General features: G+C 43.5%; 5 protein-coding genes and 2 long non-coding RNA genes across 12 annotated transcripts; 2 read left to right on the forward strand and 5 right to left on the reverse strand.

Moving 5' to 3' along the window:
* Positions 1-2,728: 2,728 nt before the first annotated feature.
* On the reverse strand, positions 2,729-12,415 carry LOC100354104 (sorting nexin-5). Its single transcript, XM_051848504.2, has one exon. It carries the CDS (start codon positions 12,413-12,415, stop codon positions 11,084-11,086), a length of 1,332 nt encoding a protein of 443 aa, XP_051704464.2. The 3' UTR covers positions 2,729-11,083.
* SCRN3 (secernin 3) lies at positions 2,729-46,098 on the reverse strand. 4 transcript variants are annotated; one of them, XM_002712297.5, is made up of 8 exons: positions 45,965-46,098; positions 43,844-44,009; positions 39,676-39,857; positions 38,939-39,138; positions 37,506-37,715; positions 18,035-18,197; positions 16,603-16,783; positions 2,729-13,663 (listed from the first exon to the last, which is right to left on the reverse strand). In XM_002712297.5, the coding sequence occupies exons 2-8, from the start codon at positions 43,997-43,999 to the stop codon at positions 13,493-13,495; spliced, it is 1,263 nt and encodes a 420-aa protein (XP_002712343.2). In that variant the 5' UTR covers positions 44,000-44,009; positions 45,965-46,098; the 3' UTR covers positions 2,729-13,492. The 4 variants fall into 4 exon arrangements, with proteins under 4 accessions (XP_002712343.2, XP_008256985.2, XP_069926776.1 ...); XM_008258763.4 differs by having other exon boundaries at positions 37,506-37,718; positions 45,965-46,095; XM_070070675.1 differs by having other exon boundaries at positions 37,506-37,718; positions 45,910-45,969.
* CIR1 (corepressor interacting with RBPJ, CIR1) lies at positions 45,018-89,073 on the forward strand. Of its 2 annotated transcripts, XM_002712296.5 has the most exons (10): positions 46,042-46,204; positions 48,440-48,534; positions 54,466-54,539; positions 55,064-55,074; positions 55,161-55,225; positions 55,601-55,649; positions 57,635-57,752; positions 85,464-85,570; positions 86,458-86,543; positions 88,030-89,073. In XM_002712296.5, exons 1-10 carry the CDS (start codon positions 46,133-46,135, stop codon positions 88,742-88,744), a joined length of 1,392 nt encoding a protein of 463 aa, XP_002712342.3. In that variant the 5' UTR covers positions 46,042-46,132; the 3' UTR covers positions 88,745-89,073. The 2 variants fall into 2 exon arrangements, with proteins under 2 accessions (XP_069926775.1, XP_002712342.3); XM_070070674.1 differs by lacking the exon at positions 55,064-55,074 and having other exon boundaries at positions 45,018-46,204.
* On the forward strand, positions 59,671-74,975 carry LOC138848978 (uncharacterized). Its single transcript, XR_011387257.1, has 2 exons — positions 59,671-61,946; positions 72,936-74,975. It is a non-coding gene; the product is annotated as an uncharacterized lncRNA (long non-coding RNA).
* A 2,886-nt stretch (positions 89,074-91,959) lies between the features above and the next one.
* LOC138848869 (collagen alpha-1(III) chain-like) lies at positions 91,960-95,841 on the reverse strand. Its single transcript, XM_070069877.1, has 5 exons — positions 95,261-95,841; positions 94,871-95,108; positions 93,958-94,581; positions 93,549-93,876; positions 91,960-92,816 (listed from the first exon to the last, which is right to left on the reverse strand). The coding sequence occupies exons 1-5, from the start codon at positions 95,839-95,841 to the stop codon at positions 91,960-91,962; spliced, it is 2,628 nt and encodes an 875-aa protein (XP_069925978.1).
* Positions 95,842-97,272: 1,431 nt separating this feature from the next.
* Positions 97,273-103,003, reverse strand: SP9 (Sp9 transcription factor). 2 transcript variants are annotated; one of them, XM_051848502.2, is made up of 2 exons: positions 101,227-103,003; positions 97,273-99,889 (listed from the first exon to the last, which is right to left on the reverse strand). In XM_051848502.2, the coding sequence occupies exon 2, from the start codon at positions 99,854-99,856 to the stop codon at positions 98,447-98,449; it is 1,410 nt and encodes a 469-aa protein (XP_051704462.1). In that variant the 5' UTR covers positions 99,857-99,889; positions 101,227-103,003; the 3' UTR covers positions 97,273-98,446. The 2 variants fall into 2 exon arrangements, with proteins under 2 accessions (XP_051704462.1, XP_051704461.1); XM_051848501.2 differs by lacking the exon at positions 101,227-103,003 and adding an exon at positions 100,836-100,992.
* A 3,006-nt stretch (positions 103,004-106,009) lies between these two features.
* LOC103348778 (uncharacterized) lies at positions 106,010-107,906 on the reverse strand. The gene is made up of 3 exons (XR_011387583.1): positions 107,309-107,906; positions 106,586-107,082; positions 106,010-106,370 (listed from the first exon to the last, which is right to left on the reverse strand). It is a non-coding gene; the product is annotated as an uncharacterized lncRNA (long non-coding RNA).
* Positions 107,907-142,373: the final 34,467 nt, after the last annotated feature.

Raw genomic sequence — 142,373 nt, forward strand, 5'->3', positions numbered from 1 at the left:
AAACGTGGATGCAAGTAAGATGTCCTTTAATAGTGACACATACTGACAATGGAATAATATTTAGCATTAAGAAATAACTATCAACCCACAAAGACACAGAGGAACCTTAATTCTCACTACTAAGTTAATGAAGGCAATTTGAAAAACTTGATGATTCCCACTATATGGAATTCTGGAAAAGACACAAGTGTGGAAAGAATAAAATCAGTGGTTTCCAAGGGTTAGAGGGGAGGCTGAGCTGAATAGGAAAGCACAGAGGATTTTTTGGGCAGTGAAACTACTCTGCATGATAATAGTATATATGTATCAGTATACATTGTCAAAGTCCATAAAATGAACAAAACCATGAGTGACCTCCAAAGAAAATCAGACTTTGGGTGATAATGATGTGTCCGTTAAGGTTCTTCAGTTGTTACAAATGTGCCACTCTAGTGCTATGATGTTGACAGTGCAGGAGGCTGTGCATGTAGGGGATGGAGTATATTAGAACTCTCTACTTTCTACTAAATTTTGCTACAAACCTAAAAAAAAAATTTAGGAGAGGACATATGATCAAATTTACATTTTTAATAGATAACTCTGGCTGCAGTTATAAAGTATAAAAATGGAGGGGGGGGGGCGGTGCTGTGGCACAGTGGGTTAATGCCCTGGCCTGAAGTGCCGGCATCCCATATGGGTGCCAGTTCAAGTCCCAGCTGCTTGTCTGCTGTGGCCTGGGATAGCAGTAGAAGATGGCCCAAATCCTTGGGCCCCTACACCCACTTAGAAGACCTGGAAGAAGCTCCTGGCTCCTGCCTTCAGATCGGTGCAGCTCCAGCCGTTGCAGCCATCAGGGGAGTGAACCATCAGATAGAAGACCTCTCTCTCCTTCTCTGCCTCTCCTTCTCTCTCTGTGTAACTCTGACTTTCAAGGAAAATAAATAAAAAATCTTTAAAAAAAAAAGTATAAAAATAGGTATAGGAGAACAATTAAAATGCAGTGGTCCAAATGACAGATGGTGCTAGTTTTGTCTAAGGCAGTGACCAAAGAGAAGGTGAAAACATGCTATTGCTATGAAGAAAAATAAGATTCAAGTATGTAGATGGGGGAATTAAGATGGCAGAATAGGGATGGAGTTTACTGCTCTAGTCTAGGAGAAGAGTTTAAAAAAAGTGGATAGAGTGCAGTCTCAGGAAAAAGGGAGAAAACGGCAGAGGAAGCTCTATGAAAATTAGAGGGACACAGGACCTATGTGGAGGGTGTGCACACCCACAACACAGGACCCCAGCAGTCAAGAGCCTTCACACCAGCATTGGAGAGAGAGGTGAGATCAGATTGCAGCAGCCCAAGCCACTGTCGATAAAGCTTTAGGAAGAGCCTAGAGGGAATCCGGCTTAGAGCCCTGTGGGGTGTGTGTACCTGCCAAAGTAGAGGAGAAAAAAAAAGGAGGGGCACTTCTCTCTCTCCCTGATCATCCTGCAATAGCGTCCTGTAACAAGTTGACAGAGAGCGGGTGCCATTTTGGATATACATAACAGCTGGCCAGCTTGTGCCCACACCCAGCAACTAGCTGAATGGAGACTCCTGAGTGTGGTGGGGAGAACTGACAGGAGGCTGGGTGCTTATGACTGTGGGAGGCTTGTGTGCCAGGACTATGAAAAAACTGAGGTTCTGTGTGGAAGGGCTCATGTTGGGACTTTGGGCAGTCACTGTGGAAGGCTCCACACCCTCAGGACTCCCTGGTTACCTGGTGAGGGACATTGCTAGGGAATCTGAGCTTATACTGAGGACTGCACGAATCCTTTGTGTGGTCCTTGTGTGGTAGAGTAGATGAATATTATATCCACTGGGGCTAACGCTCCAGCACAGGTCTCCTTTGAGGAGAGGAGCTCAGTTGAGCAGAATAAACTTTCCTTCTGATAAAAAAAAAAAAAAAGAAAGAAGAAGAAGAAAGAGAAAAGAAACAGAAATTGAAAGAATTTGTCATCACCTGTCCAGCCTTTCAAAAGAGGCTTGAGGATGTGCTGCACACAGAAACAGAGAAACATGGCCATCACTACAAAAGGTAAAGGAAGAAAAATCTCCTAGGAAAAGTACAAAGGAAATCCAAAGTAAAAAATAGGAATATTTATGGGAAAATAGCAGGACAAACTCATTACTTATCAACAGTCACTTTGAAAGTAAATGGTTGTGGAGCCAGCACCATGAGCAGCACTAGGTTAATCCTCCACCTGCAGTGCCAGCATCCTATATGGGCGCCGGTTCTAGTCCCGGTTGCTCCTCTTCCAGTCCAGCTCTCTGCTGTGACCTGGGAAAGCAGTGGAGGATGGCCCAAGTGCTTGGGCCCCTGCACCTGCATGGGAGACCAGGAAGAAGCACCTGGCACCTGGCTTCGAATCGGCACAGCTCCAGCCGTTGTGGCCACTTGGGGAGTGAACCAACAGAAGGAAGACCTTTCTCTTTGTCTCTCTCTCACTGTCTGTAACTCTGCCTGTCAAATAAATAAATAAATAAATAAATCTTTTAAAAAAAAAAGAAAGTAAATGGTCACAATTCTCTAGTTAAAAGATATAGACTGGCTGAATGGATTCAAAAACAAAACTCATCTATTTGCTGTCTACAAGAAACACATCTCACCAACAAAGATGCATGCTGATTTGCCAGAGACCAGCTCCAGCCAATCCAGGGGCCCCAAGGTATGAGAGATGTTGGCGCTCAAAGAAATGAGAGACACACTCACAGCAAGGCTGATGGCATGGCTCTGGCTCTAGAGCACCAGACTTTATTTTTATATCATAAGTCAAATAATGATTCTTCTTTTCTCACAATAACAAGTTTGTTGTCCATTTTTTTCTAATTACAATTCCTTTGATTTTCAAGGACATATTCAGAGCATGGGTTACAATCACAGACAGGTGAGAGAACAGGCTGCCCACACAAGCCAAGGCCTGGAGTGCTGTTGAGCTAAGCAGAAATTGGCTACACAAGCTAGAATTTCACTTTCCTAATCTAATCTTTACTAGAAGCCCCAAGTTCAAAGCAGGCCCTTTTTAAAATGTATCCCCTCTTTGCAGTTCTTTCTGTAATCCTTTAATTGCTTTATTGTACTTATTTTTTAGATCTATTCCACCGTTTTGACATCCTAACCATTGTAGTATCTGTAGCATATATTGAATTAAAGCTTTAATAACATTTGTCTTTATTTAGTGGGAAGTATATAATAAGGAGCCTGCTGCCTTTTAATTCTTTTCCACAAACAGCTTAACCTTGCATAAAGCATTAACCCTTTCTCCTATACTAACATTCTGCTTGATAAGAATTCTACAAAGCAATGGACATTTTGGGGATTATGAGACTAAGTGCTCATCCCTAAAATTAGAAATACAGAAATCATTAGCAGGACCACCAGGAAGCTCCGGCTTTCTTATGCAGAGTGTAGTTCCTAACAAACCTAAAACCACCAAGAGGACTGCAGCTGTCCTTCTCACACCTTGCTGAGACAGACCTTCCGCTGTGACCTCATCAGCCAGCTGAAGTTGCCTTGGCCTTGCCACTGACTGAAAGTGAAAGGATGGAAAAAGATATTCTTCGCTAACAAAAAACAAAAAAGAGCTGGTGTAGCCATCCTAATATCAGACAAAATAAACTTTAACACAAAAACAGTTAAAAGACAGAAAGAAAGGCACTATGTAATGATTAAGAGATTAATTATAAACAGGAAGATGTAACTATTATAAATGTATATTCACCAAATTACAGGGTACCTGGTTATTTAAAAGAAATGTTAAGAGATCTAAAGGCAAACATAGAATCAAATACAATATAATGGGGAACTTCAATATACCACTATCAGAAGTGGACAGATCAATCAGACAAAATCAGCAAGGAAACAATAGCATTAATCAACACTATAGACCAAATGGACTTAACAGATATCTACAGAACTTTCCATCCTACAGTTGCAGAACAGACATTCTTCTAGGCAGTACATGGAGCTTTCTCTAGGATTGACTACATACTAGGCCATAAAGGAAGTCTCAGCAAATTCAAAAAAATCAAAATCATACCATGCATCTTCTCGGACCACAGCAGAAATCAGCAACTCAGGAATCTCGAGAACATATGCAAACACATGGGGACTGAATAATATGCTCCTGAATGAACAGCGGGTCATTGAAGAAATCAGAAGAGAAATCAAAAAATTTCTAGAAACAAATAAGATGACAATACAACATATCTAAACTTAATGGGATATAGCAAAAGCAGTGTTAAGAGGAAAGTTTATAGCAATAGGTGCCAACATAAAGAAATTGGAAAGACATTAAATAAATGAGCTCTCAATGCCATCTCAAGGATCTAGAAAAACAACAGGAAACCAAACCAAAAACTAGTAGGAGAAAAGAAATAATTGAAATTAGAGAATTATAAATTAAACAAAATTGAAACAAAAAAATACTACAAATGATCAGCAAAATAAAGAGCTGGTTTCTGAAAAGTAAACAAAATTGACATACCATTAGCACAAATAACAAAAAAAGGGGAGAGAGAAGACCCAAATTAATAAGATTAGAGATGAAAAAGTAAATACAGGAGCCGATGCTGTGGTGTGCAGCGGGTTAAAGCCCCAGCCTGCAGTGCCGGCATCCCAAATGGGTGCAGGTTTGTGTCCTGGCTGTTCCTCTTCCCGTCCAGCTCTCTTCTATGGCCTGGGAAAGCAGTGGAAGATGGCCCAAGTCCTTGGGTCTTTTTACCCACGTGGGGAACCTGGAAGAGGCTCCTGGCTCCTGGCTTCGGATCAGCTCAGCTCTGGCCATGGCGGTCATTTGGGGAGTGAACCAACGGAACAGAAGACCTTTTGCTCTCTCTCTGACTCTACCTCTCTTTCTGTAACTCTGTATTTCAAATAAATAAAATAAATCTTTTAAAAAAAGTAAATATAACAACAGACACCACAGACATACAAAGAATCATCAGAAATTACTATAAAGAACTCTATGCCACAAACCAGGAAACCAAGAAGAAATGGATAGATTCCTGGACACATATAACCCAACTAAATTGAGCCAAGAAGACACAGAAAACCTAAACAGACCAATAACCAAGATGGAAATTGAATCAGTAATAAAGACCCTCCCAACAAACAAAAGCCCAGGACCAGATGGCTTCACTGCTGATTTCCACCAGACATTTAAAAAAGAACTAACTCCAATTCTTCTTAAGCAATTCAAAACATCTGAAAGGGAGGGAATCCTCCCAAATTTGTTCTATGAATCCAGCATCACCTTAATTCCTAAACCTCAAAAAGATGCAACTGAGAAAGAGAGCTACAGACCAATTTCCCTGATGAATATAGTTGCAAAACTCCTCAACAAAAATGTAGCCAATCAAATCCAACAACATATCAGAAAGATCATTCAACTGGACAAAGTGGGATTTATCCTTGATATGCAATGTTCAACATTGACAAATCAATCAATGTGATACATCACATTAACAAACTGAAGAACAAAAACCATATGATTCTCTCAATAGATAAAGAGAAAGCATTTGATAAAATATAACACCCTTTCTTTTTTTTTTAATTTTTTTGACAGGCAGGGTGGACAGTGAGAGAGAGAGACAGAGAGAAAGGTCTTCCTTTTGCCGTTGGTTCACCCTCCAATGGCCGCCGTGGCCGGCGCGCTGCAGCCGGCGCACCGTTCTGATCCGATGGCAGGAGCCAGGAGCCAGGTGCTTTTCCTGGTCTCCCATGGGGTGCAAGGCCCAAGCACCTGGGCCATCCTCCACTGCACTCCCTGGCCACAGCAGAGAGCTGGCCTGGAAGTGGGGCAACCGGGACAGAATCTGGCGCCCCAACCAGGACTAGAACCCGGTGTGCCGGCGCCGCTAGGCGGAGGATTAGCCTAGTGAGCCGCGGCGCCGGCCGAAGACCCTTTCATGACGAAAATTCTAAGCAAATTGGTTATAGAAAGAACATTCCAAAAAAAAAAAAAAAAAAAAAAAAAAAGGAAGGAAGGAAGGACGGACGTTCCTAAACACAATCAAGGCCACTTATGACAAACCCACAGCCAGCATCCTATTGAATGAGGAAAAGTTGGAAGTATTTCCCACTGAAATCCAGAACTGGACAAGAATGTCCACTATCACTACTGCTATTCAGTATAGCCAGAGCCATTAGGCAAGAAAAAGAAATCAAAGGGATACAAATTGGGAAGGAAGAAGTAAAGATATCCCTATTTACAGATGACACAATTCTATATATAGGGGATCCAAAAGACTCCACTAAGAGACTATTGTAACTCATAGAAAAGTTTGGTAAATTCCCAGGATATATAGTCAATACACAAAAATCAATAGCCTTTTTATACACAGACAATGCCATGGCTGAGAAAGAACTTCTAAGATCAATCCCATTCACAATAGCTACAAAAAACATCAAATACATTGGAATAAATTTAACCAAAGATGTCAAAGATCTCTACGATGAGAATAACAAAACATTGGCCGGCGTCACGGCTCAGTACGCTAATCCTCCACCTGCGGTGCCGGCACTCCGGCTTCTAGTCCCGGTTGGGGTGCCGGATCCTGTCCTGGTTGCTCCTCTTCCAGTCCAGCTCTCTGCTGTGGTCCAGGAGTGCAGTGGAGGATGGCCCAAGTCCTTGGGCGCCTGCACCCGCATGGGAGACCAGGAGGAAGCACCTGGCTCCTGGCTTTGGATCAGCATGGTGCGCCGGCCGCAGCGCACTGGTCACAGCAGCCATTGGAGGGTGAACTAACAGAAAAGGAAGACCTTTCTTTCTCTCTCTCTCTCACTGTCCACTCTGCCTGTCAAAAAAAAAAAAAAAAAAGAATAACAAAACATTAAAGAAAGAAATAGAGGAAGATAAAAAAAATGGAAAAATCTTTCATGTTCATGGATTGGAAGAATCAATATCATCAAAATGTTCATTCTTCCAAAAGCAATTTACAGATTCAGTGCAATACCAGTCAAAATACCAAGGGCATTATTCTCAGATGCAGAAAAAATGATGTTGAAATTCATATGAAAACATAGGAGACCCAGAATAGCTAAAGCAATCTTATACAACAAAAACAAAGCTGGAGGCATCACAATACCAGATTTCAAGACAAACTATAGGGAGTTATAATCAAAACACCCTGGTACTGGTACAGAAATAGATGGATAGACTAATGGAACAGAATAGAAATGCAAGAAATCAATCCAAGCCTCTACAACCAACTTATATTTGACCAAGGAGCTAAAACTCATCCCTGGACAAGGCAGTCTCTTCAACAAATGGTTATGGGAAAGCTGGATTTCCACATGCAGAAGTATAAAGCAAGAACCTTTCCTTACACCTTGTACAAAAATCCACCCAAAATGGATTAAAGACCTAAATCTATGACCCAACACCATCAAATTATTAGAGAATGTTGGAGAAACCCTCCAAGACATTGGCATGGGCAAAGCCTTCTTGGAAAAGACCCCAGAAGCATAAGCAATCAAAGCCTAAATTCACAAATGGGATTACATCAAATTGAGAAGGTTCTGTACTATGAAGAAACACTCAGGAAAGTAAAGAGGCAATCGACAGAATTGAAGAAATTATTTGTAAACTATTCAACTGATGAAGGATTAATAACCAGAATATATTAAGAGATCCAGAAACTCAACAACAAAACAGACATCTTAGTAAAGAAATGGGCAAAGGACTTAAACAGACATTTTTCAAAATAGAAAATCCAAATGGCCAACAGACAGATGAAAAAATGTTTAGGATCACTAGCCATCAGGGAAATGCAAATCAAAACCATAGTGAGGTTTTACCTCACCCTAGTTAGAATGGCTTTCACACAGAAATCAACAAACAACAAATGCTGGTGAGGATGTAGGGTAAAAGGTACCCTGAAATCCACTGTTGGTAGAATGTAAACTGGTAAAGCCACTATTGAAGACAGTATGGAGATACCTCAAAAGTCTGAATATAGACCAGCATATGCCCCAGTCATCCCACTGCTGGGAATTCACCCAAGGGAAATGAAATAAGCATATGAAAGATTTATCTGTACCCCCATGTTTACTGCAGCTCAATTCACAATAGCTAAGACATGGAATCAACCCAAATGCTTGTCAAGTGAAAACTGGACTAAGAAATTATGGGATATGTACACTATGGAACACTATATAGATGTAAAAAAAATAAATCTGGTCATTTACAACAACAAATTGGATGAATCTGGAAAACACCATATTTAGTGAAATAAGCCAGGCCCAAAGGGACAAATACCACATGTTCTCTCTGATCTGTAATAACTAGAGCACCTAAAAGGCAATCTGTAGAAGTGAAATTGACAATTTGAGAAGCAATGACTTGAACAGCCCTTGTCTTGACTGTTGAGGAAGTTTTTTTTTTTTTTTTTTGAATACTATTTGTTGAACTCTTTAATTAACATAGAGTTAAACATATGTATATAAAGTCAATTGAAAATAGATCTCAGTAAAAAATAAGAGTGGAAATAAGAAAGGGAGGAGGAAGAGGGGTTATGAGTATAGGTGGGAGGGTGAGCATGGTGGGATGAATCACCATGTTCCAAAAGTTGTAAATATGAAGTGTATGAAGTTTGTAACTGTAAAGCAGTATAGTTCTGCATACATTCTTACAGACTTACTTCTAAGGGTACATTTTAAAAACTTGCCATGGACCCCAAATCCCCTTAAGCTGGGTGGTAAAAGTACCATCTTAAGTGTTAAAGTGATCATATGGATAGGATTAAGGATCTGGTAATAACAACAGATAGAATTAAAAAGGAGTGAATTCTCCAACATGGGAAGCAATCCACACAGCAGACTCATAGAATGACAACCGCTTTAAATAGCACTCCAACCTCAGAATCAGTAGTTAATGCATTCTGGTCTGGCTGAAAAGCCCATAAGAGCATTTCAGGCATGGAAAGCCAAGACATGGGGCAAAAAATGTCCTACATGAAGGATCTCAGTGGGTGAGACCCCAGTGGAAAGAAGTAGTCATCAAAGGAGGTACTTTTCTCTGAAGGGAATAGAGAACTTCCACAGTATTCTCTACATACTGATGGAGTTTGTGGATTCAAAAGTCTTCCATAGCCTAGGTAGCTCATGTCAAGAGCCTTGGGTGATCACTGACATCATATATAAGAGTGTTAATTTTTAAATTAACACTACTCCCATGCAGGACCTCTGTCCTCAGAGTTGTTATTATAACTATGTCTAAGTGCTCCCAAAATATGTATCATTCTTAGATGCTTCATTAAAGTTAATTAAGTTTCTTTAAAAAAAAAAAAAAAAAAAAAAAAAAAAAAAAAAAAAAAAACAAGAAATAAAGGAAAAGAATTAACTGTGAGATGTAATGACTTTGAACAGCCCTTGTCTTGACTGTTGAGGAACAGGGTTTTTTTAAATTTTGTTTTGTTTTGTTGCTTTTTTTAACCCAGAAAATTGTTTAACTCTTTACTTAGTATAGGGTTGGTATTCTGTGTAAAAAGTTAATTGAAAATGGATCTTAGTGAAGAATGTGACTGGGAATGGGAGAGGGACAAGGAGGAGAGGTGGAAGAGTGGGTGGGAGTTTGGGTATGGAGGGAAGAATCACTATATTCCTAAAATTGTACTTATGAAATGCATGAAGTCTATATTCCTTAAATAAAAATTTTCTTTAGGGGAAAAATTAAAAAATAAAAATACATTAAAAATATTAAAAAGATTCAATAATGTGTTCCTGGATTATCAGTGAAATGCTTATCCTTAATTCCCTCATATTCTGAGAGAGAAAGGGAAGTATGAGGTATACACAAAGGTTTTCAATTTAAGATCACCCATCACTGAACCATACATAGATAAGCAGAGTCAACCAAGTTCTTCATCTGACGTCTTTTCCTTGTATTAGACAAGGGCAATGGCAGGCCAATTATGGTTTTTATGAGAGACCTTTGGAAAAATAACTTCCTGGGAACCTTTTAAATATAACAACACCTTTAAAATTGTAATGATATTCTTTTTTTTTTCTTGTTCATTATATGCTTTATTGAAGACAAAAGTCCCAAAACACATCCACCACCCCCCAACCATTAGTAGGCAGAGTCTTCCTTCAGGTAGCCATGTCTATGGGTATCCCAAGATATAGCTCTCTCCTCAAACATTTCATCTCAACTATAAAAATGGAGCTGCAAAGGGTATACAAAGATAAATGAGATTTTCTTGCCATTGTCTAATACAAACACTTCAGGTGACTCAAGAAACATGAGTAACAAGAAGTGAGAACTATGTAATTAACGAATGGAATGTCTGCTACCTATGTTGGAATTGGCGCCTCTGACAAAATCAGTTTGTGTGGACATGAGCACATGGAGAAACATGTGCCAGGTGATTGCTTCTATTGGTTTCCAGAAGGCACATGTCTCCTACACCCTCTTGGTAATGAAAGACAAACAACAGAAGTATCCAGTATTTATATCTTGCCCACTTTGAGGTACTGAATGCATAAGGAGAAGATTAGTTATATCCAAATAGCACGCAATAAAATATTTTTAAACTTACATGGTTAAGTGTTAAGATTTTTAGAAATCAAAATAGTTCACATAATTTTTAACTAAAGTCAAAGCTAATAAATCTTCCATGGTAATGATTTAAGTGCAAGTGATGCTGGTTTTCTTTCTTTCTTTGTTTTTTTTTTTTTTTTTTTTTTTTTTTTTTTACAGTTAGAGTGGATAGTGAGAGAGAGAGAAGACAGAGAGAAAGGTCTTCCTTTTGCCATTGGTTCACCCTCCAATGGCCGCCATGGCTGGTGTGCTGCAGCTGGCGCACAGCGCTGATACGAAGGCAGGAGCCAGGTACTTATCCTGGTCTCCCATGGGGTGCAGGGCCCAAGCACTTGGGCCATCCTTCACTGCCTTTCTGGGCCACAGCAGAGAGCTGGCCTGGAAGAGGGGCAACTGGGAAAGAATCCAGTGCCCCAACTGGGACTAGAACCCGGTGTGCCGGCGCCGCTAGGTGGAGGATTAGCCTAGTGAGCCGCAGCGCCGGTGCTGGTTTTCTTTCCCATTCATTTCATTCCTTCAGAGTAAAGGTAGATCAGTTTTTCTTGAACAAGTCAATGCAGCTCTGCAAGAGGGAGACATTATTCCTGGCATGCTTTATTTCCAGTTCAGACATTTCAATTAGATTCTTTCTAAATGCTGCCACTCTCTTCCGCTTGAAATTTACCAGTTCTTCTTTAGCAGACTCAGAAAGCTGTTCAAATTTCTGGCAGCATTCCTGCTGGTGTGCCTCTGCCAACTTGACATCTCTGCTTTTCAGCCGGGCTTTATCCAGAGCTTTGTTTGAGTTCTCATAGTCAATGAGGGCCTTAGTATGTCTGTAGAAGAGGTCCTTTGCAGCCTCTATGTTGAGCATGTAGTAATGGAGGAGTTCTGTGAGCTTTAAATCTTCATCTGATGAGACGCGACCCTCTACTTTCCTAAGTTTTTCAAACAGCTCAGCAACCTTCAACAGGTACTTTTTGATGACTGTGGGCTCTTCCAAAGCCAGGCTGTGCAAGCAAGCTGCAGTGTGGATATAGTCGTCTGCAACATTTTTATGAGACCTGGTCATCTTGTCAGCTTTCCCACAGGAGTCCTTGATCCTGTTGTAGTAGTTAATGAAGAAGGTCTTCTCTTGCTCAAAGAAGTCATCTACCTCCTTAACTCCAGAAAAAAGGACTTCATCAGCACTTTTCACCACACTTTTGAAAAAGCCACCAAACATCTCTTTGGTATTTTTCCGCCTGACACTTAGATCCTGATCATATTCCAGGAAAACATGAAAGTTGCGATCTTTACTGAGAACAGGGTAAGAAGAAAGCCATTGAAGAAAGACTTCATGGGAGGACACAGTCTTCTTAAAGACAGCGAGATACTCAGCCTCCAGTTCTTGTTTCATCTTAGCAAATTCTTCCTTGGTCATAGACCCTTCACCCTCTCCAAGTTTCTGCATCTTCTCACGAGGGCCATTGAAGTCAGGCTTTGTAGGTGCAGGTGGAATAATAAGCCCAGCATACTCTGTTGTTTCAGTGAGTGTGTCCTGTAGCCACACAAAGTCTTCATGTTGCCTCGTAACAGAAAACTCTGGGCTCTGAAACGTGGGCAGTGTGGTCTTGGTGTGCGCTGTAAATTTGACCTTATCTCTCTTGCTGAGTGCATCAGGTATGTCAATCTGAAGTGAAGGATCAATGTTCAGGTCCACAGACACAGATCTCAGCTTGCTGCGGTCCTCCTCCTGCTGCTGCAGCAACTCGGGAACCGTGGCCATGACGACACGGGCCTCGAGCAGGTGCTGCCTGGCCTCGCTCCGCACCACGCGGAGGCCGCTGACCGCAGGACTGCGACGAGAATGCGGAGCCACGGGCACTCTCTGAGCGAGGCACATCTTGAGGTAATGATATTCTAATGATAGCAAGCACTAGACAAGATAATGCAATCAAGTGCCAAAAATGGACATCTCTAGAGCCAAAAATAATGTATTTTTAATTAGATTTTTTTTACTTATTTCTACAATTTTTGTCTCACTTGGTAAAATTTATGAAACTTTAACAAAGATTTGTAAACCTTGGGAAGACATTACTCATTTACAATGTTCATAATATACAATGCATTATAATTTTCATGATATTATGTTTATATTATATAATAATTCTACTTCATTGCCACTGCCTCATGTTTGTTTCTGTTTTTAACAACTGAATAGAAGTAAAAGGAGAGAGAGATTTGAGACACAAAAAACTGTTATCTCCTAAGGTCTTGGTTTTCTTATCCCATTCCCTAATCTCCCAAATAAGCTCTTCTAAAAATATCTTATTAACATAAGAGCCCATTAAAGGGATGGGGCCCTACCCACCCCTGTTGATAATTAGAGCTACAAGCTATTTGGTCAGCCAAATCCTGACAAAGAGTCTTTTTGAGTTTAGTAAAATTGCATGTACAGAATTAACCTGCTATAATGATGAAGACATAATACATAAATCCAGAAAATTTTCTTGTTAGAAGTGGTCAATATTTGCCCAAATCAAAAAAAAACTGAACTAAACAAAAACTTGCCACTTGAGGTAACTTCTATTACTAAAGAAAAATCTGCTTTCTTGGTATAACTGAGAAAATTATTTGAAGGTACTACATGATCACAATCAATATAAATCCATTTATCACTGTAATGTTTCACATTTTATGTAGAATCAAATACTTAATTATTCTGCCAAACAAAAGTTACTGTGGTTAAAAACAAAATGACACAAGTGTATTACCTGGCATAACACCTGGCTATCCCACGATATATGTGTTCAATCCCAGTGTTTTTTCCTCATTATTTCAACAAGACTATGTAATTGTAATAGTCAAGATATTACTTGAAAGCTACTCAAGAATAATCAGATCTGTCCAACTAGGTTACAATGTTTATAAGGTGATAGTGTCTAGCTTCCAGGGAGATTGCACACCATTTTTATGATCACTAAGAACTAATATTTGACTTATAAATTCTAATCTCATCTTTTGTACTTTGAGAAAAGAGATTAACAATCTTATCCACATCAAGATGCTTGTTTTCAAGAATTGATTCCATCTCTTTGAAGAGTTCTGTCTCCAGTTTCCTCATGTTGTCCAACAATGTTTTGCCTTTTTCCTGAAAAATTAAAAATATTTTTATAAATACATACACAAGAAAAACCAAATTCCAAATCAACTCTACAGAAAAGTTTTTTTATTCTGAGTTCTGCTTCAGGCTTGGTTCCCCTCTATTCTTTAGCTTTAGAAGGAATAAAATTCTTTTTTTTTTTTTTTAATTTGAAAGAGTTACACAGAGAGAGGAGAGGCAGAGAGAGAAAGAGAGGTCTTCCATCTGATGGTTCACTCCCTAACTGGCCGCAGCGGCTGGAACTGAGCCGATCCGAAGCCAGGAGCCAGGAGCTTCTTATGGGTATCCTACATGGGTGCAGGGGCCCAAGGACCCGGGCCATCTTCCACTGCCATCCCAGACCATAGCAGAGAGCCGGATCAGAAGAGGAGCAGCGGGGACCAGAACCAGCACCCACCGGTGCCTCAGGCTAGGGCGTGTTGTGGCACAGTGCCTGTGATGCTGGATTCCATATCTGGGCACTGGTTTGAGTCCCAGTTGCTCTGCTTCTGACCCAGCTCCCAGCTAATGTGCCTGAGAAGGCAGTGGAAAATGGCCCAAGTACTTGGAACCCTGCCACCCATGTGGGAGACCAGATGGAGTTCCAACTCCTGGCTTCAGCTTGGAACAAGCCAAACCATCACAGCTGGTTGAGAAATAAACTGCAAGTGGAAGATCTCTCTGTCTCTCCCTTTCTGTCACTCTTTCAAGAAAATAAATAAAATAAAATAAGAAGGAGGGAGGGAGGAAGGAAAAAGGGGCCGGCGCTGTGGTGCAGTGGGTTAAAGCCCTGGCCTGAAGCACCAGCATCCCATATGGCCGCTGGTTCAAGACCCGGCTGCTCCACTTCCGATCCAGCTCTCTGCTATGGCCTGGGAAAGCAGAAAATGGCCCAAGTCCTTGGGCCCCTGCAGCCGTGTGGGAGACCTAGAAGAAGCTCCTGGCTCCTGGCTTTGGATTGGCACAGCTCCAGCAGTTGCAGCCAATTGGGGAGTGAACCATCGGATGGAAGACCTCTCTTTCTCTGCCTCTCCTCTCTCTGTATAACTCTTTCAAAGAAATAAATCTTAAGGGTAAAAAAAGGAAAAAGAGAATAAAATTCTTTGAAAAAAATTTATCATTCTAGCTGGTGCCATGGCTCAATAGACTAATCCTCCGCCTGCGGCGCCGGCACACCGGGTTCTAGTCCTGGTCGGGGCGCTGGATTCTGTCCCGGTTGCCCCTCTTCCAGGCCAGCTCTCTGCTGTGGTCCAGGAGTGCAGTGGAGGATGGCCCAAGTGCTTGGGCCCTGCACCCCATGGGAGACCAGGATAAGTACCTGGGTCCTGCCTTTGGATCAGCGCAGTGCGCCAGCCTCAGCGCACTGGCCATGGCGGCCATTGGAGGGTGAACCAATGGCAAAGGAAGACCTTTCTCTCTGTCTTTCTCTCTCACTGTCCACTCTGTCAAAAAAAAAAAAAAATTATCGCTCTAGATTGAGCTAATGCGTTATACCAAGGTATTATTTTATTCTTTTAAAAATTATTTTAGTTATTTGAAAGAGTTACAGAGAGAGGTAGAGCAGCTTCCTGCAGTGCCAGCATCCCATATGGGCACTGGTTCGAGTCTTGGCTGCTCCACTTCTGATTCAGCTCCTGCTATGGCCTGGGAAAGCAGTAGAAGATGGTCCAAGTCCTTGGGCCCCTGCACCTGCGTGGGAGACCTGGAAGAAGCTCCTGGCTTTGGATCGGCCAGCTCTGGCCATTGTGTCCATCTGGGAAGTGAACCAACAGATGGAAGCTCTCTTTCTCTCTTTCTTTCTCTCTCTCTCTCTCTCTCTCTCTCTGCCTCTGCCTCTCTGTAATTCTGCCTTTCAAATAAATAAATAAATCTTAAAAAAATATTATATTGGGGCCAGCGTTGTGGTATAACAGGTAAAGCTGCTGCCTGTGATGCTGGCTGGCATCCTGTATGGGCTCCAGTTTGAGACCCAGCTGGGCCACTTTCAATCCAGCTCTCTGCTAATGAGCTTGGGAAAGCAGCAGAAGATGGCCCACATCCTTGGGCCTCTGCATCCATGTGGGAGACCCAGCTCCTGGCTTTGGCCTGGCCCAGCCCCAGCCCCAGCCATTGCAACCATCTGGGGAGTGAACCAGCGGATAAAAGATCGATCGATCTCTCTTTGTCTCTCCCTCTCTCTGTGCAATTCTGCCTTTTAAAAAATTAATAAATCTTTAAAAAAGAATATTATGTAAGAGAATAGGTTAACTACCATTTACAGATTGTAATTTTGGGTGTGGGATATATACTATGCAAGTTACTTTAACTCTTCTGTTCTCAGATTCCTTATAAAATCATCATGCAGGTTAAATGAAATAATTCCTATAAAAATACAATGTGACAAGCATTTAGCCTAGTGGTGAAGATACCAGTTCACATGTCAATGTCCCACATCTAAGTGCCCATGTTTAACACCCAGCAACTCTTAATTCTAGCTTCCTGCTAAGACAGATCCTAAAAGGCAGTGATGAAGGCTCAAATAATTGGGTTCCTACCAGCCATGTGGGAGACCTGAATTGAGTCCCTAGTTCCCAGCTTCAGCCTAGCCTAGTCTTGGATGTTGCTGGCATTTGGGGAGTAAACCAGAAAATGGGAGCTCATTCTTTTTGTCTTTCTGTCTCTCCAAAAAATTAATTAATAAATAAATAAAAAATAAAGGTACTATGGTACTTGGGTGTATAACTTATATTACTTATATCCTTAATATACTAAATTTCTCTAAAAGATTCATAACACTTGCATTATTAACCAAAGGCAAAAAATAATAAAGCTCTATTAGTCTGAGCTTCTAAAATAGTTTCAAATTTATTTTTTATATGAAGGAAGGAAAGTTGACACTCCGAAGTACAATAACTGGACTGAATCAAACTATCCTAAATGATACAACAAAGAATTTAATCTAATCATACCTTATTATTGTCTATTATTTCCAATGCCTGTTGATGTTTTTGGTAGAGTGGGTGTCTTCTGTCAGGCTTACTCTTAAAGTGTGGCTTCTTTTTCACTGGATCTTCAAGTTCAAATGTGGGTGAACTGGTATCCAATAGTTGTGAAATATGTGGCGCAAATATGAAAGGCTTAAACACAGATCTAGAAGAAACAGTCTTTATTAAATTGCCATGTCAATATATTTTATAATATTTAGCATTATTTTTTTTTTGACAGGCAGAGTGGACAGTGAGAGAGAGACAGAGAGAAAGGTCTTCCTTTGCCGTTGGTTCACCCTCCAATGGCCGCCGCGGCCGGCGCACTGCGGCCGGCGCACCGTGCCGATCCAATGGCAGGAGCCAGGAGCCAGGTGCTTTTCCTGGTCTCCCATGGGGTGCAGGGCCCAAGCACCTGGGCCATCCTCCACTGCACTCCCTGGCCAAAGCAGAGGGATGGCCTGGAAGAGGGGCAACCGGGACAGAATCCGGCGCCCCGACCGGGACTAGAACCCGGTGTGCCGGCGCCGCTAGGCGGAGGATTAGCCTAGTGAGCCACAGCGCCGGCCAATATTTAGCATTATTTAAGGCTTCTAAGATTTTCTATAGTTAGCAGTTTCTATTAATGATGCTATACACTAATGGTTCCTGTCATACTGGTTACACTTACGCTTGTCTTCCTTGGGATATGCTTTGGAACTTTATATAGCCTTATATTCCAGTGAACTTAACAGAGGGCCTGACACATAAACAATGTCAGTGAAGCAATAATTTATCATGTCAAACTTCAACCTCTACAGTTAGAGGGTCATCTTCAACGTCAGAGATTGATGTTTGGACTTGGGATGAAAATCATTACCAGTGTTAATAAGGTTCTATTCCATTTTCTTGAAAATATCTTTAATAATATGAAAGACTATATCACTAAGAAACAGTAAATATAAACTTATTTCTAAATGTGATCTGCATTGAATTTTGTGAAAGATACTAATGACTTACATCAAGATAATGTTTACAATCCTAATTATGGTTTGAACTACTAATATTTTAGGTTTAACATGTTTGGATTTTTAAATATGAGTGTATAAGTAAATCCAACACAATGATATCATATAACCTTTTTTACTGTTACTAATCATCTAAGGCTTTAATATCTAAAATCTGAATAAGAAAACCTATTTATTTTCTTGACAATGTTAGACATTTGTGAGAAGAAGGAACGGGGATAACTATAAGAAACTATTAAATTTTTTTCCATAAAAAATGAGAAGTTATGCACATAAGGAAATTACAGAGTAAAACCTTTACAGAAAATACATAAAAAAATTTGTATAACAAAAATTTAGCTTGATATGGTCAACAACATACTAATGATTTTACCTTATCCCTTGCTTGTTTATAGCATGTTGTACTTTACCTCTCAGGGTCAGGAGTTCCTGTAAAGAAGTGAATACAAGGAAGGCTGGGGTCTTGAGGTAAAACAGAAACCATGCTCGCAGTGGTCATGAATTCACCCTCCATATTAATGCCACTTGGTTTATCTCGGAGAATCTCCATCATCGTTTCAAAAGTTATATTTCCTAGAGAAAATAATTTTAAGAACCATCAAATATGTATGCATATGCAGATGCCTTGGAAATAGTTGTTTTTTTCTCTACTGTTAATATATAATATGTGATATTGGTCTTGGTATAAATGAAATAAGATTCAAACTTAGTATCAATTACAGTGAAACTTATTCCACTGTTATAGTAAGATTTAATATATATATATATATATATGCAGTCTCAAAACCACTGTAGCAGATAAAAAAACTTCCTAAGGAGAATACAATAATATGGGGCTAGTATTGTGGGATAATGGGATAAGAAAATGTCTGCAATGCAGGCATCCCAGATGGGCCCCAGTTCAAGTACCAGTTGTTTTACTTCTGATCCAGTTCCCTGCTAATGTGCCTGGAAAGCAGATGGCCCAAGTACTTAGGCCCCTGCCACCCATGTGGGAGACCTGGAAGAAGCTCCTGGCTCCTGACTTTGGCCTGGCCCAACCCTGGCTGTTGCGGCCATTTGGGGAGTGAATCAGCAGATGGAAGACATATCTCTCTCTCTTTGTAACTGCATTTCAAACAAATAAATAAATATTTTTTAAAAACTTCTGGGGCCAGAGCTGTGGCGCAGTGGATTAACGCCCTGGCCTGAAGCGCCGGCATCCCATATGGGTGCCGGTTCAAGACCTGGCTGCTCCACTTCCGATCCAGCTCTCTGCTATGGCCTGGGAAAACAGTAGAAGAAGGCCCAAGTTCTTGGGCCCCTGCACCCGCGTGGGAGACCCGGAAGAAGCTCTGGCTCCCAGCTTTGGATCGGCGCTGCTCTGGCCATTGGAGTAAACCATCAGATGGAAGACCTCTTTCTCTCTCTGCCTCTCCTTCTCTGTGTAACTCTGACTTTTAAATAAATAAATAAATCTTAAAAAAAAAAAAACAAAAAACTTCAAGGCATATGGAATTAATAATTAACTGAGTTTATCAATAACTATTATCAAAATCTATCTGTTTTGGGAGCCAAATATTAAGACAATATTGTGCTTAGTTTCCAATCTTACACAAGATATACTTCATAAAATAACAAATTAGGGGCCAGCGTTGTGGCAAAGTAGGTATATAGCCCCTGGTTTTGATGTGGGCATCCCATATGGGCACCGACTCATGTCCTGACTGCTCCACTTACAGTCCAGCTCCCTGCTAATGGCCTAGGTAATGAAGTGGAAGATGGCCAAAGTACTTGGGACCCTACCAACCCACGTGCGAGACCTGGAATAAGTTTCTGGTTGTTGGCTTTGGCCTGGCCTGGCCTGGCCCAGCCCCAGCCGTTGTGGCCATCTGGAGTAAACCAGCAAATGGAAGATCTCTCTGTCCCTCCCTCTCTTTCCATAACTCTTTCAAAATAAATAAATCTTTAAAAAATAACATTATTTTCCTATAATAATTTCTGTGCCTGACATCAATAACCTTACATGAGAGTATAAATTGTAAGCTGAGCAGGAATGAAGAAGACAAAAACAGAGTATGGGTTAATGGAATTTGAATGTGCACAATTCAGATGGACTAATTTAAGAAAAGTTTAAATATGTGGGCTCATCCTGCGAGGCCCACACTGTTCGTATGGTGGGGCCATGGCTAACAAGAAGCACCAGAGATAGTTTCAGTAAATGTATCTGTTTATTAACAGTTGGCCACAAGCTTTTATAGGGCAGGCAAAGGGGAGTAGCTATCAGGGTAGCAATACTAATTTTTTTTTTTTTGACAGGCAGAGTTAGACAGTGAGAGAGACAGAGAGAAAGGTCTTCCTTCCGTTGGTTCACTCCACAAACGGCTGCTACGGCAGGCGCGCTGCGCCAATCCGAAGCCAGGAGCCAGGTGCTTCCTCCTGGTCTCCCATGTGGATGCAGGGCCCAAGCACTTGGGCCATCCTCCACTGCATCCCTGGGCCACAGCAGAGAGCTAGACTGGAAGAGGAGCAACTGGGACAGAACCGGTGCCCCAACCGGGACTAGAACCCGCAATGCCGGCACCACAGGTGGAGGATTAGCCTAGTGAGCTGTGGCTCTGGCCTAACACTACAGGATAAAGTAGATACCGACACCGCTATGCTTTTCCAGGGAGGAAGCACCTGGCTCCTGGCTTTGGATTGGTACAGTGCGCCAGCTGTGGTGGCCATTTTGGGGGTGAACCAACAGAGCAAGGACCTTTCTCTCTGTCTCTCTCTCACTGTCTAACTCTGCCTGTCAAATAAAAACAAAAACAAATACAGATAGATATCTGTGAGTATAAATAAGTAAAAATAACCTGATCCAATTTCAACTGAAGTTACAACAGTTAATTCAATGAGGATCTTTCCAGAAAAGTTTCAGTATAGGTTTAAAAGCTTTCCTTTGACTAGACACAAGAAATATTTTTTAAAGATTATATTTATTTGTTTGAAAGGCAGAGTTAGAGAGAGAGGGAGAGGCAGAGAGAGTAAGAGTGAGAGCTCTTCTGTCTGCTGGTTCAATCCCCAAATGGCCACTATGCCCAGGCCAAAGCCAGAAGCTTCTTCCTTGTCTCCCACATGGTTGGCGGGGACTGAAATACTTGGGCCATCTTCCACTGCTTTCCCAGGGGCATTAGCAGGGGCTGGATAGAAAGTAGAGCAGCTGGGACTTGAACTGGCACCCATATGGGATGCCAGTGTCAGAGGCAGCTGCTTAACTTGTTGTGCCCTAAGAAATTCATATTATCAAAAGAAAACTGGTACTAGGAAATAGCCACTTGAAATAACACACTTAAAACCAAATGAGAGGGGCATAGCAGGCGCCAGCATATGGATGCCTGTTTGTGTCCCTGCTGCTCTACTTCCAATCCAGCTTTTTGTATGGCTTGGGAAAGCAGTAGAAGATGGCCCAAGTGCTTGGACCCCTACACCCGCATGGGAGACCTGGAGGAGGTTCCTGGCTTCTGGCTTCAGATCAGCCCAGCTCTGGCCATTGCAGACATTTGGGAGTGAACCAGCGGATAGAAGACCTCTCTCTTTCTTTCCCTCTCTGTCTGTAACTCTGTCCCTCAAATAAATAAATATAAAAAAAAAGAGAGAAAGAGAGAGAGAAGGTGGGAAGTTGTGTAAATTCCCATCTGATGGTCTCCATTCTTCAAAAAAAAAAGGGGGGGGGGTCACACTTTCATGGTAAATAGCAGAGTTTATAAAAGGATTGAGTTTTTAACATAAAATAAAAATATTACAGAAATAAGTTTATATAAGTTTATAGCTAAGAAGGCTTGTTTTTAAGTTTATTTATTTTTATTCACTTGAAAAGCAGAGCAACAAAAAGAGAAATAGATCTTTCATCTGCTGATTCCCTCAGATGCCTTCAACAGCCAGGGTGGGGCCTGCAAAAGCCCGGATCCAGAACTCCATGTGGGACTCGTATGTCAGTGGGAGGGACCCAAGCACTTCAGCCATCATCTGCTGCTTCCCAGGGTGTGCATTAGCAGGAAGCTGGACTGGAAGTAGAGGCAGGACTTAATCTCAGACACTCTGATATGGGACATGGACATCCCAAGTGATGGCTTAACCCACTGAGCCACAATGCCTAACCCTGTAGTTAATAAAATTTAAGTTAAAATTTAAATATGCTAATTCTTAGAACAAAGAATGAATGAAGTAGAAGCCAGTGCTGTGGCTTAGTAGGTTAAGCTTCTGCGGGCAGCACCAGCATCCCGTATGGGCATCAGTTTGTGTCCCAGCTGTTCCACTTCCAGTCCAACTCACTGCTGATAGCTTGGGAAAGCAGTGAAAGCCAGTCCAAGTGCTTGGGCCCCTGCATCCCAGTGGGAGCCAGGAAGAAGCTCCTGGCTCCTGGTTTTGGATCCTCCCAGCTCCAGCAGTGTGACATTCAGAGAGTGAAACATCAGATGGACGACCTCTTTCTGTCTCTCCCTCTCTCCGTCAGTAACTACCTCTCAAGTAAATAAATAAATCTTTAAAAAAAATGATATAATTTTCAACAAAGTTTTAAGAAAATACAACTCTAATTAACTACTGCAACATTATAATTTTTGCAAAAATATCTGAAGATCTAGTTAAGTTTCTCAAGTCTCTCCCTTAATATTTTAATACTCAAATCATTTTCCTATCATGTACTTAGTCATGCTATGAGTTTTGTCTTCAGTGTTACTTTGACTTCTTGAAATTATGCATCTTTTATAAGATTTTCAGTTTGCATTTTATTTCTACTGTGTTGTTGAATACTTAATAACCATTAAGAGGCTGACCAGCAAAATGCTAACATTAAAGTCAAGGAAAGTGCTAAGTGAGGAGGCCAGCACTGTGGCACAGTAGATTAATCCTCCGCCTGCAGTGCTGGCATCCCATGTGGGCGCTGGTTCTAGTCCCGGCTGTTCCTCTTCCAATCTAGCTCTCTGCTATGGTCTGGGGAAGCAGTGGAAGATGGCCTAAGTGCTTGGGCCCCTGCATCTGCGTGGGAGATCCGGGAGAAACTTCTGGCTCCTGGCTTCAGGTCAGCACAACTCTGGCCATTGAGACCATTTGGGGAATGAACCAAAGGAAGGAGGGCCTTTCTCTGTTTCTCTCTCTTTCTCACTGTCTGTAACTCTACCTCTCAAATAAATAAATCTTACAAAAAAAAAAGTGCTAAATGAGGAAAGATGTTTGAATGAGGACTAATTTAATGGTGGTTCATTAGTGATTTTTTTTTTTTTTTTTTGCTTCTCTATGCAACATCTGTAACTTTGAGCCATCATCTGCTGCTTCCCAGGCACATTAGCAGGGAATTGGATCACAAGGCAGAGTAGCCAGGATTCAAACCAACACACCAACATGGGATGTAAGCGTGCAAAGCAGCAGCTTAATCCACTGCACCATAGTGCCTGCTCCTACATATTTTCTTCCACAATAGATTTAACATTCTTCTGCTAGACATATAGAATACAGATGAATTATCTTGATCCACTTGACTGGTCTACTCCTTGTTTGTACTCACTCCTAAGGAGTAGCCTTTCTGGGATGGCAACTGAAAGCATGGGGTATTTCCTAGGCTCCTTCTTAGTCCTCAAATCCAGTTTCTATTCCTAAGGTCTACAGAATCCCTGCTTGGCTTTTAAGGCTTTAGCAGCTACTTCTGCTTACTTTCTCAGTGTCTCATCCCGCATATATGCTATGTAGAAGTCAGCAATTGCTTTAAGGAGAAAATGTGACACCGAAAGTCAGGATATTTTCAAAATGTAAGTAGTTTTTTCTCAATCTCCTGGATCAAGGCTCCTCATGTCCTAGCTATTTTGGGTGTCTAGCCATGCCTTCAGATAGTGGGTTATTTTCCCTTTAGATCTTATCATTTTTCCTGGAAGGAGGTCAGTCTACACTTGCTCTTAGCCAAAAGGCCGAGAAGCGATGGAGGTCAGTCTAATACCAGCTACTCCTCCATAGCTACTTTTGTGTCTTTTATTTTTTTTAAGACTTTATTTATTTATTTGAGAAGTAGAGTTAGAAAGAGAGGGAGAGAAAGGTCTTCCATCCACTGGTCCACTCCCCAAGTAGCTGCAATGGCCAGAGCTCAGCCCAACCGAAGCCAGGAGCTTCTTCTGGGTCTCCCATGCATATGCAGAAGTCCAAGCACTTGGGCCATCTTTCACTGCTTTCCCAGGCCATTAGCAGAGAGCTGAATCAGAAGAGGAGCAGCCAGGACACAAACCAGTGCCCAAATGGAATGCTGGCACTGCAGGTGGAGGCTTAGCCTATATACACCATACTGCCAGCCCCTACTTTTGTGCTTTTAATTACTCCACCCTACTAGTATGCCTCCCATTTATTAAATTATCAGTCTCTTTTTACCCTGAAGTATTAGTAACTTCTTAATAACACTAATGAATGTGGCAGATCCATATTATAATAAATACAATTTTTAAAAAAGACAACAGGGGCCAGTGCTGTATTGTAGCAAGTACAGCTGTTGCCTGCAACACTGGCATTCCATTTGGGTGCTGGTTTGAGTCCTGGCCGCTCCACCTCTAACCAGCTGCCTGCTAATGCAGCTGAGAAAACAGCAGAAGCAGCCCATGTCCTTGGGCCCCTGAACCCATGTGGGACACTGGGAAGAAGCTCCTGGTTCCTGGCTTTGGTCTGGCCTGGTCCAGCCCCAGCTATTGGGGCCATTTGGGGAGTGAACCAACAGATGGAAGACCTCTCTTTCTGCCTCTTCCTCTCTCTCTGTAACTCTGCCTTTCAAATTAATAAAATAAATCTTTTAAAAAATTAAAATAAATAAATAAAGACAACAAAAAATTTGAACCTATGCATTCAGACATGGGGCACTAGGTATCTTACCTGCTAGGCCAAAGACCCACCCTTAACATGATTGTTTAAGTTTTTTTTTTTTTCCCTCTCTCTCAAAATGCTACTCTAATGACAGGAAAGGAACAACAACAACAAAAAAGAATTTATAAAAACAAAGAGTTCATGAAAAGTACATGAAAAGCAAGAATATCTCCCCATTCTCATAATGTGAAGATAAAAGAAAAAGATCATAGCAAGTCAACATTCTCTTTCCCAGTTTCTCCACAATAGAGCCATGACTTTAAATTCAAGAAAAATAACTTACTAAATTTACAGATAAGTTACAGGAGGAATGTCTATTAATTCTGAAAAACATAGGAAGAAAAACAAATGGTGCAGCTAAAAAAAGCCACTAATCTTTAAACTCAACAATAAAGGAAAAGCTTACTATCCACACCTATCAGGCACATAACTTCAGTACCCAGTGAGATTTAAAAATGATTTAAGTCTGAATTCTTATAAATGGCAAGTTTTAATAAAAAACAGTGTAAGAACTGTAACACTGTGATAATGCAGATATTATAAAATGTTTTCTGTATTTGAAACCTACAATTCTCAAAATGAAAGGAGGATTTACATGATCTCTTGAGTAGGACAGCTATAAGTAATCCACTAGCAAGCATTGAATAAGTACGGAGACTGTAGTGGCAGGGTTCAGTAAAATAAATGCAAAACACAGGGTGTAATTTCATTGCAATTTAAACTAGTTATTTAAAATACACGAATGAATATAGACACAATTTGGATATACATGTAGCACAGTTAATAGCTATCAAGAAGGAATAGTTGGAAAGAAGAGAGGTAGGCTCTTCTATCTAGAAAAATCATGAGAAAAATTAACCATAATGTACTAGTAGGCAATTTTCTATAAAGCATTGGAAAGACGTTTATTCTTTTGACAAAGCAGAAAAGGCTGGATGAACTGTACTTCATTCTTGGGGAAAAAATGTTTCATGTCAGATGTATTCATTACTATACTCATATATGCATTTCAAATCTATGGTTCCATGGTTAAAATGACAAATTAATTATTAAGATGTGGTAGCGAATTAATTTATAATTGTTCTGTTTTCCTTCCTATTATCCAATTATCCTAAACCTTCAAATTCTTAACATTTTCCTTTCTTCCTATGCATCACTGCTTGTCACTTTTAAAAATTGATTTATTTTTGTTTATTTAAAAGGCAGAGAGACAGAGACACAGAGCTTCCATCTTCTAGGTCACTCTCCCAAATACCTGCAAAGAGGCAGAGCTAAGCCAAGCTGAAGCCAGAAGCCTAGAACTCAATCTGGGTCTCCAATGTAGACAGCAGGTACCCAACTACTTGAGCCATCACCTGGTGCCTTCCCAGGGTGCAACCTCAAAGGAAGGTGGAATCAGAAGTGAAGCAGAGGGGCCAGCTCTGTGGCATAGTGATAAAGCTGCCACCTGGAGTGCTGGCATCCCATATGGGTGCCAGTTCAGGTCCTGATCCTGCTCCATTTCCAATCCAGCTTTCTGCTGTGGCCTGGGAAAGCAGTGGAAGATGGCCCAAGTCCTTGGGCTCAGACTTGGGCCCCTGCACCCGTGTGGGAAACGCATAAGAAGTTCCTGGCTCCTGGCTTTGGATCAGCACAGCTCTGGCTGTTGTAGCCATCTTGGGGAGTGAACCAGAGGATGGAAGACCTCTCTCTCTCTCTCTCTCTCTGCCTCTGCCTCTCTGTAACTCTACCTTTCAAATAAATAAATAAAATAAATAAGGCTTTAAAAAAAACAGAAGTGAAGCAGAGACTTGAACCCAGGCACTATGACATGGGACATGGGTGTTCCAAACAGAATCTTACCACTGTGCCAAACTTTTGCCTCTAGTCTTCGTTTTCTAAGAACATCTGCTACTTTTATTCGTTGGGTCTTTGAGTTTATTGCCAGGGGAAAAAAGTACACAACAGTGACCTCTGTGAAACCATCTACAAACTATAATGTAATTCAATGCAACTAACAAACATTTGTTAACTTATTCATTACTTATCGAGTGTATGACACTGAAGTGGGTGCTAAAAGATGAACAAGGACAAATAAAATCCAAATATTTTTAAGTTTCAGAGAAGATAATGAATAGCACACAGTTTATTTCATTTATAAAATGAAGATGATATGTACTTCATATGGTTACTTAAAGAAGACAATGTAAGTAAAGGGCCCTGGATAAACACGTGACAAGCAGCAAGTGTTCCTGCAACACCAGACTTGACCTACATCGTAATTCTAAATTTAAAACCCTTGGCATAGCATTAGTATAACCTTTTCTACATACCAGCCCACATGTTAAAAAAAGATAGTTTAAATTATCTATTTATAAAATTATAAACTAGCAATAAGAAACTTTATTGAAGGGGCCGGTGCTGTGGTGTAGCGGGTAAAGCCGCTGCCTACAGTGCCGGCATCCCATTTGGGCGCTGGTTCAAATCCTGGCTGCTCCACTTCCGATCCAGCTCTCTGCTATGGCCTGGGAAAGCAGTAGAAGATGGCCCAAGTCCTTAGGCCGATGCACCTGCGTGGGAGACCCAGAAGGAGCTCTGGCACCTAGCTTCAGATCTGCACAGCTCCAGCCATTGCGGCCAATTGAGGAGTGAACCAGAGGATGGAAGACCTCTCTCTCTCTGCCTCTCCTTCTCTGTGTAATTCTGATTTTCAAATAAATAAATAAATCTTTTTTTAAAAAGAAACTTTATTAAAAACTTCAAATCATAAGACATTCTTTTGGAAATTAAAATATATTTCAAATGTTTTGAAAACAGTTAAAGCATTCTAAAAGCAGCATCACAAGCTTTTTCCTAATATACCAAATAACTAATATATTTAATTTAATGACTACCTGGGAAGCAAACACTAATCATTGACTGATCCATCCATGAGCAGCTGCTTTCAGATTCACAGATGCTTTCTATCCTACAAGTGAAAGTGAGTGTCATGTTTTGCTTTCTATCCTACAAGTGAAAGTGAGTGTCATGTTTTGGTTAGCTGGATGATCCAGTTAATTTGTTTCAATTATTTGGAAACAAAGGAAAAGAAAGGTACATTAGAAACTAGCTTCTGGGGCAGGCATTGTGGTGTAACAGGTTAAGCTGCTGCCTGTAACAGCATCCCATTAGGGTACTGTTTCTGGTCCCAGCTCCTTGCTAATGCACCTAGGAAAGCAGTGAAAGATGGCCCCAAGTCCTTAGGTCCCTGCACCCATGTGGGAGACCCAGAAGAAGCTCCTGGCTCCTGGCTTTTGTCTGGCCCAGCCCCAGCTGTTGTGGCCATTTGGGGAGTGAACCTGCAGATGGAAGATCTGTCTCTCTATCTCTTTCTATCTCTGTAACTCTGCCTTTCAAATAAATAAGTCAATTTAAAGAGAGAGAGAGAGAGAGAGAGAGAGAGAGAGAGAGAAGCTACCTTTTAAGTAGTAGTTGAGCATTGGGTATAGCAGTTAGGACACAGTCTGAGATGCTCACACCCTATATTGGAATTTGAGTCCCATCTCCACTTCTGATTCCAGCTTCCTGTTAAGGCACACTCTGGGGGGCAGGAGGTGATGGCTCAGGGACCTGAGCACCTGACACCTACAGGGGAGACTCAGATTGAGTTCCAGGCTCCTGGCAGAAGCCTGGTCCAGTCTGTTCAAGCCCTAGCTGTTGTGGGCATTTGGGGAGGGAACCAGCAGATGGAAGATCTCTGTCTCTGTCTCTCTCTCTCTCTCCCTCTCTCTCTGACTTCCAAATAAATGAAAATAAAAAGAGATTAAAAAAAAAACTTCCTTAAAAAAAGTCAATAGTAACCCAGCATAAAAATTGGATAAATATATATAATAGGAGCTGGCACTGTGGCATAGCAGGTTAAGCCGCCATCTGCAGCACCGGCATCCCATATGGGCACTGATTTGAGTCCCAGACACTCCACTTCTGATCTTGCTCCCTGCTAATGAGCCTGGGAAAGCTGTGGAAGATGGCCCAAGTGCATGGGCCCTTGCACTCACGGGGAAGACCTGGAAGAAGTTACTGGCTCCTGGATTTGGCCTGGTTCAGCTCCAGTTGTTGTGGCCATCTGGGGAGTGAACCAGAGGATGGATGATCTCTCTTTGTCTCTTTTTGTCTCTCTCTCTCTCTGTGATTCTGTCAAATATAATATTTTTTTAAAAAGACCCATTAATAAACAGATAACTTCTAAGAAAATTAGAAGTTTTCAATAAATGTAAGATTGTCTATTAAAAATAAATATATATTAAAACAAATATAGCCGGCGCCGCGGCTCACTAGGCTAATCCTCCACCTAGTGGCGCCGGCACACCGGGTTCTAGTCCCGGTCGGGGTGCCGGATTCTGTCCCGGTTGCCCCTCTTCCAGGCCAGCTCTCTGCTGTGGCTCGGGAGTGCAGTGGAGGATGGCCCAGGTGCTTGGGCCCTGCACCCCATGGGAGACCAGGAAAAGCACCTGGCTCCTGGCTCCTGCCATTGGATCAGTGCGGTGCGCCGGCCACGGCAGCCATTGGAGAGTGAACCAACGGCAAGGGAAGACCTTTCTCTCTGTCTCTCTCTCTCTCACTGTCCACTCTGCGTGTAAAAAAAAAAAAAAAAAAAAAAACAACAACAACAACAACAACAAAAACAAAAACAAATATATATAATACCATGCCATTTTTTAATACAAAATTTATAAATAATATCATATATTGACAAATAAATTATGGGGTCTGATGCTGTGGTGTAGTAGGTAAAGCCGAATGATCCACAGAAAGCAGTAGAACATAGCCCAAGTGCTTGTGCCCCTGCACCCATGTGGGAGAGACCCATAAGAAACTCCAGGCTCCTGGCTTCAGATCAGCCAGCTAAACCAGTGAATGGAATGCGTATCTCTCTGCCTCTCAAATAAATAAATCTTAAATAAATTAAAAAAAAATAAAGAAATGGGCCAGCACTGCAGCATGGCGGGTAAAGCTGCTGTCTGCAGTGCCAGCATCCCACAGGTGCGCCAATTCGAGTCCTGGATGCTCCACTTCTGATCCAGCTCCCTGTTAATGGCCTGGGAAAGCAGTAGAAGATGGCTCAAGTGCTTGGGCCCCTGCACCCATGTGGGAGACTCAGAAGAAGCTCCAGGCTCCTGGCTTTGGATCAGCCCAGCTCCGGCCATTTGGGAGTGAACCAGCAGATAGATGGAAAACCTCTCTCTCTCTCTGCCTCTCTGAAACTCTGTCTTTCAAATAAAGAAATAAATCTTAAAAAAAAAAGAAAGAAAATGGGCATTCACATATTGCTGGTGGAAATTCAAACTGATGTAGCTTTTCTGATGACCCTTTGGTAATGTGTTTCAAAAGTTTTAAAATAAACCCCTACAGGGGCTGGCGCCATGGCTCACTTGGTTATCCTCCACCTGCGGTGCCGGCATCCGGTATCCCATATGGGCACCGGGTTCTGGTCCCGGTTGCTCCTCTTCCAGTCCAGCTCTCTGCTGTGGCCTGGGAAGGCAGTGGAGGATGGCCCAAGTGCTTGGGTCCCTGCACCTGCATGGGATACCGGGAGGAAGCACCCGGCTCCTGGATTCGAATCGGTGTAGCTCCATCTGCAGTGGCCATTTGGGGGTTGAACCAATGAAAGAAAGACCTTTCTCTCTGTCTCTGTCTCTCTCACTGTCTAACTCTATCTGTCAAATAAAAAAAAAAATACCCCTACTTTGACCCTATATTCTTCTTACAGAAATGCATCCTAGGAAAATAATCATGGATATGAAGATAAATAAACTATGAACGTGTTGTATAATTTTCAATAATTAAAGAATGAAAACAACCTAAATGATAGGGGTTTACTATAATTTGATTCACATAATCTTCAGTATACAGTGATTAAAATACTACCACAAAGAGATAAAGGGGATATCAAAATAACAGAGTACCTGTTAAAAAGTTAGAAAGACCTGTATGTGATGAAAACAGAATGATCTATATTATATTGCTGAGAAAAGTGATATGCAGAAAGTTATGAATGGTATGCTCTTACTTTTATAAGAAAAAAAGAAACATATACATATATATTTCATTTGGCATATATCATCTCTGGTAGAATACAGGATTTCCCAGGGGTTAGTTGGGCCAATGTGTATCAGTTTTGTTTATTTTTTCAAAAAACCAGCTCTTTGTTTTGCTGATCTTTTGTAATGTTTTATAGGATTCAATTTTGTTGATTTCTTCTCTAATTTTAATTGTTTCTCTTCTCCTACTAGTTTTGGGTTTAGTTTACTGTAGTTTTCTAGATCCTTTAGATGCATTGATGGCTCATTTATTTGGTACCTTTCCAATTTCTTGATGTAGATGCCTATTGCTATAACTTTCCTCTTAGTACTGCTTTTGCTGTATCCCATAAGTTTGATATGTTGTGTTGTTATCTTCCTTTGCTTCCAGAAAGTTTCTGATTTCTCTTTTGATTTCTTTTATGACCCACTGTTCATTCAGGAGCATGTTGTTCAGTTTCCATGTGTTTGCATATGCTCTAGAGATTCCTGAGTTGCTGGTTTCCAGCTTCACTCATTGTGGTCCAAGAAGATGCATGGTATGATTTCGATTTTTTTTAAGTTTGCTGAGTCTTGCTTTATGGGCTAGTATGTGGTCAGTCCTAGAGAAATTTCCATGCACTGCTGCGAAGAATGTGTATTCTGCAACTGTAGGATGAAAAGTTCTGTAGATATCTGTTAGGTCCATCCCATGGGAAAAAGAACTGAGTATCTAGGGTCAGAGTATGAAACAGAGATTTCTCTGTATACTCTTGTGTACCTTTAAATTTTCTTTTATTTGAGAGGCTAATGGACAGAGACAGAGTGCTCTAGTTTACATCTACTAGTTTACTTCTCAAATGCCTGCAACAGCCAGGATTGGGTCAGGTCAAAGCCAGGAGTCATGAACTCAATCTGAGTCTTTTACATGGATGGCAGGGAATTGAGGACTTGAGCCATCACCTGCTGCCTCTCAAGTGTAGACATCCCAAGTGGTGTCCCAAAGTGCCATTCGCCCATCACAACTGTTGAATTTTGAATCATGTGAATATATTTGCTTTTATAAGTTAAGTAATATCACAGAGTATTTTTTAAAGGGATGATTTATCAATGACATCTTTTTTTAAAAAAAATTATTTATTTATTTTGAAAGGTAGAGTCATAGAGAGGAAGAGGCAGAGAGAGAGAGGTCTTCTATCTGCTGGTTCACTTGCCAGATAGCCTCAACAGCCAGAGCTGTGCCAATCAGAAGCCAGGAGCCACGAGCTTCTTCCAGGTCTCCCACATGGGTACAGGGGCCAAGCAAGCACTTAGGCCATTCTCCACTGCTTTCTCTGGGCACATGATCAGGAAGCTGGATCAGAAGTGGAAGGAAGCCAGGACTTGAACCGGCACCCATATGGGATGCCAGCAATGCAGATGGTGGCTTAACCCACTACACCAGAACACCAGCTCTGAAAATTTACATATTAAAATGTTTATTTATTTTCATCTAACTTAAAGGGGGAGAGAAAGAGAGAGAGCTCTTCCGTTCACTGGTTAATTCCCCAAATACCCACAACAGCTATGGCTGAGCCTGGCTGAAGCCAGGAGCCTAGAACTCCATCTGTATCTCCCATGTTGATGGCAACATCATCTGCTTGAACCATCATCTGCTGCCTCCCAGATGTATTAGCAGGAAGCTAGAACAGAGGCAAAGCAGTAGGGACTCAAACTAGCACTCAGATAAAAGATGTGGGCATTCCAAGTGGCTGATAACCCACTGTAATACAATGACCACCCCTAAAATTTACATTTTTGATTGGTAACTTCTTACTGTTTAATGTAAGTATTTAATGCTATAAATTTCCTCATAAGCACTATTTTTACCACATCTCATAAATTTTGATATATTAGCTTTCATTTTAATTCCATTTAAATGTTTCCTAATTTCCCTTGAAACTTCTTTTTCAACAGAATGTTGTGTGATTTCCAAGTATTTAGGGAGTTTTCCAGATCTCTTCTTTAGCTGCTTTAAAATTTAATTTTCTTATTGCCAGAGGCTATACCTTGTCTCTTTTATATTTTTTTAAAGTTCATTTCTATTTACTTAAAAGGAAGAACAATAGAGACAATAATGGAGGGGGGGAGGAAGGGAAGGAGGGAGGGAAAAGGGAGAGAGAGAGAGAGAAAGAAAGAAAGAAATCTTCCATCCATTGGTTCCCTCCCCAAATGCCTAGAACTCCATCCTGGCCTACCAAATGTGTGGCAGGGACCCAAGTGTTTGGGTCATCACTTGCTATTTCCCAAGATATACATTAGCAGGAAGCTGGATCTTAATTAGACATGTGAATTGATCCCAGGCATCCAGTATGGGATGCAGCTTGACCTACTGAGCCACTGTGCCATAATGCCTGCCTGCTCCCTTTTACCTTTGTTAAGATTTATGACTCAGGGGGCTGGCGCTGTGGCGCAGCAGGTTAACACCCTGGCCAGAAGCGCCGGCATCCCATATGGGTGCCAGTTCGAGACCTGGCTGCTCCACTTCTGATCCAGCTCTCTGCTATGGCCTGGGAAAGCAGTAGAAGAAGGCCCAAGTCCTTGGGCCCCTGCACCCAAGTGGGAGACCCGGAAGAAGTTCCTGGCTCCTGGCTTCAGATCACAGCTCCAGCCATTGCCGCTATGTGGGGAGTGAACCAACGGATGGAAGACTTCTCTCTCTCTCTCTGCTTCTCCTCTCTGTGTAACTTTGACTTTCAAATGAATAAATCTTTTAAAAAAATGACAAAAATAAAGAAACAAGTCAATTCCAGAAACATAATTCAATTTTTTTGTATTCCTTTCTCAGTAATATATAAAGCATGAAAAAAAATCAGTAAAGACATTGATGATCACAACCAACATCTTGACCTCACTGATATTTATAAAACACCATTCCTAACAACTGTAAAAGATGTATGACAGTATGTCAAAAAGTTCATGGAAAATGCATTATGGAAACACTATGCATGGATTTCAAGTTTTTTCATGCCAAAATGAACTTATCTTTTAATTCAATTTTTCTACCAATTTTTGAAGCATCTTCGTATTCTATATGCCAAGATAGATCACATGCTAGAGGCCATAACACATCTCAGTGAGTTCAAAAAGAAATCAATAATAAGATGTCTAGGAAATCCCCAGATATTGAAATTAACAACACACTTCTAGAATAATCCATGAATCAGAAAAGAAATCACAAAGAAAATTTAAAAATGCTTCAAACTCAATGATTATAAAAATGCATAATATGAGTTTATTAAGATGGAATATACTCAGTATTGATCTATTATTATTTTAAAATACAAACTATTTTGGGGCCGGCATCGTGGCTCATTTGGTTAATCCTCCACCTGCGGCGCCAGCATACCATATGGGCACCCAGGTTCTAGTCCTGGTTGCTCCTCTTCCAGTACAGATCACTGCTGTGGCCCAGGAGGGCAGTGGAGAATGGCCCAAGTGCTTGGGCCCTGCACCAGCATGGGAGACCAGGAGGAAGCACCTGGCTCCTGGCTTTGTATTGGCATAGCTCCAGCCGTAGCGGCCATTTGAGGGGTGAACCAACAGAAGGAAGACCTTTCTCTCTGTCTCTCTCACTGTCTAACTCTGCCTGTCAAATAAATAAATAAAATACATACTATCTTTACATACACAAAAATATGACTACAAAAAATGTGTGCTAATAATGTATTTTATTTTTCCAATTAAAAATGAGGAATGCTGGGGCAGGCATTTGGTTCAGTGGTTAAGACACGGGTAACCACATCCTATATTGGAGTGTCTAGGTTTGAGTGCCAGCTCTAATCTCAATTCCAGCTTCCTGCTAATGGGCACTCTGAGTGACTGCAGCTCAAGTAGTTGAGTCCCTGAAAACCAAATGGGGGACTCAGATTAAGTTATGAGCTCTTGGCTTGGGCATGGCCCAGCCCTGGCTGTTGTGGTCATCTAGAAAGTAAACCAGTGGATGAAAGATCTCTATTACTTTCTCTCTTTGTCTCTCTGCCTTTCAAACAAAAAAAATTTTTTAAAGATTTCATTTATTTATTTGAGAGGTAGAGTTACAGACAGTGAGAGGGAGAGACAGAGAAAAAGGTCTTCCGTCTGTTGGTTCACTCCCCAAATGGCCAGAGCTATGCAGATCCGAAGCCAGAAGCCAGGTTTTTCTTCCTGGTCTCCCACACAGGTGCAGGGGCCCAAGTACTTGGGCCATCTTCTACTGCTTTCCCAGACCTCAGCAGAGAGCTGGATTGGAAGAGGAGCAGCCAGGACTAAAACTGGCGACCATATGGGTTGCCGGCACACAGGCAGAAGATTAACCTACTGTGCCACGGTTCAGGCCCCTCAAACAAAAAATTAAAATAGGGACCAGCATTTGTGGAACAGTGGGTTAAGCCATCAATTATGTAGCCTGCATTCCATATTGGAGTGTTGGATCAAGTCCTGGCTGCTCCTCTTCCAATCCAGATTCCTGTTAATGTGCCTGGGAAAGCAATGGATAATGGCCCATTGTACTTGCATCCTTGCCACTCACATGGGAGACCCAGGTGGAATTCCTGCCTCCTGGCTTTGGCCTCATCCAGCCGTGGCTTTTGTGGGCATTTGCAAAGTAAATCAGTGGATGGAAGATCACCCTCTCTCTGTCTCCCTGTCTGTCCTCTGTCAATCTGCCTCTCAAAAAAAGAAATCTTTTTAAAAATGAAAATTAGAAAAATGTTTGAATGTTAACTAAATGCTGAGTATTCAATATGAGTGATTTTTTTCTTTTTTGTCTAAATGGATTTTCCAAATGTTTGATTTTTGAGCATTTGGCATTTTTGGTTCAATGATTTTTTAAAATTAATTAATTTATTTATTTGAAAGGCAGAGAGACATGGTGCGGGATGAAGGAAGGCATGCATAGAGAGAGCTCTTTTATCACTGGTTCACTCCCCATATGGCCACAACAGCCAGGGCTGGTCCAGGCCAAAGCCAGGAGACTGGAACTCCATTCTGGTCTCCCAAGTGGGTAGTGATGGTCTGTGTATTCGGGCCATCTGCTGCTGCTTTCCCAGGAGCATTAGCAGGAACCTGGATCAGAAGTAGAGCAGCTGAGACACAAACTGGCACTCTGATAGGGGATGCCAGCATTGCAGGCAGTGTCTTAATCCAATGCCAGGCCCCAGTGACTGTATTTTTCACTTTACAATTTCTATGCATTTTAGAATTTTCAAATTAATCTGCTTTTTAATAACGACCTACTCATTTTATGGATTTCATTCATTCCTCTATATCTTCAAATACTCATTTTAAATGTTCATTATAGAAAACTTCAAATATATAAAAATTTAGAAATATTGTATAATGAACCCTCAAATATTCATCACAGTATCAACAGTTATCAAATTCCCCTACCAAATGATTTTAAACAAATCTTAGTCTTAAAATTTCATCCATATTTCAGTATACATTTTTAAAAATAAAATTTTTATAAATATAACCAAAATTCAATGATCATATCTGAGTTTTTAATAATTCCTTAATATTATTAAATACCTTTGAAAATTTTAATCAGACTGTGTTAAAACTCTTCCAGTTAGCTCTACCTGTCCTTTTGGTCTGAATTTCCTGAACCCAAGAATTATTTCTCTCTTGGCACTGAATTTGCTACTCTGTTTATAATTTATTTTTCTGTGAAATCATCTTCAAAGGAAATTTCTTCTCTTTTTTAAAGATTTACTTATTTATATGAAAGGCAGAGTTACAGAGAGACAGGGAAAGACAAAAAAGAGAGAGGGATCTTCCATTTGCTGGTTTGCTCTCCAAATGGCCACATTAGCCAGGGCTGGGCCAGGCCAAAACCAGAAGCCAGGAGCTTCATCCAGGTCTTCCATGTGGTTGGCAGGGGTCCAAGTACTTGAGCCATCTTCCACTGCCTTCCCAGGTGCATTAGCAGGAAGCTGGATCAGAAGTGGAGCATCCTAGACTTGATCCAGTGCCCATATGGGATTCTGGTGTCACAGGCAGAAGAAGCCTAACCTGCCACACCACAATGCTGGCCCAGGAAATTATCTTCTATGAAAATCTTGGCAGGTCATGACTCAGGGAAACCTCCATATGGGTGGATTTTTTCAAATTAATTAATTTAATTGAAAGAGTTTCAGAAAGAAAGAGAGAGAGAGAAAGAAAGAAAGAGATTATCTTCTATATAGTGGTTCACTCTCCAAATGGCCACAATGGCTGGGGATGGGCCAGGCCAAATCCAGGAGCCAGGAGCTTCTTCCATAGGGCCCAAACACTTGGGTCATCTTCTACTGCCTTTCACATTAAGAGGGAGCTGAATTGGAAGTGGAGCAGCCAGGACTGAACCAGCACCCATATAGGATGCTGGCATCACAGGTGGCAGCTTAACCTGCTATGCCACAACACTGGCCCTAATAAATAAATATTTAAATATAATTTTTTGTACCATGATAAACTTTTAATTCCATCTTTCTAGGAATTGTTTGAGGGCCTCTCATATATCTTTAACGTTTAAGTATTTTCTTAATGTTTCTAAAGTTTTGAAAGAGAATGGAGAAATTCTTCTATCTTCTCCATTTGCCTTCTCAGCCAGAAGTTCTAGATAACTTCTGTAGTAAAAAGATAGCCAATAAGAGTACTATCCAAAAACAAAAAGATAAGAGCAACAGCAGCAATCAAAGAAGTCTTTCTCCATGTTTCACTGAATTCTGAGCAAAAAAGTAATCTGAATTTTGTTTTAAACAAATTAATAAGAACTAAAAAATAGTGAGAATTCAGAATTTAAACTTGACTTTTAAAATGAATATTACCCTCTCACAGCTGTGTAATAGTTCACCCACCTCAAAAATAGCTTACGATATCACAATATTTTCAGTTTTAATAAAAACTATAGTAAGTATATTTCCTCGAAACAGAATTCATCACTCCTACAATGTATCTACATGAAATGTAATCTGTCATTCTGATATTATTTAAATGATAAAATTACCTTTGTGTTTATTCAGAAGCTTGTAGCCTTCACAGTATCTGCTTGATGAAGTCATCATCTTGGCTGTGTCAAGGTAAGAGTACACTGCAGCAAAATCAAACTCCTTCTTACCATCCCACCAGCTTTTCTGCTTAGCATAGTTTTTCACATCTGGATGCTCCCGATTAATTTTGGTTGTTATAGAAAGTTGATTAGAAATATTACGAACTCCTTCTATTTTCAAAGAAGAAGAGGGGAAAGAAAAAGCAAAGTTATATTTAACATAAAGTAGCTACACGTTCTTTCTTAATCACTATTTAAATGTAAATATAGACAAATGCCTCACTTAAAAAATGAGAGGAATCTACAAAGATACTTCAAAAAGTTCATGCAAAAATACAGTCAAAAAATAATGTGTTATTGGGTATTTGGTACAGCAATCAAGATGCTGCTTGGGATGCCAGCATCCCATATTGGAGTGCCTGGGTTTGAAGTGCTGGCTTCACTTCCAGTCCAGCTTCCTGCTAATGCACACCATGGGAAGAAGAAAGGAATGGCTCAAGTACTTGAGTTCCTGCCATTCATGTGGGAGACAGGGATTGAGTTCTAGTCTCCCTGATTTGGCATGGCCCAGAACTGGCTGTCATGGGCATAAAGTAATGTGCATCTCAATGAACTTTTAAAATTATCATCACATGAACAAAACCATAGGAAAGAAAAAGCAAAGAATTCTAAAACAATCAAATTGTGTTGTTTAGTTTCACATAATATAATAGTGGAGTTTAACTCAATGTTAATGAGGTTTTTTTTTTAATTTTTATTTTTTTGACAGGCAGAGTTAGTGTGAGAGACAGAAAGAAATGCTAATAAGTTTTTAAGGTTATTTATCTATTTATTTGAAAGTCAGAGTCACAGAGAAAGAGGGAGACACAGAGTGAGCTTCCATCCACTGGCTTACTCTCCAGGTGGCTGCAACGGCAGGGACAGGCCAAAGCCAGTAGCCAGGAACTTATTCTGGGTCTCCCACATGGCTGTCACGGGACCAAGTACTTTGGCAATCCTCTACCACTTTAACCAGGCCATTAGCAGGGAGCTGGATTAGAAATGGGGCAGCCAGGACATGAACCGGCGCCCATATGGGATGCCAGCATCACAGACGGAGGCTTTGCCCACAATGCCGGCCCCAGTAATGAGTTATTTAAAAGAGAAAAAATACTGTAAAACAGCCCAAAGCTATTGCACAGAATGTATATACAGATAACACGAAATTCATGTTCCCAGAGATAACACTTCTTTTTTATCTTTGAAAGCTCTTAATAGTGCTCTTTCACTCCAAATCAACCCCTCACTGCACTGGATTCTAAATTTTAGAAGATAATTAGATGTAATAATTACTGTTGAGAGTGTATTTTATTAATTCTAAAGCAAATTAAATCATGAAGAGCTGTCCATACCTTGCACTTTTTCTGCTGCCCAGTACCTCCCTGCAGTCTCCAGAATCCAGGCTTCAGTCCTATCAGCTATCAGGAAACTGTTGTGATAGCTGAATTCCATCGTACCCTCTGTACAATTTCCACCCTGGCCATATTTTTCTAATAAGTCAACAATGACATTGAGGGCTTTTTCAGCTGTATCAGCTCTCTCAAGGCCAAGTCTAAAATAAACATGTTAAAGTTTTTAGATTAAATTTCCTTTATTTTTCTTTGAAAAATTTCATGTGTGTAAGATTTTATGTCTACATGCAAAGTAAAAATTTTTTCAAGTTAACAGAAAAAATGAAATTACTTTTAAACTTTTGCTTTTGAAGTTACTTTGGAACCGTGAAGTCAAATAGATGTATGTTCAAATTTCAACTTACTAACTTATTTGCAAGTTATTTATCTCTGACCCTTAGGTATCTCATTTATAAAATGAGGATAATAACATATACCATATAAGAGTATTGTGGGAATTAGTTAAGGGATGATAAAGTATGTTAGGTATTTCTAGTAAATTATAATTTCTAACTCATTCCTTTCTCCCAATTAATGAGATTTGAGAGTCATAAAGCTGTAACTGGTAGTCTGAAGCATATGTGACCCACGCCACAAAGTGTCAAAATCCAAAAATAGGAAAATAAAACAGGTAAAAATTATGCTAAAATTTAAATTGAGACACATTCTATAGTGCAAAAATGTAATAGAAAAATAACCTGACAAGGTCCATGCCCAGTAGTGCTTCTTCATCACAAACTGCTTCTCTTCCCCATACAGCTTCATTCCCAATGCAAACTCCATGCTCATTGGCCCCCATTTCTGCCCCCCACAACCAAGCTGGGCGACTAAGGACAACAGCATATGTTTCAGGGACTTGATCAATTTCTATATAAGTACACTGTAAAAAAAAAAAAAAAAAAAAGTCACAGCAACAAACACAAAACCAAAAACAGAAAAGCTACCAAAGTCCAGAATTTAAAATTAACCATAAGATATGACCATTATGAAAGAGGCAAATGAAATACTTGTATAACCAAATTAAAAATTTCAATAATGACATTACTTAAAAGATATTCAGAATTAACTCAAATATTTGCTGAGCATCTCTTATTATAAAGCACTCTCTTGAGTCAGTTACAAAAATCAATATAAATTTTGCTTTCAAGAAACTAAGACTTCCACATTAACGAAGATACAACAAAAAAATCAAGTAAAAGGGCTATGAAGAGAATGAAGATGAGGTGCCATGGAAGCTCAGAAAGATGAAATCTAGTTGTGAAATCTGAAAACATTGCTGTAGAGGGAAATGTATGTGCATTGAAGTTTAACGAAGCAGCTTTCAATGTCCTAAATGTCTTGATTAGTGATAAAAGTACATGTGTGGCATCCCTTAATACAGGAGTATTGCCACAGAAACTCAAGTTACAAGTGGAAGTCACCCATCAAGTTTGTTGACAGTAGGAAAAGGAATGAGAACCATGATTATAAGATAGGATAGATGGGTAAAGAGATAAAGTAGAAATGAGATGAACAGTCTCAGCAAAGGAAAAAAATATGGGGGCCCGGGTTGTGGCGTAGCGGCTAAAGCCATCAGTTGCGATGCTGGCATCTTATAGAGGCACTAGTTTGAGTCCTAGCTGCTCCACTTCCAAGTTATTTCTCTGCTAATGCACCTGGGAAATAGCTGGAGGATTACCCAAGCACTTAAGCCATTGCACCCATGTGGGAGACCTGGAAGAAGCCCCTGGCTCCTGGCTTTGGCCTGTCCCAGCCCTGGCAGTTGCAGCCATTTGGGGAGTGAACCAGCAGATGGAAGATCTCTCTCTCCCTCTCTGTCTCACCCTGTCTCTGTAACTGTGCCTTTCAAATAAATAAATCTTTTTTAAAAAAATAAGACCCAATACACAGATAGCATCTAGTATTTAAATATTAGAATAGCAGTAAAATAAAATCCAAAAAGTATGTAAATTAGGAAACTGGCACTGTGGCATAGCGGGTAAAGCTGCCACCTGCAGTACCTAGCCATAAAAACACAATATGAAACTCTAATTTAAAGTTCCATGTTAAATGAGTTTTTTAAATATATTTTAAAGGATCCTTTATGTAATGTGTATACTAGCATGTAACTGCATAAAATTCATGTAGAAGGTGTTATTGTGGTGCCCAATAAATTTTTTATTTATTTTAGAGGCAGAGAAGAAGCTCTCATCTGCTAGTTCATTCCCCAAACGCCTGCAACAGCTGAGGCTTGGCTAGGACCAAAGCTGGGAGCTGGAAACTCAAGCCAGGTCTCCTCTGTGGGCAGCAAAAACCTAGTCACTTGAGCCATCACAGCTGCCTGCCAGGATTTGCTTTGGCAGGAAGCTGGAGTCAGGAGCTAGAGCCAGGTATGGAACCCAAGTCAATGATAAGACACATGGGCATTTTAATCACCAGGCTAAATGCCTGCCCCAACTTTTTTTTTTAAGACTTATTTATTTATTTAGAAAGTCAGAGCTACAGATAAAGAAAGACAGAGAAAGAGATCTTCCATCCTCTGATTCAATCCCTAGATGGCTTCAATGACTAGTGCAGGGCCAAGCCAAGGCTAGGAGCCAGGAACTGCATCCAGGTCTCCCGCTTGGAGCATCCTCTGCTGCTTTTCCCAGGCCATTAGCAGGGAGCTGGATTAGAAGTGGAGCAGCTGGGACACAAACCAGCTCCCCTATGGGATGCCAGCGTCAAAGGCAGCAGCTTTACACACTGCAACACAATGCCAGTCTCCTGCCCCAACGTTTTTGATGTGTCAGAAAACTTTTTCTCAGAGCCTGGAAAAACTTTTCATATTCTACACAAATCAGGACCACTTTTGTCTATCAAACACCAACAGAAACCCCCAATTCCTAGTGAAGTCTTCCATGATCCTTAGGTTGAACTCAATGTTCTTCCTCTGCCACCACACCATACTCATCTTATCTAACTTCAGCATTTAAAACATCATGTTTTTACCAGGGGATTCCAATTCAATCCCATCAAGGTGGCATGTGCCAATGCCATCTCACTATTCCAAGTGATCAATTTCAGTTCACAATTGATCATAATGAAAGGACTAAGAGTCAAAGGGAGCACATAAACAAGTCTAGTATCTGCTAACACTAACCGATAGAATAAATAAAGGGGAGAGTGATCCAACATGGGAAGTGAGATACTCAGCAGACTCATAGAATGGCGGATGTCCTAAATAGCACTCTGGCCTCAGAATCAGCCCTAAAGGCACTCGGATCTGGCTGAAAAGCCCATGAGAGTATTTCAGGCATGGAAAGCCAAGACACTCTGGCAAAAAGATCTCTGTGAGTGAGATCCCAGTGGAAAGAACAGGTCTTCAAAGAGGGAGGTGCCTTTCTCTGAAGGGAGGAGAGAACCTCCACTTTGACTATGACCTTGTCTAAACAAGATAAGAGTCGGAGAACTCAAGGGGCTTCCATAGCCTTGGAAACTCATGACTGGTGCATAGGGAGATTATTGATGCCATAAACAGGAGTGTCAATTTGTAAAGTCAACAACAGGAGTCACTGTGCACTTACTCCTCATGTAGGATCTCTGTCCTTAATGTGCTGTACACTGAGGCTTAATGCTATAACGAGTACTCAAACAGTATATTTCACTTTGTGTTTCTATGGGGGTGCAAACGATTGAAATCTTTACTTAATGTACACTAAACTGATCTTCTGTAAAAAAAAAAAAAAAGAAAAAAAAAAAGAAATTATCAATTCCCAACTTGACTCTCACTGGGATTAAACATGACAATAGGTCTGATCTGATTTCATCATCATTTAAAAAAAAATCATCTATTATTTTTCACTTTATGTTTCTGTGTGGGAACAAACTGTTGAAATCCTTACTTAAGGTATACTAAGCTGATCTTCTGTATATTAAGATAATCGAAAATGAATCTTGATGTGAATGGAAGGGGAGAGGGAGTGGGAAAGGGGAGGGTTGTGGGTGGGAGGGACGGTATGGGGGGGAAAGCCATTGTAACCCATGAGTCGTACTTTGGAAATTTATATTCATTAAATAAAAGATAAAAAAAAAAAAAAAAAACAAAAAAACAAAAAAACAAAAAAAAAAACATCATGTTTTATAGTGTGGGTACCTGCATACACATCCTATTCCTATACAAGAGCCTAAGCTCAGGTAGGGTGGGAAGTATCATTATGCTCTTAAAACTGTATATATATGGGGCCAGCGCTACGACACAGTGGGTTAAAGCCCCAGCCTGAAGTGCCAGCATCCCATATGGGCGCCAGTTCTGGTCCTAAATGCTCTTCTTTTGATCCAACTCTCTACTATGGCCTGGAAAAGCAGTAGAAGATGACCCAAGTCCTTGAGCCCCTGCATCCAGGTGGGAGACCTGGAAGAAGCTCCTGGCTCCTGGCTTCAGATTGGACCAGCTCTGGCCATTGTGGCCATTTGGGGATTGAGCCAGGGGATGAAAAACCTCTCTCTCTCTCTCTGTCTTTAAAATAAATAAAAATAAAAATTAAAAAAACTGTATACATGAAATTTGTTCCCTTTATATAAATTTTTTAAAGGAAAAAAAAAAGAAAGAAAAAGAGTCTAAGGTTTTGAAAGGCAGAATCTGAATCCTGACAGCTGCCTTCAAATCCCTTGCTCTATCTAACATGCTAACATACGGAAAACATTCAAATATTTGATCAAGGAATTAACAATTTCTATTATTATTTCAACTTCCTCAAAATCATTGAAATAAGTGACTAGATTATTTCTGATTCAAAGTATTTTCTAATTCAAATTTGTAACTTCAACAGTCTCTGCCAAATTGATAGCAACTATCTGTGGTATTTTCAAAGAAGCATATGCTAACAAAATGTGTATTTCACCCACCTTAAGATGTTCTCCAAGGTTATGAACTGCAGCAGGAAAATAAATTACTTCTTGCACTTCATCACAGAGTCTATCTGAATTTTTTCCAAAAATAATCCTGTTACCAACTGTTGCTGGAGGCAACGCCACAAAAGTGTCACAGGAACAAGGCTGCATTTTGTAAAATCTAGAAGTTTCAAAATAAAATGAGAAACATTTTTAAGTATAAATAAAACAAATAGCTCTACTCTATGGCCAAGGGATATCATAGCAAAAGCTAATAAAGAGTGCTCATTAAAGTTTTTTTATGTTGTAGTACAAAAATAAGTAAGAGTATGACTTGAGTATCAATCATGTTCTAAAAGAATCAACAAGAAAATGATGAGAACTATCTTCTTCTAATCTACATGTCAAGTTTACTAAGATTTTTTCCACACAAGAATTCCCTGAATTTCTTTTCTCTATTTCCATTATTTTTGGAGTCCCTGTACCTGGTTCTACTGTTGTAAAGTATATACTCTACTCTATTTGTGTGTATGTATATATACACATATATATGTATATATATATATGTGTGTGTGTGTGTGTATATATATATATATATATATATATCCTGCTTACTGGATAGTGAGCTCCTTGCGGGCTGGAAGTATATTTTATTAACCTTTGCATTCGCATTTTCATCTCTGGAACTTATCTTTTTTAAAGGATTTATCTTACTTATTTGAAGAGAGAAGGGGAGAGAGAGAGAAAGATCTTCCATATGCTAGTTTACTCCACAAATGGCCACAACAGCTGGGGCAGGGCCAGGCCAAAGCCAAGATCGCAGACCTCAGTTAGGATCTCCCATGTGGGTGGCAGGGGCCCGTCTCTATCTGAGTGCTGGTTTGAGTCTTAGCTGCTCTGCTTCGGATCCAGGAAAGCAGTGGAAGATGGCTCAAGTACTTGGGCCCCTGCACCCTCCTGGGAGACCCAGATGAAGCTCTTGGCTCCTGGCTGTGGCTTGGCCCAGCCCAGCCCAGGCATGAGGCCATTTCCAGGGTGAACTAGCAGATGAAAGATGTCTCTTCTCTCTGTCACTCTACCTTTCAAATAAATAAAAAATAAATCTTTAAATAAATAATGACTCAAGAAACGACTTCAACTAAAACTCTCTTCTCAGTGATGGAAGTTCTCCTTTGTTTCTGTGCTTTTCTTTGTGTATTTCAACCTTTATGTCCTGCGTTTCCTTCTAATTGTGGTCCAAAGTTAGTCCCATCACTCTATGAGCTTAGTAGGTCCTTTAATCCCTCTCTCTATGCTTCCTCCCTCATTGGTAAAATAAGATACTCTCTTATGGGGCTGTTACGAGAATTTAGTAAGACAACATGAAAAGCGTTTTTGCACAGTCAAGGAACGTGGCGGACACTTAAAGCTGTCACAGTTATTACTTGGCAGAGGAGTAAATTTCTCACAAAAGCCTTATTCTTAAGTCCCTCCCACTAGAGGCCTTGGGTGGTGAGGCAGCTACAGCGGTGGCAGCCCAGTCCACACAAAGCCCTTTAGTCCCTGCGCTAACCGGGGTCGTCGGGGAAGCTAAGGAAACTTAGAATGGCACGGAACTCCGCGGAGAAGGCGAAGCCTTAACAACCTTTACTACCTTCTAACCGTATTCATCGTTCAACAAACGTCTATTGAACATTTTTCAGCACCAGGCGCCGCACAGTTGGGAACAACTGGGAACAAAAGCATCCCCCCACCCCCGCTTCTGGGGAGCTGACAGTCTTATTTTAGAGGTGTAATCCACCAAGCGCTTTCTGAAACGTGACAGGGTTAGAACCTCACAAACTCTCCACAGTTAGGGCGACAACTGCCGTCTGCACAACACAGGAGAAAACCGGCGCAGGAAAGTTTCCGCAACTCAAGTTCCCAGAAAGTAACGGGATCAAACTCCAAGCAGCGCTGGCAGAAGCAGTCACCCTGCACCTCGCGCCGGAACCGCAGCCGGCGGGATGCAATCCGCCCCTGGCGCAGCTGGGCTCGGAGCCTCGCCCGTGGGCCCCTCGCCCCGGCAGGTCGCGCCGCGGTTCGCCCTTCCTCGTTCCCACCTCAACTCTGCACGCCGCTCCCCCGTGCACGCCCCTCCCCCGGCCTCCGAGCTACCTGAAGTGACAGGGGAAAGTGGCGAGGGAAAGCGGCTCGCTGCCGGAAGCTGCCACCTTTGACCTCGGAAGTTGCTGCTGCGGCCGGGGTGCAGTTCCGGTTAGGCGGCTGAGTTTGTTTACGCTGCTCTCGGGTTTGGAGGCTGCCGCCTTCTGCTCCGACTGCAAGATGGGGAAATCCTTCGCCAACTTTATGTGCAAAAAGGACTTTCATCCTGCCTCCAAATCCAATATTAAAAAAGTGAGTAAAGCGACCCGCGGAGGGATCTGGCTCATCGCTTCTGGGTCCCCGGGGGTTGCTTGAGGTGCGGTTTAGTGACGGTGTCCGTGTGATCCCCGGGAAGATCGCCGTTCCTGGATCATCTCCAGGCCTGAACCCGTGTGCTGTCGTCCCTTCTCCGCGGAGTATCTCACTGACGAAGCGATCCTTAATATTTATTTCTCATCCGCGGAGAACCGGGGAACCTAGTGGGCTCTGTCGCCTCTGTCAGAAAGTAAAGTCATAAAATGTGGAGATCGATATTAGAATTTCTTAGTGTTTCCCTCAGCTTTTGTCTTTTCTGGTCCCAGAGTTCACGACTCCTCAACTCTGGTTTCCTCTAAAATTCCCTGTTTAAGAGAGATCTTAAGAGAAATTAACTTGTTTCCACTCTACATCTCATCCAATAATGTAGTGTCTTTTTGATGACCTCGATTGAATTTAGCGTTTTAAGTAATTAATTTCAAGTCTGCTGGATGCGGGGTCGGATACTATGGCAGTGCAAAAATAGTGGGGAAGTAGAGTCTGAGTTAGACTCAGATTCCAGTTACTCCAGCACAGCTCCTGTTAGCCCTGAGACTTTGCACCTTTCTCAAAATACTTAATATCTAATCCTCAGTTTCCTAATCTGTAAATTAAGGAAAACCAGTATCGATTTCCGTGACTTGTGAAATTGCTGTGAGAATTAGTGAGGTTGTGCAGGTAAAAGGATTTGAAACAAAGAGGGCACTTAACCCTGTGTCCAGCTCAACAAAATGTTGATTGCCTGTACATACAAACTTGTGAAATGAACTAGCTTTTCGTTGTTTTTGAAACCACGTTGGCCGGCGCCATGGCTCACTAGGCTAATCCTCCGCCTGCGGCGCTGGCACAACGGGTTCTAGTCCAGGTCGGGGCGCCAGATTCTGTCCCGGTTACTCTTCTTCCAGGCCAGTTCTCTGCTGTGGCCCTGGAGTACAGTGGAAGATGGCCCAGGTCCTTGGGCCCTACACCCGAATGGGAGACAAGGAGGAAGCACCTGGCTCCTGGCTTCTAGCACTGACGGCCACTTGGGGGGTGAACCAACAGAAAAAGGAAGACCTTTCTCTCTGTCTCTCTCTCACTGTCTAACTCTGCCTATCAAAAAAAAAAAAAAAAGTTAAAAAAAAAAAAAACCAAACACAACTCAAATATAGGGGCCCATGTTTTTGGCTTAGCCAGTAAAACTGCCGCCTGCAATGCCAGCATACTAGGTGAGCACAGGTTGCTCTACTTCAGATCCAGTTCCCTGCTAATGGTCTGCGGAAAACAGTGTCAAAATGGCCTGAATACTTGGGCCCCTCACCCACAGGGAAGAAACTCCTAGCTTCAGCCTTGCTGTTGTGGCCATCTGGGGAGTGAACCAGTGGATGGAAGATCTCTCTCTCTCTCTGTAACTTTGACTTTCAAATAAATTTAAAAAGAAAATAAACTCAACTATACTGAGTTATATTTAATTTTTATATGTAAAACAATCCCATTTATTTAAAAAAGAATGTTGTGTATATTCTCTTACTTATATATGCATTAGAACATACTTATTTATTTATTTGAAAGAGTTACAGAAAGAGAGATCTTCCATCCGCTGGTTCACTCCCCAAATGGCTGAAATGGCCAGAGCCAGGCTGAGCTGAAGCCAGGAGTCAAGAGCTTCTTCTGAGTCTCGCACGTGGGTGCAAGTAGTTGGGCCCTCTTCTGTTGCTTTCCCAGGCACATTAGCAGGGAGATGGATCAGAAGTGGAGTAGCTGGGACTTGAACCAGTGCCTGTATGTGATACTTTACTCACCACACCACAGCATGGGCCCCTAGAACTTCTTTGAAAAGATATATAACAAAGGGAGTGGCATTCAAGGCTCTTGTTTAACCCTACATGTGCCCTATGCTGAAGAGTTATCTAGATGAGACAAATTCTTTTAGAGAGATTCTTGTTCTGTTCTCTGAAATAACCTAGGGACTGAGTTCAGAGTGGATCTCAAGTTTGACATTTTTGCCTGACAGTTCAGCTATTTTTAATGCTATCAAGATACAAATCAGATTTTTCAAGTATTATCTTGTGATGATGTCATTATGACTAAATTGGATTATGTTGTAAACTATAAATGATAGCATTTTATACTTACTGTAATATAAAACTTCCTTAAGTACTTAGATTAAGTATTTAAATACAACTATTTATTTTTTTTACTTTACTAATTTAGGTATGGATGGCAGAACAGAAAATATCATATGACAAGAAGAAACAAGAAGAATTGATGCAACAGTATCTTAAAGAACAAGAATCGTATGATAATAGGTATGAAATTCCATTTTGCCAGTGTTTTTAAAATAATGAATTATGTGAGAAGAATCCCTTACTGAATCATGTATTAATTCAGTTTTTTGGAGTTGAATGCCCCAGTGATAGGAGTCTGTTCTTTTTTTGTGAACTGTCTTCTTTACTCTTATACCTGTAAATGGCCACTTCTTCCAACTTTACCTCCAATTCACATAAAATATAGATTTATGTAGCTCATTACAGTCTGTGAGCAACTCCTAACTTAAGCAAAATTTAGAGGAACAGTAAACATCTACACTTGAACTGCTGAGACCTGGTTTTTTCAGTTTTAAGTTTTACTTGCTTATTTGAGATACAGAGTGACACAGAGAAAGGAAGCAAGAGAGGGAGATCTCCCATCTGCTGGATCACTTACCCAATGGCCAGGTCTGGACCAAACTGAAACCAGGTGCCAGGAACTCTATTTGGGTCTCCCCTGTGGGTGGCAGGAATCCAGGGCCACCTTTGTTACCTCTTAGGATACATTAGCAGGAAGTTGTATTGGAAGCAGAGGTTGGACTCTATCCCAGGCATTCGGATATAGGATGCGGGTGTCCCAAGTGGTGGCTTAACCTGCTGTGTCACACCTGCCCTGCTGAAACATCTTACAAAGGTATTTTAATTTGCACTTGAAGGGAAAAAAGCACAAGACACTTTTCAGAGGAAAATACAAGTGTCTTATTCTACCTGCACATTAATAATAGGATCATGTTAATAATAGGATCATGGCTTCAGTTCTTCATTGGTTTCTTCCAGCAGGGTACTCTCTTTTAGCTATGGTCATATTACATTTATATTTGCAAATCTAACACTGAAACTGATTTTTCTTGGTTAATCAATCCAATCAGTACTGGTGCTTTTGTTACATAGATTATACTTTGAGTTAAAGAACATGTGCTTTCATCTGAAACTCCAGAACAGAATAGTAAATTTTCTACTCAGTCTTGTTTTCATCAAAATAAGAGATCTAAACAAAGTAATACCAAAATATTACTGCTCTTTAAAATGTAGTATATTCAGGGGCTGGCGCCGTGGCGCACTAGGTTAATCCTCCGCCTGTGGTGCTGCTATCCCATATGGGCGCCAGTTCTAGTCCTGGTTGCTCCTCTTCCAGTCCAGCTCTCTGCTGTGGCCTGGGAGTGCAGTGGAGGATGGCCCAGGTCCTAGGGCCCCTGCACTCGAATGGGAGACCGGGAGGAAGCACCTGGCTCCTGGCTTCGGATCGGCACAGCTCCAGCCGTTACGGCCACTTGAGGAGTGAACCAACAGAAGGAAGACCTTTCTCTTTGTCTCTCTCTCACTGTCTGTAACTCTGCTTGTCAAATAAATAAGTAAAATCTTTTTTAAAAAATGTAGTGTATTCAGAGAAAAATTAAGGGACTTTAAGCCAACATCCTGGAAGGATGTCAATATTGATGATAAGAACTACCATGGCTTCCAGTGCTTGGGCAAAACCTGGATATGGAGACTTCTGGCCAATCATCAGTAATTTCTTGGTTGTTTTTTTTTTTTTTTTTTTTTTTTACAGGCAGCGTTAGACAGTGAGAGAGAGAGAGACAGAGAGAAAGGTCTTCTTTTTCTTGTTAGTTCACCCCCCAAGTGGCCGCTACGGCCGGCGTGTTGTGGCCAGCGCACTGCGTGGATCTGAAGCCAGGAGCCAGGTGCTTCCTCCCGGTCTCCCATTCGAGTGCAGGGCCCAAGGACCTGGGCCATCTTCCACTGCACTCCTGGGCCATAGCAGAGAGCTGGACTGGAAGAGGAGTAACTGGGACAGAATCTGGCACCCCAACCGGGACTAGAACCCTGTGTGCTGGCGCCGCAGACTGGGGAATTAGCCTAGTGAGTCGCGGTGCTGGCCTCCATCTGTAATTTCATATCTTTGAAGTGTTCATTGCCTACCTGGAAGTTGCAGCTCTCTCTGTGTCTGTTATGCGTGAAAGAAGGAAGCAGGCAGATGCAGACTTCTATAGACATTATGATTCCATGAAAGACTTTGAGGAGATATTTTTTAAAGATTTATTTATTTGAAAGGCAGAGTTACTGAGAGGCAGAGGCAGGGTAGAAAGAGAGAGAAAAAGAAAGAAAGAAAGAAAGAAAGAAAGAAAGAAAGAAAGAAAGAAAGAAAGAAAGAAAGAAAGAAAGAAAGAAAGAAAGAAAGAAAGAAAGAAAGAAAGAAAGAAAGAAAGAAAGAAAGAAAGAAAGAAAGAAAGAAAGAAAGAAAGAAAGAAAGAAAGAAAGAAAGAAAGAAAGAAAAGAAAGAAAGGAGAGAGAAAGAGAGAAAGAGAGAGAGAGAGAAAGAAAGAAAGAAAGAAAGAAAGAAAGAAAGGAGAGAGAAAGAGAGAAAGAGAGAGAGAGAGAGAGAGAAAGAAAGAAAGAAAGAAAGAAAAAGAAAGAAAGAAAGAAGGAAGGAAAGAAGGAAGGAAAGAAGGAAGGAAAGAAGGAAGGAAGGAAGGAAGGAAGGAAAGAAAAGAAAAGAAGGAAGGAAAGAAAAGAAAAGAAGGAAAGAAAAGAAAAGAAAAGAAAAGAAAAGAAAAGAAAAGAAAAGAAAAGAAAAGTCAAGTCTTCCATCTGTTGGTTTACTCCTTAAATGGCCACAATGGCCAGAGTGGGCTGATCCAAAACCAGGAACCAGGAGCTTCTTCCAGGTCTTCCATGTGGGTGCAGGGGTCTAAGTACTTGGGCCATCTTTTACTGCTTTTCCAGGCCATAGCAGAGAGCTGGATGAGAAGTGAAGCAGCCAGGTGTTGAACCGGCGCCCATATTGGATAGGCAGCACTATGCCACAGCACCAACCCCAGGGAGATTAATAAGGCTGGTATCTTTAAAGTACAAAATGATTTGGGGATGTAAAGAATTTCTTTGAATTGAGTTCAAAATGAAGTTTGTCGTTAACCTGTGTTCCTGAACTAAGAAACATGAATATATAGGCTAAGAGCTAGTTTCTCTCTTTTTAAAAAAAAAAAAAAGATTTATTTTTATTTTATTTATTATTTGAAAGGCAGAGTTACAGAGAGGCAAGGCAGAGAGAGAGCCAGGTCTTTCATCTGCTAGTTCACTCTCCAAGTGGCCGCAAAAGTTAGAGTTGGGCCAGTCTGAAGCCAGGAGCCAGGAGCTTCTTCCAGGTCTCCCACATGAGTGCAGGGGCCCAAGGACTTGGGCCATCTTCTACTGCTTTCCCAGGCCACAGTAGAGCTGGATCAGAAGTGGAGCAGTGGAACTGGCATCCATATGGGATGTCGACACTCAGACGGCAGCTTTATCCAGTATGCCACAGTTCTGGCCCCAGTTTCTCTTTGTAAGTTAATAAATATTGTGAACATTAGAAAAAGGAAAGAAAGAGGGATGAGCATTTGGCACAGAAGTTAAGACACCACTTGGAATGCCCATATCTGTATCAGAGTCTGGGTTGGAGTCACATCTCTGCTTTGATTCCAGCTTCCTGCTAATGCACATCCTGAGAGACAGCAGGTGAGGGTCTTAGTGCTTGAATCCGTGTCCTCCATGTGAGAGACCCACATTGAGTTGCTGGTTGGTGGCACCTGGCTTTGGCCTGACCCAGCCCAGTCTGTTGCCTGCATTTGGGGAGTGAATCAGCAGATAGAAGAGATCTCTGTCTCTGTCTCTCTCTCGCTCTGCCTTTAAAATAAATAAAATTTTTAAAAAAGAAAAGGAAAAGCTCAGTTCAATTAGGTACCTCTCACTAATTTTACATAATCTGGCTGACTCTTACTGAGTACCTACTTCTTCATACTAGAAAAAACAGTGGTTTGTAGGGGTCTGTAAGAGTGTGTGAAATGTAGTTTCTCTCTACTCTTAAGAAAAGTCTAGTAAAGGATATATACATGGGGCCGGCGCCGCGGCTCACTAGGCTAATCCTCCGCCCTGCAGCGCCAGCACACCAGGTTCTAGTCCCAGTCGGGGCACCGGATTCTGTCCCGGTTGCCCCTCTTCCAGGCCAGCTCTCTGCTGTGGCCAGGGAAGGCAGTGGAGGATGGCCCAAGTCCTTGGGCCCTGCACCCCATGGGAGACCAGGAGAAGCACCTGGCTCCTGCCATCGGATCAGCGCGGTGCGCCAGCTGCAGCGCGCCAGCCGCAGCGGCCATTGGAGGGTGAACCAATGGCAAAGGAAGACCTCTCTCTCTTACTGTCTAACTCTGCCTGTCAAAAAAAAAAAAAAAAAAAAAAAAAGGATATATACATGGAGTTCAAAGCTGAATATAGTAACTGATATTTTTGAAAAGCATACACTGCTTTAAAAATGCAACATGCTGAGGGAAGTGTTTAGTCTAGCAGTTAAGGCATCTGCTTCTTCATTGGAGTGCCTGGGTTTGATTCTTAACTTTAGCTCCTGCCAGTGAAAGCCCTGGGAAGTAATGGTAATGGATCAAGTAACTGGGCTCCTGCCACCCACGTGGGAGATCTTGATTGTGTTTGCAGCTCCTGGCTCTGGCCATGGATGTTGTAGGCATAGATAGTGAACCAGCACATGGGGATCTCTCTCTCTCTCTCTCTCTCTTTTTCTCTCTCAGCCTCTTAAATAAATAAGAAATGAAATGTCATTAAAAATATATAGGAGTGGGTATTTGAATCAGCAGTTAAGACACTGCTTGGGGTACCTGCTTCCTGCATCAGAGTTCCTGGTTCAGTTCCTAGTTCCACTTCCAATTCTAACTTCTTACTAATGCGCACACTGAGAAGCAGCCGAAGATGGCACGAATACGTGGGTCTCTACCTGGGTTGAGTTCCCATGTCCTGGCTTCAGCCTGGCCCAGTCCTGGCTATTGTGGGCAGTTAGGGAATGAACCAGTAGATGGGAGATCTCTCTCTCTCTCTCCTGTCACTGATTTTCAAATAAAATGAAAATAAATACAACATGCTAACTATAAAACACATTGAGTTCCTAGCTCCTAGCTCCCAGCTTCAGCCCCTTTTCACCACCCCAACCCATCCTCTTATCAACCATTGTAGGCATTTGAGGAGTGAACCAGCAAATAAGAGCTTTCTGTGTTTCTCTTCTACTTCTCAAATAAAATAATTTTTTTAACAAAAGAACTATACATAAAAAGGGATTTTTGATATGCAGCAGACACTGATTCCATTTCATTAGTCTGTTGTAAAGAATTTGCTCTCATTGATTTTGACTCTAATGAGCATTAGTTGGGTTTGACTTTCTAAATAAATCCCAGACCCATTTATTGAAAACTATTTGATAAGGATTTAACTTAACAATTTAACTTAATTCCAAGTTTATGATGGCATATAATATTGCAAAGCTGTCACTATACCCATGGCACTTCAGAGTTTAATCAAATCCTATAAGAGGGGCTATGTCATTTTTTACTTTTCTGTTGGATTGGCCAGAATCTCTCAGGTAGGAAGAAAATCTCAGAACTTACGGTTACTTAAGCGGCAGTACTGTTTGTTTTCCATTCAGAAATTTCAAGTGTCATTCAGCCAGTGAAATAAAATTTTGGAACTTTTATCTCCAATAAAAGTATTATAATAATTATATAATAATTATTATAATAATTTTATAATATTTATGTATTATAAAATGGGGCCAACATTGTGGCACAGCCAGTTAGCTGCTACCTGCAGTGCCAGTCTTCCGTATGAATGCTGATTTGACTCCTAGCTGCTCCACTTACAAACCAGCTCCTTGCTAGTATGGCTAGGAAAGCAGTGGAAGATGACCCAAGTGCTTGGACCCGCCACCCACGTGGGAGACGGGTGGAGTCCCGGGCTCCTGACTTAGGCCTGGCCCAACCCAAGCCATTGCAGCCATTTGGGGAGTGAACCAGCACTTTCACTTTCTTTGTCTTTCCTCTCTATAACTCTGACTTTCAAATAAATAAATATAATACATCTTCTTTTTTTAAAGAAAGTATTTTAACTTTATGTCTTATTTAGGTTGCTTATGGGAGATGAACGTGTGAAGAATGGCCTTAATTTCATGTATGAGGCTCCACCAGGAGCTAAAAAAGGTACTTCTTCATTCCTTTTTTTTTTCTTTGATATGATTGAAACTAAAGACAGAGAATGGCTATGACAGATAATTTTTAAAAGTGGCAGATATTATGTGATGATAAAAAATAGATATTGTAATAATAAAACAAGTACTAAGAAATTTTCTTTGATTTAGTAGCATTCATGTTGTTCAAGATGTTGAGAAAAAATATCAACATCAACAGTTCATTTATCTGAAACAATTTGAATATATTTCTCTAGTCCTTTTTAAAAAATACTTATAAAAAGAAAATAATGTTTATCAATTAAAGCATAAAAGTTTAAAAATTAGGAACTAATGTGTGTATTAAATACTATCTCTTATTTAGAATTGTGTTTTATTCTTTAGTGACTAAACTTTTGTGAAAGAAGAAAAAAACCAAATCAGTAAATTCTTAGAAGTTACAATTAAATGGCATGATATTATACTCTATAGATTTTTATATTGAAGTTTTTAACTTATCCTGTCTTTTTTCCCCTGTACTTTTGACATGCAATCAAGAAAACAAAGAGGTAAAGCACTGTTTCTGTTTGAATTTACTTGCAATTGATTGTGAATTTATAGAAAAATTGACAGAATTTTCTATGAATATTTGTAGAAAGAAGAAACAGAAGGAGAGACTGAATACAAATTTGAATGGCAGAAAGGAGCCCCTCGAGAAAAGTAAGGACTAGTTGATTTACTTATAAGATAAAAAATAGGTATTATTAAATTTATTGGCTATCACATCTTATGCTGTTTTTCATTCAGTAGAGAAAGTAGTGTGAAAATGTATTTTCAGTGACTTATCATATGCAACCAATCTACTTGATGATAGCCCTTTGTTTTATATAGTTTATATTTTTAATCACAAATTATTGGACTAGACAATAACTAAATGATGTTTAGAAATACTAAATAAATTTTACAGTTTTATATACTCATGGAAGCAATAATATATTTCTTAGTATTCTTTGAATTATAAAACTAGTTTTCCGATTAGCTTCTATTTAATGAATTATTCCTAACATTATGTTTGTACATTTTCTCTACTTATAGATATGCCAAAGATGACATGAACATCAGAGATCAGCCCTTTGGTATTCAGGCAAGTGACACATACTCTATAAGAATAACTTTTATTTAGTAAATAAATATCTTTATAGTGTTGTCCAAAATATGGTTAAAAAGGCTGAAAAAGGATCCTATGGTTTGTACCAGATACTGTGAGAAATAGGGAAAAATATTAAATGTGGTAGACTAATAAAATATAATAATCAAACTTTTGTAGTCAGGATTATAATATTTGTCTCTGTATTTTTTTTATTTAAGATTTATGTATTTATTTGAAAGAGTAAAGAAGGAGAGAAAGAGAGAAATTGATCTTCCATCTATTGGTTCATTCTCCAAATGGCCACAACAGCCAGGGCTGGGTTAGATCAAAACCAAGAACCCGGAACTCCATTCAAGTCTCCCATATGGATGGCAGGGGCCCAAGCACTGGGACCATCATCCACTGCTTTACCAGGTGCATTAATGTAGCTGGATTGGAAGTGGAACAACTGGGGCTCCAACCAGAGCTCCAGTATGGGGTGCTGGTGTTTCAAGCAGCTGCTTAACCTGCTGCCCTGTCTCTATGGTTTTCAAAAAATTTGGAGACTTAGCTTAAGATCAAGAATAGATTTAAAACTATTACTTGTTTAGAACCAGGACATACTCTAACTGAAAGATCAAATTCTTGTAAAGAAAATTTTATTAGAACATCACCTTATGTAATCTTTTATATATTGTCTATGTCTGCTCTCCTACTGAAATAGCAGAATCAAGTAGTTGCAACAGAGATAACCACCTGGCCTGAAAAGCCTGAAGTGTTTACTATCCAGAAAGAAGCTCCTGGCTCCTGGCTTTGGATTGGTGCTTCTCCAACTGTTGTGGACATTTGGGGAGTGAATCAACAGATGAAAGATCTCTCTCTCTCTCTCTCTCTCTCTCTTTCCCTCTCTGTAACTCTGCCTTTCAAATAAATACATAAATCTTTAAAGAATTTTTTTTTAATTCAAAACTTTAAAGGTTTAATGCATTCAAATTAGGCCATGATTTAATTATTTTTTGGTTTTTTTTTTTTTTTTTTTTTTTTTTTTGACAGGCAGAGTGGACAGTGAGATAGAGAGACAGAGAGAGAAAGGTCTTCCTTTTTGCCGTTGGTTCACCCTCCAATGGCCGCCGCTGCAGCCGGCGCACCGCGCTGATCCGATGGCAGGAGCCAGGAGCCAGGTGCTTTTCCTGGTCTCCCATGGGGTGCAGGGCCCAAGCACCTGGGCCATCCTCCACTGCACTCCCTGGCCATAGCAGAGAGCTGGCCTGGAAGAGGGGCAACCGGGACAGAATCCGGCGCCCTGACCGGGACTAGAACCCGGTGTGCCGGCGCCGCAAGGTGGAGGATTAGCCTATTGAGCCACGGCGCCGGCTATTTTTTGGTATTTTACCATTTCTTTTTGGGTGACTGTTACATTGTCACTAAACAAGAGGCCAAAAGAAAATGAATGTGGCATAGCTTTTGGGCAGAATTTATAGTAAAAGATGTTGGTGTCTGTATTAAATTATGAAACATAGTTATAGTTATACAGTCTCTTCCTCTGGAGGTCTTTTTTTTTTTCCCTCAATTATTTGAGAGGCAGAGAGAGAGAAAGAGAGAAAGAATGTGAGTATGCACACCTATCTGTTAGTTCACTATCCACATGCCCACAGTGGCTGAGGCTGAACCAAGCTGAAGCCAGAATCCAGAAACTCAATCCAGGTCTCCCACATGGTTGGCAGTGACTCAACTACTTATGCCATCACCTGCCGCCTCCCAGGGTCTGTATTAGCAGGAAGCTGGAATTGGGAACTAGAGCGAGGAATCAAACCCAGATACTCCAGTATGCGATGTGAGCATCCCAAATGGTGTCTTTAACTACTTAACCAAATACCTGCACCTGAAAATCTTTTAAAACTGTGAGTCATTTATTTTAAACTTTGCCAAGATATAGAATGTTGAACATTGGTCAAGTTCTTTGTATCTTAGTAAACAAAATTATGTTCACTATTTCTCAGGTTCGAAATGTGAGGTGCATTAAATGTCACAAGTGGGGTCATGTCAACACAGACCGAGAATGTCCTTTGTTCGGTCTTTCTGGAATCAACGCAAGTTCAGTTCCTACTGATGGTTCAGGTAGGCACCAGACATGATTTATTTGTTTTAGGATTTATATCCAGGACAAACAAGGAAAACTTAAATCATATTTTTCTTTAATCTCTCTGGATATTATTTTGTTTTGGTCTTTTGGACTGGGATATATTCTCAAGATATAATGCTCAGTAGGAAACTCTGATCATATGTGTTAAATTGGAAATGCTGTGTAATAAAATTAAGTTTAATTTTCGCAGCCAAAGTTCCTATGAACTTTTTAAAGTATGAGACATTAAAGACAGTTTTTTCATGGTAGTAGCCTAAAATTACAAGAAAGAAATTGTGATTTTTCATATTCATATGATCATGAATTATAAAAACCAGCTGGATGGAAAGCCTCAACTGTCATCTCTAGTTCAGAGATTAAAAACAAAGCTGAGCAAAAAAGGATATTAAATATGTTAAACTGGTTTTTATTTGAACGTTACTATCTTACATGTTACTGGCTACTCAAGAAAAATTGGTCTAATTTGAGTTGAATCATTTTGGTTCTTTTTATAAAAAGATATTAAAATAAGAAGTTTTAATTTGAATTTATCAGTGCCTTGTTAGTGCATTATTGAGACAGCCACACAAATCCAGCCCTAACTCATAGTAGATCATATTAGAAATAACCTGCTTAACACTGTTACTGTAAGCAAGTCATTTCACTTGTATGAACTTCAGCTCCTTGTTTTAAAATAATTGTGATAATACAACAGAGATTTTCAGTATTTTTAAGCTGTAGAACTTTTTTGTTTCAAGAAATCTTAAATGAAACACCAGTATATAGACATGTGAAGACACTCAAGAAAATTTGTGGAAAATTCAACATTAAGTTAATTTGGTGCCAAAAAAAATGAAGTCCACGCATAAGGGGATCTTTAAAAAGTTCATGGAAAATATTGAAAACTGCATAGATTTCAAAAACTTTTTTGCATCAAAATAAAATACCCTTGTAATTTCATTTTAACTTAAGGTTTCTTAAGTGCTCACATATAAAAGCTGAGTTGCTCTGCTGAAGCAGAGCTCTAGGCCTGAAAACCCTTCCTCAGCCCAACAAGTCTCTGATGCATCTCTCTGGACTCCCCATGGCTCCTGCTGCCACCTGCATCCATGCCCAGGGTTTACTCTCAATCTGTATCATCTTCCAGTGTCCTGTAACCAGAGATCTTGCTTCCTGGCAGCAAGCCAGACTCAGGCCACAGGTCTCAAGATGCCAGTTCTCATATTAGGAGTTTAGGAATTGGATCCATTATTAAGTTTGACATCATGTGTTTAATGGGATTTATGGGAGAGAACCAGAATTGCTGGAAGAAGTATAAAGAGTATAAAATTATTTTTTTAAACATCCTTATTTTGCTAAAATAAGAAAACACCTTTTAAGTAGAAGGAAAACTGTTTGCTCAGTGATGAGACAACACTAGTACAGCCTTTGGTCTAGCAGGCTCTGATAAAAGAACATCCTGTTAATAACACATGACAGGTGCTCCCAGAAACCACATACACAATGCTCCCTCCTTGCCTACCCTTCTCCAGCTGGTGGAAAAAGGAGTAAAGGCCCCAAAGGAAATGGAATGGGGCAAATCATATAGCAAGAACCCCTTGGCTCAAATATTTATGACCACTTATTCCATTAATCAGAGATCTGTTACCTCTGAAAAGTATGTTGTTTTCTGGAAGTGATGTACATTTTTCATCTTCTCCTTCGTTGCAATCTTGCGATTTCTGTTCAACTGCAAAACTCATGGGACCAGGAAGAGTGATGGCTGCCCTTGTTCCCTGGCTTCATGGTACTCTGATTCCACTTCTCTGGGAATGAATAGGGTAGAATGTGGACTTAGTCCTTTGCTTTCTTTTTTTTTTTTTTTTTTTTTTTTTTTTTTTTTTTTTTTTTTTTTTGACAGGCAGAGTGGATAGTGAGAGAGAGAGAAAGGTCTTCCTTTGCCGTTGGTTCACCCTCCAATGGCTGCCACGGCCGGCGCGCTGCGGCAGGCGCACTGCGCTGATCCAAAGGCAGGAGCCAGGTACTTCTCCTGGTCTCCCATGGGGTGCAGGGCCCAAGAACTTGGGCCATCCTCCACTGCACTCCCTGGCCACAGCAGAGAGCTGGCCTGAAAGAGGGGCAACCGGGACAGAATCCGGCACCCCGACCGGGACTAGAACCCCGTGTGCCGGCGCCGCTAGGTGGAGGATTAGCCTAGTGAGCCGCGGTGCCAGCCAGTCCTTTGCTTTCGTAATCAGTGGACCTGATTTCTGTGGAGTATGTTTTAGAAAGTCTACTGACATCAGCGAAAACAACTTGTTCTGTTTGGTTAAGCTACTTAAGAGTATTGAAAACAATACAACCCCATAGTAACATGCCCCCACAATTATGTGAGTTCAGATACAATGAAGGTGGCTATTGGCTCTTCTCCAGCACTCAGTTTATATTTACCAACCTTATAGTAACTAAATTACTCAGTGATACAATTGAGGTTTTTGGACCCCACATATGGTGGGGTTTTATAGTAGTACTGTTCTTCAGTCAAATGAGCTTTTTCAATATAAAGTGAAGTAGAAAAATGCTGACATTGTTGGCTCCTATCAAATTTCAACATTTGTAACCGACTTGAGAAGTTTGCATATTAGGGATTCTTTCTCTGTATCTAAATAAATTGAATTCTTGGGTGGGAGAGAGTAAAAAAACATTACCTTTATTGAACTACTGTGGTTTCTCTACATGGGTTTAATATCTCTAATACATAAAATGTTCCTTCTGGGGCCAGCGCCGCGGCTCACTAGGTTAATCCTCTGCCTTGCAGCGCTGGCACACCGGGTTCTAGTCCCGGTCGGGGTGCCGGATTCTGTCCCGGTTGCCCCTCTTCCAGGCCAGCTCTCTGCTGTGGCCTGGGAGTGCAGTGGAGGATGGCCCAAGTGCTTGGGCCCTGCACCCCATGGGAGACCAGGAGAAGCACCTGGCTCCTGCCATCGGATCAGCGTGGTGCGCCGGCTGCAGTGCACCGGCCATGGCGGCCATTGGAGGGTGAACCAACGGCAAAGGAAGACCTTTCTCTCTGTCTCTCTCTCTCACTGTTCACTCTGCCTGTCAAAAAAAAAAAAAAAAAAAAAAAAGTTCCTTCGGGTCAATGTGAAAAAGATGAACACTCAAACACAAAGGAGCAGAGGTCACAGATGATTTACGAAAGGAGGAATTCAAGGAACCATTAAACATATGAGAATATTTTCAATAACACTGATAACCTAAGAAGTGAAAACAAGAATAATGCATTATCTTTTTGACTGTTAAATTTAGTAAAGATGTGAAAGAATGATATGTCCAATGTTCAAGGAAGTGTGGTAAAATGAACATTTTAATTCTCTTGATAAATTGGAGCAGTTTGTCTGAAGAGCCATTTGATTCATATCAAACTCCTGAAAAACATGCATGTTCTTTAAGCTAGAAATTCACTTTCTACTAAATTTATAAATGAAGTAAAAAGACAGTGCTCAGAGATTTATGTTAGTGAAAGGCAAGGAACTGGGAAAAAAGAGCATTTAGCATCTCAGGCAAAGGAATAGCCTTTCATGTCGAGGGCACCAGCCCTTCTGAGAGGCCGTGTAACTAGCTGTGTGGAGTGCAGGCAGTGCAGCATGGAGTTGCCTAGATGCGCGGGTTGGAATCCTTGCTCTGCTGCTTACCAGCTGTGTGACTTTAGGCAAGGTACTTAACTTCTCTGGCTTGGTTTGCTAATGTCTAAAACACAGATAGTATGATAGTACTTATCTCATAAGGCTGTTGTGAATGCTAAGTGAGTTAGTTTATGCAAAATGCTTGGAATAGTGCCCAACACACAGCATTTTCAGAAGTTTTTGAACTTTTTAAAATTAAGGTGCCTTCTACCGAAATGGAATATTGTATAGCCATATGACATACATATATGAATACAGCTGTAGATATGTATTGATATATAAGGATATATCAGAATTATCAAGTTAAAAGAAAAAAAAATGGGTAAGAAACACTATTGCTTAAAAGTATCGTAAGAGGGGCCAGTGTTGTGAAGCTGCGTATTGGACTGTTGGTTCGAGTCCCAGCTGCTCTGCTTCTGATCCAGCTCCCTGCCTAGTGCACCTGAGAATGCAGTAGAAGATGGTCCAAGTGCTCAGGTCCTGTCATCCATGTGGGAGACCTGGAAAGAGTTCAAGTGTGTAAAGGTAAACTGAAAAATGTTAGGCATTCAGTGATTACAGTTAAAATGGCCACCTACCTTTTATGGTAAAAGGATGACTCAGAATTAAGAACCCTATTTGAAAATTAATTCATAGAACTAAAGTTTCTTGTTTACTTTTTGAAATAATTATATTTGGCAACTATGTATTTGCTATCTTACACATTAGCCAGCAAGTTTAATTTTTTAATTTTATGTCCCAAGCTCATAGACACAGGCCCTACCCCTAGATTATAACTCAACCGGGAACAAAATAGCAGGGCCGAGAAATTGTGGCATAGTGGGTAAAGCTGCTGCCTGCTACAAGACAGTGGCATCCCATGGAGGTGCCAGTCAGTGTCCTGGCTGCTTCGCTTCCAATCCAGCACTGTTAATAACCTGGGAAAAACAACAGAAGGTGGACCAACTGTTTGGGCCTCTGCCACCTATGTGGAAAACCTGGAGGAGGCTCCTGGCTCCTGGCTTCGGCCTGGCCCCGCCCTGGCCCCGCCCTGGCTATTGTGGCCATCTGGGAAGTGAACCAGCAGATGGAAAATTTCTCTATATGTGTGTGTCTCTCTCTCCCTCTCTCTCTGTAATTCTTTCAAAGTAAATAAATAGATCTTTAAAATAAAATAAAAACCAAAATAGCTCCGAGTCTGGGCAAGGAAACAGAACTAGAGTATTATAAAAGAATATTTAATAGAGAATAACTATAGAATGTATTCAATTATGTAGTTAACAGAGGATGTGAGACTAAAATGACCTTTGCAGAATTAAAATTTAGGTTGACCAGAAGAGAAATATAAGAAGAAATACAAGCACTGAAGTTTTAGTTTGGATGACTTCAGATGTCTAGAATCATATTTGAACAGCTCTCAAGAAGGTGGGCAAGGGGCAGGCATTGTGGTGCAGTGGGTTATGCTGCTACTTGGGACCCTTGCATGCAGGATCGTAATGCCTAGGATCCATCCCACCTCTGCTTCTGATCCCGCTTCTAGCTGATGTGGCTGGGAGGCAGCGAATGATGGGCCAGGTACCTGGGTTCCTGCCTCTCACATGAGATATCTAGGTAGGAGTTCCTGACTCCTAACTTTGGCCTGACCAACACTGGCTGTTGTGGGCATTTGGGAAGTGAATCAGTAAATAGAATATCTCTTTTTCTTCTCCCTGCTTCCCCCGTCTCCCTGTCCCTCTTCCTTTCCCTCTCTCTTTCTTTCCACTCCACCCTTTGTGTCACTCGGCCTTTCAAATAAAGGAATCTCAAAAAAAAAAAAAAAAAAAAAAAAAGGTGCGGCCATTGATGCTTCAAGCCAGTGTTTCCCAGATGTGCCTAATTGAAAGCATTACTTCACTATTTTGTTTAAATGTTGGCTCCCAGCCCCAGTCCCAGTGGGGTTAGAAGCCTAAGAAGAGGAGTCTATAGTCTGAGCCTCCAAGTGATGTTCATGATCTGAATGTTTGGGAAGGTGCATGCGCGTGCGTGTGTGTGTGTGTGTGATGCTTGTTTTAGAAGGGGAATGTATAGCAGAAAAAGACTTTTTTTATTAAAGGGGGATTACCCTAGTGAGCCGTGGCACCGGCCTGCTTACCTGTATTTCCAAAAGTAAAAGTAAATGACTGGGGCTGGCACTGTGGCATAGTTGGTAAAGCTGCTACCTGCAGTACCAGCATCCCATATGTGTGCCAGTTCAAGTCCTGGCTGCTCCACTTCCAATCCAGCTCTCTGCTATGGCCTGAGAAAGCAGTAGAAGATGGCCCAAGTGCTTGGGCCCCTGCACTCATGTGGGAGACCTGGAAGAAGCTCCTGGTTCTTGTTCTGGCACTTTGGATAGGCCCAGCTCTGCCCATTGTGGCCATTTAGGGAGTGAACCAGTGGATGGAAGACATACTCTCTCTCTCTCTCTTTCCTCTCTCTTCTCTCTTCTCTCTCTCTGCCTCTCTAATTCTGCCTTTCAAATAAATAAATAAATCTTGTAAAAAAAGTAAATTACCTTTATAATTTTTTTAAACTTTTTATTTCAGGATAGTTTTAAATTTACAAAACAAAAATTTTAGAATTGTACAAAGAGTTCCCATATACCTCACTCCTAGTTTCCCCTATTATTAACATCTTATATTAGTATATTTGTTAAAATCCATAAACCACACCCACTTTACCTATTTTTTTTTAATCCAAACTCCCTCTATCCCTCCTACCCCTCCCAGCCTGTAGTAACATTTTGTGTCCATATTGAGTTGTTTTAACCTCATATTTATACATTTTTAAAATAATAATGTTCTAGGAGAATTAAATATGCATAGAATTGTATGGGATAGGCATTTAACGTAAAGCTTAAGACACCCATGTCCCACATCAGAGTGCCTGGGTTCAATCTCCGGCTCTGGCTCCTGAGTCCAGCTTCCTGCTAATGGAGACTCTGGGAAGCAGCAGGTGATGGCTCAAGTAGTCGGGTCCCTTCCACCTAGGTGGGTGATCTCTATCAAGTTCCCAGCTCCTGCCTTTGGCACCCTGGCTGTTATAGGCATTTGGGATTGGGATGGGGTTGCTGTTTTGTGTGCTCTCTCTCTGCCTCTCAAGTAAATAAAAAATAATGAATAAAATCATATTGCTCCATTAATGGCTTTAAAGTTTGACCTGATTTTGGCAGTGGTAGTTAGCTAAAGCTAATAAAAACTCTTAAAGGTTTCTCAAAAACAAAATCAGAACTCTGCTATGTCAAATAGGAAAGCAAACAATGATGTTGTATTCTGAATTTAAATGCAGTGAAAAATAAACTGACCAATTTCCTAATCCACTTGCTGATTCAAGCTAAAAAAAAATCTTTTCATTTAAAAAAACTCACCTATTGAATAATGTCTCACCAGTGAATAGAGATTATTTTTGCAATAAGGCAATTTCAGTGGATGTGGTTATCATGGGATAATCACACCCCTGGGGTACAGCCTTGTGCCTGTAATCTCCCAGGAGTGTAATTATTTCATGATAACCGTACCCCCTGGTGTTACATTATTTCTATTATGAAATTCTTAGTTTAGTATATAAAGTAACTTACTTTGATCACTGGAAACTGCAAGGTACTGTTAGAATGTTCCAGCTGTGAGGTTTACAGAGACCAGCTATAAGATTTACTTCTCCTTTACAAAGTTAAATTAGGCAATCAAAATGCTTCTTTGGGCTAAGCTGGTTTAGAATATCTTTTCTACTGATCATCTTAACTTTGTAAGTTTTCATCCACTCTAGATACATCAGAATTATATGGAAAACTTGAGTTTCAGTGTTGATGGAATTTTCATAAAGCCTTTTTATGCTACAACATAATGAAATGGCCAGCCTCCCTGCCTCCTACCTATACTCTATAGCAGTGTTCTTAACATTGACTCCTGGCATCTTTCAGTTACTTTTGCTTTAATGTATATTAAAATTAAACATTGTTTTTTAATTCCACAGTGTGATATTCTAACAGAACAAGTGTTTTTTTTTTTTTTTTAAAGCTTTACTGAGCTGTATTTACATACTATTCAATTGACCAATTTAAAATTACAGTTGGTTGGTTTTTGATATACCAACAGAGTTGTGTATCCATACTGGCAATAAATTCTAGAATATCTCCATTACCCCTAAAAGAAACTCAGTACCCCTTAGCCCTCACCCTTCACCCTTCAGTCCCAGTCCTAGGTAACCACTAATCTACACTCTGTCTATAGATTTGCCTATTCTAGACATTTCACAGAAATGTAGTCATATGACTTGTGGAAGAAAGCAATTGTAACATTTCATTTTCTTTGCCTTTAAATTTCAGACTTTTATATAATTAAAGCTACTGTGCAATTCGTCTCTATTCTTCCCTAGAACATATTTTCCTATGATGCTTAAGCATATATACACACACAGAATACAGTGAACAATCTTGTATTAATTGAAAACTTTAGTGCACAAGGATGAGTATATGTATAGGTACCTGTGAAACAGATTAACATGTTAGGTTGTCTGTAAAAAATAGAAAGTAAAACAGTATTAATGAAACATCCTCTTTTCCTTACCTAAGTAGATAAAAATTTTGCACGTCTTTCCATGCCTAGATTCCAGAATTTCTCATCAGGAAGCAAACAGGCAACTCTGAAGCAGTCACTGTAGAAGAGCTAGCACTGGGTTTGCTGAAGTACATCAGGCAGATAGTGTCAGCCCTTGGCCGGCGCGCCGGCGTCGCGGCTCAACAGGCTAATCCTCCACCTTGCGGCGCCGGCAAACAGGGTTCTAGTCCCGGTCGGGGAACCGGATTCTGTCCCGGTTGCTCCTCTTCCAGGCCAGCTCTCTGCTATGGTCCAGGAGTGCAGTGGAGGATGGCCCAAGTGCTTGGGCCCTGCACCCCATGGGAGACCAGGAGAAGCACCTGGCTCCTGGCTTCGGATCAGCGCGGTGCGCCGGCCGCAGTGCGCCAGCCGCGGCGGCCATTGGAGGGTGAACCAGCGGCAAAGGAAGACCTTTCTCTCTGTCTCTCTCACTGTCCACTCTGCCTGTCAAAAAAAAAAAAAAAAGAAAAAAAAAAAAGATAGTGCCAGCCCTGCTTCAGCCTGCTTTTCAATGATCTGTCATGCCCGCCATTTAATTCGCTCTGTAACAGCTCTGGGAGTGGATGAACCAGCCCTAAAACTGATGCTGCCTTGGTGTTCAGCATGATGGCCTGCTGAAATGCAGGAGTTAGTAGCACTCAACTTGATGTTGCTTTTGCAAAAGCAATATATGATCATACGATTTTTCTTCTTTAGCCTACTGATGTATGATGGATTATATCAATTAATTTTGAAATATTGAACTAGCTTTGCATACCTGGCATAAATCTCACTTGGTTATACTGTATAATTCTTTTAAACACTATTGGATTCAGTTTGCTAATGTTTTGTTAAATATTTTTATATTTGGGCCAGTGCCGTGGCTCACTTGGTTAATCCTCCGCCTGCAGCACCGGCATCCCATATGGGCGCCGGGTTCTAGTCCCGGTTGCTCCTCTTCCAGTCCAGCTCTCTGATGTGGCCCGGGAAGGCAATGGCAGATGGCCCAAGTGCTTGGGCCCCTGCACCCACGTGGGAGACCAGGAGGAAGCACCTAGCTCCTGGCTTCGGATCGGGGCAGCACGCTGGCCTCAGTGGAAATTTGGGGGGTGAACCAATGGAAGGAAGACCGTTCTCTCTGTCTCTCTCACTGTCTAACTCTGCCTGTCAAATAAAGAAAAAAAGATTTTTATATCTGTGTTTATAAGATAAATTAGTCTATAATTCTTTCTTTTAATGTCTTTGGTTTTGGAATTAAGGTAATGGTGCCCTCATAGAATAAATTGGGTAATATTTCCTCTGCTTCTATTTTTAAAATTTTTTTAGAAGATGTATTTATTTGAAAGACAGAGTGACAGAGAAGGGGAGAGAGGTAGGTAGGTATCCTCCATCTGCTGATTCACTCCCCAAATTGCCACAGTTGGGCCAGGCTGAAGGCAGGAGCCTGGAGATCCATCTAGGTCTCTGACATGGGTTGCAGAGCCCCAAGTACTTGGGCCGTCCTCTTGTACTCTCTCAGACACATTAACAGGGAGCTGGATTGGAAGCCAAGCAGCTGGGACTTGAACTGGTACTCTAGTATGCTGGCATTGCAGGCAATAGTTCACTGTGCCACAACATTGAGCCCCCATCCTTTTATTTTTAAACTCTATATGTCTTGGGGCTGACGCAGTGGTATAGTGGGTAGAGCCACCACCTGCAGTGCCGGCATCCCATATGGGTGCCAGTTCGAGTCCCAGCTGCTCCACTTCCGATCCAACTATCTTCTATGGCCTGGGAAAGCAGTAAAAGATGGCCCAAGTCCTTGGGCCCTTGCACCCACTTGGGGGACCTGAAAGAAGCGGCCATCTGAGGAATGAAGCAGTGGATGGAAGACCTCTCTCTCTGTCTCTGCCTCTGCCTTTCTAGCTCTGCCTTTCAAGTAAATAAATAAATATTTTTTAAAAATCATCACATTTCAAAATGTCAATTTAAAAAACATAAACTGTGTCTTATAGACAGCATATACTTAGGTCTTTTTATTCATTCTAGTAATCTCTGTAGACTATTCTTATCAAAAGTGGTGATTGATATAATGGAATTATACCTGCCATATATATATATATATATTTTTTTTTTTTTTGACAGGCAGAGTGGACAGTGAGAGAGAGAGAGACAGAGAGAAAGGTCTTCCTTCACCGTTGGTTCACCCTCCAATGGCCGCTGCGGCCGGCGCACCGCGCTGATCCGAAGCCAGGAGCCATGTGCTTCTCCTGGTCTCCCATGGGGTGCAGGGCCCAAGCACTTGGGCCATCCTCCACTGCACTCCTGGGCCACAGCAGAGAGCTGGCCTGGAAGAGGAGCAACCGGGACAGAATCCGGTGCCCCGACCAGGACTAGAACCCGGTGTGCCGGCGCCACAGGCGGAGGATTAGCCTATTGAGCTGTGGAACCAGCTATCTGACAAATTTTTAAAATTAATTTTTTTAGCTATTTGGAAAGCTGAGAGAGGAGGACTGGTGCACACAGACAGATGGAGCTCCCATCCACTAGTTCGTTGTCAAAATGCCTATAATAGCTGGGGCTTAGTCACGACAAAACTGGGAGCTGGAAACTCAATTCAGGCCTCCATTGTGGGTACAGGAACCTAATTACTTTTTGTTGTTGTTGTTGTTGTTGTTGACAGGCAGAGTTAGTGAGAGAGAGCGAGACAGAGAGAAAGATCCTGCCTCTGTTGGCCACCCCCCAGATGGCTGCCACGGCCAGAGCACTGCGCCGATCCGAAGCCAGGAACCAGGTGCTCCGTCCCGGTCTCCCACACGGGTGTAGGGCCCAAAGACTTGGGCCATCCTCCACTGCCCTCTCCGGCCACAGCAAAGAGCTGGACTGGAAGAGGAGCAACCGGGACAGAATCCGGCGCCCCTGGGACTAGAACCTGGTGCGCTGGCGCCGCAGGCGGAGGATTAGGCTAGTGAGCCACAGCACCAGCCTTTTTTTTTTTTTTTTTTTTTTAAAGATTTACTTATTTATTTGAAAGAGTTATAGTGAGAGAGAGAAAGAGATGTTCCATCCTCTGGTTCACTCCCTAGATGGCCATAATGGCCAGGGCTGGGCCAGACCAAAGCCAGGAGCTTCATCTGGGTCTCCCACGTGGGTGGCAGGGCCCAAGTACTTGAGACATTTTGTGCTGCTTTCCCAGATGCATTAACAGGGAACTAAATTGGAACTGGAGCAGCTGGGACTTGAACCAGCACCCATGTGTGATGCCAGCATCACAGACTCAATGCCAGCCATCTTCACCGTCTCCCAGAGTCTGCTTGAGCAGGAAGCTGGAGTCAGGAGTGAGACCCAAGTAATGAGCCCGGGTAGGCATCTTAGCCAGCATCTTAACCAACAGGCCATATGCCCACCCCTTTGTTACTTTTTTCCTCTATCTTTTTTTCTGCTTTTCTAGTTTCTTTTTAAATTTTTACTTATTTCCTTTTATTTGAAAGGCAGTGGGACAGAGAAAGATGGAGGCAGATACAGAGAAAGAGGGAGAGGTCCCCATATGCTGCTTCACACCCCAGATATCTTGCCACAGCTAGGGCTGGGCTGTGCTGAAGCTGGGAGCCAGGAACTCACTCCAGGTCTCCATTGTAGGTGGCAGGGACCAAATATTTTAGCTATTGCCTGCTACTTTTCAGGGTGCACATTAGCAGAAAGCTGGAATCGAAAGCGCAGCTGAGACCAGGCACTAAGATATACTGGTATCCCAAGCAGTATCTGACTTTTTAAAGGGGCAGGAAAACAGTTTTTTTTTTTTTTTTTTTGACAGGCAGAGTGGACAGCGAGAGAGAGAGACAGAGAGAAAGGTCTTCCCTTGCCGTCGGTTCACCCTCCAATGGCCGCCGCGGCCGGCGCGCTGCGGCCGGCGCACCGCGCTGATCCGATGGCAGGAGCCAGGAGCCAGGTGCTTTTCCTGGTCTCCCATGGGGTGCAGGGCCCAAGCACCTGGGCCATCCTCCACTGCACTCCCTGGCCACAGCAGAGGGCTGGCCTGGAAGAGGGGCAACCGGGACAGAATCCAGCGCCCCGACCGGGACTAGAACCCGGTGTGCCGGCGCCGCTAGGCGGAGGATTAGCCTAGTGAGCCACGGCGCCAGCTTTTTTTTTTTTAGTGTTTATTTATTTTAAAGGCAGAGCAACAGCAAGAGAGAAAGAGAAATGTATATGTTGCTTCTCTATCTTCTGGTTCACTCCCCAGATGTTCCCAATGGCCAGGGCTGGGTAAGGAAAAAGCCAGGAGCCTGGAAATCTCCCACACTGGTGGCAGGGACCCAAGCACTTGAGCCGTCTTCTGCTGCCTCCTAGGATGCACATTAGCAGGAAGCCTGGGACTCAAACCCAAGCACTTTGAAAAGGGATGCAGGTATCCCAAGTGGCACCTCACCCGCTGTGCCACCAATGCCTGTTCCTCTCCTTTATTTTGAAGGATAATTAGACTAGATCTTCAATTTCGTGTGTGTGAGTTTTTCCTTTAAGTACGATATTTCACTCACCTCTTAGTGCTTTCATGATTTCTTAAGAGAAGTCTAATGTAATTCTTATCCTGTTCCTCTCAAGGTAAGCCCCCCACCCCAAAAATTTTTAAAAATGTATTCTTTACTTTTGATTTTCTACAGTTTGAATATGGTATGCTCAGGTGTAGGTTTTTGGTATTTATCCTGTTTGGAATTCTCTGAGCTGTGACTTGTGGTTTTTGGAAACATTCTCAATTATTTTAAATATTTTTCCCCCTCTGGCATTCCCATTATGCATATGTTATGAAATTTATAGTTGTCTCACAATTCTTAGATACTCTTTCTTTTATTTATTTATTTTCAGTTTGGAGAGTTTCTATTGAGAGATCTCAAAGCTAACTGATGAACTCATCAGAAGTATTCCTCATTTCTATATTTTTTGTTTCTATCATTTCCTTTTGATTCTTACACCCATCTGTTACTGCATGTTGTTCACTTTTCCCATTATGACCAGTCAGCATTTTAATTATTTGAAATTCCCAGTCTGATAATTCCAGAATTTCTGCCATAACTGAGTCTGGTTCTTTTTTTTTTTTTTTTTTTTTTTTTAATTTTTGACAGGCAGAGTGGACAGTGAGAGAGAGGCAGAGAGAAAGGTCTTCCTTTGCTGTTGGTTCACCCTCCAATGGCTGCTGCGGCCAGTGTATCACACTGATCCAAAGCCAGGAGCCAGGTGCTTCTCCTGGTCTCCCATGCGGGTGCAGTGCCCAAGGACTTGGGCCATCCTCCACTGCACTCCTGGGCCATAGCAGAGGGCTGGCCTGGAAGAGGGGCAACCGGGACAGAATCCGGCGCCCCGACCTGGACTAGAACCCGGTGTGCTGGTGCCGCATGGCAGAGGATTAGCCTATTGAGCTGTAGCACCAGCCAAGTCTGGTTCTTTTACTTGCTTTTCTCCTCAGACTGTGGTGTTTGCTTTTTAGCATGTCTTGTAATTTTTTGTTCAAAGCTAGACAATAGCTAGCGGTTAGGTTGTGTGTGCTGTTTTCGGTAGCTATAGATGTCAGAGAGGCTTAAATTTCCTTTTCCTCTAGCATTTCCTTGTTTGTTTCTTGTTTTTGTCTTTGCGCTTCCTGACAGACTTCTCCTTTCATGTTCAGGGTCTGAGCCTTGCAGTTCTTTTTGTTGTAATCCCTTGGTATTATAGAGGAGTGGTGGTAAAACGTAGGGAAAGGGAAACATTCGAAAATCCTATGGTTTGGGCTTGGTTTTTCATGAGTTTGGGCTGTAACTTTCACAAGTGCTTCTTAGCATCTTTCCTGTCCCCCCAACCCTGCTTTATTTTCCCATCTAGGTTAGGCTCTGATAAAATAGTTTTCTTTGGAAGTATTTGTTAAGTGCAACAAAATGCTATGAGCATATTTCAAACTGGTGATTTTCCCCCTCGCACTAGTTGAAGGAAAGCTTAAAGGAGATTGATTGTTCTTTAGTCTACGCAGTGAGAACCTGGTAGAGCTCCTGGAAATAAAGCTCACATAAGTGTGGAGGTCTTACTGAGGTTGCACCTCCAGGAATTTTCAGTGTCTCAAATTAGTCCATATTCTGCCTCCAACAACTGGTCAATTACTGTTAAAGTATTCCCACCAGTTGCTGGCTTCAACATCAGTTACTAATTCCAGTAAGCTATAATTCTTCTTTAAAAATTTTTATTTGTTTATTTATTGTATTTGAAAGGCAGAGAGACAGACATACAGAGATCTCCTGTCTACTGGTTCACTCTCCAAATGCCCACAACAGCCAGTGCAGGGCCAGGCCTAAGCCAGGAGCTGGGAATTCAATCCAGGTTCCTCCATGTGGGGGCAGAAACTCAAGTTCTTGAGCCATCATCTGCTGCCCCCCATAATGCACATTCGCAGGAAGCTAGAATCAGGAGCAGAGCAAGGACTTGAACCGACATACTCTGACGTAGGATGTGAATGTAGCAGATAGTATCTGAACCACTGTGTGAAACAGCCACCCCAAACTTAATTCTTTTTTTTTTTTAATTAATTTATTTGAGAGGCAGAGGGACACACACACACACAAACACACACAGATCTTCCATCCACTGGTTCACTTCCCAGATGGTTGCAACAGCCAGGTATGGGCCAGGCCAAAGCCAGGAGCGGGGAATTATATACTGGTCTCCTACATGGGTGGCAAGGGCCCAAGTTCCCCAGGCCATTCTCCACTGCCTTCTAGGCACTTTAGCAAGAAAGCAAAGCAGCCAGGACTTGAACTGGCACTTTGACAAAAGGTGTTAATATTGTAAGTGCCAACTTATCCTGCTGGGCCACAGTATTGGCCCCAGTTATAACTCTTGCGTCACCTTCTCTCTCCAGTCTTTAGAGTAGCCATTTGCCCTGTGTCTTCAATTCTGTGATAGATCTAAGATTTGTGAATTTTCTTTTTCTTTTTTTCAGCTTTTTTCTTGTGACGAAAAGAGGACTTTCAAGCTCTATATATCGGGCTAAATCCCAGATGTTTCATTATAAAAGCAACATGAGGGGGCAGATATTGTGGCACAGTTGGTTAAGCCACTGCTGAGGATGCCAGAGTACCTGATTCAAGAGCTTCTGATCCAGTGCCTCAGGCAGTGGATGATGATGCAAGTACTTGGGCCCTTGCACCCATGGGAGACCCAGGTAGTTTTTGACTCCTGGCTGCAATTTTGTCTAGCCCTGGCTGTTGTGGGCATTTGTTGAGATAACTAGTGGATAGAAAATCTCTTTTTCTCTGTCTCTCCCTCTTTCTCTCTCACTCTGCCATTCTAATAAATTTTGAAAAAGAAAATAAATTTTTTAAAAAGTACAACTTAGGGGCCGTTTTGTGTCCTTGCTGCTCTGATCCATCTCCCTGCTAATGGTCTAGAAAAAGTAGTGGAAGAAGGGCTGGGTGGCGTGGGCTAAGCCTCTGCCTGTGGTGCTAGCATCACATATAGGCGCCGGTTCGTGTCCTGGCTTCTCTGGAAGACTTCTCTCTGTCTCTACCTCTCTCTGTCTGTAACTCTACATCTCAAATAAATGAATAAAATATTAAAAAAAAAAAAAAGCAGAGGAAGATGTCCCAAGTTTTGGGCCCCTGCCACCCACGTGGGAGATGTGGATGAAGCTCCTGCCTCCTAGCCTCAGCCAGTTCAGCCTCGACCCTTGCAGCCACCTGGGGAGTGAACCAGCAGATGGAAGATCTCTTTCTCTCTCTGGCTCTGCCTTTCTGTAACTCTTTCAAGTAAAGATAAATAAATCTTAAAAAAAAAACCATAATTTTTCAAAAGTATAACATAAAAATGGACTAGCATTGATTATTTCATTAACATGTTTTTTTATGTTACTAATTATTCATGGTTGGGATTTTTAGGTTTAAGTTACTATATATTCATTTGTAGTTACTTTACCCTAATTTTTTGGACTTAGCTATAATTTAAAAATATATGGAACTGACTACATATGATAATATTTAAAATTTACATTTTTTAATAAAAGTAAATTTCAAATTCAAAATAGTGTCACTGAATGTACTAGACATATCCAAAATTTCTTTTTCTTTGTATTACTTAAGTTTGAGTTTATGTCACACCACAAATGGCTAAAATGATGATACTTAGTATTTCAAGTGACTCCATTCAATGTTGTTTACACTATAGCTTTTAATATTTTTAAACAACAAGAAAGTGAATAAATAGTTAAAAATAATGAGTACCATTTTGTACTTATTGCAAAGATTTGTTTGTGTAGCAGTCCTCTTTCCCTTGCCTAATTTTCTATCTCTTGATTTAATTTTTTAAGATTATATTTATTTTAGAGGCAGAGTTACAGAGAGAGGTCTTCCATCCACTGGTTCGCTCTCCAAATGGCCGCAATGGCTGGAACTGAGCTGATCTGAAGCCAGGAGCCAGAAGCTTCTTCTTGGTCTCCCATGTAGGTGCGGGGGCCCAAGTACCTGGGCCATCTTCCACTGCTTCCTCAAGACATAAGCAGAGAGCTGGATTGGAAGAGGAGCAGCTGGGACACAAACCAGCCCCTGTATGGAATGCTGGTGCCACAGGTGGAGGCCTAGCCTACTATACCACAGTGCTGGCCCCTGGTTTTTCTTGAGGAATGTTACACTAAGCCATAGTACTGATGGAGGTTTTCTGTGACAGCAGCTCCCACATGCTGCTCCTCTGTCTTTTTAATCAACCTTCACATTAAAAGTGTTTTTGTTGCTTGGGAACATTTGGAAAATTTAACCAAAATGATTGTCTGTCTGATTATAAGCTTTGCTAGAATGAGGAGCCTGCTGGGGGACTTTCTCTATAAAGAAAGATGATAAACTCTGTTGCCTTCTGGCAACCCCACCTGCATCTGCTGTGGAGTTCTCTTACGCAACACCTCCTTGAAGAGATTGAGTCCTACCAGGGTAGCTAACACAACCCTGCATCTGATGGTAGGCTTTGAAAATTGTGGCACAACTCCGCAGAAAAAGAATTTGTGAGACCAGAATCTCATTGAAGCTAAATTCCTAACATGAGCAGTGTCTGAGTCCCTCTTCTGACGCTATAACAGAATACCTAAGACTCGGTGATTTAGGGAGAGTAGAGGCTTTTTTGGGTTCATGGTTATAACAACCCCCTCTTGAGGTAACTAATCCAGTTCCATGAGAGCAAGAGCTCTTTCCCAGGAGATAGCATTAAGCCCTTTGTGGGGGTGGATCCTTCATGATCCAACCTCTTTTTTTTCTTTGAAAAGGCAGAGTTACAGAGAGAGAGAGAGAGAGAGAGAGAGAGAAATATCTTCCATTCACTGATTCATTTCCGGAATGGTAACAATAGTCAGGCCCAGACCAGGCAGAAGCCAGGAGCCTGGAACTCTGGGCCTTCCACATGGGTAGCAGGGGCCCAAGCACTTGGGCCACCTTCCCCTGCTTTCCCAGGCGCATTAGCAAGGAGATAGATTGAAAGTGCAGCAGCCATGACTTAACTGAAACCAGCACTCATTTGGTGTGCTGGCATCACAGGCAGCTGCATAACCCACTGTTCCACAACACTGGCTCCCCAACCTCCTCTTAAAGGTACCATCACCTCTCAACATGATTATATTGGGGAACAGGCTCATCTTGAGTTTGGATGGGAATAAGCCACATTCAAACCATATCAGGCTGGCACCGCGGCTCACTAGGTTAATCCTCCGCCTCGCGGCGCCGGCAAACAGGGTTCTAGTCCCGGTCGGGGCACCGGATTCTGTCCCCGTTGCCCCTCTTCCAGGCCAGCTCTCTGCTATGGTCCAGGAGTGCAGTGGAGGATGGCCCAAGTGCTTGGGCCCTGCACCCCATGGGAGACCAGGAGAAGCACCTGGCTCCTGCCATCGGATCAGTGCGGTGCACCAGCCGCAGTGTGCCAGCCGTGGCGGCCATTGGAGGGTGAACCAACGGCAAAAGGAAGACCTTTCTCTCTGTCTCTCTGTCTCTCACTATCCACTCTGCCTGTCAAAAAAAAAAAAAAAGAGAGAGAGAGAAAGAGAGGGAGGGAGGGAGGGAAGGAAGGAAGGAAGGAAGGAAGGAAGGAAGGAAGGAAGGAAGGAAGGAAGGAAGGAAGGAAGGGAAAGGAAAGGAAAGGAAAGGAAGGAAGGAAGGAAGGAAACAAGGAAACAGAGGAGCTGGCACTCTGATATGAGATGCAGGTGTCCCAAGAGGCAGCCTGATGCACTGTGCCACAACACCCACCAGCCTTTTCTTAAGTTCTTTGAGAGTTTGAAAACCAAACTCAATTTCTGTTTCTCTCCTTTCATATATTTCTTATGAAAGACTATGACTCAATTGATTTTTGTATTCTCATAGCCTTATTTAAAAGTATGTGCTTAGTAAATAAAAGTGGCATCCCTGAGAACATCGGAAGGATTTGCTGACTTGTAAAGTTTACTGTTTATCATCTCTTCTGAATATGTCTTAAAATATAAATTTATAATTTATGTCTTTCCTGTGAACTAATTTCCCCCAAATATTAGAAGCTTGAAGGCAAAACTACTTCTCTCCAAGTCCTAGTAGGATAAAATATTAAATCCTCAATAACATATACTGATTTTAAAAATCATTTTCTGGGACAGATGTTATGGCACAGAGAATTAAACCACCACAGGAGACATTCATATCCAGTGTTGGAGTGCCTGGTTCAAGTACCAGCTCTTTCATTTCCAAGCACTTGGTTTTGGCCTGGCTCAGCCCCCAGCTGTTGCAGGTATTTGTGGAGTGAACCAGAAGGTGAAAGATCTCCCCTTTCCCACCCTACCCCATCACTCTGTTTTCAAATAAATAAGTAATCTAGAGACAGATCCTCTGTGCAGGGCTTTTGTCACAGTTCCGTTCTCTCTCTCTCTCTACATACATATACATATATATATATATATGTGGAATATATATATATAGTTAGAATCCATAGTATGACGATCACTCAACTGATGTAAAATATCCTGTGTAACCTCTTTTTTAAGTGAAGTGCACTGATCTCAAGTTTGAACTTGACAGCTGTATACACCCAGGTACCCAACATCCCTGACAAGATACAGAGCATTGCCGTCACCCTGGAAAATGCCTGTCTGTCCTTCGCCAGTCTGCCCCCTCCTCTAACAACCACTTTTTTTATTACTTTATTATTTTTTAATTTATATGAAAGAGTTACAGAGAGAGGTGGAAACAGAGAGAGAGAGGGGATCTTCCATCCGCTGGTTCACTCTCCAAATGGCCACAATGGCCGGAGCTGAGCTGATCTGAAGCTAGGAGCCAGTAGCTTCTTCCAGGTCTCCCATGTGGGTGCAGGGGCCCAAGGATTTTGGCTATCCTCCACTGCTTTCCCAGGCATATTAGCAGGGAGCTGGATCAGAAGTGGAGCAGCCAAGACTCAAACTAGCACCCACATGGGATGCCAGCACTGCAGGCTGGGGCTTTAACCCTCTGTACCATAACACCGGCCCCCTACAACACCAGCCATTTTTCTAATTTCAGGTCCCGTATATTAGTTTTACTTGTTCTTGAATTTAGTATTAATAAAGTCATACCATTCTTTGTCGACTTCTTTGATCAACATGTTTTTGAAGTTTGTGGTTGCATTAACTTTTCAAGAGCATTCACATTCCCATAATTTATTTAAAACAGAATGCTAACTTCTCATACTTAATGTTTATCGTGACACAAATGATTTTTCTTAGCCCTCTGGATTATGTGTAATCTTTATTATGGCCCATATATCTCCACTAAAATGTTTACATGTAAATTAAGTTGAAAAATGTAGGTAATAAAGACATATCAGGCTGGCACTGTGACATAGCGCCAGCATCCCATATGGGTGCCAGTTCAAGTCCTGGCTGCTCCACTTTCAATCCAGCTCTCTGCTGTGGCCTGGAAAAGCAAAAGATGGTCCAAGTCCTTGAACTCCTGCACCCAGGTGGGAGACCCAAAAGAAGCTTCTGTCTCCTGGCTTTAGATCGGCCCAGCTCCCACCATTAAGGCCATGTGTGCAGTGAACCAGTAGATGGAAGACCTTTCTCTTTCTCTGTCCCTCTCTCTCTCTGTAACTCTGCCTCTCAGATAAATAAATAAATCTTTTTTTAAAAAGATAATCAAATACAAGTGGTTCTTTATTGACTGTGTAAGGCAAGATTGTTTTCTAATAAGCAGTAATTCTTACTAGCATACCGTAAGGACAGTTCCTATTTCCTTGTCTTCCTGTGTGTTTTCTAGACACACAGACTAAAATGAAATGTTCCATTTTTCCTATAAGCTGTATGATTTTTTAAAATTTATTTTTAAGGAATACAAATTTCATAACTACAACTTTAGGAAATATAGTTTTTCTCCCCACCATACCCTCCCTCCCACCCACACTCCCACTCCTCCTTCTCCCCTTGCCAGTCCCACTCTCCATTAATTAACTTTGTACACAGAAGACCAACTCTATTATAAAGATTTCAACAGTTTGCACACACACACATACAATATACAAAAACTGTTTGAGAACTAGTTTTACAGTTAAATCTCATAATAATCTCTGTTTAATACAACTCATTGAGGACAGAATCCTGCATGGGGAGTTGGTACACAGTGACTCCTGTTAATAATTAACACTCTTTTTTTTTTAAAGATTTATTTTATTTATTTGAAAGAGTACAGAGAGAGGAGAGGCAGAGAGAGAGGTCTTCCATCCGCTGGTTCACTCCTCAGATGGCTGCAATGGCTGGAGCTGCGCCGACCCAAAGCCAGGAACCAGGAGCTTCTTTCAGGTCTCCCACGTGGGTACAGGGGCCCAAGGCCTTGGGCTATCTTCTGCTGCTTTCCCAGGCCATAGCAGAGAGCTGGATCAGAAGAAGAGCAGCCGGGACTAGAACCAGCGCCCATATGTGATGCCGGCGCTTCAGGCCAGGGCTTTAACCTGCTGCACCACAGTGCTAGCCCCAACAATTAACACTCTGATGTATGACATCAGTGACTACCCAAGGCTCTTGACATGAGCTGCCTAGGCTATGGAAGCCTTTTGAGTCCACAAACTCCATCAGTATTTGGACAACGCCATAAGCAAAGTGGAAGTTCTCTCCTCTCTTTAAAGAAAAGTACATCCTTTGATGGCCACTTCTTTCCACTGGGGTCTCACTCAGAGAGATCCTTCATGTAGAACATTTCTTGCCACAGTATCTTGGCTTTCCACACCTGAAGTTGTAAGCTGTGTGTGTTTCTTTTAAGATTTACTTATTTTTATTTGAAAGTGAGAGTTACACAGAGAGCGGAGAGGCAGAAAGAGAGAGTTCTTCCATCCACTGGTTCACTCCCCAACTTGCTGCAACAGCTGGACTTGTGTCAATCTGAAGCCAGGAGCCAGGAGCTTCTTCCAGGTCTCCCACACGGGTGCAGGAGCCCATCTTTTACTGCTTTCTCGGGCCATAGCAGAGAGCTGGATCAGAAGTGGAGCAGCCGGGACTCAAACCGGTGCCCATGTGGGATACTGGTACTGCAGGTGGCAGCTTTACCCGCTACACCACAGTGCCAGCCCTAGCTGTGTGTTTTAATAGAGATCAGTTTGCTGTCTTCATTGTGAATCGGGGTTGAGGGCAGTAAGAAACCCCATTGTTTCCAGCCTCCACTTAGATGAACTGGCAGTGTATCAAGAAAATTCCCAGGGTGGAACAGTTTTATTACAATTCAGTACAATTGGTTCTTGCATAACCTTTAGAAAATCATACATAAAACATTCTCATCTATATAAATAAAAATCACCCACACACTTTATTAATAGCTTTGCTCACTTTTTTCCTAGGACTTATGTTGCATGTTCCTACCATGCCCCTTATTTTAGTTTTTTTCAAAGCTGACTTTCTATAAGCGTTCTTAAAAACAGAAAGGTTATGGTAATATCAGGAATCAGATGTAAGTGTCAGATAATTCTTGACAATTCCCACTAGACACAGATTTCTGTCTTGATCTCATACTATAACTAGTGTCTCTAGATGTCATTTTCACATTTTGTGACAGAGTGGCTTGTTCGCTAGAGACAGTTTAACTTCAGGAAAGAAAAAAAGGACAGAAGGTTGTAGTTTCAGGGCCAGCATTGTGTGGTAACAGGTTAAGCTGCTGCCTGCAGCACCCGGCATCCCATATGGGCACCGGGTTGAGTCCACTTTTTTTTTTTTCCTTTCTTTTTTTTTTTTTTTGACAGGCAGAGTGGACAGTGAGAGAGAGAGAGACAGAGAGAAAGGTCTTCCTTTTGCCATTGGTTCACCCTCCAATGGCCACCGCAGCCGGCGCACCGCACTGATCCGATGGCAGGAGCCAGGTACTTCTCCTGGTCTCCCATGGGGTGCAGGGCCCAAGCACTTGGGCCATCCTCCACTGCACTCCCTGGCCACAGCAGAGAGCTGGCCTGGAAGAGGGGCAACTGGGACGGAATCCGGCGCCCCAACCGGGACTAGCACCCGGTGTGCCGGCGCCGCTAGTTGGAGGATTAGCCTACTTATCCAGATCCCTACTAATGCGTCTGGGAAAAGCATCAGAAGATGGCCCAAGTGCTTGGGCCCCTGCACCCATGTGGGAAACCCGGATGAGGCTTTTGGCTTCAGCCTGGCCCAGCCCTGGCTGTTGCAGCCATTTGGGGAGTAAACCAACAAATGGAAGATCTCTCTGTCTCACCCCCCTCCTTCTCGCTCTGGGAGTTAAACCAGTAGATGGAAGCTAGCTAGCTAGCTAGCTAGCTCTCTCTCACTCTGCCTTTCAAATAAATAAATAAATCTTTTTTTAAGAAAAAGAAAGTTGTACTTTCATGGAAATAATTTTATTTGTGGTAATGTTTAGGGGTCTATTTTAAAATATACACTTTGAAGATGATACTACTGTTGTTACTACAATAAATATGTGGTGAAAGAGGTTACGTGAATCTATCAGGTACAAGTCTTTATCTTTTTCCTTAGCTAGAGATGTTTTCCTTAACCAGAAACATGATTTTGGTCGTCATGTTCATGAATGCAAGGTTTAGATGGTTTCCATATATTCCCCAAAAATATGTGATATAAAATACAAAAATAATTTAATGTCTCTTGATCTAAGTACCAATTTAACAGAAAATATAAGAACTAGAACATGCTATATGGCATAACTATTCATAATGGAAAATCTACAGGACAAATTTTTTAGCTTTTCAATGAATGTAAGCAGTATTAAGGGAAATATGTGTAATTTTAGCTCAAAAGAGACTGAAGGGGCCAGCACTTTGGTGCGCTGGGTTAAGCAGCCACCTGCAGCGCCGGCATCCATATGGGCACGGGTTTGAGTCCTGGCTGCTCCACTTCCGATCTGGCTGTCTGCTAATGGCCTGGGAAAACCACTGGAAGGTGGGCAAGTGCTTGGGTCCCTGCCATCCACATGGGAGACCCAGATGAAGCTCCTGGCTCCTGGCTTCAGCCTGGCCCATCCACTGTGAACCAGTGGATGGAAGATCTGTCTCTGTCTCTGTAACTCTGCCTTTCAAATAAATAAATCTTTTAAAAAAACACAGAGAGAGACTGAAGAGATCTGTACTGGACTATGGTCTTTTTACTTTTTATTTCTTGAGCTCTATTTGGTGGAACCAATAAGCTTTTGACAATAATGTAAATTAAAAATGTTATCTCAAAAATAAAATATTTCTGAATTAAAAGAGAGAAGGAGATCTATAGACCAGTTGCAGTGGTGTGTGGACCTTGTTTAGATACTAATCTGAACAAACCAGCTGTACAAAGATACTTTTGAGACAACTGGAAAAATTTGACCATTGATTGCACATTAGATGGTATAGTTAAATTCTTAATATAGGTAGGTATAATAAAGGTTTTGCAGTTTCAAGAAATAGTCCTTATCTTTTAATGATTCATACCAAAGTGGTATCTTTTATTTAAAATACGCTACCAAGAAGGAAAGAAAATTGGAGGTAGTAGATCAAACAAAAATAGCAAAATATTATTAGTTGTGGAAGCTGTGTAATGTAGGTTTGAAATTCTCTATAGTATAAAGTTAAAATAAAACATACACGTTGTGTTTTGTTTTGGCAAATAGCAGTACCCTGTCAATTAAATTCATGCATTAAGTTTGGAGGAAAGGCAGTGAGATTCCTGATACAGCTTTACCCAAACTACAACTCACTGCCTTCCCTCCTCTCACTTAATATACAAACTGCAGATGATAATGCATCCTTTGGAAACTGAATGAGAGAGACACCTCACCTTGGGAAGAGCAGAAGAACCCAGCTCTAACAGCGCAGCTCAGGGTCTGTCTGTCTTCCGCAGCGTCTCCCTCCTGTGCCTTTGAGGCATTCTCCTGTTGTGGTATCCGTTATGTGGCCTTTCTTTGTTTATAGCCAGAACTTTTGACTTAATATATTGTTCTGTAAAAATGAATGCCTTTTGTGAATCAATAAGCCCTTTACAAACATCATTTTGTACAACAAATTCACCTGGGAACTTTGTCCCGAGACACTGATTTTATGGTCTAATTCTAGGAGAAAATAGAAGCAGATACTTTGGTCACAGTCGATAAAAAATGTATCCATGTCATACAGCAAAGAAAGTTTTCAAAATAAATGAACGTTGATGTTGACAGCAGTTTCCTCAGTGCACCTGATCTTCTGAGTTGGTTTTCCTGTTGGTTGTGATGCTCTAGAAAGGAGCCTCACGAACTGACATTTCAGAACAGTGCCCTTTGTCTGAAATCACTGGACTCTCTCTGCCACAGTAGATTTAAGAGTAAGCCAGATGTTCCGGGGATCCCACTCCATTGTAATTAAACTTAATAAGATACCATACATAAAAACAGTTGCATTTGAACATACTTGTGCAGTCTATGTTTATATCTGTATAATCAATTATATCTGCTAATTTTGAGTTCTGAGAGAGCCAAAGTCATTTCTGTGTAATTTTAATAGCCACTGTCACTATGATGATAGGAAAGTATGATGATATCTTGATAGGTGTAGCTTAATTAAACCCCATGTTGGGGCTGGTGTTTTGTCTTAGTGGGTAAAGCTGCAACCTTCGACGCTGGCATCCCATATGGGCACTGGTTTGAGTCCTGGCTGCTCCACTTCCAATCCAGCTCCTTGCTAACGGCCTGGGAAAAACCAATGGAAGATCTCTCTCTGTCTTCCTCTCTCTCTTTAACTCTACCTTTCAAATAAATAAATAAATTTTTTAAAAAACAAAACCAAACAAAGAGCTTGTCACATCGTTTAAACCCCGAACTTCAAACCTAGAACTTATGATGAAAAAGGCTTAAGTACAAAAACATGTAAGATTGTATTTTAGAAAGTGTTACCATCCAGAGAATTTTTTTTAATTATGAAGACTGTGTCATAAAATAGTCATAAAATTTGTATCCTATTGGTAAAAATAGTTGTCACTGTTTTTTGAGTACTCTTTTTCATGTGCTTCACTAAACATGATATTTACAGTCAGACAGTGTGGAAGTCAGTATGGCTAAGTTCATTTGTGGTTTTAGAGAAAATAACATTTCTGGAAGAACAGTGTTTGTTTCCTGGTCACAGTGGACCATCTGGAAGTACTGGAAAGAAAGCATGTTTCCTAAAACTCTTATGAAAACGACTCATCTTTGTGATAAAAACTGATAACCTCGCATCATAATAGCCATGCTCTTTGACCCTTTTCTAGAGTGGTCTTCATTTTAATTCTTAGCTTGTTTGCTTTTCGGGTTCGTCTGATACCTAATTAAGTTGTTGACAGGAAATGTAGCTTTCACAATTCAGAAGAGACATATTCTACTTTATAAAATTATGGTCCTGCATGTGAATTTTGAGAAGTCACTAAAGTGAACATTCTGTTCTTCACTTAAAACTATTAATCATTTCCATATCAGTCAGATATCTACAGCAGATATTCACTTGTTCTTGGTAATATGAATAGAATGGTAAAACTCAGAGAGTCCAATAAGGTTTAACCTGTGCTTGAACTTCTCCCACTGAATTTTCTCAAAGATTTATTTATTTATTTGAAAGGCAGAGTTACAGAGAAAGAGAAGGAGACAGAGAGAGAGAGAAAAAAATATTTTTTATCTGCTGGTTTACTCCCCAAATGGCCACAACAACTGGGGCTGGACCAGGCAGAAGCCAGGAGCTTCTTCTTGGTCTCCCACAGGGTTGCAGGAGCCCTGGGACTTGAGCAGTCTTCCACTGCTTTCCTAGGCACATAAGCAGAGAGCTGGATAGGAAATGGAGCAGCCAGGACTCGAACCAGCTCCCTTATGGGATGACAGTTGGTGCTGTACACCTGCTGGGCCACTGTGTCATAGTGCCGACCCCCCCCGCTTCAAATTTTTTTGCCACAACTGCTAGACAGATATGCTTACCTTTTGCTTTGCATGGTAATATGTAGATGAACATGCAAACAAGTGGTAAAAGATTAGTAAAGCAGTGAAAAGAAAAATAAAATAGACAAAGCATTTCATCAACAAACTACATTCCATTTCTGAATGCTTCTTTATCTTTTCCTCTTCCTTATGAATCTGCCTCCAGTAACTGTCTTATTCTTTCTTATAGTACAGATCCAGCGCTCAGAGTAGTTCATTTAAGCCAGGGCGATGACTTAGGCCAAAAACTTTAAGTAGCTGCCATGAGATGTTGTCATTAGTTTGCTACCTGCAGGAAAACAAAGTGAAATGAAAATATACAAATGAAGCAAGAATCTCTTCTACCTAATGTTTGAGACAAGGGGACAGGGCTTAAAAATAGGTTTTCTTAAAATTTATGTATTGTTAGTCCATATTAAGAGAACAAATGAAGCTTTCTTTTCAGTTTGGAATTTTATAAAAGTAGGAACAGCAGCTTGTGAAGAGTAAAAACAGACATTAATCATCAGTGTAAAACTGCATGTCACCACCTTGTACTCATAGCTCGAAATGCCAAAGTTTGAGTGTGTCCATAAGCAAGATTAGCTACAGTGCCCGGAGGTTACCATGGTGGTAGTGGTGGAGTATTTGATAAGAGCTACTATATGGCAATGTATTCGGTATTGATACTTGATAAAGAAGGGTGAGGAATTATGAATTGGCATCTAGGATAATAAAGTTGCTCATGTACCTTTAAAAGTAATCTCTTTTAAATAAACTCATACTGAGAGAATAACCATTAAAAGTTTAATTGTAATTTTTTATCGTTTTGTTTCAATACTAAAAACTGTCGACCAGATAACATCTAAATGTACCTTTTTCAATATGACAAAGTTACATAAGAAGAGAATCCCCTTGCACGTAAAGAAAAATGCAATTATTTTCTATTCTGAATCTCCAGACTGCTGTTTTAGAAAATCATATCTGATTATTTGCTCAGCAGAAGATTATTGAGTTGATTTAGCTGTGATTTTACTTAACAAAGCTTCAACTGCATTCCTACTGTGGAGTCCGCCAAAGGTAGAGAGATATAAACGATACATTCAAACTGTGATTTTTGTGAACAGGGCCATCGATGCACCCCTCGGAGCTAATAGCGGAGATGAGAAACAGTGGGTTTGCACTGAAACGAAATGTACTGGGGAGAAACTTGACCGCAAATGATCCATCACAGGTAATGATCTTTTTATCAGTAAGCTGAAAATGTCTATAAATCTAAATGTGATTGCTTGAGAATTGCTACTTAATGTTTTCCAATATGCATATATCCATAGGAAATATGGAGCAAAGAAAATGCCTAAAATGTGTTTTGATTTTGCCTCTTTATTATTTTAACCTAAATGAGAAATTGTTTATAAACCTATATTTTAATAAATGAAACTGCTCCTCTTGGATTTATGTGGATAAAATACCTAACTGAACTGGTGATCAGATAGTTGTTTTCTCCTTCCTGCTAACTTATCCCTGACATTAAATAGAATCAGTGGAAAGAAGGATATGAAAATAAACCCCCCAAAAATTATAGAAATGACTTTAAACTTCTTAATTCAACTGTCATAATCCAGAAAATGGTACATTGAAAAGGCTATATAAGTATTATCATGTATTTGATATTGTACTGTTGAAATTATGAAGTTAAACTTGTGGATTCTTTGACCTTCCTATATCAGACTCATTATCTTAGATTTTATATTGCATTAAATCAGCAGTGAAATATTTGAACAAACAAGTGTCTCATTTCAAGAGACAGTGATTGGAAGTCATGCTATAAATAAGGCTTTAACTGTGTTTCTCTATTGTCCTGTTTCTGATAAAATTTGCCAGTGCTGACAACAGTCATGTTAACCTCCTAGTGCAGGCGGACCACAGAAAAATGTTTAAATTCCCTCTCACTTCCCAATTAAAAATGTCATGTTCATAAAAAAAAAAAAAAAAGTCATGTTCATTTATATACAATGAATATGTTCCTAATACAAAACTTACTTATAAATGTTTCTTTCTCATCTGATAAGTAACTTGTCTTAAAAATCTAACAACTTAATGATGTCTTTGTTGAACCAGGAGTACGTTGCAAGTGAGGGTGAAGAAGACCCAGAAGTTGAATTTTTAAAGTCTCTAACAACCAAACAAAAACAGAAGCTTCTCCGGTAATTAGGAATTTATATTCAATGGATTTATTTTTTCTTTATGTTTCATCATAGCATCATATAACCCTAATCATAAGAGCTCATGAAGTTCCTTAAACCAGTCATCACAATTATTGGTTTATTATTCAGCAATAGTATTACAAATCTTCCTTTTCAGTGATAGGAAAAGGAGTGTCAGGTTATATGTTCAGATTATACCACAAAACTGTTGCACTTTTTAGAACATGGTATTTGGAAATAGACTTATTTGTACATTAGTATATTTTTTGCACACAGTTTTCAGAAAATGAGTATTTGCTCCTCATATTATACATGACCCCGTATGTTTGGGCCATGTAGTTTCTAACTTTTTTCAGTTTCATGAGAAATACTGGAAGATTGCTTAAATCGAGGTCAGTACAGATGTTGTTAAACAGATGGCCTCTGGAGTGAAGAATCTAAGACATGTCCGCTGCAGCCCATAGAGGGAGCTCATGATGTCTTCAGTGTGCAGTTCTGAGCGTGCTTGGAGAGAGCCAGTGAAGACGCTGTGATTTCACAGTGCCAGAGACTGCGATGTGCTCTCTAGGCATTCAGAATGCCTTAATATGGTTGTCCTAATTATTTTTAGAATTAAATAATTGTTGAAAATTAGTATGTGAGTAATTTATATAACAAAGTATCAAAATTTTAAAATACGTTCTTATTCAGAATTTCTGGAGCATGTACTCTTAAATTTTGGTAATCAATGTTGATTAGTTTCCACACTTTAGTCATATATAAAGTTAATTTTTCATCTGATTATAGCTGTATATTTTCAGATTGCAATAAGTGCAACTAGTGTTATACAGATCTTTCATAGGTTTTCTTTAGACTAACATGGCCATTTATTTACAGTGCTATCGTTTCAAATTCTAGCTTACTAACAATGTGATTTTTAAATTTTATTTCTTTATTTTAATTTTTTCGTTGAAAGGCAGAGAGAGATGACAGAGATAGATCTTCCATCCATTGGTTCACTCCGTAAATGCCCACAAATACAAGGGCTAGGCCAGGCTGATGCCAAAAGCCTAGAACTTTATTCAGGCTTCCCACATGTATGGCAAGGAGCCAAGTTCTTAGACCCTTACCCGCTGCCTCCCACTGTACACATTAAGCAGAAAGCTACAATCAGAAGCAGAGCCAGGACTGATACTGAGGCACTCACCAAATACCTACCCCACAATGGCTTTTTAAAATAGTCATTACTATGACTATCATCAGTATTCTGATGAAGTATACTCAGAGACTTGGCTTAATGCATTTAATTTTTTAGTTTAAACTTCATGTATACAAGTCTGGAATAAAACGAAAATGATTTGTCATTTAATAAAGTAAATAGCATGTTTAGATATGGGTACCATTTTTAGTAGCTCCTGAGAAACTAAAAATTGTCTATGGACAATTCTGTCGTCGTTGCTGAAAGGACAGTTTTTCACAGTCTGCACCTCTTTCTTCTCTATTACAGGAAATTGGATCGGCTTGAGAAGAAAAAAAAGAAAAAGACAAAAGATAGAAACAAGAAAAAGCTTCACAAGAGAACTAAACACAAAAAACATAAAAACAAATCCTCTTCTTCCTCCTCCTCCTCGTCTTCTTCTTCCTCCTCCTCCTCCTCCTCCTCCTCCTCTTCCTCCACTGAGACTTCAGAAAGCAGCAGTGAGAGTGAGAGTGACAGCAAAGGGAAGAAAAGAGAAAAGAAGAAAAGAAAGAAAAACAGGTGTTCCGGGAATAGCAATGATTCTGAAGAGAAGGACAAGTCTAAGAAGAGGAAACTTTATGAAGAACTTTCTAGCAATCACAGCAAGGAAAAAGCCAAGGAAAAGCTTGGGTTTTTAAAACAGGAGCATTCTGGGGAGAGTAGCAAACGGGGCCATTCTGATTATGACAGAAAGGCCAGAAGCCATAACCATGGCCCAGAAAAGAGAAGATCTGAAAGACACGAGGGGAGCAGCAGAGGCCACAGCAGGGATGAGAGGAGGAGGAGCCGAAGCCGAAGTCCTGATGGTTACAAGCAGAAGGAGACAGGAAGGCAGTCACAGTGGAGTCCCAGGGAAGAGCGGAGTGGAAGAAATGATGCCAGAAGCCACGGCACACATAAACACAGAGAAAACACAGAGAGAGAGCACTCAGGAGATAAACGGACAAAAGTGACACAGCGGCGAAGCAGGAGTAGAGAATAAAGAGAATGTGTGTGGCAATCACCTGGAAACAAAACCGTCTCCATTTTCTCACTGAGTACCTTTTGCAAGGGCTAACTTGTGTGCTATGTGTTTCTAATGAAAAAAAAAAAACTTTTAATTTTCCATTTCTGTAACTTGTCATTTCAAGTATAAAACTGTATGTGCACTGTAAGAATGAATTTTGCAAATATTTATAAGTAATCTGAGGGCTGTAGAAACAATTTCTATTGGTAACTGTTTTTTGAGCCCTGTCCCAGATAAAAACCCCATATAACTCTGTGACATTTCTTTGTTCTGAAATATCATTAAAAGAATGACAGTACATTGAATGGGTATAATTTAATTTTCTTTTTTAAATTCAAATTTGTGATTTTACAACTGACTTTTACTTGAAGCCAAGTACAATCATTGTTGGAATTCACTAGTGTGAACTAAACAGTGGCTTGATCAATATTTAAGACTTTGAAACTCCCCTCAGGTGTTTTGTTCTACAGAGTAAGCTACAGGGTATACATTTGGATGATGTGTTTGTGTGCTGCCATACACATTACCTCAGAGGCTCAACAGGACAAATGCATCATCTGAACGGTTTCGGAGATCAGAAGTCTGACGTATCCTTGGGCTACTGCAGTGTCAGCTGGCCTGTGTTCCTCCTGGAGGCTCCAGAGGAACATCTGCTTGTTTATTAATTCCAGCTCCTGGATGCCGTCTGCATGCCTTGGCGCCTGGCCGCCTTCCACCGTTTCCAGAGCTAACAAAGCAAAGTCAAGTCCTTCTCACAACTAATCACCCTGGCACTTCGACATTATGCAGCCCTCTTCCAGTTATAAGGACCCCCTGATTACACCAGGCCTATCTGAAGAATCCAGGGTGATCTCCCTATTTTTAAGATCAACTTACTTGCAACCTGAATTCCCCCTGTCCGTGCAGTGCAACATTCACAGGTTCCAGGGTTAGGGCTCTGTACATCTCTGAGGGACAAGCATCCTGCCTATCACTGGTGGCCTTTGTACCACAGGTACCCAACTCTCCAGAGGGTTAAGCATTCATGTAATGTCACAACACACCGCAAACCAGATATACTTCATGAGTATCAGTATATAAAGCATGTTTGAATGTAGCCACAGAATTTCCCATGTGTTTGAAAGAATATGTAGGGTAAAGGGAAACTAGAAAAAAAGTCCGCAAGTAACATGCAGTTCCAAGAACATCGCACATCATGTAGAGAGTATTTTTATTACTAGGGTTCCATTTTTTAAATAAAAACGTCTGCTAGTGAATACAAGAATGCCAATGAGATGGCTGATTTCGTAAGTCCTATAGGAAAGCAAGTGTGAAGGAGATGTGAGGCCACCCTACGTAGACTTTATGCACACACATAAGTGCCCGCTAAAGATGCTAAGTAAAGATGTAAGCAGCTCTTTGTTTAGATTTTAAGAGTCGGAGAGGAGATGAAGTTGAATTCCTTCTACAGTATTCTTTAATAACAGTGCACCTCAAAGATTCCTTCACGTAAGAAAAAGCGTGCATTTCAAATTGATAGAGACTGCTAATTTACACCTTGAGCTCATCAGTGTTGCAGTGATTATTTTCTACCTTACACCTTTTTAGACTTTATAATTTTTATAATGTCAAAACCTGTGCAATACTTACTGCCTTAACGGGTTTCTGAACCAATGTAGTGTTCACGAAGAGAAATGTTGAAATGCATCCTGTAATTAAAAATGAATTAAAGAAATACATTATCATTTTACATTTTTTTCTCATTTGACTCATTAAAGCGTGGTCCACTTTTAACTTTGTATAAAGTGGCAATAAGAATATTTTTTAGTCTTTTAATTAGCCTTCACAGTTAAGAAGTTACGAAGTGCTCTAAAAGCCCCAATAATCTCTTCAATTCTGAGAAAAATTTCTAGTTAGGTAGGTAAGATAAGATGTTGATTTGCTATTTGGCTTTCAGCCTCGGTCACGGAGGGTCGTGGACAGGCCCAGTGGCCCAGCATTCTAAGGTAGTAACTCCAGGAACAGAAGGAGGCTGAGCCACAGAACAGTAACACACAGCTGTGAAGGAGCCCACCTTAACATCCTTTGCAAATTCTAGTGATACCAGAGAAAAGATAGTGATTTTCTAAATAAAAATATTGGGTATCTAATTCTACTTTCGATTTTGAAATGTAAGGTAGAAACCAGAGCTGAACCTTGAAATGCAAAGGATGCCTAGTAGTAGGTGAGGAGTACAGAAAAACCCTCCAGGTTGATGAGCCCATGAGCTGAGCACCCAAACAAAAGTCCTCGCCAGTGGGACGTTTTAGAAAACCAGTCTGATGAAACGTATCACTCTTACCCTCAACAGAGAAATTCTTTTATGGAAATCTGAGTACGCCTAAGTATTTTTATTTGCCCTTGGGCCTAGAACCGCACTGAGAGGCCTGGGCCCATTTTGGAGGCTCTGGCCCGGCCCGGCCTCTTAGCCCCTGGCCTAACATTTAACATAACACTAGCAAATTAATTCCTGTAGGAGGTGCTGTCGATTTATAAATGGCCAGGAAAATCAGGTTGCTAGGTTAGGACTTGTTTATCTGAACGTCTAGTGGTAAATTAGTCATAATTTCTTTCAATAAATGCCCAAACAGGCAGAGGTGGCTGCAGCGTGGCGGCCGGTGTGCTTACCCCGCCAGGTGAACTTGAGACGTTGTTCCGAACCACGGGAAAGCTTTGCATGGGGAAAGCCTCGGAGCGCCCTTTCTTGAGGTTCTCCCCCAGCCGCTGCTCGCCGACGGGGAGCGCCGGGCGCGGGCGTGGCCCGGCGAGAAGCTCCCCGCATTCTGCGTGCTACAGCGTCCAAGCCCCCTGAGTTTGAGTCCACGGGGCCGGGCCGCGCCCCCGACCTGCGGGCCGCTGGGCCACGGCGCTGGCGCAGACCGCTCAGGGAGGCCACATCGTCCACACCCTGCACTTAGGACCTGGAAGAAAGCTGCACTTTTAGCTTCAGCGGCTGAGAGATATTTAAAAATCTCATTTAGGTTTTCTGAAAAGAACACCTTTGCTCTAGTTGGCACTTCTTGAAAACAGATAAAGAAAGGCGTACGCTAGCTGCTTGCCTTGCGAGCTTTTCAGGATCAAAAAAGAAGAAACCCGTTTTCAAAAGTTGGGAAGAACAAATAAGACCGGAGGGGCCTCTAAGGTTTGGAAAAAGCGGTGGCAACTGAGCCCCCTCACTCCCCTCCAGAGACCGAGCCTTCTACACCCGGCTCCCGCCGACAGGAGGGGAAGCAGACACCTCCTCGCCCACCGCCGTCCCCCCTCCGCGGCGCTGCTGCGAGCCCCAGAACCCCACATTCGGCACCAAGCAAGGTGCGGGGTGGGGCGCGCCGGCTGCTGCGGCCCATGAGCCTGCGACCCCACAGAGACACCCGACGCCCAAGCCCTCCGTGCCCAGGGCTTCCCGAGAACGGGGAGGCCGGGGCATTCGGGGACTGGCCAGAGCGAGCCAAGGACGGCTCCCGAAGGAGCCCGTGCCCCCGAGGAGACGCCACCCCGCGTCCTCCGGCGGGTTCCTTCCAGACGCGCGTCAGGCCCCCTTTTGAGCACACCCCAGAGCCCCAAAGGGAGAGGCTGAGACTCCGGGGGGCACACTCCCTTCCCAGAACATGCGCCTCCCGCGCGACGAGGCCGCTCGACTCCCTACCCACGGGCAGAGAGTCCGAGTTGGCTTTCCGCACGGCCCCTGGCCCCGCGGGGCGGCCCGAAGCCCGCCCGGAGAAATTCTCAGGCTGCCCAGGCAGGAGCTGAGGCCCGGGGCTCGGCGCGCCGGGGCCGCCGCGGGCCCTCGCCTGCCTGCCAGCTCCCGCCCGAGCTCGCCCGGCCTCGGGCGCGTTTCCGCGGCGCGGGCCGCAGGGCGCCTCGCCCTCGGGGCTCCGGGAAGCCAGCGTCCGCGGCGGCTCGCGAGCCACAGGTGAGGCGCGCGCTCCGGGCCTCCGGTCCTCACCTCTGACTCCCGAGGCATCCGTGAAAACGTGAACGCCCGCCAGCAATCCGCGATTGGGGGAGACACCCTGTGACTCTGCGATTTCTTTTATAAACGGATAGCCCAGAAGTGCTCAGATGCCTGCAAAACAGTGCAAAATCCTCAGGATTAATTCCCAAAGGGAGAGTGCAAGCGTCTTGGAAAACCCAACAGTGCTCAGGTGCTGCGCCTCCCCGGGTCCCTGGAGGGCCGTGTCCCCACGGACGTTCCGGAAAGTCGTCCTCACCAGGAGTTAGGAACACCTCGCACATATTTATATCAATAATATATGGGGCAGGCATGTCTGTATGTGTTTACCTCACACGTATTTCCATAAACTCCAGCGTCTGGAAGGGGGTGGGGTGGGGGTAACACCGAACGGTTAAAATTATGGAGAAGGGATAATAACTGATTACTAATTTGAAAGTAAATAAACAGGTGACTTTTTCAGATCAAATCCCTCCTTGGATCGTTACAATAAATATCTCTGAAGGAAGCTCTCTATTTATGTTGTCATTGATTAATTCTTCACTACCTCATTTGATTTCGATTTAGAACGATTTGATTCTAATTTAATTAGCATGTAATTTGGATGTACATAATTACTGTAATTATGACATTCAGGTAAGGCAGCTTTAGGCTGAAAGGCAATTTCAAATTTTCTAGCAACCTACTTTGTACTGGGAAATGGACAAGGACTTTGCGCCCTGCTATCCAAGTAGTAATTAGCACATCTTTGAAATAGGCAGTGCGGCGGGGTTTGTATTAAAACAGCAAATACAAACCCAGCCCAGTTACCCGCCGCAAAGGTGGCTGAGAGAACCGGGGAACTCGTCGCGGTCCGCCGCCTCCAGGCCGGGTAGCTTGGAGCCTCGGCCGGGCTCTCGCGGCCGCGGGCGCCGGCTCCTCCGCCGTCCCGGGCGCGGGGTTCGAAGGTGTCGCTTTTAACATTAAAATACAATAAATGCGGGGAGCGGGTCGGGGGGCAGCCAGAAAGGATGGGAGGAAGACCTCGCAAGACCTCTGCGGGCCGGGGTGGGGGTGGGGAAGTGGGTGGGCCCGGGCGAGGAGGGACGGGGCGCCGGGGAGGCCGACGCACCGAGAGCGAGCTGGCCGGCGCCCCCAGCTGTCACCCATTTCAGCTGAGAGGTCTCGGAGGGAGAGGGGGAGGCAAAAGGCGTCAGAGTGTGTCGGGAAGGGTGCGCACCCTTCGGTCGGGGTTGGGGGCTGGGGGTTTCTCGCCGCCGCCGCCGCCCGGGGGCCCGGGCCGAGGTGGCCGTCGGGAGGACAGGGCGACAGGCCTCTGCGGCCGTGCCCGAGTCCGGCGGCCGCGCCGCGGGTGCCTCGCCCCGCTCCTCCGAGGGGCCTGTGGTGGGGAGGGCCCGGCGCCTGCTCCACTCCGCGAGGCCCTCGGATCCCGGGTCCACGCTGCGCGCACTGCCGGGCCCCGTCCCGGGTCCTCGGCGCTCGGCGATGCCAACTCCGAGTGGGAAGACCCTGGAGTCGCCTTGTAGAGGACGTTACGAGCGACCGTCCTGCGACCAGGGCCGAGCAGGACTTCATTTCGTTTGTTTTTGTTTGGGTGTTCGGCTTGCACGTTCCAGAAACGACCTCCGTCCTGGGGAGCCGCTTCTGAGCTGTGCCCGCCAGCAGCGTGGCCCGGTGCCCGCGCGAACACAAACCCTCGCCGGTCCGCTTGGCCGTGGCCTGCTCGCAGTGGCCAAGGGCGGGCGCCGGGCTGCGCTCGAGTGGCCGCGGGCCGGGCCGACAGCGCGGCCTTCCCGCTTCGAAGCTCTAGATGGCGCCCGCGAGCCGCACTCGCCGCGCTCCTCTTCGGGGAATCAAGAGCTACTGTCAAACATAAAAGCAAATCAGAGTTTTCAGTTTTTTTAATGTGTTAAGAATGTTATTCCTTAAGAAAATTTGTAGCTAAATTATTCTCACTTAAAATAAACACTTAGTATACCAATTACACAAATGGGCGGGATTTATGTGAGATTTACTTCATCTGCATTTTTGTAGTGGAAGAGAGCCTTGGTGAATACAGATAATAGATGCAAACAAGATTAGAGTTAAAATAAATAAAGTTTCCGTCTGAATAAAAAGAAATTCAATTTTACTAGACTTGCAACGACGTGACGGAATGGCCAGACACGCCGTCCAGGTGCACACTCTAATCGCATCAGAATAATGTTGTTCCCCCCCACCCCCCACGCCCGCCCCTGGAGGAAAGAACACATTTTCCGCTTCCTCGTCAGGTAGGGTCCAAGGCGGCAAAGCAGCGTCAGGAAAGGAAGCCAGGGAGGGTGTGAGGGGGCCGAGACGGCGCGGGGCGTTCGCTCCTGGGCTGCCAGGAAGCTAGAGGGCGAGGCGCGGGAGGCACCCGCCAAAACGAAATCGCGATTCCCGCACCCCACCCGGGCCTCCAGGCCGCAGCCTGAGAGGCCCCGCCGAGGGGGCCCTGGGGAGGCGCGGCCCCACCTCCGATGGGGACCACACTCGGTCCTCACTTGGAGGGGTTCTCTCCAATTTGCTCGGCCTCAGCCGGTGGTCGCCAGCTCGGGTCGAGGTTCCGCGAGACCCAGGGGCGCCCAGGGCCGGAGGGCGGCATGGGGTGGGCCCAGGGGTCGGTTTCTTCCGTGGGTTTCGGCCGCGGGCGGGGCCCCGCTGCCCTGCGGTTCGGGTTTGGCGCGCTCGGGTCCCCCCCTCCCACCCCGGCTGAACGCCGGGCCCGGCCGCCGCCCGCCGCCCCGGGAGCCGCGGTGATGGACGTCCGCTGACCCGCGGGCCAGAGGCCTTGATCACTGGCCTGCGGAGGGAGCCGCGCGGCCGGCGGGACCTGCGCGGCCAGGCCCTTTGATCTGCCCTTTATTATCCCCGGGAAACAAAGCGGCCTGGGCCGGACGCCCGGGCGCCCTCGCTCCCCGCAGCCCAACACAGCCTCGGCCCCGCGGCGCAGCCCGCGCCCCCGAACGCGCCGAGCACCCTCCGGACCTCCAGCGCGCGGCGTCCCCCGCGAAACTCCACGGAGGCCCGGCGCGAGCCGGAAGGCGCGTGCAGGCGCGGGTGGGGGAGCCCCGGTCACGAACATTCCAAGCGGAGACAGAAAATGGCGAAAGTGAGACGAAACTTGAGGAAGAAGAGCAGGGCCGCGCAGGCTGCGGCGAGCGCCCAGAGGGAGGAGAGGGTTCAGAAGCCACCGCACCCCGGGCCGCCGACGCCCCGCTGGGGACCCTCGTTCTGTTCCTTCGCCACTTTGCCGCTTGGCTTCTCCGAGCAGAGTGGGGAAAAAACGTTTTGTTGACTGCTAGTGATTTTTTTCTCTCCTGAGAATCAAAACCTTCACTCAAGTTCCCTAGACGGACGGTCATCGAGAAAGAAAAAGAAAATCTGTTGGTGCTGACTTCGCTTGTGTTTTTCCTATTGTGTGGGAAGCCTTTTAGAAATATTTCTATCCTATGAATATGTACTTTATTTTCTAAATTAATTTTTTTCTCGAATTGCGAAATTATCTCATTTACCAATTTCTCTTTTCTCTCTCCCTCCCTTCTCCCTCTTTCAAACCGAGGCTGTTAAGTTGGTGGTCAGAAGACAAAGAGAGTGAAAATAATTTTCATTTCAATAATTGCCTTCTGGTCAATTTAACTGTGCCTTATTTTGAAAGAGACTGTCTAAATGAGATTCCTGTCCCAAATGTGTTCCCAGGCCTGATCCCAGCCTTTAATTATTCCTGAGTTTTTTTCTTCAGAATAAGACGCCGCACTGAGTAATCACAAAGAAGTCAGAGAGCATCCTTGAACCTTTTCAGAAGCAGCGCCACTGATATTCAAATAACCTGCGAGGGCCATTTGCTGGCGCGGGGACTAGCCATTTCCAATTCACTATTTGCATAGATCAGCCGTCTTTGAAAAGGAAAGGAGCAGTTGTCGTCCATAACATTAAAAAGCCTAGTTATCAAATCAAGTGCTTAGTTTGGGGGCTTTTAAAACGTTTACATTTTATCTCAGGTTGCCCTTTACGTTTGACATGCAAATTTGGTGCAGTTAATTTAGACAATTAAAAAGATCTTCAAGGGAGCTTTGTCACAGAGAATATTTGGAGTTTTCCCCGTGGACCAGCTGAGATAAAGTTGGCCAGAACAAATGATGTCTAGGAGATTAATTAGATATTTGATAAGACATGAATCCCTAATAAGGGAATACAAGGCACAGGGGGCTGCTGTGTGCTCTAAGTCAAAATTAATAACATTTAACAAGATTTTCATTTAGGCATGAAATGTCTTTTCCGGGTATTGACTCGAGCGATTTATTCCCCCGAGTAGCCTCCCAACGTAGAGGGCCTTGGGAGCCAGAAGACTTCTTTCGAAAAAGCTTTTTTCCTTTTACAGATTGTTTTTTAAAAAGCGATTTAAACAAACAAACCCACCGGGAGGAGTAGGACCCTCCCCAGTTAAGGCTGCCAAGGCCTCTGAGGTTTTCAGAGTTCTAGATGTCACCTTTCCGAGCCCTCCCATCAAGGAATACAACTACACGTTCTTATAACCCAATTTAATTTACGCTGTTGATATACAAATAAATAATTTTGACTTCTCAAAAACGTATATGTATTATGGCTTTTATAACCCACATAAACTTTACATTACCTACAACTAACATAAAGGGAATTTTTTCCCCCAACAACAACAAAAAAAAGTCGACCCACGTGAAGGTTATTGAGGAGGGGGTGGAAAGGAAGTGTTCAGAGTCCTTTAATAATACCAAAATGAAAATATGATGTCAAGATTTTCTTCATACAGATAAACGCATTTAATTTCTTTAGATGACCTTAACTTACGTGTTTGAGTGGAATGATAACTCAACATTTTAAATATCTTTTACATATATACTGACTTTCACAAAGTGCATCAGAAAATTAAAAAAAAAACTTCCTGAATTTCAGGAATTCACCAAAAAAAACCCTCTATTCGAATGAACATTTACAAGAAAATAAAAGAGAACACAATCTTTTGAACCCTATTTATACAGATGTTATGAAATACAGAGAAACTGTCGCTAGACTTCCAGTTTAATTTCTCACCTTAAGCCTTTTTTTATGCTTCCCTTTTTAGGAAAAAAAAAAGTATCGCAAGTAGACATCAAGCAGGACTTGGAGCATCTTATATATAGTATAATCCGCACAAAGGGTCTGTTTGTTTCGGGTCCCGTCCGTTTGCGAATGTTCCGGTGGTCCTTGGCTGGGCGCTGGCTCGGTGCTCGCACCGGGGAACAGGAGGGCGGCGCGGGCCAGGCGCAGGACTAAGCGTTCCCGGGTCTCGCTCTTCGCTCGGGACGCCTGTGTGAGCGGAGTGTGTGTGTGTGAGTGGGCGCGCTCGTGCTTGCGGGTCTCCAGGGGTGCGTGTGCGTGAGTGTGTGTCTTTGCGTGTGTAGTTTTTAAAAAGTGGTGCTGTCGGAGGACGGTTCGCTTTGTTTCGGGACCACGCGTTCGATTCTCATCTGGGCGCGGACGGCAGAGAGAAGCTCCTGGCGCGGCGGGCGAGCCACGGCCCCGGAGCCCCGCGTGGCTCCACCTCGCGCGCAGCCCGGGCCCGGGGGGCTTCCCTGGAGCCCCTGCCCTCTCGTCCCCCGCTGGCTCGCCCTTGGAACCTCTCGATCGCTCTCGGTGTCTCTGTTGGCTCGCTCGCGCCTAGGGTCTGGCCTCTAAGAGTCGTTGGGGCCAGACGTGGCTTCCTTGCCTCCCGCAGAGGCGGCCGCTGCCGCCGCCGCCGCCGCAGCCGCCGCAGCCGCTGCCGCCGCCGCCGCCCGGGCGGCACTGACGCCGGAGTCGTGCAGGATGAGGTCGGGGGACTCGGAGCGGGGCGTCTCCAGGTTGCTGGCGTCCGTGTCACTGTCGCTGCCCTTTTTGCCCCCGCCGCCCCCGTTGTGCGTCTTAATGTGTTTGCTCAGGTGGTCGCTGCGCATGAAGCGCTTGTTGCACACCGGACAGGCGAAGCGCTTCTCGCCCGTGTGAGTCCGCAGGTGCCGCTGCAGCTCGTCCGAGCGCGTGAAGCGCTTGCCGCAGAAGAGCCAGTTGCACACGAAGGGCCGCTCGCCCGTGTGCCAGCGCAGGTGCGCCTTCAGGTGCGACGTCTTGCCGTACACCTTGCCGCAGCCCGGGATGTGGCAGCTGTGCAGGCCCTTGCGCCGCAGGCTCGCGCCGGCCGGGCCCAGCCGCTCCGCCTCCTGGCAGTTGGGGCAGTCGCAGGTGGCGCGGCCGGAGTACCGGCGGGCGGAGCGCGCCGAGCTCCCCCCGGCGGCCGCGGCAGCGGCGCCCGAGATCATGGCGCTGGCGGCGGCGGCGGCCACCGCGGCGCTTGAGTCCGAGTAGGAGGGCAGCACCGGCTTGAAGCCGTCCTGGGCCAGCAGGTGCTGGCTGGTGGAGAGCAGGTGCGAGGCGGCGGCGGCCGAGGAGCCGAGGCCCGTGGAGCTGAAGGCCGAGTGCGTGAGCGAGCTGAAGTCGGGGTTGTAGGTGCCCAGCTGCGAGTGCAGCGAGGCCTGGGGGGCGCCCGAGTGCAGCGAGCTCTGCAGCCCCCCAGCAGGGTTCTGCACCTCCAGCCACGACCCCGGGCTGCTGTGCACGTCCCACCACGACGACGCTGCGCCGTTGGTCACCTCGCCCGCCGCCAGCGTCGAGTGGAAGCCTGACTTGTACCAAGACTCGTACGGGTGCGCCATCCCCACGCGGGAATAGAGGCCGTCGGCCGCCGTCGTGTGCACCTTGGAGATGAAGGCCGACTGGCCACCCGCCTCCTGCGGGGACACCCCGGCCGCCGCCGCCGCCGCCGCCGCCGAGTTGGAGAAGAGGCCTCCGTAGTCGCTGCTGAAGGCGGACGACGTGGGCGACGTGGAGGCCAGGCAGAAGGCGCTGTTGGCGGCGCCCGAGCCGCCCGCCAGGCCGCCCGAGCCGCGGCCGCCCGTGGCCACCGCGAAGCCCGAGAGGCTGGAGCCGAGGTTGCAGCTGGACGAGGAGCGCTTCCAGGGGTGGAAGCCGCCTTTGGCGAAGGCGCTCGACTCCGGCAGCGTCGTCAGCGGGCTCGTGTTGCCGATCTTGTTGCAGGTCGCCGCCAGCATGGCCAACGGGGTGGTTCCGAAGCGCGGCTCTTCCTGGAGTAGGGGGAGGGAGGGAGCGAGGAGGAGGAGGGCAGGAGAAAGTGGGGGAAGACACAAAGCGCACCCGTGAGCAGCCCGGTTCCCCCGCGACTGGTCCCCGGGGTGCCGTGGCTCCCGGGCTCGCGCCTCAGAACCACGCGCTCGCAGAGGCGGCGCCACGGCCGGCGCGGGGCAGAGGCGATCCCGAGCGCGAAGGTCCGGGCGCCGCAAAGTTGTTGTTTGGCGAGGCTGCGGATCTAGGACGCCTCCTCTGTCCCTACTCGCCCTGCCTAGACCCGCACTTGCGCTGTCGCCGTTAACCCGCGCCTCCGCCAGGAGCCCCCCAGGCACCCTTCCGGGCGAAGCGTGAAGGTAAACACAGCACCGTGCTTCCGGGGCGCGGGCCGCCGCTAACGCGGCCCGGAGACCCTCGAGACTCGGCGCACTCCTCCCAGGGGTGGCTACGACTCGCTGCTTTTAGAGTGGAAAACGCTGGTTTTAATGTTTACACATTTACACGCTGGTGATGGAAATATTCCGAGGATAAGCAGCCCAGCGACGGATTTCAAAGTCACGGGAGAACTGGCGAGCCGCGGAAACGTAAATGTTTATTAACGTGACTACACAGACTGCAAGACGATTAAGGCTGTTTTCTGGAAATACCACTGTCGCGTAATTGCAACAATCCCCCAAAGCAAGGGGGGGGGGATGGGGGAAGAAGCCTCTGGCTTTTTTCTAAAACCAAAGGACAAGGGACTTGCTTAAGAAATCCTTTTCTTGCACACATCTCCTGGGTTCTACTTACTTAGAAATCAGTCCCGGAAATGTGGAAAGTGCTGAAAGGAGCTGGAGCTTGCAGCCCAACAGCAACAGTTTCTTGGCAGCCGCAGACCCCGAGAAGCCATAACGAAAAATGACTGCAGTCGAAACAAGCAAATGCGTTGCCGCGCTTGCGACTTACCCCGAGTATAGACGTGGCCATAGCAGGTCTCTGGGCTGCGTGGCGGGGCCAGGAGCGGGGCTGAGCCTGGCGGCTGCTCGGCAAAATGGCTCGGGTCCCGCACGGCTCCGGCGTCCCCGCGCTCGCGCCGAGCGGACTCCGGGCTCCCGCCGGCTAAACTCAGCCTAAGTGCGAGGAGCACCCGCTTTGAAGTGCCGCTGGCTGCGCCTCTCGCCCAATGAGGGCGCAGGCCCAGTCGACGGGAGCGGCCCCGCAGCCAATCAGACGTGCCGAGGGGCCCGAGCCCGGGCTGCTGGCGCGTGCCAGTCAAGTCTGCTAGCGAGGACCGGAGGGGGGAGCTGGGGACGGAAAAAATTACAGTGCAATTAAAAATTTACACACACTCACGCACCAAGCCAGGTTTAAGTGCCGTCGAGATGGAGCCGCGAGCCCCCCGGAACAGCCCCCGGGATGTTGCAAGTCAGGGCCGATGGTTCTGCACTCGCCACTTGTGGGAAAGGAGGCGCTGGCAGGGGAGGGGGCCAGGTGGACAGGGAGATGTCAACGCTCACTTTGTGTGTCCCTGCTCCGGGCTGCGAGGCACAACTTCAGTTCGTATCCGTCATTCCGTCTCGTGATTTTACCGGTGTCGATCGTCTTCGACCCAGGTCCTTGTTCTCACTAGGTTCAGCGTTCCTCTGAGTCACAATGAGGAGGGGGCGCGAAGGGACAATTCCGAGAGGAGGGAAGTGGGCCTCTCCGCACAGGTCTACACCCACAGATTCGCCGGGAGGGCCCGGGGCCTGCAGCCTCCCTCCACCCCTCCCCCACACAGCGGTCGAAGTGACTTCCTAATTGTCGCTCTGGCCTCTGACCCGGGGGGTAATACAAGTGCCACTCACGCCAGCAGCTTTTGGTGGTAATTGAGGGCACCCTTTGTACGGTTTCGCCAGCGCCTAGATACCAGGTTAACCCAGTTGTCAAATATGACTAAACAGTGGGACGTGCTGATTATCTGACGGGTTTTAGCTGGGGGCTGGCATGGGGGTGGGAGGCATCAACCCATACAACACGCTGCACGAAGCCGCTTATTTTCACATTGTAACAACTTTGGAAACAGAGACCCGCTCGAGCGGCGTCCGCCCCCGCCGCCACCCCCGCTGAAGCTGCAGCTTGCTCTGCTGTTTGTTTAACCCAGGGAAGATGTGCGTGTCGCCTGGCATCCCGGAGTCGAGTTTGCGGGCCCCACTCCCACTGCAGACCTCTAGGGCCTACAGGAGCCCGGCGCTGCACCCTGCTTTTGCAAAGGTGCTGAGGGAACCCCTGCCGGCCCTGCACCAGCCAGGGCCCGGGGCCAAGCCACATTTGGGCGCCTCCACCTTCCGCAGGCAGGAAGCATCCTGAAGTCTCCCCCAGACCTGGTCGGCGTGAAAAGAGGCGTCCCCGGACAGACAAGGGCGTGTCCTCGAGTCCCTCAGCAAGCGCTAAGCTAGCTAGTGTTTCTGGGCTCCGCTTTCTCTTTCTTCTCCGGGGAAGCCTGGAGCTGCTTTTGCACCAGGAATACCAGCGCCCTGGGGCAGACCTCGGTACTGGTTGTCATGCAGCACCGAACTCTCCAAACCTGGTGTGTGTGTGTGTACATATATATCATCATGTATGTCTCCGTATATACACACACAATCAATCAACCCTAAATGCTCGAGTGCAAAAGACGGGTCGAGGAGGGGGAGCAAGTGAGGAGGACATAGAAGTGTGCCCCGGCGTTTCCTCCTCTGCAAGATCTCTCGGCCCAAAAGTACGACCACCGTGGAGCTTCTCTTCAGCCCTGACTCGGAGGCTGCTCGCAACCAGGGGCACGCCGCGGGCGGGAAGGGCCATGTGGGTCGCTTTGTTTTTCGTTAGAATACCTCTGCTCAGAATGCTTTCTTTTCTTTTTTGGGTTAAGGTGGCAAAGGCACCAAGGAAATTGTGACCGAGAAAAGGGAGAAGAGAGGAGAGCGAGAAGAACCGTGCATCTCTGCACGGAGCGCCGTGCCCTTCCTTTTCCGCCGCACTGGAGATCGGAGGGGGCGGAGGTGTGAAAACTCCCCAGGGGACGCGAGGTGGAAATCGGGCCTCGTGGAAGAACCGGAAAGCCCGGCAGGGGGACCCAGGAGCCGTTCCCAACAGGTGACTGCCGCCCTGGAAGGAGAGCGGGTCCCCAGCTTCCCGCGGAGTCTCCGCGTCGATTTACTAATAGAGGGATTGTGAGGTGGCAGCGAGGCGTTGCCGACTCACCCGGTGCAGCCCCGGGAGCAGAGGCGCCGAGGTTTCACCGACCACCTCCTCCCCCACCCCCAGCACACCCTCTTAAGGAAACCTGACGAAGTAATAAATACGACAATCCGAAAAGCCACTTAGCACTGGTGACCCAGAGGGCGGCTCTCGAAGGCACCCCGGGCTCCCGGCGCCCGGCCCGCCCGCCGCAGTCTCCCGCCGAGTCCCAGCTGTCAGACGCCGGACGTGGGCAACGCCGGACTGCGTTGGGCTCACAGGGGCCGCCGCGCAAGTTCGGGAAACCTGCCGGGCCAACGCGGGCCGACACCCAGGCCACCTCGATCCAGGGTGGGACCCCAAGGAAATCTTTCCCAGGAAGTCCAGTTTTTTTTTTTTTTCTGACAGATTTTCCCCCCATCCTCTAAAAAATCTAGTTTTTAAACAAAGATCAATGTGTTATGCTAAAGTGTTGAGCTGACTGTTAAAACATTTGGGGAAATAATGACAATGTAACAAAGGCCTGGTTTGGAGTGAATCATCACCCTTTTAAAAGTTAAAGCAATTTTCAGGAGAATAGCTTTCAGCAAACGCTTTACATTATTCAAAAACGGCCAAATAATGCTCTATTATAGCGCCTGAATGCTGCCAGTCAGCCCCTAAGTGCAATTTGTGCAAAGGCCCCGGTGCCTTATCTCCACTTCTTTATAAAGAGGTGAATATAAAACAATTTCTTCCAAACCCAGACAGAGAGCACGAAAATTGCTTCCCTTTCTGCAATCAGGGCAATTTAACTGGAGTGCAATTAGCACTATTAAATGTCGATTCTGCATAAACAAATCTGACTGAGCAGCGAAAGTGGGGTGAGAACCTCATATACACTGAAACTGATTTTTTAAAATTATGTATCCGGGTCCTTTACAATTGATCCGTGACGTTTTCATCTCGGAATATATTTACATCGTAAATACACTATGGTTAAATCAAATATTTTTTGGCAAAATTCAACGCGAATCCTAATAAAGACGAATAGGGCAATTAAAGGGAAGAGTTCACTTCCTTTGAACAAATATTGTTTCTCCCATCTTGCCTCTCCCGAGAGCTTTGATCTGAGCAACTGCTCAAGTTGCTGTGTTTAGCCGGCAAAGCCGAGGAACAATTCCGTCATTAGCGCTGATCGGGAGGATTGGCGCTCCTCAGCCGCACAGGAAAAGCTTCCCCTGATGCTCGAAGCAGGGCGGCGACCGGGGGCCAGTTATTTTCTGAATAACTCGATCCGGTAGCTGGTTAGGTATTAGGTGGTGGCTCGGTCTCCCGGGAGCTTTGACCAAGCGCAGAGTTTAGCAGCAGACGCGCAGCACGGGGTTGGGGGGGGAGGGGAGGTGGAGTTGGGGCGCCTCGAGGATCTGGGCGGGAGCGGAGGTGGCGGGGGGGGGGGGGGGGGGGAGGAGAAGGCAAGGTTCTCTCCAGGCCTGGCTGGCTGCAGTCAATGCCTGGGACACCGGCGTAGGGGTGCGGGTAGGGGGGTGGGGGAGGGAGGGGCAGGGGCTCCTAAAATGCGCTTATCTGACCTGTCCTCCCACCTGCCTTTATTTACTGATTTGCTAAGCCACAGAGCTTCCTTTTTGAATCATTTGTGCAATTAATTATGCTTTTCATTTGCATGATCCACACTAGAGCAGTGATTATCAGGTCAGCTCGGTTTGGGAGTTGGGGAGCTACATTAATAACTGGAGCTTAAAAAAAAACAAAACTGTCCCTGTGTATCACCATCGCCTGCCACGGGCTAGGGCCAAGGAAAACCAGTCTCATTCCTGGAGCCTGTTGAGTGGGGTGACTGCTTTGAACAGATGGAGCTTGGCAGTTGTGGGTGAAAATAAAATGCAGTTTTGATTAGAAGGGAACCTTTTACTGTTAACACATATTTATGTTTTTAAAAGCTCGAGTGTTGAGATCAAATAGATCAAGAAAATTAATTGAAAAGTGAGAAACTCTCTCACAGTTTCTGTTGAGCTTTTATTTAATACTTGCTCTAGAATGCCCTCATTCTAGCTCAACCTTTGCAAATAAAAAGGCCAGGAAGAATCAATAAACCAATAGGACTTTCATTTTTTTTTCTATTCCAAAGGTGCCTCTACTAGTTAGAGGTGGTAGCAGATGCAAATCTTTCTTGCTCTGTAGGGTCTGCTGGAGAAATTGAAAAACCCCTCTTCTATTAAGTACAGTCCAAATGTTTGCTACACAACTAATTTTCTGCTGCTAGATGTGTCTGGGACATATATTTTAAGCTTTCCTTGATCTGTTTATCTGAGCCAAAAATGCATTCACAATTAAAGGGAAGCCTCTGGTGTGTCAAAGGAAGGAAGGTGACTGTAGATTGTGTGATGATTTTAATGACTGCAATTATTGGAAGATTATTCAACAGCATCATAGATTTGTTTACTGCATTACTCGGAAACTATGGAGGGGGGCTATTCGGCTTGAGGATGTATCTTCCTCCCCTTCCTCACCAGCCACCAGAGTGGGCTTGGACCTAAGCAAAAATGGTGGTCAGTGTTAGTTGTCTCCTCTAAGAGCATCTCTTCCACAATGATGCACATGGTTATCCAAGCCAGTCCCTACAGACGTGGAGAGACATCAAAGATACCTTGAACTAATCCTGAGGAAAGCCAGCAAAAGCACTCTACCGTGGCCTCAGTTTTACCCTTTGGCCAGTCATCTCTGGAGGAAGCCTCCAGAACTCTTGCCTCCCCTGCCCCGAGCTTGCAGAAGGCGCTGCCTACGGGATGCTGAGCAGTGCAGGCATACCCACCTCCAGGAGTCCATACTGCAGAAACTTTGCCTTTTCTTCCTTCCATGTAACACCCCCTTCCCTCCCCTCCATATTATTTCCTGTCATAACTCCCAATGTTGTCCTACTAGAAATAAAAAGAAAATACAGAACTCGAAGCATATCAGTTTGTGACTAAGTTTTTTACTGTACATTCACACATCAGGGATGCAATAAGGAAGGCTTCGTGTTTCACGTTAATGATCCTCAGTCCACGATAATCAATAAATTGCAGCGCGGGCTTTGCTCATTAATGAATTACTGATTTGGAGGCGAGGTTGCGTGTGTGTGTGTGTGTGTGAATAGTAAATGCTGCCGGGAGCATTCCCTCCCCTCCCGTCCCCGAGGCGCTGAGACCGCCGTCAGGGGCTGCCCGCGCTCCGCCTGGGTTCCGCAGCCGCCCGGACTGCAGCTCACGGTGGACTTGGCTGGAACTGAGGACCTTTCCTCTTGAAACGTGAGCCTGCAGGATTCTGCAAGTGGCAATTAGGAGCCTATTACAAGCCATTAGATTGATCAATGTACCTTAAACAATGCGAATGATTTATAGGGCTGATTCACGCGGGGAAGAAAAAGAAAGCGGGAGGGATGGGGGGGGGGGGAGACTCCACTTCTTTTACATTCGCAGCACCCTCGCGGGGAAGAGCAGGGCCCAGCCTCCGTTCACCATAGCTAAGATCTGATTTACTTAGAAAACTTTGCAGAGCCACAGCTTCCCCGGCTTGTCCGGTGGGTGGCGAGATGCAAGTGCTTCGCCCCTCTCTCGGCTTCCTAAGAAGGCGGGGAGGGGCAGCAGGCGGCCACCGGGACCACCCTGCCCGGGCCGAGGGAAGACCCCGCCCGCAGCGGCCCTGATGCCCCCTTCTCTCTTCTTCCCCGGGGCTGTTCCGGAGAGCGGACCCGCCTCGCAGGCTGGTTTAGCCGAGTGCTGGGGACCCTCATGGCCTCCTCCTACGGCGGGAACCCAGATCCCTGAGCCCTTGAAGTCTGAGGCGTGACACAGGCCGGAGCCGGGGTCCGAGGTCCTTGCGCGGAAGATTCCTTCCGCTCCTCTACCACGCGAAGGCTCGATCAGAACCGGTCCAGCCCTCCCGCAGGGCCCGGCGTCCGTCCGGAGTCGCCTCCTCGGCTGCAGGAGCTGCAGGCTTCCCATGACAAGGACACTGCCGCCAGTGTCCCCGGAGCCTGCGAGGGGAGGACAGACGCATTTCACCCGTCCCAGGGGGGGAGGTCCCCTTTGTCTGACCTCCTCCTTCCGAGTCTGCCCGCAGCTCCGTCACGGGGGAAGGGGCAGGCTGTGGAAGAACCCCGGGCAGGGCGCAGGCGACCCTGCCCTGCGGTCCCTCCTTCCTCTTCTCGACCCCAGCCCTCTCCCCCCTCCTCCCTGCCGCCTTCTCTCCGGTCCTCTCACCACCCGTCTTCTCCCGGCTCCCGCGCCCAGAGCCTGGGCAGGCGCCGTTTCTCTTCCTGGCCTCAGCGGTTTGGCGGGAAAGGACTTCGTCCTGGCTTGTTCATGGGTGTCTGGGACGAATCCTTTTGTTTGTGTCTAAATGTGGGATCGGAAGCTTTGCGGGCTGATAATGGGACGCAGAGGGAAGAGAGAAAGAGCGAATAAACACCACGCATGTGTCTTTTGCAGCCCGTCTGCGACGAGGGCCCAGGATCTGCAAAGCCTCCCAGGTGGATGGCGACTCTGCTGCTCACAGCCAGCTGCGCTCATCTGTCCTTCCTCGCTACGTCCCCTCTCTTGATTTCTGACTTCGCTTCTCCCGGCCTTCCGGCGCACTGGGAGGCTGAGAAACAGGGCCAGTTCCAAGACCCCAGCGCCCCGAGACTTCCCCGAGAACAGGCCTGCCCTGTGCCCACATGGCCAAGCTTTCTTGGTCTCAGCCACTCTGGAGCCCAAGGTTGCAGGGTTAGCCAACCCTGCCATACACTGTGATGTCAAATAGATACCCTTCCCAGGTCCAGATGGAAACCCTCCAACCCTACCGGCTCTGGGAGTATTAAATGGCGGGGGGGGGGGGTCGAGGGGCTAGAGGGAGGTCCGGCACACTTCAGACACGTGCGCCTCCCTTGGCTTCCTCTGACCCCCACGCAGAATGTACTCTGACGGCACAGCCACACTTACCTGGCACAGGCCAGCGCCGCCCAAACTCCGTCGTAGCCAGGGATCAACAAGGGGGTGACACTGCCGCGGGGAGGCAGGCGCCAGCTCCAGGTGCTTCCCCGGGAGCAGGGGGTGTTCAAAGCCAGCTGCGAGCTTCCCCACCGGGTGGCCAGCGGCCTCCCCTCCACCTCCCGCAGAGCTCCCTTGCCGCTTCCTGCTCCGCACCCCGCTCGGTATCTCTGCATCTCCGCAGCCGCAGCCCCCGAGCGCCCCTCTCCAAGAAGCCTCCTCTACGCCTCCCATAGGCTCTGTTACATCTGGGATGCATTGCCCCTTAATTGTCAACCCCATCATTGTGATCAAGTGAACGTTGCTAATCTCTACATTTATTGTTTAGGTAAATAGAGGCTGCGTTTAATCAATATGCAGGGCCCCAGCCCTCGCAGCGCCAAGTAACTTAAGTCAACGGTGAAGATTTCAGTGTGTGCGTAATTACAGAGCACGCGGAACATTCACTCCAGCCTAATTCCACATCTCTTCCCCGTCCCCGGGGAGCCGGAGGAAAAGAACGCGAGGATTCTCCACCCTCTGAGGGACTGAGGGTCGTCTCCTTCGGGGCCAGAAAAGGATTTGGTGGCTATGCCACCAGGCGTCCGGCTCGTGCCCTAGACGGAGCGCGTAGCGGACGCCCGGGCCTGAAACCGGACTAGGGATGCCCCTGACTTCCTAGAGGCGGGATCCCGCTCTCTGCGCCCTCTCCCTACCACTTGGAAACCCCTCCCCCCCAAATTTGCCACAGCGAGGAGGGCGGTTCCCACCCCCGGGTGCCCCCGGGCGGGAGGGCTGGGGGCGGGGTCGCGGAGGCGGGTTGCCGGGTGCTCCCGACGCCCCGGCCCCCGCGTGCCTGCTGCCTCTCCCCGCCGCAGCTCGGAGCCGCGGAGTTCCCTGCGGGTGGGGGTGGGGAACTCCCGAGAGTGCTGCGCTCGGGCGCGCCGTGCCAAGGCTCTGGGCCCTTCTCCTTAAACAGCTATTGTCTCCTAATTAAGAGGACCTTGGGAGAGGATCAGGATTCGCAGAAGGGGTGGGCGGGTCTAGGGAGGGGCGGTGCCCTCCTCGCAGCAGCTGGGCGCGGGGAGCGGCCCCGGATTGAGGGCCTCTGGGCCTCCGCCGGGAAGGGGTGAGCTGGGATTCTTCCAAGGGGCTGCGGAGGGAACCTGGCCCCTCCCGACGTCTTGGAGTGGGGCCCAAAGAGCTGACCCTCCGCTTGAGACACAAACACTTCCCCTTAGGCAACTGTCGCCCAGGGTTTCTGTTTGTCCTGGTGCCTCTCTCTCCCCGCTCCATTCCCGAGACAGTTCGACAAAAACAACCAATAACTCCAGTTGTAACCAGACAGTTGCATCGCCTGGAGCTGTCCCTCTTCTGTGTAAGCAGGCTGCTACGGTCGGCTCATCGCTTGCGAGGTTGGGGTATGGAGAGCAGCGTTACACTGTATTACAGACGGAGCTGGAGTTTAGGGCCCTCACTATTGGATGAAAGCTATTGACTGGTTTTAATTTTTGGAATTGAACAGCTCTCCTATAAGGTCTCTCTCTCTCTCTCTCCCTCTCTCCCGCTCTCCCTCTCCCTCTCTCTCCTTTCTTCTTCCTGTAAAAGTTGAATAGCATTTACAACAAGAGGGAAATTAAACACAAATGTCAATGCAATCCCGAAACGCCTTTTCTTTCTATTATCCCGAAGTCTTCTCTCCGCAGGTCCCAAGCTACTCCCAAATCTGTGACCCTGCTGATCTGATAAGCAGATCTTCTACATCCTGTCTGCAAACGCCCTTCCAGTGTTCACTTAGCAGTTTCTGGGGCATGGTTGTAAAGGTAGGCAGAGGAAAAGCAAGGCATGAAGGAGCCAGGGCCAAACCACAGGTCCTTTGCAGGTCTCAGAGCTGGGAGCCAGTTAGAGCCCATCTTTTAGTGCTGTGATCTTGGGCCCCCCCTCAAAACTTGTCAGTTTCTTCTTCTCTAAAATAACCTAGTAACTTCAACTTGGAAGGAATGTTAGAAAAGTTAAATAACATGTATGTAGGGAAATTCCTAGCTATGCACTCAATACTTAGAAGTTGGGCTAAAAAAGTTCTCTCAGTTTCCACAGAAATGGCATTCCCAGCTAAAACTTACTGTGAAGCTAGCTAGAACTTACTAAAGGCAAAGCCAACCACTGCAGTGAAATGAGTTTAGTGTTTGTGTGGGCCTAATACAGACTGGGGTTGGATGAGGATGAATGCAGTGACAGCTAACAGCTGCCTGTCTTAGGAGTAAGGTTAGCAACTCCAGTCAGCAGCTTATTTTATGATCTTACTTTCACAGATCTGTCTCATCTTTAATAGTAATAGCCAATATTTATGGAGCAATTATTACGTTACATGCCAAGCATTCTGCCAAGTCTTACATATAGTATCTCATTTAATCCACACAACAATCTTGTGAGGTATTACTGATACCTCTCTCTCTCTCTCTCTCTCTCCATACACACACACACACACACACACACACACACACATATATATATATAAAGGTTTTACCATGAGGCTGGCCCTATGGCATAGTAGGCTAAGCCTCTGCCTGTAGTGCCTGCATCCCATAGGGTGCCAGTTCGTGTCCCAGCTGCTCTTCTTCTGATCCAGCTCTCTGCTAATGGCCTGGGAAAGCAGTGAAAGATGGCCCATGTGGGAAGACTCAGAAGACCTGACTCCTCACTTCGGATCGGCCCAGCTCCAGCCATTGTAGCCATCTGGGGAGTGAACCAGCAGATGGAAAACCTTTCTCTTTATCTCTCCTTCTCTCTGTAACTCTACATCTCAAACAAATAAATAAAAATCTTTAAAAAAAACACACACACACAAGAAAATGGATCTAGAAAAGTTGTGTATACATAAATATCAAATTTGAAAAAAAAAATTTACCATAGAAGATGTTACTATTTAGACTTTTATAAGGTCCGGTGCTGTGGTGTAGTGGGTAAAGCTGTTGGTATAGTGGGTAAAGCTGTTGGTGTAGTGGGTAAAGCCGTTGCCTGCAGTGCTGGCATCACATGTGGGTGCTGGTTCGAGTCCCTGCTGCTGCACTTCCAATCCAGCTCTCTGCTATGGCCTAGGAAAACAGTGGTAGATGACCTAAGTCCTTGGGCCCCTGCACCTGTGTGGGAGACCTGGAGGAAGCTCCTGGCTTTGGGTCAGCACAGCTCCAGCTGTGGCAGCCATCTGGGGAGTGACCAGCGGATGGAAGACCTCTCTCTCTCTCTGCTCTGCCTCTCTGTAACTCTGAGACTTTCACGTAAATAAATAAAATCTTTTTTTAAAAATAGACTTGTATAAAAGTAGTGAGACTTTTTTAAGGAACTTACCTATGTTCATCTCCCAGCATCAACAATTGTCAGTTCAAGGCCAAACTTATTTCATGTCTATACCATCCACTTCCTCTTGCCTCATTTTGAAGCAAATCTCAGACTTACCATTTTATTAGAAAATATTTCAGTATGAATCAAAATATCAGAAGTAATAACTAAAAACTCTGCGACACCACATCCTAATCAAACTTAAAATCATTTAAAAGCATTCCTTAATAGTATAAAAAACTTATTCAATGTTCAAGTCTCTCCAGTTGTCTCATAACGAATTTTTTTATTAAAAAATCAGCCCTAGATATTCACACATGATATTTGGTTAATATGCCTTATAAGTCTCCCCTATCCTATGGGTCCCTCTTTCTCTCCCTCTTCCTGGAGGCCTTTCTCTTTTTTCTTTTCATATTGAGTTTCCCCCTCTTTTTATTTGTTTTAGCACATTTGTTGAAGTCATTCAGTCATTTGTCCTGATATTCTTTTTATAAATGAAGAAACAGGCTCAGCGAGGGTAAAGGAATTTGGTAAGGGGTAGAAAAGAAATTCAGTCTCAGCTGTGTCCGACTCCAGAGTCCAAGCACAATGGCTTTATTATATTCTCTTTAAATCAAGTGATGAAAAGCAAGACACAGGAAAAACACAATCACCCATAAAAGATTTCAGAACATGCATGACTCCCCCAAGTAACCAGCTCCTTTACTAAGTACTCACAGAAAACCGCTCACTTAAAGCCCAGGCAGGGTTTGAAATTTGGGAAGAGAAATTGAAAACAGGATAACGCAGTATCCTCCTTATGTTTTGAATCTGACTAAATAATTCCTGCATGCAAATGTATCCATCACATGAAGGGATCTTTATTTCCAACAAATATGTAGCAAGGCAAAAAAATTTCTTAAATCTACCAATTTGATTTTTCTCTCTTCTGCATTTTCCTCCTGTTCTCCCCCTTTCCTCTGTTCTCTATAGCTAGATAAAGAGGAAACATCTCTTTCAAGTAGTTATTTAAAAATACCAGTCAAATTAACAATTTGGTAGTTTGATATGTGGTATCTGGCTTTCGTTACAATAGTTTTGAAACCACAGTTACCCTAGCAACTGAATACATCTTTTTCTTTAAAAATTTTTTTTAGCTGTCTGGAAGAGAGAAAAAAAGAAAAAGAAAACTTCTTGCCAGAATTTTCCCATAATAGCTTCCATTAACTGCAGTGACTTCTATTGGAGAGGCCAGCACTGCTGTCTCCTGCTGTCACCAGTCATTCACTGATCTAGCAGATGTTTTGTTTGATAAGGCCAATTTGAGCTTTATAAAACATTTATTTTTTCACCTCCAAGGAGCAAATACCAGTGAGGATGGGATTCATCGTTGATCACTGGATACCATACAAGGGCCTCAACCTGCCAGTGGAGCTTTTAGGTGAGAAGAAAAACTAAAACAAATCTAAAGGCGACATTTAATAAAAGAAGGGGGAAAAAAGAAAAAAAAGAGGGGGGATGGTTAAAGGGCGTTAGATCAGTCCCGAGGGACTTAGCAGGAGAAAAAAGTGAGTAGAGGAGCCAATAGTCTACTATGGAATCTTCCTGGAAATATCTGGTTGGTGTGCAGTTGCCAAAGAGGGCGATGATGTTAGTGATAAAAGGGAATGAGAGAAGAAATGATGCACACTGCATTGAGTTTTGTAGAACTGATCAATCATGTGTTGGTATTTTAAGGGAGTGAAGTAGAGAAGAATCAGCAAGGGGGAAAAATGGTGTACATTAGGACTTCTTGGAGCAGCAAGACTCTCTCGCACCATTGGTGAAAACATTCATTTACCAACAAACAAAATCCCCCTTACAATCATGCCGCTAAAGCAGATTTGAGAGTCCTTTAAACTATTTATGAAAAAAGCTTATTATATGCATAATACACATGGCATCTCTTCCTATATGACCCTAGAAATAGGTGCTCAGTGGTTCTCAAAGCAACACATTCTCTTTCCCATCAAATTAGGAAGCTGTTAGCTTTGTATACTAAGATAAATTTATCTTTCAACTCTATCTTCCACAACTTTCCCAAGTACCCTCATAGCTCTAGGAATCTTTTTTTTTTTTTTTTTTTTTTTTTTTTTTTTTTTTTTTGACAGGCAGAGTGGACAGTGAGAGAGAGAGACAGAGAGAAAGGTCTTCCTTTGCCATTGGTTCACCCTCCAATGGCTGCCACGGCCGGCACGCTGCGGCCGGCGCACCGCGCTGATCCGATGGCAGGAGCCAGGAGCCAGGTGCTTTTCCTGGTCTCCCATGGGGTGCAGGGCCCAAGCACCTGGGCCATCCTCCACTGCACTCCCTGGCCACAGCAGAGAGCTAGCCTGGAAGAGGGGCAACCGGGACAGAATCCGGCGCCCCAACCAGGACTAGAACCCGGTGTGCCGGTGCTGCTAGGCGGAGGATTAGCCTAGTGAGCCACGGCGCCGGCCGAGGAATCTTTTGATTTACACACACACACACACACACACACACACACACATTGAAACTATCAACTATCTAAATCCTTTCACTTGAATAGAAGTAAGGTTAATTTCAAGACCTGGATCTGGTGTGGGTAAAAGCAAAAGGTGATGTTGGGTAGGTCTGCTCCTGTTAGTGAGATGCCTCTTCTATGAGTCTCATGGGGATTGTTTGGTCATTCTGCAGAAGACCATAAAAAGGAAGGAAGGAAGCAAGGAAGAATAGAAAGAGAGAGGAGAAAGGGAAGTGGGGGAAGGAGGGAGGAAGGAATAAAAGTTTCGGAACACACCCCGAACAATATAATGGCTCAACAAAATATGAAAGAATGAAATTTTCAGTTCCTGATTTAAGTTTTAAAATATTTATTTATTTGAATGGGGGGGCAGAGATTGTCCATCCTTTGTTTCACCCCCCAAAGAGCCAGGGCTCTTGTGTGCAAGAGCAAGAAGCCTGGAAATCAACTGGTGTCTCCCACTGTAGGTAGCAGGGACTCAGTTCTTGAACCATCATCTGCTGCCTCCCATGGTACAAATTAGCAGGAAGCTGGAACTGGAAGCGAAGTCAAGACTCAACACCGGCACTCTGATATGGGATGCCAGTGTTCCAAGCAGTCTTTTAACTGCTGTACCAAATGCTTGCCCTAGATTTTATTTTACATTGTCCTACCTAAGTATAATATTTTGACTTGAGGAATTATATTTTGAACCAGGGTAAGAACTATAGACAGAAGGAGAGGGAGAGGGAGAGGGAATGTCAACTGCATTTGCAGAAAAGGTAATCTTTCTATCGCAAATTCACCCTGAATTGGAGGTCTTTTGCATTTTGAATTTTTATGCCTTGGCAATAGTTACATATACAACAGAGAGATATCTTGGAAACAGGACCCAAGTCGAAACACAGACTTCATTTTTGTTTCATATACACCTTATATGCACAGTCTGGAGGTAATTTTATATAAATTTTTAGTGCACCTGCATTTTGACTGCAACTTATTACATAAGACCAGATGTGGAATTTTCATTGTGGGATTGTGTCAGTGCTCAAAAAGTTTTGAGTTTTGCAGCATTTTGGATTTTACATGTTTAGGTTAGGGATGTCCCATCTGTATATGCACATTTCTCTCTAAGGTCAAATAGAAAAAAAAAAAAAAAGAGGTGAGCAGTAATATCAGGGCTTTTTCTTAACAACTTGAACCATTAAAGGTACCTACTGCTTCTTTATTGACCATGTGTGAGACGCTGCACCTGGGTTACATTTCCATCCCATCCTTCCACAAGATCTAAAGCTGGAGAAAAGTGGATCTGCAAGGGAAAACCTTGGCTCTGTTAGCAGAAGAAGCAGGAGTGGAGATTGGAAAGGCAAAAAAGTGCTGGTGCGGGTGGTTAGTGTAACTATTACAATGCCACTTGGGATGCCCACATCTCATATCCAAGTACCTGGATTTGACTTCTGGCTCTGCTCCCAGTTCCAGCTTCCTGCCAATATGTACCTTGGGAGGCAGCAGATGGGTCAAGCTGGGTCTCTGCCACCCAAATTGAGTTCCTGGCTCCCGACTTCAGATTAGCCCAACCCTGGCTAATGTTGTGGACATTTGGGAAGTAAACCAGTGGATGGGAGATCTCTGCCTTTTTCATCTCTCTGCCATTCAAATAAGTTAAATTTTTAAAAAAATGCAATAAGGGGACAGGCACTATGGCACAGAAGGTTAGGCTGTAGGTTGGAACGACAGCACCCCATATTGGAAAGCCAGTTCAAATCCCAGCTACTCTATTTACCAACCAGCTCCCTGCTAATGTGCCTGGGAAGCTGCAGATGATGGCTCAAGTACTTGGGTTCCTGCCACCCGTTTGAGCTGAGAGTCCAGGATGAAGTTCCTGATTCATGGTTCTTGGTTTTAGCCTGGCCCAGCCCCAGCCATTGCAACCATTTGGGGAGTGAACCAGTGGATGGAAGATCTCTCTCTCTCTCTCTCTCTCTGACCCTCTCTCTGTCATTTTGCCTTTCATATGAATAAATCTTTTTTAAAAATGAGAAATATCTACTATAGATGGCATAAAAACAAGTTAATATGTATTACATATAAGAGCTAAAGAAATCTGGAATGAAGGATTACTCTGAAATGGTTAAGCACCAGTAACAATAGACATTCACTTCTAGAAGTGTGTGGTAGGGGTCAGTGCTGTGATGTAGTGGGTTAAACTGCCACCTGCGATGCCAGCATCCAATATGGGTACTGATTCAACTCCTGGATGCTTTACTTTCAAGCCCACTTCCTGCTAATGGCCTGGGAAAAGCAGCAGCAGATGACATGGGTCCCTGAACTCACATTGGAGACCCAGAAGAAGCTCCTAGCTCCTGGCTTTGGCCTGGCCCAGCCCCATCTGATGTGGCCATTTGGGAAGTGAACCAGTAGATGTAAGACCTCTCTTTCTTTCCCTCCCTCCCTCTCTCTCTCTCTCTGTAACCCTGCATTTCAAAATAAATAAAATAAATCTTTAGAAAAAAGTGTGTGGTAGATTCTGCTCTTGTTTCATTTTCTTTTCTTTTTTTAAACACATTTTTTATTTTGAAGTAATTTCAGGCTTACAGGAAAATTGCAAGAATCATAAAAAGAGGAATCAGAGTTGTGGCACGGTGGATTAAGCTGCCACCTGTGACACTGGCATCCCATATGGGAGCACCAGTTTGAGTCCTAGCTGCTCCAATTCTGATTCAGCTCTCTGCTGGTGTGCCTAGGAAAGCAATGGAAAATGGTCAAAGTACTTGAGCTCCTACCATTCATGTGGGAAGCAAGGAGGAATTCCTGGCCTCTGGCTTCAGCCTGGCCCAGCCTGGCCCAGCCTGGCTATTGAGGCCATTTGGGGAGTAAATCAGTAGATGGAAGATGTTTCTTCCTCTCTCTCTGATGCTCTGCCTTTCAAATAAACACATACATCTTTAAAAAATCATTCAAAGAAACATTATATCAGATTTTAACATTTTTTATCATTTATTATCCTATCAAAAGATTCAGATTTACAATGAAAATGGTATGCTTGGTTTGAGATCAGCTAACTTTGAGGTAACAGGATTTTCAAGTAGAAAAGTTGAGGAGACCTTGGAGGTCAAAGGCCTCTAATTCAAGGGAGAGACTATTCATAAAGATAAAAAGTTAAAGAAAACACTAAATAAGACTAACTAGGCTGAGGACATGACTTCTGGGGAAAAGCCTTGTTCTGAAAGATGAAAGCTCTTAGTTCTAGCCAAGAAAAAGGCATGTAATTTCTTTTTTTTTTTTTAGAAAATTTTATTTAATAAATATAAATTTTGAAAGTACAACTTTTGGATTATAGCGCCCCCCCCAACCTCCCTCCACCCGCAAACCATTACATCTTCTACTCTGTCTCCCATCCCATTCTTCCTCAAGATTCATTTTTAATTATCTTTATATACAGAAGATCAACTTGGTATATACTAAGTAAAGATTTCAACAGATTGCACCCACACAGACCCACACAAAGTATAAAGTATTGTTTGAGTATTAGTTTTACTGTAATTCACATAGTACAACACATTAAGGACAGAGATCCTACATGGGGAGCAAGTGCACAGTGACTCCCGTTGTTGTTTTAACAATTGACAATCTTATTTATGATGTCACTAATCACCCGAGGCTCTTGTCATGAGCTGCCAAGGCTATGGAAGCCTCTAGAGTTCACAAACTCTGACTTTATTTAGATTAGGCTGTAATCAAAGTGGGAGTTCTCAGGCCGGTGCCATGGCTCAATAGGCTAATCCTCTGCCTGTGGCACTGGCACCGTGGGTTCTAGTCCCAGTCAGGGTGCCAGATTCTGTCCAGGTTACCCCCCTTCCAGGCCAGCTCTCTGCTGTGGCCCGGGAGTGCAGTAGAGGATGGCCCAGGTCCTTGGGCCCTGCACCTGCATGGGAGACCAGGAGGAAGCACCTGGCTCCTGGCTTCAGATCAGTGTGGTGTGCAGGCCTCAGCGCACTGGCTGCAGTGGCCATTGGAGAGTGAACCAACAGAAAAGGAAGACCTTTCTCTCTGTCTCTCTCTCTCACTGTCCACTCTGTCAAAAAAAAAAAAAAGTGGGAGTTCTCTCCTCCCTTAAGAAAAAAGTACCTCCTTATTTGATGGCCCGTTCTTTCTACTGGGATCTCACTCACAGAGATCTTTCATTTAGGTCATTTTTTTGCCACAGAGTCTTGGCTTTACAAAGGCATGTAATTTCTATGAAATTTATTATACAGTTATATCCAGGGGGAAATTTACAGAAAATGAAAAATCATTATTGTTATTATGGATTTTAGGTAATTTACATGTTTCAGTTACTAAAGCTGTGAGACAAACTACCCCAAAATTTAGTGGGATAATTATTTTATCATGATCACAGATTTTTTTTTTTTTTGACAGGCAGAGTGGATAGTGAGAGAGAGAGACAGAGAGAAAGGTCTTCCTTTGCCACTGGTTCACCCTCCAATGGCCGACACGGCTGGCGCGCTGCGGCCAGCACACCGCGCTGATCCGAAGCCAGGAGCCAGGTGTTTCTCCTGGTCTCCCATGGGGTGCAGGGCCCAAGCACTTGGGCTATCCTCCACTGCCTTCCCAGGCCACAGCAGAGAGCTGGCCTGGAAGAGGGGCAACCGGGAAAGAATTCGGCACCCTGACCGGGACTAGAACCCTGTTTGCCGGCACCGCTAGGTGGAGGATTAGCCTAGTGAGCCGCGGCGCCGGCCTTGATCACGGATTTTGTATTTTGGAATTCAAGTAGGGTACAGTGGATAATTTGGATCCACTGTACCTGAAGTTGCAACATGAAAGATTCAAAGTCTAGGGGTGCTCAGCATTTGAGGGCTGGAATCTTTACTCACATACCTGGCAGATGGTGATGACCATCAGCTGGGACACCCACCATGTGGTCTCTCTGTGTGGGCTAGTTTGCACTTCCTCATGGCACACATCTGAATTCCTACAGTGAGTGTCCCAAGAGAGCAAGATGAAATAGTTGGCATTTTTGCTATCTAACCTTAAAATTGTCACTTTCTCAAACTCTTTTGATTGAGGCAGTCACAAGCATTTGCTTAGGTTTAAGGGGAAAGGACATATACTCTACCTCTCCATGGTAACAGTGTTAAGGCCATATTGTAAAAAGAAATCTTGGGACACAACATGTTATTTTAGCCATTTTTGGGAAATATAGTCTTTAATAATGTAGGTATGAATGGTTTTCAAGTTGTTCATGGAAATAAGTTATAAAAATTGTGCATAAATTACAAAATATTTTTGCACCACAATTATCTTAACTTCTATTATTTAAAATATTTATTTATTAGAGAGAGAGAGAGTGAGAGAGAGAGTATGTGTGTGTGTGTGTGTGCTCCCATTTGCTGGCTTACTCCCCAAATGTCCACAACAGATAGGGCTGGGACAGGACTGAAGCCTGGAGCTGGGAACTCAATCCAGGTCTCCCCCATGGGTTGTAGGAACCCCACTACTAGCATCGTCTGCTGCCTCCCAGGGTGTGTATTAGCAGGAAGCTAAAGTCAGGGTTTATACCCAAACACTCCAATATGGACTGTGGGCATCCCAACTAGCATCTTATTTACCAGGCCAAACTCCTGTCTCTAAAGTTATCTTTTTTTAAAAAAAAAAAAAAGACTTATTTTATTTATTTGGAAGGCAGAGTTACAGAGAGAGGGAGAGATAGAGATTTTCCATCTGCTGGTTCATTCCCCAAATGGCCACAGTGGCCAGCACTGGGCCAGGCTGAAGCCAGAAGCCAGTAGCTAATTCCCAGTCTTCCATATGGGTGGACCATCTTCCACTGTTTTCCCAGACACAGTAGTGGGAGCTGGATCAGAAGTAGAGCAGTTGGGACTTGAACCAGCAGCCATATGGGACGTCAGGGTTGCAGGAGCAACTTAACACATTCTGCCACAATACTATCCCCTAAACTTATCTTTTAATTCCATTTTCAATAACTTTTTGAAGCATTCACATATATACATTTAAGTATAAATGTACTCTTCCTGAGTACAGAGGATTGACATCTGAGAGTTATTTTTAAAAACATGTTTTTAATTTATTTGAGAAGCAAGGGGAGAGAGAAAGAGAAAGACAGAGAGAGAGAGAAAGAGAGAGAGAGAGAGAATTGTTCCAATTCACTGTTCACCCCTTAGTGCCTGAAAAGGCTACAGGTAGCCTGAGGCCAGAGCCAGGAGCTGGAAACACAATTCCTGTCTCCTGAATGGGTGGCAGGACCCTAATTACTTGAGCCATCACCATTGCTTCCCAAAGTCTGCGCTGGCAGGAAGCCAGATTCAGGAGCCAGAGCTGGGAATTGAACCCAGGCACTCCAATGTGGGATGTGGATGTTTAAACACTAGGTTAAACACTTGTTTCTAAAAGTTAAATTTTACAGTCTTTAGTAGTAGTTGGAAATTAAAATCTTCCCTCAAAGACTGAGACATAAAGCATGGTTTTACGTGTTTCTTTATGTATTTCTTATACCTCTATTAGGAGTTATTTTCTACTAATTTCTTTTTAAAAAACATTTATTTATTTATCTATTTGAAAGACAGAATTACAGAGAGAGAAGGAGAGACACAGATAGAGAGAGTGACCTTCCATTTGCTGGTTCACTTCCCACATGGCCACAACTGCTGGACTGGGCCAGGCTGAAACCAGGAGCCTAAAACTCCAACAGGATCTCCCATGTTGCCTTCTGCTGCTTTCCCAGGTGCATTAGCTGGGAGCTGGACTGGAAGTAGAACAGCTGGGACTGGAATTGGTATTCATATGGGATGCTGGTATTTCAGGCATTGGCTTAAGCTACTCCACCACCATTCTGGCACTTCCATTAATTTCTTAAAAAGATAAGATTTTTTATTTATTTATTTATTTATTTTTTTATTTTTTGACAGGCAGAGTGGACAGTGAGAGAGAGAGAGAGACAGAGAGAAAGGTCTTCCTTTGCCGTTGGTTCACCCTCCAATGGCCGCCGCGGCCGGCGCGCTGCGGCCGGCGCACCGCGCTGATCCGATGGCAGGAGCCAGGAGCCAGGTGCTTTTCCTGGTCTCCTATGGGGTGCAGGGCCCAAGCACCTGGGCCATCCTCCACTGCACTCCCTGGCCACAGCAGAGAGCTGGCCTGGAAGAGGGGCAACCGGGACAGAATCCGGCGCCCCGACCGGGACTAGAACCCGGGGTGCCGGCGCCGCAAGGCAGAGGATTAGCCTAGTGAGCCGCGGCGCCGGCCTAAAAGATAAGATTTTCTATGCTTGGTTAATATTTCACTTTCACATGTATAGTTTAGTAAGGTACATTACAATTTTTTAAACTTTCTATGAGAAGATGAATGGCAAAAGTCCAGAATTACCAAATCTACAGCATTTGGCTCAAAACACTGCAATTGAGGGTGTTCAGCTAATAACTCAACCACTCACATTTCCTTAAAATAAAACTCAGTACACTGCTTGAATAGAGAATTATTGGTAATAGGAATAAGTAATGTGCAGTCTCTAAGTTCTGAATTCCCTTTTATTATCTTCCATTTGGTGACACCATCCAAAGGGTTGGAATATTGAAAATCAGCCTTCATCTCTGAAAGAAACATGAACACTTTTTGTTGTTGCTTTGACTCCTTTTCCTTTAAAAAATGAAAAGGGACTGAGCAAATGTCCTAATGTTTGGTTAACAAATTAAAAACCCATGTTAAAATACTTCAGGATCCTGGTCCTGTTTTGTTATGTCATCAGGGGTTGATTTACCAGCTGTAAAATTACATAAGAAACCTTTTAAATGTAGAACTGTTGACAATATTTGAACTTCTGTACATACACTGTGATCTCCTGATAATGACTACATCAGTTGTGACAGCTCACTGTAGTTCACCCAGACCAGGATGTGTTTTCAGAGATGTGAAACAGGTCATAGGGCTGGGCTTGTTTCAGTACTCAGTGCGTATTCCTTCTTCAACAGTTCAGGCCTTTACCAGGTTTCTCTAGAGTTTTTCTGCAAACCTTACAAACAAACCACTTCTTTTAAGAATGAATATGATATATTTAGGTAACCTATCAAATTAGAAGGCAGAAAAGGGGGTGGGCATTTGGCTTAATGGTTGACACTGCTTGGTACTCCTGCATCCTATCAAATCCCAGCGCCTGGGTTTGAGTCCTGGCTCTGCTCCCAATTCCAGCTTTCTGCTAATTTGTACCCTGGGAGGTAGCTGGTGGTGGCTCAAGTAATCAGGCTTGCCACCCACATCAGAGACCTGGATTGCATTCTCAGCTTCTAACTTTGGACTAGCTCAGCCCTGTTGAAGGCATTTGGGAAGTGAACAGATGAAAGATTTCTCTCTCTCTCTCTCTCTCTTTCTCTCTCTCTCTCCTCATTCAGATTAAATACATAAGCAGTAAAAAAAAAATAAAAGAACACTCCTAGGAACTTTACTTATGTCTTCAGTTAATATCTCCCATACTAGAATTTGCTCACACAGCAATGTGTAGCTGTAAGGAAGGCTGGGAAATACAGCCTTTACACATCATGTAATGGTCATGTTTCTTGCTAAAAATTCTGTAACTAAGTGTTGTTGTTTGGACTTTTTAAAACGTTTATTTTTATATTTATTTGAAAGGTAGAGTGACAGAGAGAGAAAGAGAGTTTGGTAGGGGGAAGAGATCTTTCATCTGTTGGTTCACTCCCCAAATGTCCACTAAAGCTGATGCTGGGCCAAAGCCAGAACCTTGGAACTTCAAATGAGTTTCCCACATGAGTGGCAGGGACCTAAGCAGTAGATCTATCAATTGCCATCCCCCAGGGTGTGCATTAGCAGGAAGCTGGATCAGAAGTGGAGGAGGGATTTGATGCACTTCCATATGGGAAGCTATTGTCCCAAGCAGTGGGACTGTTGTACCATAATGACTGCCCCTGTTTGAACATTTTTGTCTCTTTCACATTCATGCTTTAGAAGCTTAATCACCAACACTGTTTAAAAGTGGGGCCTAATGGAAGGTGTTTAGGTCATAAAGACTACACCTCCATGGATGTATTAATGCTGCTATGAAAAGAGGTTGCAGGAGTGGGCTCCTTCTTTAACTCTCGCCAGGTGAGAAACAACATTCTTCCCCTCTGGAGGATGCAGCATTCAAGGTATCATCTTGGAAGGAAGGGGGAACCAGGTGCTTGCCAAACCTACCAGTACTTCATTTTTCTTTTAAAGATTTGTTTATTTATTTGAAAGTCAGAGTTACATAGAGGAGAGGCAGAGAGAGAAAGAGAAAGGTCTTCCATCCGATGGTCAATCTCTAGTTGGCCGCAATGGCTGGAGCTGCGTCGATCCAAAGTGAGGAGCCAGGAGCTTCTTCCAGGTCTCCCATGCGGGTGCAGGGGCCCAACGACTTGGGCCATCTTCCACTGCTTTCCCAGGCCATAGCAGAGAGCTGGATCAGAAGTGGAGCAGCCGGGTCTCAAACCGGCGCCCATATGGGATGCTGGCGCTTCAGGCCAGGGTGTTAACACATTGTGCCACAGCGTCGGCCCCTAGTACTTCATTTAAAAAAAATTTTTTTGGGCCAGCGCCGTGGCTCAATAGGCTAATCCTCCGCCTGCAGCGCCGGCACACCAGGTTCTAGTCCCGGTCCGGGTGCCGGATTCTGTCCTGGTCACTCCTCTTCCTGTCCAGCTCTCTGCTGTGGCCCCGGAGTGCAGTGGAGGATGGCCCAAGTGCTTGGGCCCTGCACCCCATGGGAGACCAGGAGAAGCACCTGGCTCCTGGCTTCGGATCAGCACGGTGTGCCGGCTGCAGCGGCCATTGAGGGGTGAACCAACAGAAAAGGAAGACCTTTCTCTCTATCTCTCTCTCTCTCACTGTCCACTCTGCCTGTCAATAAATAAATAAATAAAATAAAAAATAAAAAAAATTTTTTTAGGGGGGGCCCACACTTTGGCATAGCGGGTAAAGCCACCGCCTGCAATGCTGGCATCCCATATGGCCGCCAGTTCACCTTCTGGCTGTTCCACTTCTGATCCAGCTCTCTTCTATGACCTGGGAAAGCAGCAGAAGATGGCCTAAGTCCTTGGGCCCCTGCACTCTTGTGGGAGACCCAGAGGAAGCTCCTGGCTCCTGGATTTGGATCAGTGCATCTCCAGCCATTGCACCCAGTTGGGGAGTGAACCAGTGATGGAGCACCCCCCCGCCCCTGCCTCTCCTTCTCTCTCTATGTAACTGCCTTTCAAAAAATAAATAAATCTTTAAACATTTATTTTTAACATTTTTAAGTTCATCCATGTTGTAGTATGTGTCAATATTTTATTCCTTTCTATGACTGAAAATTATTCAACTTCATGTACGCACTATAATTTGCCCATTTATCTGTGGTTAGACTTTTTTTTTTTAAGGATTTATTTATTTGTTTGTTTGAAGATAGAGTTAGAGAGAGAGAGAAAGGGAGAGGGAGGGAGAGAGACACACACGCAGAAAGAGATCTTCCACCTACTGGTTCACTCCCCAAATGTTTGCAATAGCTAGGGATGGGCTAGGTGGAAGTCAGGAGCAGGTAACTCAGTCTAGGTCTCCCATGTGGGTGGATGGCAGGAACCCAACTACTTGAGCCATCACTCACTGCCTCCCAGGGTAAGCATTAGCAGGAAGCTGGAATTAGAAGCAGAGCTGGGACTAGAACCAGGCATTTCAATATACAGGATGTAGGCATCTCAAGCAGCGACTTAACTTCTGTGCCAAATGCCCTCCCCACTCCTTTTTAAAAAAAGTTTTGTTTGGCCGGCGCTGTGGCTCAATAGGCTAATCCTCCGCCTTGTGGCGCTGGCACACCGGGTTCTAGTCCCGGTCGGGGCACCGGATTCTGTCCTGGTTGCCCCTCTTCCAGGCCAGCTCTCTGCTGTGGCCAGGGAGTACAGTGGAGGATGACCCAAGTGCTTGGGCCCTGCACCCTATGGGAGACCAGGAGAGGTACCTGGCTCCTGGCTTCGGATCAGCGCAGTGCGCCGGCCGCAGCGCGCCGGCTGCAGCGGCCAAAGTTTTGTTTGGGAGCTGGCACTGTGGCATAGTGAGTTAAGTGCTGCCCTGAAGTGCTGGCGTCCCATATGGGCATTGGTTCAAGTCCTGACTGTTCCACTTCCAATCCGGCTCCCTGCTAATGTGCCTGGAAAGGCAGTGGAAGATGGCCCCTGCACTCATGTAGGGGACTGAGAGGAAGCTCCTGGCTTCTGGCTTCGGCCTGGCCCATCCCACACCATTGTGGTCATTTGGGGAGTGAACCAGTAGATGGAAGACTTATCTGTCTTTACCTGTTTCTGCAACTCTGTCTTTCAAATAAATAAAATAAATTTTTAAAAAGTTTTATTTATCTTACAGAGTTTATCTAAAGTGCTAATTTTTACCTCCTTGAAAGGCAAAGTGAGTGAGAGAGAAAGAGATCTTCCAGTTGGTGGTTCACTCCCTAATGCCCACAGTGGTTAGGGGTGGGCCAAGCTGAAGCCAGAAGCTGGCAATTCCATCCAGGTCTCCCATGTAGATGGCAGGGACCAGAGCACTTGGGCCATCATCTGCTGCCTCCCAGGGGTTCATTAGCAGGAAGCTAGATTGGAAGCAGAGGATCTGGGACTTCAACCAGCACTTCAATATGGGATGCCCCAGGTGGCCTGTTGTTCCACAATATCTGCCCTAGTGCTAGTATTTTTCATATTGTTTACATAAATAACCAAGATCAAAATTTCTAAACCTAAGTGGTAACATCAGTTCCTGTAGCCTTGGCTAATTCATTTAATATTTCTTTTGAGTCTTAGTTTCTTCATAGATAAAATGCAAATGATACTACCCACCCTAACTAGTTAACAGCATGGCAGTGAAGGTCAAATATAAAAATGCCTGTGAAATTGTTTCAGAACCTACAATGTAGTACAGTGTCCCATACTGTTGATGATGTGCTTTCTGTCTTGTTATCATTATTTTTAAAAGAGATTTATTTATTTATTTGAAAGGCAGAGTTACAGAGAAGCAGAGGCAGAGAGAGAAAAAGTCTTCTATCCACTGGTTCACTCCCCAGATTGCCACAACGGGCCAACCTGAAGGCAGGAGCCACGAGCTTCCTCCAGGTCTTCCACATAGGTGCAGAGGCCCAAGCACTTGGGCCATCTTTGGCTGCTTTCCCTGGCCATAGCAGAGAGCTGGATCGAAAATGGAGCAGCCAGGACCCAAACTGGAGCCCATATGGATGCAGGCGGCGGCTCTACCCGCTATGACACAGCGCTGGCCTCTGGTTATCATTATTAATGTGAGAGCTGAGGCTATGTTAGATTATTCACTACTATATTTCCAGCAACTAATAAAATCCCTGGCACATAATAAATATAAAATACATGTTTAATTAGTACAAAAATATGAAAAATCTTATCTGAAATTGACACGGACTCAAAATGATAAAAGAGACTTGGTAAATCATGCAATAATCTCATGTTACAAATGGGGAAATTGAGGCCCAGAAAAATTAAATGACCGATCTAAGATCACAAAGATTAGGTAGAGTTTCCAGTACAGTGGAAGCAATAAAGGCACAGTCATCCTCAAAATCACAAGGAAAACACCAGAGACTCAGAGAGAACGTCATTCCCTCCTTAGCTACCTTCTTGTTACAGTCCCAAGAAACAGGGTATTCTCTGGCAGTATTCAGATTTTGTACTATTAACTACTGTTTCCAAACAGGAGGCTAACCAGTGGAAACTCATGTGTGTTAGTTTTTTTTTTTTTTTTTTTTTTTTTTTTTTTTTTTTTTAACAGGCAGAGTGGACAGTGAGAGAGAGAGACAGAGAGAAAGGTCTTCTTTTGCTGTTGGTTCACCCTCCAACGGCCGCCGTGCTGGCATGCTGCGGCCAGCGCACCACGCCGATCCGAAGCCAGGAGCCAGGTGCTTCTCCTGGTCTCCCATGGGGTGCAGGGCCCAAGCACTTTGGTCATCCTCCACTGGGCCACAGCAGAGAGCTGGCCTGGAAGAGGGGCAACTGGGAAAGAATCTGGCGCCCCGACTGGGACTAGAACCCTGTTTGCCGGCACCACAGGCGGAGGATTAGCCTATTGAGCCACGGCACCGGCCTGTGTTAGTTCTAATGGTCCCAAATGTAAGAACTGGTCCTGTAGAAGCAATAACTGCTAACAATCTTCTCTATAAAATTTCTCTCAATGCCATTGTCTTTGCAGTCTGAGCTATGAATTCTGTCCACATACTTCATGAGAAATCCTCTGGTTGAGAATGCATCTGGATCAATCGTGCCACCAGCAGTGTCCTGACATAACAGGATTGGGCTGGGATCACATTGTTGGAAGAACACTCCATTTGATATGTGAGATATGTATGCCTAATGCTCCCCAAGCAAATGCCACCATTCAGTAGCCAAGATTCAGTGGTAAAAATTAGCAGACATTTATTGGCTTTGGCATATAAAAATACTTATTTTTGCTCATGAATCTATGGGTTGGCTAGGCAATTTTGCTGATCTGAGCTGGGCTAGGTTCACTCATGTCTGTGTTTGCTAGTGGGTCAGCTGGGAGCTGCTTGGACTAGAATGGCCATGGGTGAGATAACTCATCTCTTTGTTCTGGTCCTAGCTGTCATGGTGGAGGCTATGTTCCAAAAGGGCAAGCAGAAGGCATGCAAGTTTTCTTAAGGCCTCAGGGTAAAAATAGCACATATACTTCTGCTGTATTCTATTGGTTAACCAAATGGTAAGGCAAATGGAGATTCAAGAGTAGGGAAAATAGATTTTTACCTCTAGATGAGAGCAGCTGCAAAGTCACATCATAAGGGGCATGGATTCCAGAGAAGACAAATTTGGGGTACTCTTGCAGTCTACATCAACAGGATGAGATTTTGCTAAGGAAATTTTAGTGAGATTTCTCCTTTAAGTGTCTCCAGTGAACCAAACTTAATAGCCTTCACTTCTCCCCTTTTTTCCAAAGACTTATTTATTTATCTGAAAGCCAGAGTTATATATGGAGAGAGAGAGAGGGAGAAGGAGAGGGAGAGGGAGAGGGAGAATCACCTATCTGCTGACTCACTCCCCAAATGACTGCAATGATGAGCACTGGGCTAGGCCAGGCCAAAGCCAGGAGCCAGGAGCTTCATCCAGGTCTCCCATGTGCACACAGGGGCCCAAGTATGTGGGCCATCTTCTGCTGCTTTCCCAGCTGTATTAGCAGGGAGCAAGATTGGAAGTGGAGAAGCTAAGACTTGAACCATTGCCCATATGGTATGCCAGTGCTGCAGCCTTCACCTCTTGAATTGGGGGAAATGGAGAACTTTATTGGAATAGTGGAAAGAAACCTGAATTCAAAAAGGCTGGTGACAGCAGACTTTATTTTGTAGTTTACAAAACCTGACATATTTGTTGTTTTTCTATGCTTTCCAAAGTTCACCTATGCCCAGTAACAAAATGGATTTCTATGTTCTGAATTTCAAGTTATTTACAAATTGCAGCTTATTTAATCCTTGAAACCACCATGTGAGATAATACTCCTGTTTTATGGATGAAGGGAACCAAGGTTTAGGCAGGTTAAACATGCTAATCAAGGTGTCTCAACTGTAATTGAGAGAGTAGATTCAAACCCAACCTACTTTGTCTTTAAAGCCAATGTGGAGACATTACACATAATACTGTTCACATTCCTAAAATGCAGAAGCTCCCTCTACTTCTGCGAATCACACTGTACAGTCATGTGGAGGTACTTAAAACCCCAACACTTTTAATTTTGTAAGTAATAGAATTTGAGAATTTTTATATGCAGTTAATATGCTAAAGCAAGTTAGTGTTATATCATAAAGCAGAGGTTAAAATATTTATTTTAAATAGCTGACAGGAAATATTTTAGGATTATATGGTTTTTGTTGCAATTTTCAACTGTTTTGATAGCAAAAAAGCAGTCAGAGATAGTATGTCAAATGAATTAGTGTGTCTGTGTACCAATAAAAACTTGTTTACAAAAACAGGTGACCAGCCTGATTTTTTTTTCCTTAAGATTTATTTATTTGAAACATACACACTCAGAGAGAGAGAGAGAGATCTTCCATCTGTTGGTTCACTCACCAAATGGCTGCAACAGGGGGGCTGGGACAGGTTGAAGTTAGGAGTAAGGAACTCCATCCGGATCTTCCATGTGGGTAACAAGGACCCAAGTACTTGGGCCATCACCGCCTGCCTCCTAAGAGGCATGTTTGCTGTTACAATGACCACAAGCTTGGAAACAACAACACATCTGTTTTCTCGTGGTTCTAGAAGCCAGAAGTCTGAACTCAAGTTTGCTGCACTGAATTACAGCTTCAGATGTGTCTTCCAGCTCCTGAGGGTTGCTGGCCTGACTTGGCCCCAGCCTCATGCCTTCTGCTTCTGCCTCTGTGACCAGCCAGATTTATCACAAAGTTTGATACTAAGCCAGGATTCAGCAAATATCTTCCAAAGGCCAGTTTGAAATATTCTCTAAATACTCTCAAAAGTTATAATAACAATGTATATTGTAATAATTCATATATTAAAAGATTTTGTAAAAAATGCAAACTCATAACTACTGCACTAATATACAAAAATACATGTTAAAGATAACATTTAACTCATTAATTAGTGAGGAAAACAGTAAGCTCAAAGAAGATACAGCAAAATGAATTTGCTAATAGATGAAAGACTGATCAATATTTCCAGGAAGGGGTAGGCATTGTGATATAACAGGTATTTTGTTATAGTAGGTAAAGCTGCCGCCTGGGACATTGGCATCTCATATGGGAATCAGTTTCATGTCCTGGCTGCTTCATTTCCAATCCAGCTCTCTGCTAATTGCCTGGGAAAAGCAGTGGAAGATGGTATAAGTGTTTGGGCCCCTGCCACCTACATGGAAGCCCCTGATGAAGCTCCTGGCTCCCGGCTTTGGCCTGGCCTAGCCCTGGCCATTGGCGGCCATCTGGGGCATGACTCAGTGGAAGGAGTGAGTCTCTCTCTCTCTCTCTCTCTTTCTCTCTCTGTAACTCTGACTTTAAAATAAATAAATAAATCTAAAAAAATATTTACAGGGAATAGGATACTTGTGTACAGAATGATAGTTAAGTGCATCTTCTCTAGACACAATTATTGCCATGTGTGAGGCAAGGCTCATTTGCATTACTATCAGTTTTCTATAACATAGAGTTATACGTAGTATTGCTCAAAGGTGATGAAAACCACAGACCCTTATATAGTTAGATGACTCCAAAAGACAACATCCTCTGAAAAGATACACAGTAATCTTCAGAATTTTCCCTGATAATATGTTGTCATTTTTCTTACAACTATGTTTTAATCTAAACTTTTCAAAAAGGACAGGCACAACACTGGTGATTCCAGAGATGTTTTCAGGCACCACGGACAAAATCTTAATCATATGTGTATTCATAGTAGATTATAAAATTAAAATTAGTCTGTCAAACTCATGATTTCAGATACATTTTTTTGACAGGCAGAGTTAGACAGTGAGAGAGAGAGAGAGAGAGACGGAGAGAAAGGTTTTCCTTCTGTTGGTTCACCCCCCCAAATGGCTGCTATGGCGGGTGTGCTGTGCCGATCTGAAGCCAGGAGCCAGGTGCCTCCTTCTGGTCTCCCGTGCGGGTGCAGGGCCCAAGCACTTGGGCTATCCTCCACTGCCTTCCCGGGCCACAGCAGAGAGCTGGACTGGAAGAGGAGCAACTGGGACAGAATCCGGTGCTCCAACTGGGACTAGAACCTGGGGTACCGGCCCGCAGGCAGAGGATTAGCCAAGTGAGCCGCGGCGCCAGCCTCAGATACATTTTTTAAAAGATACTAGATAAGTCACTACGACATTTCAGAACAGTATAAACAGGAGATGATTTTAAAATCCTGCAGAAAGAAAATACATTATTTACAAAGGATCAAATAAACATTGGATGCTCAAAAACAAAGGAAAAATGGCTTCAAAGTTTGGGGTAAAAACTGTATTGTGCAGAATTTTATTTCCATTTGAACTCTTCAATCAAAAGTGAGAGCAAAGCACAGTTTTTCTCAGAAATTCAATAACTAAGAAAGCTTAGCACTCATATAAATTCCAGGTAAATTAAAAACTTAAGTGTGGTGCAGACTTGATCCCAGCCAAGGTGAAGTAACAAAGACCAGATTTACCTCTGCCTGAAAGAACAGGAAAAAAAAAATCATACAACATGTATGAAACGATGGTTGTCAAGTCACCAGATATGAAATGATGATGGACAGAGAGTTGAGGAGATGGAACTAGAAGAAGCCAAAGCTTCTGAAGTTTGCATAATGAAGAACCAGAGAGCAGAAAGCTTCTCAGGTGAGAGAGTGAGAGAGTGAGAGAGTGAGAGAGTGAGAGTGAGAGAGAGTGAGAGAGTGAGAGAGAGAGAGAAAATCCCCCAAAGTGTTCAGAGGTTCTTCAAGTATTCAGCAGAGTACTTATCAGCATAGATATGAGAAGAAACAATAAGAGATGATGAAAAGAACTACTCATAAGAAGTTTACATAGGGCCAGGAATAGTAATTCCCACCAGCCATACTGGAAAATCTCAAAATTCACAGGTTATTGGGTAGAGAGCTCAGAAAGCTCTTGCTTCAGAGTGGAACAAAATTAGTCCTAGATTAAATGTTATTCTGGTCTCACCTAATGATGCTTAAAAGTGACTTGAAATGATCAATATTTTTCCAGGTAACTTAGTTGCATCCCAGAACAAAGCTCAAGAATATTTATAGGAATATAAAAATATACAGCATACAAGAAAGTAAAATTCACAATGTCTGGAATCTAATAAAAATTATAAGGCATGTGAAGAAGCAGGAAAGTTATAAGGAGAAAAAGCAATTAATTGCAACTGGATAAAATGGAAACAGATGATAGAGTCAGCAGCAAGGATATTAAAAGAGTTTTAAAACTATATTTCTTATATTCCAAAGTCTAGAATAATAGTTTTCAAAAGAAAAGTGATTCCACTATCCCAGGTGACATTGGGAATGCCTGGAAATAGTTTAGTTGTCACAACTTAGAGGTAATGATACTACCAGAATGAGGTAGGTAGCATCCAGGGGTACCTTTAGACATTCTGCAATGCAGAGAACAACCCCCCACAACAAAAATTATCTAGCCTAAACTGTCAATAGTGTTCAGGTTGAGAAACTCTGATCTAGAGGAAAGAATGAACATGTTAAGTAGAGACATGACACTTTGAAAAAGATACAAACTGAACTTCTAGAAATAAATAGAACAATGACTGAGATGAAAAATACAATGGATAGAATTAAAAACAGATCAGACATTGCAAGGAAAACAGAAGCTAAAATAAGAACATGGCAATATAGACTATGCAAAATGAATCTCAAGCAAAAACAAGTCTGGGGGAAAGAAGAAACAGTTAATTAGTGGGCTGTGGGACAAAACTTCAAATAACCCAATATACATATAAATGGAAACCTAAAGGAAAGGGGTGGTATTGACAGAAAAAAAAATCTTGGAAAAAATAAGTCATGATATTTCCAAAGTTTACCAAAGCTGTGAAACCACAGATTCAAGAAGTTCAATAAACCACAAACACAAGAAACAAAGAAAACTACACCAAGGTAACATAACCAAACTGATTAACACAAATTATATAGAAAAATTATTGAAAGCAGCTATAGGAAAGAAAAGACAAGATTTGTAGGGAGGAACAAAGATAATGATGATAGGACATTTCTTTTTTTTTCTTTTTCTTTTTCTTTTTTTTTTTTTAACTTTTATTTAATGAATATAAATTTCCAAAGTACAGCTTATGGATTACAATGGCTTCCCCCCATAACGTCCCTCCCACCCGCAACCCTCCCCTTTCCCACTCCCTCTCCCCTTCCATTCACATCAAGATTGGACATTTCTTATCAGAAACGACATAGGCAAAGAAATAGTCAACGTAGAATTGAAACTTGACTTGAAAGCTGTCAACACAGAATTCTAAACTAAAATATCTTTTTCAAATGAAGACAAAATAAAAACATTTTTATACATTAAAAAGCTGAAACAACTCATCATAAGCATAGTGAAAGTATAAAAAATGGTAAAGAAAATATTTTAGGCAGAAGGAAAGTAATATCAGTTGGAAATATGAACCTACCAAAATGAATAAAGAGTATTAGTAGTAACTATTCAGCTAAATGCATGAGATTTTTCCTCATTTTCAATCTTTTTTAAAGACTTATTTATTTATTTGAAAGGGAGAGTTATAGAGAGGGAAAGACAGAGGCAGAAGCAGAGGCAGAGAGAGCAAGAGAGCGATCTCCCACCCGCTGGTTCACTCCCCAAATGGCCACAATGGCCAAGGCTGGACCACACTGAAGCCAGAAGCCAGGAGCTTCTTCTGGGTCTCCCATGTGGGTGCAGGGGCCCAAGTAATTGGGCCATGTTCTGCTGCTTTCCTAGGCAAATTAGCAGGGAGCTGGATTGGATTGAGGAGCCAAGACTTGAACTGTCATCCATATGGGACGTCAGCGCTGCAAGTGGTGGCTTTACCCACTACACCACAATGCTGGCCCCATTTTTCACTCTTTTAAAAAGATAATTTGTTGGGGCTAGTGTTGTGGCATAGCAGATAAAGCTGCTGCCTGCAATACTGGCATTCCCTATGGGTGCCCATTTGTGTTTCTTATGCTCCACTTTGATCCAGATCCCTGATGAACTGGGAAAAGCAGCATCAGATGGCCCCTGCACCCATATGGTGCAGTTCCTGGCTCCTATCTTGAGCCCGGCCTAGCACAGACCTTTGTAGTCATCTGTGGAGTGAACTAGTGGATGGAAGATACTTTCTCTCTCTCTCTCCTTCTCTCTCTGTAACTCTTTCAAATAAAATAAATAAATCTTTTAAAAAGATAATTTTTAAACAAAAATGATGTAGTGTGGCATTTGTAGCATATGTAGAAGTTAAATGTTTGATAGTAATAGGGCAAAGTGATGGTTGGTATGGAGGGGAGGCTAAGGAGGTTCAGCATTGTCCAATAGCCCTGTCTGTGTGACTGAATGGTAGGTTCAATTTAGTGGGGGAAGTACTAGAAAACTATCTGGCCTGCTAGTATAAAGCTAATGTTTTCTTTATTGAAGAAAAAGGAATGAGTAAAGATTGATTTATATAGGCATTTGATATGTATTTTCTCAGTAATAAAGTAGGTTATTATAATAATATAATGTTGTAATAATGTAGAATCACTGTTTGATCCTCTCTTTGAATGTCCCCTTTTTTGGGCTCTCAAGCTGTTAGCATGGCTATGGGTATACTCAGATGGCAAAGCTGAACCTGCTGCCCCTCAGGAAGCTAATGAGAAGTCACTTTATATGCAAAGCTTGGGTATGCTTACTAAAGCCTTTTTATTTTTTCTCTGATATAAGAACACACACACACAAAGGCAGATATCTTTATAATAACAGGAAGATGAAGACATTTCTTTTTTCAAAAAAAGTTTTATTTTTTGAAAGGTAGAGTTAGAGAGAGAGAGAGAGAGAGAGAGAGAACGAATCTTCCATCCACTGGTTCACTCCCCAAATGGCTGCAATAGCTGGAATTTGGCCAATCTGAAACCAGGAGCCAGGAGCTTTTTCAGGGTCTCCCACTTGTATGCAGGGGCCCAAGTACTTGGGCCATCTTCTGCTGCTTTCCTAGGTGCATTAGCAAGGAGCGGGATGGGAAGTGGAGCAGCCAGGACACAAACCAGCACCCATATGAGATGCTTGGCACTGCAGGTGGCGGCCTTCCCTACTAAGCCACAGCACTGATCTCTAAAGACATTTCTAAACATATGACCAAAGCCAAAAAGAACTGTGGCTCATTTGCCTGTTATTGGAACTCACTTTGTGCCAACATTGTATCAAAAAACTGAATTGCTTTGGGGTGGGCATTTGGCCTAGTTAAGATGCCAATTAAGATACTTACCATCCCATATTGGAGCATGTGAGTTCTAGTCCTGGATTCAGATCCCAACTCCAACTTACTATTAACGCAGACACTAGAAGGCAGCAATGATGCTCCAGTAGTTGAATACCTGCCATTATCTGAGGAATGAACCAGCAGATGGGAGCACTCCCTATTGTCTGTTTCTCTCTGTGTGTTTGTCTTTCTTCCTCCCAAATAAAAAATGAAAAACCCCCAAACCTGAATTACCTAATATTCCCATTGACTTGATCAATTATTTTGGCATTGTATAGATACAAAATTTGAAATAATTTCTTTCTCCAAAAATTAAGACTTTAGGGGCTGGCACTGTGGCAAGATGGGTAAAACTTCCACCTGCAGTGTCAGCATCCCAAATGGGTGCCAGTTTGAGTCCTGGCTGCTCCACTTCTGATCCAGCTCCCTACTGATGTGCCAGGGAAAGCAGCAGAAGATGGTCCAAATCCTTGGGCCCCTGTACCCACGAGGGAGACCCAGAAGAAGCTCCTGGCTCCTGGCTCCTGGCTTCAGATTGGCCCAGCTCTGGCTGTTGTGGCCATTTGGGGAGTGAACAATAGGATGGGAGATCTCTCTCTCTCTCTCTCTCTCTCTCTCTGCCTCTGGCTCTCTGTAATTCTGCCTTCCAAATAAACAAATCTTAGTTTTTTTTTTTTTTAAATTGAGACTATAACTAAAACCTGCTATACCACAATGCCAGTCCAGAAGTTGGAAATATTATACTCTGCAACACATTATCAACTTACCAAATAAGTTAAAATATCCTAAGTAGACAATTAAGATTAATATCAAACACATTTTCTTGTGAAGCATTTTTTCCCCAGAAACCTTTCATTTAAGGAATATAAACTTCATACATTTCATAATTACAACTTTAGGAATGTGGTGATTCTTCCCCCTCTATCTACCCTTCCACCTCCTCTCCAACCACCCTTCCTCCCTCTCCTATTCCCATTCTTATTTTTTACTAAGATCTATTATCATACACATATGATTAACTCTATGTTAAGTAAAGAGTTCAACAAATAGTATAAAAAAACTGTTCGTCAATAGTTGAGACAAGGGCTTCAAAGGCATGTGAAGCATGTTTTTATCTGTGCTATTTGGACTCTAGTACTTCACCTGGGATAAGTATTTTGCATACTTGACAAAATATTGTCAGTGAGTATCTCTTGCACTATTATGCAAGGTTATTATATTAATAAACATTTGAATGTTCATATTACAATAAGAAACACTTCCAAATCTCAAGATCATGACAACAAAGGTTTATTTTTCACTCACAGTAAATATCCACTGGGACTCAGCCTAATATGTGTTCATTTCAGGATCCAGATTAAAGGACTAAAACCTCTTGAAGGAATAAAACCTACTGCGGACATTGATTACTGTGGTAGAGGGAAAGGCAATATAATGACTGACTAATGGCTGAGAGATGCAATAGCTTTTAAACTTCTGTTTAGATGGTATATATCAATTATGCCTTACTTTTCACTGGCCAAATCATTAAACCTAATGTTAACAGCATGGGAAAGTATACATGTATATGAAGGCATTGCAAGTCACATAGAAATGTGTAGGATGTGTAATTCTCTTACAGGAAATATGGGGGAATAATTAAGAACAAAAATGCAATCTTCCATAGTTATTAAATGGTATGCATCTGAAGAAGAAATTATTCATCAAACTGTACTGCTCTGGGCACTCAAATAATAGCAACCCAATGTTTTATGTAAAGTTCTTTCACATTTCATTACTGCACTTTAAGAATCATGCAACTTACATTGAAATACAAATCATTGTTTTGCAGTGCTATTGTGGTTTTGGGTTTAAAGGTGAGGGAGAAAAGTTTCCTCAACAGGACCAATCACTGACAAGTTTGGCCAGAGAGTGAGCAATCTCTGACAGTGGTGCCCCAAAGCTTTTCTTCCTACACATAGCTCACATGCTCTTTTCTAAATGTGAGGCAGCCACCACCCTTCACAGTCCTTATTACTGTTTCTAAGTCTATCCTTTAGAATTTATCTTCCACTCAAAATATTTTCTCCAGAAGCAGCATCACTGATTTTTCTCCAGTATTCCACTGAGATGCCATGTTTTCTGAATCAGAAAGCCTGCATATATATATATATATATATATTTTTTTTTTTTTTTTTTTTTTTTTTGACAGGCAGAGTGGACAGTGAGAGAGAGAGACAGAGAGAAAGGTCTTCCTTTTTCTGTTGGTTCAGTCCCCACTGGCCACTGTGGCCGGCGCACCGCGCTGATCTGAAGCCAGGAGCCAGGAGCCAGGAGCCAGGTGCTTCCTCCTGGTCTCCCATGCGGGTGCAGGGGCCCAAGCACTTGGGCCATCCTCCACTGCACTCCCAGGCCACAGTAGAGAGCTGGACTGGATGAGGAGAAACCGAGACAGAACCGGCACCCCAACTGGGACTAGGACCTGGTGTGCTGGCGCCTCAGGCAGAAGATTAGCCTAGTGAGCCACAGTACCAGCCCCCAAGTAATTTTTAAAAACTGCTTTATTGGGGCTGGCACTGGGATGTAGTGGGTTAAGCATCTGCCTGCAGTGCCGGCATCCCATATGGGCACCAGTTTGAGTTCCAGCTGCTCCACTTCTGATCCAGCTCCCTGCTCATGGCCTGGGAAAGCAGTAGGAGATGGCCCAGGTGGTTGGCCCCTGCATCCATGTGGGAGACCGAGAATAAGCTCCTGGATCCTGGTTTGGATTGGCCCAACTATAGCCATTGGGGCCATTTGGGGAGTGAACCAGTGATGGAAGACCTCTCTCTCAGTCTCTCCCTATTTCTGTCTGTAACTCTGCCTCTCAAGTACTTTATTAGATTGACATAAGAAAACTACACGTATTTAATTAATACAAGTTGATATATTTGGAGATAAGTATAAATCTGTAAAACCATTACCACAATAAAGGGCACAGACATATCCATCACTACCTTCAAAATTTCCTCATGTCCAATTTACTTATTTATTCCATTTAACATTAAGATCTACTCTGTTAGCAAATTTCTATGTATACATTATTAAGGATAGGCAATGTGCTGTACAGTGGATCTTCAGAACTTACTCATGTTAAATAACAGAATTTGTACTCTTTGACTGACACTTCCTCAAGTCCCTGCAAACCACCATTCTACTCTCTGCTACTATTAGTTTTACTATTCAAGATTTCTGAATTAAGAAGGACCATGCAGAATTTTTCCTCTGCCTGGCTTATCTCAGTTAACATAATATTCGGCAGGTTCATCTATATTGTCATAAATGTCAGAATTCCCCTCCCCCCATTTTTAAAGGCTGAATAATGTTCCATTTTATGTATATACCAGATTTTTTCATCTATCCATTCATTGAGGGACTTTTAGACTGCTTCCATATTTTGGCTATTATGAATAATACTGCATTTGGAATTCAGATATCTCATTGAGATATTGATTTCAGTTTCTTTGGATATTTATACAGAAGTGAGATTATTGGATCATAAGATAGTTCTATTTTAACTTTTTGAGGAAACCTCCATGCTGTTTTTATATTAGATGCACCAATTTACATTCCCACCAAGGTATAAGGGTTCTCTTTTTGTTCCATCTCATCAGCACTCATTACTCTTTTTTTTTCTTTTAAGATTTATTTATTTATTTGAAAGTCAGAGTTACACAGAGAGAGGACAGGCAGAGAAAGAGAGAAAGAGGTCTTCCATCCACTGGTCCACTCCCTAATTGGCAGCAATGGCTGGAGCTGTGTCGATCTGAAGCCAGGAGGAAGAGCTTCCTCCAGGTCTCCTACCTGGGTACTGGGGCCCAAGGACTTGGGCCATCTTCCACTGCTTTCCCAGGCCACAGCAGAGAGCTGGATTAGAAGTGGAGCAGCAAGGACTAGAACCAGTGCCTATATGGGATGCCGGCACTGCAGGTGATGGCCTTTACCTGCTGCACCACAGAGCTGATCCCTCATTACTCTTTTAATAGCTGCCCTAATAGGTGCGAGGTCTCGTTTTGGTTTTTATTTCAATTTCCCTGATCATTAATGATGTCAAGAACCTTTTCATATAGCTGATGATCCTTTGTAAACCTTTTTTGTGGAGAAACATCTACTCAGATCTTCTGCCTATTATTAAATTGGACCATTTGTATGTTTTTTTTTTTTTGATATTGAGTTAAAGGAGTTCCTTATATGTATTTTGGATGTCTATTAACCTATTATCAAATACATAGTTTGCAAACACTTTCCTCTTTTTGTAGACTGTCTTTTTGTTTTGTTGTATACTTCTTAGTATCTTATCTATGTAATCTTATCTATTTTTTGCTTTTGTTGCCTTCTATTGTTGTTTTTGGGGTCATATCCAAGTAATCATTGCCAAGACCAATTTCAAGAAGCTTTTCATCTATATTTTCTTCTAGGAGTTGTATGGTTTCAGTTGCTCACTCTTACTGCTTCTATTCTACATAGTATTGGAAGTCCCAGCCAGAGAAGTTAGATAAGAAAAACAAATAATAGGCTTCCATATCAAAAAGGAAGAAGTAAAGTTATCTGTCTGCAGATGACATGATCATACATATATATATATGATCATATATATATATGCAGATGCCACAAAACCTATTAGAACTAACAACATTAATTCAACAAAGTTATAAAGTCAATGCACACAACTCACTTGTGTTTCTTTACACTAACAACAACTGTTCAAAAGGAAATTAAGAGAACAATCTGGGGCCGGCATTGTGGCATAGCAGGTAAAGCCACAACCTGCAGAGCCAGCATCCCATATGGGTACCAATTCAAGTCCCAACTGTTCAACTTCTGACCCAGCTCTCTGCTAAGGCATCTGGGATAGCAGTGGAAGATGGCCCAAATGCTTGGGCCCCTGCATCCATGTGGGAGATCCAGAAGAGGCTCCTGGCTCCTGGGTTCAGATCGGCCAAGTTCTGGCCATTGTGGCCATTTGGGGAGTGAACCAGTGGATGGAAGATCTCTCTCTCCCTTCTCTCTCTGTAACTCTGCCTTTCAAATAAATAATAAATAAATCTTTTAAAAAACTTTTATTCAATAAATACAAATTTTTGAAAGTACAACTTTTGGATTATAGTGGCTTTTCCCCCCATAACCTCCCTCCCACCCACAACCATCCCATCTCCCACTCCCTCTCCCATCCCATTCTTCATCAAGATTCATTTTCAATTATATATACAGAAGATCAACTTAGTATATACTAAGTAAAGATTTCAACAAATTATACCCACACAGACCCACACAAAGTATAAAGTACTGTTTGAAGACTAGTTTTACCATTAATTCGCATAGTACAACACATTAAAGGCAGAGATCCTACATGGGGAGTAAGCGTACAGTGACTCCCATTGTTGATTTAACAATTGACACTCTTATTTATGACGTCAGTGATCACCCGAGACTCTTGTCATGAGCTGCCAAGGCTATGGAAGCCTCTTGAGTTCACAAACTCTGACCTTATTTAGACAAGGCTATAATCAAGTGGAAGTTCTCTCCTCCCTTCAGAGAAAGGGACCTCCTTCTTTGATGGCCTGTTCTTTCCGCTCGATCTTACTCACAGAAATGTTTCATTTAGGTCATTTTTTTTTTTTGCCACAGTGTCTTGGCTTTCCATGCCTGAGAAACTCTCATGGGCTTTTTAGCTGGATCCAAATGCCTTAAGGACTGATTCTGAGGCCCGAGTGCTGTTTAGGGCATCTGCCATTCTATGAGTCTGCTGTGTATCCCATTTCCCATGTTGGATTCTTCTCTCCTTTTTAATGCTTGCAGTTATTATTAGCAGACATTAGTCTTGTTTATGTGATCCCTTTGACACTTAATCCTATCTTTATGATCAGTTATAAACTTAAACCTATATCTTTGACTAGTAAGATGGCATTGGTACATGCCACCTTAATGGGATGGATTTGGAATCCCTTGGCACGTTTCTAGCTCTACCATTAGGGGTAAGTCCGAGTGAGCATGTGCTGAACTGTACATTTCCTCCCTCTCTTATTCCAACTCTTACATTTAACAGGGATCAATTTTCAGTTAAATTTAAATACCTAAGAATAATTGTGTGTTTATTAAAGAGTTCAACCAATGGTATTAAGTAGAACAAAAAAAATACTAAAATGGATAAAGTAGTAAGTTGTTCCTTGACAGGACAAGGGCTGATCAAGTCACTGTTTCTCATAGTGTCCATTTCACTTCTACAGGTTTCCTTTTAGGTGCTCAGTTAGTTGTCACCGATCAGGGAGAACATATGATATTTATCCCTTTGGGACTGGCTTATTTCACTCAGCATGTTTTCCAGATTCCTCCATTTTGTTGCAAATGACTGGATTTCATTTTTTTTAATGCTGTATAGTATTCTATAGAGTACATATCTGAACATTTCTTTATCCAGTCTTCTGCTGGTGGGCATTTAGGTTGATTCCACATCTTAGCTATTGTGAATTGAGCTACAATAAACATTGAGGTGCAGACAGCTCTTTTATTTGTCAATTTAATTTCCTTTGGGTAAATGCCAAAGAGTGGGATGGCTGGGTGTGTGGTAGGGCTATATTCAGGTTTCTGAGGAATCTCCAAACTGTCTTCCATAGTGGCTTTACCAGTTTGCATTCCTACCAATAGTGGATTACTGTGCCTTTTCCCCACATCCTCACCAGCATCTGTTGTTAGCTGATTTCTGTATGTAAGCCATTCTAACTGGGGTGAAGTGAAACCTCACTGTGGTTTTGATTTGCATTTCCCTGATGGCTAGTGATCCTGAACATTTTTTCATGTGTCTGTTGGCCATTTGGATTTCCTCTTTTGAGAAATGTCTATTTAGGGCTGGTGCCGCGGCTCACTATGCTAATCCTCTGCCTGCAGCACCGGCACACCGGGTTCTAGTCCTGGTTGGGGCGCCGGATTCTGTCCCGGTTGCTCCTCTTCCAGTCCAGCTCTCTGCTGTGGCCTGGGAGTGCAGTGGAGGATGGCCCAAGTGCTTCAGTCTTGCACCCACATGGGAGACCAGGAGGAAGCACCTGGCTCCTGGCTTCGGATCAGCACAGTGTGCCGGCCGTAGCGGCCATTAGGGGGGTGAACCAATGGAAAGGAAGACCTTTCTCTCTGTCTATCTCTCTCTCTCACTGTCTAGCTCTGCCTGTCAAAAAAAAAAGTGTATTTAGGTCCTTGGCCCATCTCTTAAGTGGGTTGTTTGTTTTGTTGTTGTGGACTTTCTTGATCTCTTTGTAGATTCTGGTTATTAATCCTTTTATCAGTTGCATAGCTTGCAAATATTTTTTCCCATTCTGTTGGCTGCCTCTTCACTTTCCTGTTTCTTTTGCAGTACAGAAACTTCTCAATTTGATGTAATCCCAATTGTTAATTCTGGCTTTGACTGCCTGTGCCTCTGGGGTCTTTTCCAAGAAATCTTTGCCTGTGCCTATATCTTGCAGGGTTTCTCCAATGTTCTCTAATAATTTGATGGTGTCGGGTCATAGGTTTAGATCTTTAATCCATGTTGAGTGGATTTT

The sequence above is a fragment of the Oryctolagus cuniculus genome, chromosome 3, assembly GCF_964237555.1.
Source record: "Oryctolagus cuniculus chromosome 3, mOryCun1.1, whole genome shotgun sequence".
Taxonomy (NCBI): domain Eukaryota; kingdom Metazoa; phylum Chordata; class Mammalia; order Lagomorpha; family Leporidae; genus Oryctolagus; species Oryctolagus cuniculus.

What these genes read in the sequence shown, in the direction of transcription:
- LOC138848869 (XM_070069877.1), bottom strand. Translation starts at nt 95,841, where the DNA reads ATGTTCGTGACCGGGGCTCCCCCACCCGCGCCTGCACGCGCCTTCCGG. An exon ending in CCCCCAACCCCGACCGAAGG is followed by an intron (nt 93,877 to 93,957) that starts GTGCGCACCCTT and finishes AATGGGTGACAG; the next exon opens with CTGGGGGCGCCGGCCAGCTC. An exon ending in CTCAGCCACCTTTGCGGCGG is followed by an intron (nt 92,817 to 93,548) that starts GTAACTGGGCTG and finishes CGTTTATAAAAG; the next exon opens with AAATCGCAGAGTCACAGGGT.
- SCRN3 (XM_008258763.4), bottom strand. Translation starts at nt 43,999, where the DNA reads ATGCAGCCTTGTTCCTGTGACACTTTTGTGGCGTTGCCTCCAGCAACA. An exon ending in ACCTTGGAGAACATCTTAAG is followed by an intron (nt 39,858 to 43,843) that starts GTGGGTGAAATA and finishes TTTTTTTTACAG; the next exon opens with TGTACTTATATAGAAATTGA. An exon ending in CTGGGCATGGACCTTGTCAG is followed by an intron (nt 39,139 to 39,675) that starts GTTATTTTTCTA and finishes TGTTTATTTTAG; the next exon opens with ACTTGGCCTTGAGAGAGCTG.
- LOC100354104 (XM_051848504.2), bottom strand. Translation starts at nt 12,415, where the DNA reads ATGTGCCTCGCTCAGAGAGTGCCCGTGGCTCCGCATTCTCGTCGCAGT.
- SP9 (XM_051848501.2), bottom strand. Translation starts at nt 100,856, where the DNA reads ATGGCCACGTCTATACTCGGG. An exon ending in TGGCCACGTCTATACTCGGG is followed by an intron (nt 99,890 to 100,835) that starts GTAAGTCGCAAG and finishes CCCCTACTCCAG; the next exon opens with GAAGAGCCGCGCTTCGGAAC.
- CIR1 (XM_002712296.5), top strand. Translation starts at nt 46,133, where the DNA reads ATGGGGAAATCCTTCGCCAACTTTATGTGCAAAAAGGACTTTCATCCT. An exon ending in AGTTCCTACTGATGGTTCAG is followed by an intron (nt 57,753 to 85,463) that starts GTAGGCACCAGA and finishes TTTTGTGAACAG; the next exon opens with GGCCATCGATGCACCCCTCG. An exon ending in CCGCAAATGATCCATCACAG is followed by an intron (nt 85,571 to 86,457) that starts GTAATGATCTTT and finishes TTGTTGAACCAG; the next exon opens with GAGTACGTTGCAAGTGAGGG.